At 41.8% G+C, this 144,179-nt stretch overlaps 2 protein-coding genes, 2 long non-coding RNA genes and 1 pseudogene across 5 annotated transcripts; 1 reads left to right on the top strand and 4 right to left on the bottom strand.

Annotated features, from left to right (window-relative positions):
* Window positions 1-52,266: 52,266 nt before the first annotated feature.
* LOC147881666 (uncharacterized) lies at window positions 52,267-58,153 on the bottom strand (annotated as a pseudogene).
* Window positions 58,154-72,438: 14,285 nt separating this feature from the next.
* Window positions 72,439-74,432, bottom strand: LOC147881665 (TCP-1/cpn60 chaperonin family protein). The gene has a single exon (XM_087401774.1). The coding sequence runs from the start codon at window positions 74,353-74,355 to the stop codon at window positions 72,772-72,774; it is 1,584 nt and encodes a 527-aa protein (XP_087257900.1). The 5' UTR covers window positions 74,356-74,432; the 3' UTR covers window positions 72,439-72,771.
* Window positions 74,433-88,362: 13,930 nt separating this feature from the next.
* On the bottom strand, window positions 88,363-105,526 carry LOC147881664 (uncharacterized; the record flags this gene model as incomplete). The annotated part of the gene is made up of 5 exons (XM_087401229.1): window positions 88,363-88,483; window positions 88,598-88,650; window positions 88,913-89,301; window positions 92,436-92,528; window positions 105,469-105,526. Coding segments are annotated over 5 exons (657 nt in total), but the record flags the coding sequence as incomplete, so codon positions are not given.
* A 112-nt stretch (window positions 105,527-105,638) lies between these two features.
* On the bottom strand, window positions 105,639-106,398 carry LOC147881663 (uncharacterized). 2 transcript variants are annotated; one of them, XR_015543980.1, is made up of 3 exons: window positions 106,107-106,398; window positions 105,887-105,985; window positions 105,639-105,735 (listed from the first exon to the last, which is right to left on the bottom strand). It is a non-coding gene; the product is annotated as an uncharacterized LOC147881663 (long non-coding RNA). The 2 variants fall into 2 exon arrangements; XR_015543979.1 differs by having other exon boundaries at window positions 105,887-105,982.
* Window positions 106,399-117,999: 11,601 nt separating this feature from the next.
* Window positions 118,000-119,081, top strand: LOC147881662 (uncharacterized). Its single transcript, XR_015543912.1, has 2 exons — window positions 118,000-118,038; window positions 118,801-119,081. It is a non-coding gene; the product is annotated as an uncharacterized LOC147881662 (long non-coding RNA).
* The last annotated feature ends 25,098 nt before the right edge of the window (window positions 119,082-144,179 follow it).

The raw sequence follows: 144,179 nt of genomic DNA, 5'->3' as shown, positions 1-144,179 counted from the left end.
ACGTAGGCTTAAGTGTGGTAAGCAAACATAGTGCATGCATGTGTGAAAGGAACGTGCATCATCATGGTTGAGATAATGAAGGCTTTTGCCTTCATTGGGGGTTGAAGGGTTTAGGAAGAGTTTAAGGGTTAGAGAGAGGTTCCAGGGTTTAGAAAGAGCTTTCAAAGTTTAGAAAGAGGTTCAAGGGTTAGAAGGAAGTTCCAAGGTTTAGAAGGAGGTTCCAAGGTTTAGAAAAAGGTTCCAAAGTTTAGAAGAGGTTCGAGGGTTAGAAGGAGGATCCAAGGTTCAGGGTAGAGTACATGGTGGAGAACTCGTCTCCCTCGTAGATCATGGAGGTTAAGGGTTGAGGAACTAAGGGTTTAAGGGGAGCATAGGAGTGGGAGAGGAAGAAGGTGTAGAGCATGGGAGAAAGAAGAGAGTGGAGGGAGAAGGAGAAGGGAGGAGGAAAGGGAGAGGATGGGTTGCAAGGTTGGAGGAGAGGGGAGGAGGAGTTGCAAGGTTAGGACATGATTCTGGACGTGGAGTGCAAGGAAGCACGGACACTTGAGACAATTGCTTGGAATACCAAAGTAGAACTCAACACAATTCCCCAAAGAGTGTGGGCTTCATTCCATTATGGGGTATTTATACAAGTTGGAGAGCTTCTCTCTCTACATGTAGGAATTGTAAGACATTCTCTCTCTACATGTAGAACTTGCATATAGGAGTTGCATGTTGCATGTAGGAGTTGCATGTAGAACTCACATGTAGAACTCACATGTAGGACTTGCATGTAGAACTTGCATGTAGGACATGCATATAGGAATCACATGTAGGACTTGCATGTAGGAGTTGCAAGTAGAAGTTGCATGTAGGAGTTGCATGTAGAACTCTCATGCAGGAATCGCAAGTAGAACTTGCATATTGAGGATTCCTAAGAGAGATTATTCCTAACCTTATGCAAGTACAAGCAGAGCTTTGCCGCTACTCTACATAGACATTTTGTACTACCTAAGTCCATGTTGGCACAGAGACAACAGGATTTTCCTTTTTCAGCCATTCCCAATGCAGTAGAAAAGCATGTTGCACAAATAAGGTGTCATGTTCCCTATCATCTGAAATGTAGAAATGGTACATGCGTTGCATTAACCTGGACTCCTGTGAGTCAGCAAACAGATTGGCATCAGGTGTGGAAGAATCCAGCAAATGACTGTATGTGATATGCACAAGAATTGTTATCTGCTTGTTGTACTAGTGAGCACTTTGTATCTCATCTTGTTCTTGAAATGAATAAGTTTTTGCAAAATCTATGACAGATACAATAGTGTCACGGGGAAAATTGGCAAGGCACGTCCTGAATGGCTTATCCTGCCAGCTGGCTATGAAATTGTGAAGCACATATTTTGGGATGGATTGAACCACGAGACCTACAATCTACCTTGGCTAGGTGCTCTTATATGACAGTAGCCATCTCTTTTTATCGAATCATTTAACATTGACATTTTCAAATCTCCTCCATTTTAGAGCAACATGGTTGTCTTACCTCATTTCATTTGGACAGACATTGAATGCCTTCTTCTTCTGCTTCAAACTGCAATGCTTGCATGTGCCACGAATGCATTCAATCATGTGCCACTCATCGCGTCTCCCTTTAGACAAACCATTGGCTCCCACAGAGACCTTAGGCTACAAAACCTACCCTCCCTTGCAACACACGATGAGGTTCCATGTGGCCTACAAACTATGCATTCATGAGGGAGGCATGGACATTGATCCCCATGGAGCAATGCTCTAACACGACCAAATCTCAAGTCATTCATAGCTTGCCACCAGGTCAAAGTCTATGTGTGTTTTGCAACAACAAACATTCCTGTCTTTGAGTTTTCTGACGTACCATGGCTTACAATGCTCAAAGCTCCTCTGCCCAATTGAAATGTCCAGATTTTGATCCATAAACTTGAGATACAACTCCATCTACTGACCCAACATGCGGGAACAATAGAACAATGAGCCCCCTTTTTCCTACTACTAAAAGAAGACAAAACACAATCTAATTAAAGTATATAATGAGGCAAAATAATTTTCAACCACCGTGCTGGTTTAAGACATTCACAATTTCAATCATCGGGCTAGCTTAGGACACATTTAGGATAGTCAACCACCAGGCTGGTTTAGGACACATTTAGGACAGTCACAATTTCAACGGCTGGGATGGTTTAGGACACTGTCACAATTTCAACCACTGAGATGGCTTAGCCTGATGATCTCAACTTCACATATTAGACAATAACAAGTATATTGCTTTTCATTTCTGAGTTTCACCAGAAAATAATAATATATTGCTTTTCATTTCTGAATTTCACAATTTAACAGTGATATATGACCCGAATAGCAGGAAATTAAATTTAATGAATTTAAGTACTAAGAAACACAATAATTTCAACCATCAGCTGGTCAATAACTAATGTCTATTCAACCACGTTGGTTTAGGACAATCACATAACTGGTGATTGAGTTGAAGCAGCATGGTTGCATGATGTTCCAACTTGACTAGGTTTGGTTGTAGAAGGTCCTATTAGGTGTGATTATAGGATCTTGGTGGCTTCTACTATGACATCATCTATGATGTTCATTGGATGTATCTTGGTGCCTATATAGTGGCCTCTCTACTTTTGAATAAAGAACTCTAATTTGCATCATCTTATTGATTCCTTGTTGTTGTTCCATCATATGGTATCCGAGCCACATCCACCCTCCTTGATTCCTTGAGTCCTCTTTGATTCTCCTAAATTCTCTTAGATTCTTCATCTTCTTCCTCAGGCTTCATTTTCCCCCCTTCTAGTCTAGAGCTTGAAGGCACAAATTGTTAAGCTTTAGGTGACCATTGCCCAAGTCCTTTCTACTGTATCTTCCCCTTACTAGGATGCACATCAATCTAGAGGATTTTTTAAGCTAGTCCTCCTACAGCCCGTGCCGACACTATCTACAATCCGCGCCATTTCGAGAAATGTGATCTACTAGAGTCAAGATTCTATAATTCCTCTCAGAGGAGGCTGGGCGATACTTGGTATTGGATCTTTACTAGCAGTATACCTTTCATTGCATAGTAAAAGCCCTCAAAGAGCTGCTCTCATTTGGTTGAATTGCATCCTCTATTCTTAGTCTGTTGATGGAATCTTGTAATTGATTAGTGAGCTTGTTTTCATTAATATGTTCTTCATCTTTGTCTTATATGTGTGTATTTCAAAGTCAACATGCCAAGTTCTTGTGGTAGCACAAGGGAAATCCGAGCAAAGAAATCAAACAAGGTGAAGACTACTCGGAGGCTGAAGTACAAGGTGAAGAAAATCCCAATTAAGAGGTTTTGGGAGAAGCCAGCTAGTTATGCATATGCCAAACGACTAGGTTTTTTTGAATTTTTATCTAGCAATTTGCATTTATATGGTGAAGGTGATTTATTTGTTCAGAAAGACTGCCTGTTTGTAAAGGGATTAGACACTACCATTAATTGGTAAGACCTTCCCAAATGGCCACTAAGACCAAGATTGACAAATTTGAGGGTAAAGGTTTCCATACATGGCAAAACTGAAATTTATTCTCATGAAAAAGGAAATCTGGAATATTGCTAATGGAAAAGAGAAGAAACCCAATACTAGGGAAGGAGAGGCATCATGGTTACCCAAGGATGAAAAGGAACTAGCCATAATTGCTCTTGGATTGAGTGATTCTTTTATCCACCACATTGATGGCTTTGAGACTCATGCTGCATGGAATCATCTTGAGCTTGTCTTTGGAGCACAAGGGAAGTGTTCCAAGTTTAGCTTGCTCATCAAATTATTCGATCTAAAATTAGATAGAGGAGAATCCATCTCTTCACATTTAAACTCCATGAAGAGCATACTGACTCAGTTATCTAGCATCAAGTTTGACCTTGATGATGACATTGTAATTGCTATCTTACTCCAAAGCCTACCTAAGTAATACGGCACTATTGTCACTACTCTCACCAATATACTAGAGATTAGTTTGGTGGAAATTGAGGCATCCCTCTTGGAAGAGAAAAGGAAAATAAAGAGGAATGACTACAAAGAACATGGGGCATATTTTGTCAAAAGCAACTTCAAGGGATCCTCCAGCAAAATCAAGATGAAGTACAACTTTTGTGGAAATCCTAGACATTTTGAGAAAGAGCGCTATACAAAGAAGAAATGCACAGCAAACCTTGTGGAAGAAGCAGAGAAAGAAGAAGAAGAAGAACCAAAGGAGTTTAAAGCTCTCACTGCATTTGACAGCCAAGTCAATCTTGATGAGGGTGATGATCCATTTATTTTCTAAGTTATTTGTGTGTGTAGTCAATAAGGGTTCTCTGCCCTAGGATGTCCCCCTTAAAATGATTGTTAGTCCTTTGTTTGAGGTTTTAGCTTGTTGGATCCATGAGGATTTCCATACATAGTCATTGTTAAATCCTCCAATTCTAAACCAAGAGTCCTAAGAGTGAGTCACAGCTTGGGGTCATGTGTGTTGCCACATGATGGTGGGCAAGCCATGGAGCTATAAAGAGAGTGGGAGAGAAGGAAGGAGTCTCACTTGCAGCTTTCTCACATACACAGTGGGGGAATATACACAAAGGTGGAGGCTAAAAATAGTTTTTCTCTTCTTAGTTGTGAAAGCCAAAAGAACTCTAAGTACAAAAGAATAGGTGAACCCTATATGTGGGTCTCAAACCAAACTCACCTAACTAAAGTGGCATACTAACTGATCCACTAAAGTTCTAGAGTACATAAAGATAGCTGTCATCGAGCTATTATTCATGGGCGGTGCACCAACCACATCTGCAGCTAACAAGTCGGTGTCATAAATGCACAACGATCACCCTGGCATATCACGAGTGGAGCTCGATATCTCAACACTCCCCCTTGAGCTCAATCCCAATTCTTGCACACCAAGCAGGTCTCTGAACTTGCCAATGCCTTCATGAATATGTCAACTACCTGATCCTCTGTGCTGACATAAACTAGATCAATAAACCCTACTAGAACCTTCTCCCGCACATAGTGATAATGCACCTCAATGTGCTTTGTTCTAGCATGATAGACTGGGTTATTTGCCAAGTGTATACTGCTCATGTTATCACAATAAATGACAATTGGCCCATCTGTAGACTGATGCATATAATAAAGTAGCTTATGCAACCAAGCTACCTCACATGTAGCCATTGCTACACCCCTGTACTCAGCCTTTATGCTCGATAAGGCAACTATAGGCTATTTCTTGCTGCTCCAAGTGACTGCAGCACTCCCAAAAGAGAACATATATCCACTTGTAGATCATCTATCAGAAATACTACCAGCCCAATCAGGGTCATTGTTTGCTTGGGTGTAGCCATTTTTGGTGAGGTTCACTGACTTTTTTGTATATAGGTATCTTGCATGACCCATAACTTATGCATTGCTCAACGGAATGAGAAGAGAGTGGGACAGAAGGAAGGAGTCTCACTTGCAGCTTTCTCACATATACAATGGGGGAATATACACAAAGGTGGAGGCTAAAAACAGTTTTCCTCTTCTTAGTTGTGAAAGCCAAAAGAACTCTCTAAGTACAAAAGGAATAGGTGAACCCTATATGTGGGTCTCAAACCAAACTTAGCTAACCTAGGTGGCATACTAACTGAGCCACTAACTAGAGTACATAAAGATAGCTGTCATCCCCCAGCTATTATTCATGGGCGATGTACCAACCGCATCTACAGCTAACAAGTCGATGACATAAATGCACAATGGTCACCCTGGCATATCACGAGTGGAGCTCAATATCTCAACACTCCAACTTGAGCTCAATCCCAATTCTTGCACACCCAGCAGGTCTCTGAACTTGCGCAGCTCCTTTGCCCCCAATGCCTTCGTGAATATGTCAGCTACCTAATCTTCTGTGCTAACATAAACTAGATCAATAAAACCTACTAGAACCTTCTCCCGCACATAGTGATAATGCACCTCAATGTGCTTTGTTCTAGCATGATAGACTAGGTTATTTGCCAAGTGTATACTGCTCATGTTGTCACAATAAATGACAACTGGCCCATTTGTAGACTAATACATATCATAAAGTAGCTTATGCAACCAAGTTGCCTCACATGCAGCCATTGATGCACCCCTGTACTCAGCCTCTGTGCTTGACAAGGCAACTGTAGGCTATTTCTTGCTGCTCCAAGTGATTGCAGCACTCCTAAAAGAGAACATATACCCACTTGTAGATCATCTATCAGAAATACTACCAGCACCCAATCAGCATCAGTGTATCCATGCAACTGTATCTGAACCCCGGTCTCATAAAATAGTCCATATTGCAATGTGGACTTCACATACCTCAGTATGTGTCTAGCCACATGCAAATGTGGTTTCCTTGGAGCCTGCATAAACTGACTTATTAACCCAACAGCATAGCTCAAATCTGGCCTAGTAATAGTCATATAAATCAAACATCCTACTATGCGTCTGTACATAGTAGGGTCTTCCAGAAGCTCACCTACATCTACGCTCAACTTCACATTCTTCTTTAAAGGATCTGAAATAGGCTTATAGCTTGTCATCCCATATTTGGATAGCATGTCCAATCCATACTGCCTCTGCAAGAGCCATATCCCACTTTTGGATCTAATCACCTCAATGCCCAAGAAGTAACACAGCTCTCCCAAATCCTTCATCTCAAACTTCTGCTTCAATAGCATTTTCACATGAAGGATATCTTCATCACTATCACCTGTGATGATCAAATCATCAACATAAATGACAAACAGCATAATGCCTTTCTCTGTTTTTCTCACATAAAGTGAGAAATCTACCTTGGAAATCTGAAAGCCAATAGTGACAAGATACTGTCCTATCTTGTCAGACCATGCTCTGGGTGCTTGCTTCAAGCCATACAAGGCTTTCTTCAACCTACAAACAATGAACAACATGAACATAACCTGGTGGCTGCTCCATATAGAGCTCTTCTTGCAAATCACCATGCAAGAAAGCATTCTTTACATCCATCTGATGTAAAGACCATCCCTTTGATGCAGCCATAGCAATGACTACTCTTACGGTTGCCATTCTTGCAACCGGATTGAATGTTTCTTCATAATCAATGCCATATGTCTATCCATACCCCACTATCTGCATTGCTTTGAGGACATCCTCCTGATCTCAATCTGCCTGTCCATGGCAAAGTATGTGAACCACTACTAGAGGACACTACAGGTCCGCTAATATTTTGTGATTGCTGCAGTAAATTCTGTGCAGCATCACCATTTTGTGCATCTACATCATCAATCACATTTTTTGGTTTATACCAGCTGCTCATCTCATAAAAAACAACATCTCTACTCACTATGAACATATGAGTAGAAGGGTTATAACATCTATACCCTTTCTGCTGCAGAGAATAACCAATTGAGATGCACTTCTTAGCTTTTGGATCCAACTTGGATCTCAACTCATCTGGCACATGAACATAGGCAATGCAACCAAAAACTTTCAAATGAGAAATATCTGCTTTCCTACTAGTATACATCTCCTTTGGCATCATGCCATGTATTGCTACAGTGGGAGTCCTATTCATTATGTAGACTGCTGTAGCAACTGCTTCAGCCCAATAATAATCTGGCAGGTCTTTTTCGTTGATCATGGCACGAGATACCTCTCCAATATGCCTGTTTTTCCTTTCTGCAAGTCCATTTTGCTATGGGGTATGACTGCATGAATATTGCTGCTTTATGCCATGCTCTTGTAGGAACCTTCCAAACTCATTTGAGAGGTACTCTCCCCCTCCATCTGACATTAGGCATTTTATTTGCAAGCCTGTTTCTTTTTCAACCATAGCTTTAAAAACTTTGAAATGCCCAAACACTTCACTTTTATTTTTCATAACATACACCCAAACTTTTCTGCTGTAGTCATCAATAAAAGTGACAAAATAATGATAGCCTCCAATAGATGCAGCTTTAGTAGTCCACACATCAGAGTGGATTAATTCCAATGGCCTCTTACTCTCTTGAACATGTCTAGGAATGGTTTCCTTGCCTGTTTTCTAAATTGACAAGCTTCACATATCTTATGCATTTCTGTAGCCTTGAACTTAGGCAATCCTGCAACAATATTTTGGGCCTGCATTAATTTAAGTCGCTATATATTAATATGACCAATGCGTTTATGCTAGATATCAATATCTGCAACTACACCGGTCCCATGTGCAAACATTGCTACACTCAATTCAGGCATGTCTGCATCCAACGTAAACATCATGCCCTTCTTCTTCCCTTTTGCTATCAAGCGACCTTTATTTTTCATATCCTCAACAAATCATCCATGAGGATTAAATCTGACCTACAAGCCCTGCTCAACCATTTGACCAACAAAAACCAGGTTCTTGGTGATATTTGGGACATGAAATACATCAAACATGTATTCCTTTTTTCCATCCTGCATAAACAAAGGAATTTTACCAATCTGCATAATAGGATGTGCAGTATCATCATTAATCTCCACAAATGCTGGTCTTTCCATTTTCCTTGCATCCTGCATCCATTCTGCATGACCTGTCATGTGGTTTGATGCACCTGAGTCAACATACCACACATCATTGCTTTCTTCTGCACTTGTCACAGAATTGGTCATGTGTTGCACCATAAACACATGCTCATTTCTATCGTCACCCTGTCTACTAGAGGATGCATAATTGCTTTGCTGCAATTTTCCAGTCATGATGTCATTCGTCTTTTTATAGCAATCTTTAACCATATGACCCCTTTTACCATAGTAGTAGCATTCAACATTGTTGTTTGCATTTTGGCCTCTCTGCCATCCACCATGACCTCTTTGGCTCCCCCTGCCCCTAAAGTTACCACGTCTTCCATAGGACTGGTTTTCTTGAATTCGTTGCATATTCTGATTTCTGCCATGGCCTTCAAATCGGCCTGCTCTACCTCTGCCTCTACCTCTTTCAGCATTTGAGTAGAAGACAACTTCTTTTGAAGTTCCTCTTGAAGAAGATGCACCACCATTTCTCTGCTCTTCAGAAATTAGAAGAGCAATCAATTCCTTAAAATCATGAAAATTCTCACGGACGGCAATGGATGTCCGAAATTGTGCATAATCCTTTCCTAGACCATTCAAGGTCACAGAAACTAAATCATCATCTTACACTGGCAACCCAATAGAAGCAAGTGCATCTGCAATCTTCTTCACCTTCATGTGGCAGTCATTAATGCTCATATTTTCTCTCTGCACATTATGCAACTCCTGCTTGAGCTGCATTTTCCTGGCTTGTGTATTTTTGCTATACATTTTTGTCAAAGTATCCCACGCCTCCTTCGGCATGCTTGCATCCTGAATATGCGCAATCATAGAATCTGAAATACTGATAAACAGCCAGTACATAACTTTTCTGGCTCTCTCATGCCAGCCTTTAAATGCCTGCAAATCCTGTTGATTGGGAACATTAGGAATAACTAGTTCTTGTTCAGCTCCAGTAATGAACTCCCAATAGCCTTTTCCCTTAAGGAAATTCGTCATTCTAAACTTCCATGCTTGGAAGTTGTTCTTGTTAAGCCTTTCAGTGACAATCTGTGAAAGAGCATCAGATGCCATTACAAAACACTGCAAAATATTCTGTCACTGCAAAAAAACACAACTTCTACCTCACAAGGGCAAATCTGCAAAACTGACGAGAGTGGTATTTGACCACACAGTCACTTCCTAGTGACGATTATGCATCAACTGGCAGTAAGAATGATTCTGTCACTCCCAATATCTCTGCGCATAGGCATACGATGTAATTTCTGCGATAACTTTTCACTGACCTGTAGAACAGTGGTCACACAGCAAAAACAGGGCACTTTCCTGAGTGCCTACAGAAAACTTCCCCCACCAAAACAGGCCCTGAAATGGCCTCAAATCAAAAAAATAATTTCAGATACCAAAACGGGCCCCGAAATGGCCTCGTAGCATATACTGCCCTCTCGCCACACCATGAAGGGCGTCCCAATCTGAGACAGTGCACTCTTGCACTTTCCAGCTGTGCTACCTGCAGAGATTTGCTCCCAAACTCGAAAAAAAAGGAAAGCAACACTGATCCTCTTACTAGGACACTGCAAACTTGGTTTGCTTTCTTGAGCTTCTTACCACGAACCGAGCTCTGATACCATGTAAAGAGAGTGGAAGAGATGGAAGGAGTCTAACTTGTAGCTTTCTCACATACACAGTGGGGGAATATACACAAAGGTGGAGGCTGAAAACAATTTTTCTCTTCTTAGTTGTGAAAGCCAAAAGAACTCTAAGTACAAAAGAATAGGTGAACCCTATATGTGGGTCTCAAACCAAACTCAGCTAACTAAGGTGGCATACCAGCTGAGTCACTAACTAGAGTACATAAAGATAGTTGTCATCGAGCTATTATTCATGGGCGGTGTACCAACCGCATCTGCAGCTAACAAGTTGGTGACATAAATGCACAATGGTCACCCTAGCATATCATAAGTGGAGCTCGATATCTCAACAGGAGCATCCCATGTACTACTGCTGAGGGATGAGTTCATCAATTTGTGGGGGGGTATGAAGGACAAATTGATGTAATGGGATGTACCAAGGGGTACAAGGGTTGTGCGTTAGTGTGACCAGATTTGGGTGTAGAAGGTTCTATTAGGTGTGATTGAAAGATTCATGGAGATGGTGGCATGATTATAGGATCTTGGTGGCTTCTACTATGACATCATCTATGATGTTCACTGGATGTATCTTGGTGCCTATATATTGGCCTCTCCACTCTTGAATAAAGAAGAACTCTACTATGCTTCATCTCATTTATTCCTTGCTGTTGTTCCATCAAATATATTTCCAAATATATTGCTGTTAATTTCTACTCAACCATGCCACCAAGCTAGACAACAAACCACAATGGTTCAGGAAATCACATAACTGGCGATTGAGCTGAACCAGCCTATGGTTGCATGATGTTCCAACCACCGGGCTGGTTTAGGATAATCACATTTTGGTTTAAGAAATGAAACAAGTAAACTATCCTAAAGCTCAATCACAAACAACCATCGGGTTGGTTTAGGCACCACTGACCTACGTTGTATCTAGCATGTATATGATATGCTCCTCAAACACCTTGCATCCCGTATGCTTCTTACAGATGTCCTTTCTATTTGGAGAAACTCTCACATTTTTATGCAAAAATGTCATCACTGTAGCAATGACTTCTGCACTTAGGATGTCTCTCCTTTTCTTGTGTTCTATTGAAGCCCATAGACCTCTCGCCGGATCGCGATGATTGTGCATTGCTTCTGCTCTACATCCAACCGTTGGAGCCACGTTGGTCCTATGGATTGACAACACCTTTGACATTGTGCACCCAATCCATTTCTCCTTTGTTTCAAGGGACACCAACATAGCTAATGTTGCCCTCTTTGCAACTAGTTGATCTAAGTTGTGCAGCCCTTTCACTTTCTGTAGGCCATTTCTTAGGTTAGAGAGCATCGCATCTTGGGCGTGCATCTCCCGAGGTGTTGGTAGGGTTGTTACTCTACGAGCTTTAGGGTGTAGGCTAAAGCTTGTGAAGACTTCAGACTGGTAATCACTTGAATAGACTGATGTTGCTGCCTTGAATGCTCCCACCAATTGTGACACCACAGCTTGTCTTCTTCGCTCTAATGGCAATGATCGAATGCATGCATCTGCAACTACTTGTTACTGATGCTGCTCTACAAGGAGTCTTCTTTCTTCTCGTTGTTTCTCCCTTTGCAGATGTTGCAAAAGTATCTTCCGTTGCCGATTCGATACCGTGCCAATGCTTTCCTCGATCCGCACTCTATTCCTTGTGCCTCGATCTAGCTTTTCAACTTTCTTGTCTCGCAACCTCTATCTGCTTCTCTTGAAAGCCATGGCAAGCTGCATGTTGCCATTGATGCCATGCCCACAATCAGTCCAGAATAGACCTAGAGAACCTAGCTAGTGAGGCAAGCAAAGAAGAGAAGATAACTTACCCGAAAGAAGACAATGGCAAACCAAAGTCTACGCAAGGTCACATCAAGGTGCATGCAGGTTGCAAGGCATTTGCAGGGCGAGGCCAGGTTGCGATTACTAAATCTTCCAAGATCTAATGGGTAGGAGGTGTGAAATTCAAAATTCGTGGGAGTAGCGAAATTTCAGCTATCGGTTTTTCCCCTCGGTGATATACGTCAACAGAATTGGATCTCCCAAACAAGTGCAATGTGGCCTAAAATGCTTCAAAACACAAATAGGCCAAAGGGCATGCTATTGGGTTTGATGTGAAATTTGGCATGCTTATGAGCCACATAGCAAGCGAGTGCATGGAAAAAGAAACGATGAGATATTTTTTAAATATAATAAGTTAGACTTGCTGATGCAAGACCGTAATGCGAGACATGTGAGATGATAGATTTTGAGTACATTGAAATCTATAAAATAAAGTGATGGAACACAAGAATGATATAATTATTAGAGTATCATCATAAGATATTTATTGTATATAATAAGTTAGACTTCAAAAAAATTAAAACCGATTTAATAAATTTAGAGAGGTGAGTTGTCCATTGAGTGAAGTAAAAAATAAAAGACCGTAAATGTGAGAGACTCATGAGATGATAGATTTTGAATCGGTTTAAATCTATGAAATAAATTGATTGAAGACAAGAATAATATAATTAGACTCCCTTCTTTTGTCCATCCTAGTCCTTCTACAAGCACATTCTTCGTTTATCACTCTTAATTTATCATTTCTCCACCCACCATGGATGTCCTTGGCATCGTCGAAGACGTGGAGTCTGGAATCGACAGTCTCAAACAATGGGTTGCTGACCAAGGAGCAAGGAGAGACACAAGAATTCGACAAGGCTCTCCACTGACACGGATAGAGAGAGAGGAATTCGATGCACAGAGGCGGACAAAGAGGGAGGAGACTCAGAAGATAGCAGAGAGTGAAAGACTTATCCAATGTATTATAAAAGCACGACAAAATCTCTTGGACTTCTTAAGCAACCTATGTTATTGAAGCACTCGGTATGGCCGATTTGATCGGGATGCTAAAAGAACAATAAAGGCCTCCCAAAGAGATTATAAAGAAACAATCTGTGACTGTTTGAATTTCTTCCTTCATTGTAATTATGTTGACGATACGGAAGTGGAGTCCGTGGAAGATTGGATTGTTGAGAAGATAAGAGATACTAATGATGAGATCTTCTAGTGTGATCTCGGCCTCGTGATCTCGGCCTCTATGGCCTGTCCATCATGATTGCTTGAATTTCTTCCTTCATTGTAATTATGTTGAGGATATGGACGTGGAGTCTGTGGAAGATTGGATTGTTGAGAAGATAAGAGATACTAATTATGAGATCTTCTAGTGTGATCTTGGCTTCTATGGCTTGTAATAGTTTTGTATTCTCTGCAACAAGTCTGGTAGGGCTGAGCAGATCATATTAGAATTACTAATGCAATTTATTTTTTTAGAATTGCTAATACAATAATAATACAAATTGAATAAATATCATAAGTAAATATCCTAATGTATTGTAACATTTAACATAAGTTTAAAAGACACTATCATTAGTCAACACAAACAAGATAAAAATATTCAAGGAATCATGTTTCTTTCTACATGCTTTACAACTGAATAGAGTCTGATGAGTCCTCTTGAGGCTGTGATGCTCTAAGAGTACATTGAGTCTCTACTTCTTGTGTGGATGGTGTACATTGAGATTCTACTTCTGGTGCAATCGGGATAGACTCAATCTCTTCCTCCTTTGCGAGATGTGATGTTGTAGATGCACATTGAGTCTCTACTTCTTATGTAGGAAGAATGCATTGAGTCTCTAATTCAAGTGGAGACTGTAATGCTTCTACTTGAGGCTGTGATGCAGAAGGAGACTAAATTGTCTTTTGTTTTTCTTTGGCTCCCTCAGGTTCTTCATTGAGTCCATCATGTTGTTTCCCAATGGTAGCAGTTAGGTAATGAACAGACTTAGCCATAAAATCTTGTAGCTCAAGCTTTGTATATGCTTCTATTGAGACATGTTCAAAAATTTCATTGAGGAACAACATGAAGTTGTAGGCAATTCTCCACCCACTACTAAACTTGTCTTTTGGCTCCACTGCGAGGCGTGTCTAGAAATTTGGTTGGTCTTGATGCTCCCTGATTTCCATAATCGCAGATACTAACTTATTTGCAGACCTATCCATCATGACATATGAGAAAGTGAATTTGTGTAGTAAATAGTAAGATGCATGTTCATAATGATGTGATAAAAGAACACTTACTTGAACACCCCGTGAAAGCCTGTAAATGAATTGACAAACCAACAATGGTTGTCATCAAGATCCCATACTATCAGGCTCCAATGTGAGCTACATCACCAATAACACAATATTAAGTATTAATTGACACAATATTACAAATAAAAGAGTAAAAGAAAGATTGAGACGATACTTACTTCTCATAATATGGCATAAAGACGACTAGCATGCCATCCAAGTCTAAAGGTTATAGCATTGAACAAATATCATCTACCGTCTTCTTGGTATCACTAAGTACAACTGAAAGGAGAGAATCGAGCATACACACGTGATTCTGTACTCATCTAGGAAAGTGAGATATAACCGTATTGCAGCAATAAATAAACAAATGTTAGAAGCAAATTGAATCAAATGATTGAAGTATCAAGCCAAGAGATGTTCATATCAAACCTGAGGATGCCCATCATGACTTTGTCATTAGCCTCTTTCAAAGGGTCAGAGAGGATTGTAACTTCCTCGCTACCAAATGTTAAAACATGAGGTCGCTTGCTAATGATAATCCTAACCTCAAAAGAGCTCCCCATTTTGTCCAATACAGTGGTTACATTAGGACAACTTATGGGCGTAGCAACCAATTTTTCCTCTGGATGCTCCACCACATTATCAATAAATGCCTTAATGATAGATGACATAAATGCATATAGATGCAAGTCTGTATATGTCGACAATGAGGTTTCACCTTGGTCAAATTAAAAATTTGAGCAAGGAGCAAAAAGCAGTTATATCCGACTCTCCACCCACAACTGTGGTCATCATTCTGCTTTGCTGTGGGGCATGTTACATACTCTATTTGATCTTCTAAGTCACCTTCCATTTGCATAAGTGCATCTATAGCACCTACCAATCGATCTACACATCAAAATAGATAACATAAATGAATGTGCGCATTGCATAGGATGCATCTCATTGATGTAACTGTGACACAAGTAGGTTATACTTACTCTGACACACTGCCATCGATAGATGCTATTGAATTGACAAAGAAACATTGCTTGGCTAAGATGTCCATAGTCACCAAGCTCTAATGCAAGCTGCATTATCAATTAAGAATAATTATTATTTGATATAATCCTCCACAATATAAGAGATAAGCTAAGTAGGGATTGATACTCACTCCTCGTGATATGCAGTAAAGATAACTTGTGCTGCAGTCAAATCAACAGGTTGCAACCACTTGAAAACTGTTAGATATCAATGCTCCACTCTCGTGTAACTACGCGGGAACCAGCTAACTCTACTTGTAAGCCCCCCATATGAGGAAAAGGCATTTGAGTAGTTCGGTTATCCGGTAGGTCTTGGTTTGGACACCAGATGGGGACCATGTGTGGCCTAATGGCTTTGTGGACAGCTTTAGATAGAGTTGGCACACCGCCAACTAGGCTACATGCAAGTGCAGGAAGGCATCCCATGATTGACCACACTGAGAGTAGACAGAGCATTTCCCGGGGCAGCCCACTCTCAGGTTGCGGGGTCCGTTTGGAGCCTTAGATGATCTCGGATTAGCTCTAGGCCGGACAGTAACCGTAGATCCATTGCTCTATTTTGTGCACCGATTTTATCGTGTGGTTGGTGGCCTATTTTCGGACCGACCCCCAGTCGGCCGTTTTGGGCGGACTGGGTCGGTCACCCAATTGGCTCTAACCGACTACTTGTGGTGGCTATATAAGAGCAAGCCCGTGAAGCCCATTTCATCATTGGCTATAGCAACCCTGATTCCTTAGCATCCAGCCTCCATCTTCTACTATTTCCAACTCACCATCGAAGCTTCTTTCATAGGAGTGCACGGCTGGGAGGCAGCGCCCTCTATTGTATCAGTTTTACAATAATCAAAGTTTTTGATTCTCCATACTATCTGTTTTCTCTCTTGCATATGAGATCCTATTATCTGTTGAGCATAGACGTTGTATTGTTTTCTTACATGGTATCAGAGCATGGACTCTAGCAAGAAGATTTGGTAGTGTGTTTCTATTTGCGAGCAGATTGTGAGAGATGGCCCAACTCGCAAGACTGCGAATCCCATCGTTCGGCGAAAGTGGAAAGTTGGATGGCACTAACTATCCACTCTGGAAGTTCAAGATGAAGACCATCCTAAGCGCATATGAGCTTTGGGATACTGCTACTAGGGTGGACTTGAAACCAATTCTGGATATACTTCCTGAAGATGAAAGACGAGGCTTTCAGTAGGTTCAAGGAATGGCATGTAATAGTCGAGAAAGAATCGTGGAGGAAGGTGAACCCGGGGGATTCACAAGAGGAAACTTATGATATCACGTGAGTGTACAATAGGGGTGTTTTTTTAAATGAGGCATAAGCTTATACATTAGGGGTGGGGGGCCTTTTATTTTTTCCCAATATTGAATTTAAGTTAGGGGGGCCATGCCATATTTAAGAGGGGGGACATAGTATAGGCTACCTTGGGTAACTAGTCCAAACAAGTTTGGTTTTGTGTATGGTTTTAAATAGTCATAGGGAAAGTAATCTAAATTTGCTTATTGTGTGATCTAAATGCTTGAGAAAGAACGTAGATTTAAGGAAAGGGGGGACATAATAGAATTTTGGTGGTATCTTATAAGCTTAAATAGGGGTGTTTTATCATCCTACATGGATCTTAAATAGGGGGTTTTCTTGAAGTTCATGCACGCAGGTGATGTCCCCCTTTCATGAAGAGTGAATGCCCCGGGAAGGTGAAGAAGTTGAGATCAAACAGAGGTGGAGAGTTCACATCGACTGAATTCGAAAGTTACTGCAAAAGTCACGGAATCAAGAGGCAGAAACCCCTGCCACATACATCACAGCAAAATGGAGTAGCAAAACGCAAGATGCGCGTCATCTACGAAATGGGCCGGAGTATGATGAAAGGGAAAGATTTGCCAAAGACTTTTTGGGCTGAAGCATGTAACACTACAGTTTACATCCTCAATCATAGCTACACGAAGGCTATGAACAGGATGACTCCACTGCAAGCCTTTTTTGGTAAGAAACCTTCAGTTGCACATTTCAGAGTTTTTGGATGTGACTGTTTTGTGCATGTCCCTGATGCTACCAGGACCAAATGGGATCCGAAGAGCCAGAAGTGTATTTTCTTGGGCTACAGTGAAGAGGCGAAGGGTTACGGTCTCTATAACCCTGTTACCAAGAAGGTAATTGTAAGTCGCGATGTGGTCTTCTCAGAATAGCCGCATCAATTGGAGGAGGATGCTTCCTTCCCAAACAACCAGGACCAGGATATCCATCCAGTACCGCCACCAATAGCAAACCGAACTCCCCCAACAGTGCTTGGGAGGATTCAAGACAAAGAAGATGAAGAAAAGTCTGCAGAACCACAACAGCAATGGCCATTCCCGAAGTGGATAAAGAAGCTTTTGGATGGCAGAGAACCTCCAGCCATTGAGGAGGAACCATTCGAACACCGCCGGTCCAAGAGATTAGAGGAGCAAAGAAGGGCGCATGAACACTTGGTCAACTATGCTTTGATGACAGAAGTGATCCGTGCTGATGAACCCAAGTGTCTTGAAGAGGCACAGGGCGATGATAGGTGGATGGAGGCTATGCAGTTGGAGTATGGCTCCATAATGAAGAACAACACTTGGGACCTTGTGGATTGACCACCAAAACGCAAGGTAATCGGAACTAAGTGGGTGTACAAGACCAAGTACAAGTCCAACGGCATGTTGGATAAGTACAAGGCTCGACTCATGGCAAAAGGATTTGCACAGGTACATGGTTTTGATTATCAAGATACTTTTGCTCCCACAGCTCGACTAACCACAATTCGCAGTGTTTTGGCTTTAGCTGCCCAGGGAAGTTGGCTCGTGTTTTAGATGGATGCGAAATCCGCCTTTCTGAATGGAGATCTCAAGGAGGAGGTATACGTGGAACAACCACCAGGTTTTGAGATCCCCGATTCAGAAGGTAAAGTCTGCAAACTAAAGAAGGCACTTTACGAGCTGAAACAGGCCCCACGAGCATGGTACTTGCGAATTGATGCCTACTTTCTGCAAAATGGGTTCAGGAGGAGCCCATCTGATGCAAATTTGTATATCTTCAGAGAAGGAGGCAAGTGTATGATCGTGGTCCTTTATGTGGACGACCTTGTCATAACAGGGAACCATGAAGAGAAGATCTCGTAGATGAAGCATTTGCTAGGAAGAGAGTTTGAAATGACAGACCTCAGACTAATGCATTTTTGTTTGGGGATTGAAGTTTGGCAGGAGCCGAAATAGATCTTGATTTCACAGTTGAAGTATGCTGGAGAGATACTGAAGGCATTTGGCATTGCTCAGTGCAAAACAGTTGGTACCCCTATGGAGGTTGACGCAAAGCTCTCAAACAAGGATTCATCACCACTGGTGGACAAAGCGAAGTACGGAAGGCTTGTGGGCAGCTTGATCTACCTGTGCAACACACCATTGCTAGTGGATTTGCCCATGGAGTTGCTGGAGGACTTTCTAAGGAATCTTCCATTCTCATGCATATTTTAAAATTGATCTTGAACTTTAGACTTGCTATTTATTGCAATGCAAATGAACCAGTGGCATCCTTATATTGTTGCAGACTTGGTACTTGTACCACCATTGGTAAGTTGCATATTAAATGCCAACAATAGACATTCTATTGATGGTAAATGTAATTTTGTTGTGGTTAGTTGTCATGTTGGGTAGTATCAAGTCTATTATTGGGTAAAATCACACCTAAAAATACTATCGGCAATATGATTTTTGCTGACAGTGCTATTCCGTTTGATGACAATAAGTAGTTACATATTGATGGTATTTTAAAATTTATGATGATAAATGGCAAAGTACAAGCATTAAACAAATTATTTTTCATTTTTTAAGCTCAAAAGGTCGTCATTGTGTGCACAATTTTGCGAAAGAGTTATTCACAAATGCAAATCAGTCAAAAACTTGCATGATTATGTAAAATTTAAAATTCCTAGGATTATTAAATCTTCTTCTTTATCTCTTTAGATCAATAATCTTGGTAGTAGCTTTGTATTTTTTGAATGGGGTGGAGAAGAAGCCTTGATTCTTTTGAACAATGCATGCATAAGAGGTCTTTATGGGTAGATGGCATAACAAAGAGGAACATATACCTCTTCTAAAGGCTGGATATTTTCTGCCATGAGTGGCACTTCCTCCAAATTTGGAACTTGCAGAATCATACAAAGGAGGGGACTTGGCATGCCCTCCAACTTGTCATGACAGCGATGGTTCCACGAGTAGTGGAACTTTAAGAGAGGTGTTCGGGGAGGCCATGCATGCCAACAAGGGAGCTATTAGGACCAAAAAGCTATTAATCTCCTTTTTCCAATTCAAAGGAACAATGTGGAGTGGGTTTGATGTGAAGTTACAGTACTAATGCATCACATTGCCTTGTTTCTTTCCAAAGCGTTCACAATATTAAGGGACTGGGCATGACTAACAATTGGTGGGAGAGGAGAGAGAAGACCATCTGCCCCATTTGAGTCTCCATCTCGCCTCTCCATCCAAGGTCTTTCTCATCCATCACCTCATGACCTCAAAACTAGGCAATTGAAGACTAAAAGAATCAGTGATGCATAATTATGGGAGTCTCACTCCTAGTACCCATTTTTGAGGCCAATAGGTGTACTTCAATTCCTATAAATAAATCTAGAATGGCAAAAGCACAGGAGGCTTGCTTCTACTCATCTTTTTGATTCATCAAGATAAATCAAATGATCACATTAATTTTGACTATTTAAACACTAACAATTTCAAAAAAATTTCCATATCATTGCACGGAATCCTTGGAGTTATTTTTGGTCATTTTACAAGTCTCCATCAAGGGTGGTGTTTATGTAATATCTTAATGTGTATTGCCTTGTCAAGTACAACAATGGACATAATGTCTTTTGAGACAGCAAGGGAGACCTCATAGAATACCTTCCAATACTCTACTAGGGTCCTTGCAAATCCACAAAACCTATAGCTTGGTAGATGCCCAAGGATTGCAACTCCAATACTAAGTCAGATTTGAAGTGATTTTGGAATTACAAATTTGATCTTTGATGAAGGAGGCCATGGGTCTAAATCACAATACGCAATTGTTATAAAAAAGGTCACCCAATCTATTTTATAGCTTGCATTGCAAGCTGATTGATAGATTTTGCTACTAGACATGTATCTCTAATAGTGGCCAATTGACTCTCATCGACTCACTTTGTAAAAGACATGAAGCTTGAAAGAAAGGGATGATGCTAAGAGTAGCATTGGATTCTTTTTAATAGAGTAGAAGTAGGCCTCCATGAGCTTTGATATAACCCCCGTCTCCCTCTAAAACTCTATATTTGGTAATGCAATCTCCACCTTCTCTGTCATCTTATAGGTGTGATGCCTCAACATCTTTCTTTCTTTATTATGCTTCTACCCAAAATGCCACTTGGCAACAATAATTGCCTCTCTTAGAGACTCAAAGTATACCCACACAGATGAGGTGTGCGAATAGCCAGCCAGTCTTGATGCAACATAATCAACCACGGAAAAGTATTTTCACACCATTTTTCTAATTGTTGATCGGACCTTATAAGTCCATCCCTTGCCTTGAGATAGTTATAGAACAATCCCCATTTGAATTCCTAGTTGATCCCCACATGAAGAAGTCCTACCACCTTAGCTCAGTTTTTGATGTTTGCATATGGTGTTGTTTCTCGCTATTGTAAATTTTTAGGATTTACAAGCACAATTAGACTTGCAGTGGTAAACTGTTACATTTTGATGCTAAACTTTGAAGCAACAAGTGTGCAACCAAAAGCCTGAAAACACTTCGAATGAACAAAATCCACCATGCTAAGTTCATGAACCTGACTTGTGCTCATGCCTCTACAAAGTTCTCTCACAATGTTATGTCCTATTACATGTAAGATAGCCAAAGTTCCTCTAAAAATATAGTTTTGCTAATAAGTAAACCTAGTTCAGCAAGTTGTTGCATGCTATAGGATTGCGGATCATGGTGGGACAATGGCTGCAACACAAATTAGATCATGTACAAGCACTAAAATTATGCTTTTAGAAGCCTAGGATGTGCATGAAAGTCCTCATGATATGTGTGCCATAGATAGCCACTTATGAGGATGCAGATCCCCATGGATAGAGTTTTTTGATAAGTTATAGGGGGATGAATTACTTCCTACTTTTGCATCTATATTTTGGCATCCACTAATATATTTCCAGAAAATCGTGGGCCAACTCAAATAAATCCTTCTCACTATCCCCTTTATGCTCAAGCTAAGGATGTGGAGCAAGAAGAGAAATGGGAAAAAATCTAGGGATAGTTGAGCCTCTCTCCATGTAAGCTTAACTAACGACAATTCTCAGCTAGTGCAAAATACTACTTCTAATCAGCATCACACCCCAACCCCATGGATAGTATCCCTTTACACCAGTCTGAAGTGTCTTACAATCCTTCAAAATGTGATTCCATCCATAAATATGTACGTGTTCTAATTCCAAACGCTATAATATCTGATAGCATTAGAAATATGGGAGAGTACTAGTGGAACCTCAAGACATCTCTTGGGCAAGCTTCTTCAATAGTGTGAAAACTTTTTAAAGATAAACAGGATCTTGAATTTCTTGCAAGGCAAAAGAAATCACTTGACATTGACCGCAATGAAAAATTAGGACAAAAGCAGCTATAAACAAAACAAGCATGGATACAAATTTAGACCTACTCTATTTTTTATAATGATGATGCTTGCTCTATGATTTTGAGGATAATGACATCGGCCAATTCTAGTATTTCTTTGTGATCACCACTGTTATGGATAAATTTCTCTAAGGAAAAAGGCATAAATATGAGTGTGTGTTTGTATGTGTGGCAATAGTATAATAAAATATGGTGTGCATAGGGCCCAGGGTTGAGGTGGTAGGGCATGACCATGTGCCACCCTTCCACGTAAGAGGACCCATAAGGTGTGTTGTACATAATCCATGGTAGTAATATTATAAAATGTAAGGTGGCATGGCTCCTCCATGTGCCACCCCTCCACCTAGGCTGCATTTAGTGAGATATGGCTCAAATTCCATGGGGGAAGTAATATAAAATAGGTGGAGATGGATATTATATTGGGTTATTCCCTCCATATAGGATAGGCTCATGTGGGGGAGGTATAAAATGTCCAAGAGAGCAAGTTAAATAATGGGGAAAGTAGGATGACGTGGCAAGATTCCTTGTGCCAACCCTCCACTTGTCGTCCTAGAGGTTTGAACATATTATAAAATTGGGGAGAGACCAAGGGAGTATCATAGACTTGAGATATGGGGCTTGATTTATGTGGAAAAATGAGGTAAAGGGTTGTCGCACACAATTGAGAGTGCGTAACCGCCTAGCCCACATGGGAGACTTTCCCTCACACACCATACATGTGGGAGGATGCATTTTTTTGGAGAGAGCCCCTCTCTTGGCTATAAAAGGAGGGGGCTATTCCTTGATGAGACGCTCATTCTTGTAAAGCCACCTAGCTAGTACTTTGATTTCTCCCTTCTCTTCCTTTCAAAATAAAGCATGGTCCTCTTCCCTTGATGTCTCCATCTTTACATTCCTCCTCCCATCATGTACATGCTTCTCTTCCCCCTCTCCCTTTCCCCTTGTGTCATAGTCTCCCTCTTCATTCCCTCCCCTTCTAATTCCTTTTCCCCTCCCATGATAACGCTTTGCCCTCACGTTCTCCTTTCCTCTATGACCCTCGAGTGTCACCATGCTTAGCCTCTAGCCTCTAGTCCTGATTTCTTTTTCGGCTAATAGAAATGGTGTGGCTGCTGTGATCAAAATCTCCATGACTAGTGGTGTAAAATTTGTTACTCCTACGACTGGGTGCGGCTCTGCAACCTCTTCCATGCACAGTTCTCTACTTTTGCACCGCCAAACTGTGTACCTTCCCTATCCCTACGGCTGCAAAACCTCCCTGCTTCTGTACTTTCAGTCTGCCTACTTTCTGCTCACGGTTCCTACGTGTATTCTGGCCGGCAAATCTTCTACTCGTACCGATCGCATCTGTAGAACTATAACATCTATGCTCTTTCTGAGTTCCTGTGCATGCATTCGATTCGCGCGTCTACTGTGTTCACCTACGCAATAGTTTTCTGGGCTGCTACATCTTCTGGTCGCGGATAGTTTTTCTGAGTTTCTGCAAAACTGTAACAGCAGATCCTGCCCCCCCTCTCTCTTCTCTTTCTCTTCTCTTCTCCTCTCCTCTCTTTTTATTAAAGAGTAGGATTTGAACCCAAGACCTCCCCCTTCACAAAAGGGAGACTTATCATTGGGCCAACAAGTTGGAAGTGATGAAAATGTAATGATTTTTGTTTATATATTGAAATCTCAGGAACTGTAACTCTCTAACCGTGGGGAGTTTACTCTTGCTGTAAAAAGAAAAAGTACTTCATTTCATGTGCTCTATTCACATCTCCTGCTAGATCGCCGATTCGGAACTTTTCCAAGTCCACTTCACAGATGCATGCCACACGAGGAGGGTGGATATTTATGTCACTTCTCGACGCGTTTAAGGATTTGAAGCCTGGTCCTCCGCACCTTAAGGCTACCAATGCACGAGATCTCTTCCTTGATCTTCATGTCAACCTTCAACAGCTGATTGTCCAGTGCATTGTTCAAGGAGATGACGGGTGGGATGATACACCATGGATGATTCATGGTGAAGAACTACTGATACGCTGGGAGAACTTTGATTTTCATTCTACTCATTGTGCGGTGATCAAACTACTTGCTGCTTCAAAGGTAATTAAAACGGTGTCCTTCATCGAAGGGTGGGGTGCTCCCCAAGCTTGGGGGGAGATTTGGTGCATCTGCTTGTTAATTCCTATGGATAAGCTCGTCCTGAATGGCTTATTCTCAATCTCACTACAAAGGTTTCTAGGCCTCAGCTATGGTTGGTAATGTTTCGGCCAAGGAATCCATTTGTACCTAATCAACCTTTTGTGCCTCATTTCGAGCTTCAAGTTTTGTAATTCTTTTTTGTCTAAAGATAAACTATCAACAAAGGATTGCAAGTTTATTTGGTGTTGAACGTTTGGCTCAAGTGTTGAATTCTCCCCACCCTCTCCTTCTACCTATCCTGGACTACCGAGAAACTTGGGATGTCCGAATTTTAGTCTTGGTGTGATGACATCTTGGATCCTTCAATTTGATGGAGCTTACAAGCCTTCGACCAAGGCTGCTGGCGTGGGTGTGAAGCTCACTTCACCGAGTGGTGAGGAGTATTGTTACAGCAAGTTTGCACCTGCAAGTGCTTGCAATCAAGCTGAGTACTCGGCTCTCATTTTTGGGCTACAAAAGGCACAAGAACATCACATCAAGCAACTTGAACTGCAAGGAGATTCTCAACTAGTGTGTGAACAAGTTAGTGGAAGGTGGAAGGTGCGGAGCAAAGGCTTCGTTCCATGACATCAACAAGCATTGGAACTTTGCAACCAATTTGAAGAGGTAAAAATTCAGCATATCCCTCGAGCTCGAAATCTAGTTGCTGATTTCTTGGCACGTGAAGCTTGTACTTCAATCACGCATGACGCGAGTGGAAGCACCACCCCAACAAAGCCACAAGCCACGAAGGAGGGTGATCATTTGTAAGGAATGCAAAGGTTGTGGTCATCATGAAACTAAGTGTTGGGCGTATTTGATACGAGTTTACCGACTTCGAAAGATCATCAGAAAGGTCCTCAAGGACATTGCTCAGAAGAAGGATGCCAGACCGCACCCCCTTGAAGAAATAGCATGGCGACTATAAGAACTGGAAGAAGTTGAAGGTGATGTGCAAGCTCTCCAACTATTGACATTTGTCATGGCATTCTTGTTTGCCTTGATGAACAACCTCATGCAGCGCCGTGTCTCTAACCCTCGTTTGTAAAGATGGATGTGATATCATGAGGGTTGGTCCTTTTAAGATTGTCTATGTGCTATTCTATGCAGAAGATTCTTCCCGTGTGATATTTCACAATACACCAGTCACACCCTACCCTACCTATGTGTGCTTTGTGGATGTATCTTCACTCGATTTTCAGTTCAAGCTTCCTCTTTCTATTGTTTGTCCATAGATAAGCCTCGTCTTGCCACTCTCTTTTCCATCTTCCAAGCATAACTGACATTCCCATGTTTTGTGGACGAGTGGAAGAAAATCCAAATGAGTATCTTGTGGCCTTCAAGCACTGTTGTGTTTCTCTCAACTTTCTTACTGAAGACAGATGGTTGTTGGTTCTTCCCACATTTCTAGAGGGTTTGGCTCAAGTGTGGTATGAGAAGCAGGCCGAAGACGTTCGCCAAAGCTGGCCAAGGTTGACAACAGCAATGATTGAGTATTTCGGCAAAGAAGAGGAGCCGGAGAATGTGTACCTGCAGGTGGCAAACTTGAAGCAGTCAGAAGGTGAGATGGCACGTCGATATGTGGATCGAGCGGCCGTGCTCCTGGACCGTTTAATTGCCACATAGGAGGACAATGCCAGATTTCGAGTTGGAATGACTCAGCATGTGTTGGGCTACCTTGTAGCAGGAGCAAGTGACAAATTCCGCCTCAAGCTTAAATGGGAGAATCCAGAAACTATGGTGCTAGCACATGAGATTGCTCAAAAGTTTGATAAAGTTCAGTCTGACCCAACTTCAAAGAAGATGATTGTCCCTCCGCAACCCCCTCAATTCTTGCAACAACAACGTGGGGGTTCTAACTCAGGGGCATACCCCCACCCCTCATCAGGGATGTATCCACCACCTCCACCTCAAAATGTATGGTCCTCCCTTAGATGCTTACCCTCAACAAGGCATATATTCTCACCCTCCGCCTCGAAGATTTTCCTAGCCTTGCCCACGAGCCCCCCTCCTTTCTACTCCCTCGGCCCCTCCAGCTAAAGAGGACCCCCCTGCAACAGATTCTGGAGTCAATGACCTAGCCAAGGCCCTGAATGATCTTTGGCTTGAGATGGTGGGCATCAGAAATCAAGCCAACCGCCCTCCAAGAGACCGTGCTAATGTTGTATGCTACGAGTGCCACCAGAAGGGTCATTATCGCACGGAATGTCCCAATATTCCAAGGGTGAATCTTCTAAGTGAATCAGGCACTGAGGATTCTGACGTAGAGATCCTTGACCTTGGGAAAAGAAGTCGTACCACCGACCCCTCTCCAAACCATGGACCAGGCTGCCCCAGGAAGAAGGTGTCCTTCTTAGAGCCCTCAGATGCTGAAATGGCAGACCCACCAATAGAGAAGACTAAAAGATCCCGTAGGAGTAAGTGGTCGCCCTCAGATTTTCCCATCGGCTCGGGACAAGAAGACTATTTGGTCATTCAGGACCTTGCTCATCGTTCTTTGAGCATCACGCTCCCTCAACTAATAGCATTAAGCCCTAAGGTGAGACGTGAGCTGTAGCAAGGGCTCTCAACAAGGAGGAATAAGAAAAAGGGAAAGGTAAGAGAGGTATCTTCTATCTCTGAAGAAATTGATCGACACCCACATATAGTCGATGTCATCATAGATAATTGCCATGTCAAAAATGTGTGTGTTGATGGGGGAGCTGCATGTAATATCATGGTGCCCCGAATCATGAAGAAATTGAATTTGAAGTGTACAAGGCGTTCCTCCACTCGAATCAAGGTAGCAGATGGTCAACGACTCGCCACCCTGGGAGTCATTGAGGATTTGCCCATCACTGTCAATGGGTTGACCACCACCATCAATTTCTATGTAGTGGACATTGAAGATATAGGCAGGAGTTACCCAGCCATACTCGGGAGACCATGGTTGAGAAAGAGTGATGCAGTCAGCTATTGGAAGACAAGACACATGTCTTTTGGTGCTTCTAATGAGAAGATCCCGGTGCAACCCGGTGCCACGGACCAGAAGAAGAAGAGGAGCAAGACAGTGATACTCTCTCATCCTCAATGTCGGAATCAATGGAAGAATCAGACGGGGGGGAGGAATTCTCAGAGGAAGAACTTTACATGATGGGGGTGTCTCTGACCCCGCCACCTATTGAAAAGGTAACAGCTAGTCCTCAACAGCTTGAATCTATGCTTTCCCCAGACCTCACTCCAAGTGAGAAAGACGAGTTCCTAGAAATGTTCAAAGATTTCCCTGACCTCTTTGCAACTAGCTACCACCACCTTCGCTATGTGACTGCCATAGAGCAAAGATAGAGCTGAAGCCTGATGCAAAGCCTGTGGCTCAGAAGTATCGGAGATTAGGGCCCCTGCAGACCGATGCTTTGCGCTCGGATTTGCAAAAGCTTATAGAAGCTGGGTTTATTGTTTCGGTTCACAATACTGAATGGGTTTCACTAGTGGTAGTCACCCCAAAGAAAAACAACAAGTGGCGGGTTTGCATCAACTATAAGAAACTCAATGCGGCCACCAAGAGGGATCATCATCCTCTTCCCTTTCAAGACCTCATTCTTGAAAAGGTAAGTGGTCATGAGATGTATACTTTCTGTGATGGTTACTCTGGGTTTTATCAAATCAGAATTTCCGAAGAAGATGTGCTTAAAACCACATTTGCCACACCCTGGGGGACATTTGCATTCAAAGTAATGCCATTTGGCCTCACCAATGCCCTGCTACCTTTCAAAGATTTATGCAGATGGTGTTTGCTCCTTATTTGGGGGATTTCTTGGAGGTGTTTTTAGATGATTTCTGTATATTCTCGTCACATAAGGAGGACATCATCAAGGTTAGATAGGCCTTCCAAAGGGTCAATGATGCAAATGGCAGTCTCAACCCTGAGAAATGCACCATTGGAGCCACTCAAGGGAGGTTACTGTGACATATTGTCTCATCTGAGGGTGTCAAGCCTGACCCCGAGAAGGTAGAAGCTATCCTCAAGCTCTCCCCGCCAACAACCAAACGTCAGGTATGCTCATTTGTCAATCTAGCAAGATACCATCGCTGCTTCATTGATCAATATGCTGCTTTGACACGACCCATGACTATGCTATTAAAAGATGGGGTTGATTTCTCTTGGGATGAGGATTGTGATCATGGGTTTGCACAAATCAAGAATGCTCTGGCTTCAGAACCCATTCTACGCAATCCAGATTGGTCAAAGACTTTCTATATCAATCCTGGGTTTGGTGAGCACACTCTGGTAGGTATTCTTCTCCAGCAAGGGGAGGATCGGTTCATGTATACCATTCGATTTGCTTCTCGACAATTGCTCGACACTGAGTGACGCTATTCAGAGGCTAACAAGCATGCCTTGTCTTTGGTGTTCTGCATTGAGAAATTTAAGCATTATGTGGCTGGAAAGTCCTTCATTATACTCACTAGCACTGGTCTTGCAAAGTAGGTTCTTCAATCACCAAATCCCATGGGCCGGTTGGCCAAATGGTTGGCAGTTCTACAAGAATATGATTTTTCTTTCAAAATTGTAAAAGGGGGTTGTTCCAACTTGAAGAATGCTTTGATTGATTTAGAGGAGTGCCTTGATGTAACCCTTGTAGCAGCCATAGAAGTTGGGGATCCATGGTATGGTGGTATCTACATGTTTCTGACTGCTTTCTCCTTTCCTCCAGAAAGTACTAGCTATGAGAGAAAGAAGATCCGCAGAGATAGTAGGTGCTACACCCTCCTTGATGGGGTGTTGTACTGTCAAGGCATGGATGGGGTACTAAGACAGGCCATTGATGCAGATGAAGTGCCTAAGGTATTGAAGCATTATCATGATGGATTTTGTGGAGGCTACTATGCCAGTGACTGTACAGCTAAGAAGATTTTACATGCTGGATATTATTGGCCGACCTTGTTCAAGGATGTCACTTTGTATTGCAAAACCTGTGAACCATGTCAATTCTTTAGTAGGAAGGATTTGTGTCCTGGGCAACATCACCCAGTGATGTCCATCCATCCGTTTCAGAAGTGGGGATTAGATTTTGTTGGGCCCTTGCCCATGACTGCCCGCAAAAAGAAGTATCTTTTGGTAGCCACTCAGTATGTCACTAAGTGGGTTGAAGCTATCGCCCTCCCCGCTGCAAATGGTAAGGCAGTTTCAAATTTCATATTTGAACGTATCTGCACAAGGTTTGGGACACCCATGGAAATTGTCTCTGACCATGGGAGTCCATTCTTAAATGAGGCAGTGGAGTTACTCATGGATCGCATGGGTATTGATCATCACACTTCTAGCATCTATTATCCAGCATCCATGGGTCAAACAGAGCGAACCAATGGCCTCCTTTGTAAAACCATGGAAAAAATGGCCACAGGGAACAGGAGCCATTGGGATCAGAAGGTCACAGAAGCTTGGAAAATTGCACGGGCGGTGTCCATGTCTTCTTTAGAAATGTGTGTGGGGTAGGCAACAGGCTCGGTTTCAAATGTGTTGAAACTTTTGTGTTGCATTGTCTCCATAGCTCTAACACTTTATTTTAAAGGTCAATTATGCTGGTATGCAGGACCTCGGCCATGATAGATGGGGTGCTTGGCCATTCTGGTAGATTGGCTAGTTTGTGCAAGTCTAGTGCCTTGTAAGTGGCTGAAAAATTTGAGGATTCTTAAAGAATGCAACACCAACCCTAAAAATTATGGAGGATAGGTGAAGGGGTAGGAGTTGGATCTCGTAGTCTTCTTGGAATTGGATATCCTCATTGAGAAAAGCCATTGTAAAAATGGGTCATGCTTGGATGGAAAAGTGACAAAGGACATAAAAAATAATGCTAGGCAGACGTGGACTAGAGAGATTAATGCCATATTAGATAGAGGTGATGGTGAGGCAATTGAAGTGGAAGGGGAGGGTGTCCTCCAATGTGTGTGGTTCATGGGAGTGTGTGCCTAAGTCACTCCCAATGCCCATAGGAGTCACTTTAATTGTTCATCTTGATGGCTCAATATTTGGCTCCTCTTGAGGCTCATGTCAAGCATCCTCAAGTTATAGGCTCAGTTGGTGGTCCCTTATGTGTTGGGCTTGCAGTTGTGCATGCAAGGCCTCAATCTGCCTATGAATGTATCGTGTGAATCTACTTTGTACTTCAGTGGCACTCTTGTAATTCCTTCTCTACGTCTATATTTTGCCATCCTAGGCCATTTGAAATCAATCTTGGGTCATTTTAAGGCTCTAAAAACATGTTGTCATCACTTCATGGCTTCATGCATAGTTCATATTTCAAATTCAAATCAACCTTGAGTCAGTTTCAAAGCTCTACAGACAAGTTTTCATTACTACCATGGATTCAACACACTCTCATGCATTACATCTTTATTATAATCATCATGGCTCCATGCAAAATCCAACACATCACATCTTCCAATTGCAAGATGCTTCCACACATGAAATTTTTCAATTGGTACTAGGCTCCCACACATGACATCATTCAATTCCTACTAGGCTCCCACACATGACATGTTTCAATCGGCACTATGTTTCATCATAAAAATTAGTTCTCATCACTACTAGGTTCCACACTCTCACATTTTAAATTTTCTATTTTTCCTTGTGTAGCTTCAAATCCTTATGCAGGACAACATCAAAGAAGTGGGAGGAGGTATAGGTTGATCTCAAGGCAAGAGGAGGAAATGATGGAAGTGCAAGGACATGATAGTTATACAACTAACACTACCATTGTATGACATGGGAAATGGTATATGGATACAAATCAGATTGAATCTGATAAGAAGTCAGGGAATGTCAATCTCTTTAAAACTACAAAGAAAAAATCTTGGAGTAATTTGGAATAGTACTATCTAGATGAAAGAGGATGTTGATATAGGGGACTACCATGTTTAAGTGCCATTTTGAAGCAATGAGGTGAGGTTCCATTTGACCCTTACAATGTTAAGATGATGATGGCAAGCTTGGAAAACAAACCAAATTCAATGAAGAACCTTGGATGGGCATAAGCGCAAACAAAGTATTCAAAGAGTGTGGCATTTCTAGTATGATAGATATTGTTAATGATTATTTTTAAGCTATAGAGAAATAGATGCTATGGTAGGATACTATCCATTTGGGTGGGAAACAACCTTCAAGATTGATGTTAGAATTGTTTTTAGGTAGGTAAGGGGTATGTTTATAGAAAACAAAGAAATAATATGGTTTTAGGACTAGTAATGGAATTTTGTAAAGGATGTTCACAATGACAAAAAGATAGGTTGAGTTCATCATTCATTTGCATAGTTGATCATAATATGGAAATTATTCATCTTACTTGGAGGTTTGATGCTTGGCAAAAGAGAATCTCAAAAAAGTAAGAGCTCAAGAGAGACCCTAAAAGGTGGAGCCACTATGAGAAGGTGGCACATGCTTGACAATGAAACATCATACCTTCTTACATTGGGAATAGTGGCAAGGGTTGCTTTAGAATGTATTTGTTATCTTACTATATTGTCATTAATCCATTTCATTTGATGTATGTCTTCAAATATATCTTCCCATTTAACTATTCTTATGCATATAAAATGTAGGCTCTCTTTGGTAGGCTTGAGAGAAAGGGAGTAGACCTCAATTTAGATACAATTGTGTTTGAGATAAGTCTTTGGCCACTCTCAGTTTTTAAGTTATATAATGTTGGTGTACTTAATAAACTTTTCCATTTGCACGAAGCTTAACACATGTGATAGGTTTAGAGAGGAAGAGGGTTTTGGATTGGGAAAGAAATCTAGACCGAGAGAGTTATATAGCATGGAGGCAAGGATGAGATAGGTTCAGTCTCTATGATGATGCAAATTGACGAGATCAATGCAAATCTCCCTTTTTGGTTATATAGAGTATGAGTTTGGACAACCTTTATGCAATTTCTTGTTGTGGTCTTATGTGTTATTCATTGAATATTATTTCTAGTTAGGTGCAAGCCACTTTTGTACTTTGTGCTTATTTGTTTTTTGCTTTTGTACTGTGATGCCAAAATTTGATATTTTTAACTTGGCATTGATATTGTTTTTCTCTATGTTTGATAAGAGTTTGAATATCAAGTGATAGCCTATGATATTTTTAACTTGGCATTGATATTGTTTTTCTCTATGTTTGATAAGAGTTTGAGTATCAAGTGATAGCCTAGTGGCTCTCACTTATTTTTATTTTCTATGATATTGTATGGGATTGAGAGGATGAGTGGAATGGCTCATTGTAAATACCATAGGTATGAATTATAAATACCTTGGTATGGGGTGAGAGTTATTTGTGTATGGGATATTATGAGTTTTTTAGAAAATAGGAAGAGTGAGTCATATAAAGAGGTGGGTCATGTCCATGTGTTCCAATAATATAAGAGAGGCCACATGTCAAGCGTGTGGAAGGCATGTGGAGGAGTGTGAAGTCAAGAGGAATCCTTCTAGAACTCCTATGTGGAATAAGGAGGATGTGGACATGTGGAAAAGAGAGGGTCCCTATGGGCTCCATGTGAGGAGACTCTTGACTTTCTCAATATTTTAAGAGTCTTGAGCATCTTGTGATGGGACACATGGCAAGAGTAGCCAAAAAGGACATGGATGGTGACATACATGCTTATGTGATTGATGGGGAAAGGAATCTACAGGCAGCAATTGTAAATGGGTGAAGGAGGGTAACAAAATCTCTATAAAAGGAGCCCTCCTCTCCCTTGTTCATCAATCTCTTCCACCATTAGGCCTCATGTTGCTGTAGCTCTAGTCTCCCCAAGCCTCCTCCATGAGCCTTCTCTCCCTCTTGTAGATATTCTCTTATGTAGACTCTTGAGTCCTTCTCTCTCTAGTTTATTCTCTCTCTATGAGTAGTCTTGGAGCTTCCGCTCCCTCTTGTATGTATAAAACCTCTTCTTCTCCCTTGTGTTTGTAGTGTTGAAGTGTATTCTCACTCTATTTGTAATGAAGGTCACTTCAGGTTCTCTCTCTCTTGAGTGTCTCTTCCCTTTTCTCTTTTAAAGCCTTGAAAGTTCTTTCTATTCGGCCGCTCACTGTGCACACATGGTCCATTTGTTTCTCGAGCCACCATGCAAGCTTCTTACTCTCTTCTAGGCGAAATTCATGAGAGGAGGATCGTTGATGAAGGTGGAGTCTTGAGGGAGCATCCTGCTCAGGCGAAATTAGCCTGGGTGGAGGGTAATTTTCATGACAGTTTGACCCCCTGTTAGTGTTTTGCTCATAACTTTCTGCTCGATAGTCCGATTGTAATGAAATTTATATCAGCGCGAAGCTCTCTTCAAGGCGCATGTTTGTATGTGATCAGATTTTAAATCAGATATTGCTGGAAAAAGTTATGAGTCTCTGAGTTTGACAGTCTGTTTTCATGATAGTTTTTACCCCCGTCTAGTAAACTGTCCATAACTTTTTGGTCGCTTCTCTGTTTCTTACGAAACATATATCAACACGAATCTCTCTTTAAGGCGCATGTTTGTATGTACTTAGATCTTGAATCAAATACTGCTGCAAAATGTTATGAGTCTCTGTGTTTGACAGTCTGTTTTCATGACAGTTTTTACCCCCTTCCAATAAATGTCCATATCTTTTCAACCGTCTATCTGTTTTCAATGAAACTTATATCAGCGCGAAGCCCATCTCAAGGCGCATCTCTTTCTGTGTTCGAATCTTTGATATCATGTCTCTACTAAAAGTTATAGGCCTTTGTGTCTAATGATAGTTTGTAGAGTGTTTTGAGCTAAGTGTAAAGGTCTCTATGAAGGAGGTGCGATGTTTCCTCGGAATCTACCCATCCGACCCAATCAGCCCCTTTAAACTCCTCGATATATATTAGTTCATGTCATGTTGGCCGCAAGATCTTCTTTCAATAATGTATCGCTCTTCTCTTTGGCGCAGACTGGCTCGCTAAGATTATGGCCTCTACTGATCCTTTCCTTCTCTCTATGCTTAATTACAACATCACTTGGGATGTTACCATCTTCATTCTCATCTAAGGGAGGAGAGTATGGTGTGGTTGTTGACTCTGTGCCAACATGAACTTATGAAGAAATAGAAGGTGTTACAACTTTGTGATACAACTTTGTGATACAACTTTGTGTTACAACTTTGTGTTACAACTTCTAGACACAACTTTGTGTTACGACTTTGTGTAACAACTTTGTGTTACGAGTTTGTCTACATGAAGAGAGAGAATGTGTTACGACTTTGTGACACAACTTTGTGTTACAACTTTGTGCTACAACTTCTACATGTAGAGAGAGAATGTGTTACAACTTTGTGTTACAACTTTGTGATACAACTTTGTGTTACAACTTTGTGATACGACTTTGTGTTACATGCAGAGAGAGAAGCTCTCCAACTTGTATAAATACCCTATAATGGAATGAAGCCCATACTCTTTGGGACATTGTGTTGAGTCTACATTGGTATTCCAAGCATTTGTCTCAAGTGTCCATGCTTCCTTGCACTACACGTCCAAAAGCATGTCCTAACCTTGCAACCCTTCTCCCCTCTCCTCCAACCCTGCAACCAACCCTCTCCCTCTCCTCCTCCCTCCTTCTCCTTCCTCCTTCTCCTCCTCCTCCCTCCTCCTCCTCCTCCTCCTCCTCCCTCCTCCTCCTCCTCCTCTCTCCTCCCCCTCCCTCCTCCTCTTCCCTCCTCCTCCTTCCTCCTCTCTTCTTTCACCCATGCTCTTACACCTTCTTCCTCTCCCACTCCTATGCTTTCCTAAACCCTTAAACTTCATGATCTACGAGGGAGATGAGTTCTCCACCATGTACTCTACTCTGAACCTTGGATCCTCCTTCTAACCCTGGACCCCTTCTAAACCTTGGAACCTCCTTCTAAACCCTGGAACTCTTTCTGAACCCTGGAACTCTTTCTCAACCCTGAAACCTCCTTCTAAACCCTTAAACTCTTCCTAAACCCTACAACCCCCAATGAAGGCGAAAGCCTTCATTACCTCAACAAAGATGGTTTACGTGCCTTTTACACATGCTTGCACTTTGTTTGCTTACCACACTTAAGCCTACGTCTCTCACCGGAACACGACTCGAGGTCCTAAGCTACACATATACTACAACCGACAATCCCAATATATCTGTAGGTGACAAAAAGCCTCGGAACTCTGCAACATAGAATACCCAGCTCTTCCTACGAAAGCAGTAGGAAAGAGCCAACATTTGGCACCGCTGCCGGGGAGACTAGCGTCTCAAGTAGTGAGTAAACATACGTAGGTATGTGTAAAACAAGTCACTACTTCAAACTTTCACGAACATAACACTCAAGGGCAAGGAGAGTAAAATTTTTTTTCCAATTCTAGCCAAACATAACAACCCCAAACATCCACTTTGGGTTACTACCTTTAGAAATTTTCTTAATTTCTTAAATAGAAGCCACATGAGATACAATCAGGCTAGGTAGTGGACACGGATGCGTAGAGCTTGCAATTTCGATCATTTTACCTTTTCACAGAAAAGCAAACCGAGCTCTCCATAAAGAGTTATGGCTCGGGAAGAGTTTAGGGTTAAACCCTAAACCTAAACCCTAAACCTAAAATCCAATCCCTATAAAAACCTACTCCACCCCCCTCATTCTTCATCTTTCACTTTTTGCCTCCATTCTCTTCCTCATCCCAAGCCCCACGCAAGACACTCCTCCCTCTCCATTGACCACCCCCTTACTCCTATCCTCGCCATGTAAGTGACATCGAGCCCTTCTCGCAGCGATGACCTAGCCTTTCACCCACCGTCCATTGTTCCGCAACAATCCCATTACATCGAGAAAGACTTGGAGAGCGTTCAGGTGACCACTTCTCCCTGCTTTTCGATTTTCATCTTTTTGGTTTTTTTTTGCACTTTTTTCACCTCCCCCCTCCCACTCCATCTCCACCACCTCCCCCCCTCCCCCCTCCCCCCTCCTCCTACATCTCCACCACCACCTCCCCCCCTCCCCCTTCATCTCCACCCCCCCCCTCCCCCCTCCCCCTCCATCTCCACCACCACCTCCCCCCTTCCCCTTCATCTCCACCTCCCCCCTCCCCCTCCCCCTCCATCTCCACCTCCCCCTCTCCCCCTCCCCCTCCACCACCACCTCCCCCCTCCCCCTCCCACTCTATCTCCACCTCCCCCTTCCCCTCCCCCTTCATCTCCCCCTCCCCCTCCCCCATCCCCCTCTCTCTCTTTTCTCTCTCCTCTCTCCCCCTTCTCCCCCCCTCCCCCTCCCCCCTCCCCCTCTCTCTCTTTTCTCTCTCCTCTCTCCCCCTTCCCCCCCTCTCTCTCCTTTCTCTCTCCTCTCTCCCCCTTTTCCCCTCTCTCTCTCTTCTCTCTCTCCTCTTTTTTCCCCCCTCTCTCTCTCCTCTCTCCCCCTTCCCCCCCCCTCTTTCTCTCACTCTCTCCTCTCTCCCCCTCGTTCTCTGTCCCACCCCCCCTCTCTCTCACTCTCTCCTCTCTCCCCCTCATTCCCTCCCCCACCCCTTCTCTCTCTGTCCCCCTTACCCCGGTCACCCCCCCCCACCCCCCTCTCTCTCCCCCTCCCCCTTACCCCTGTCAACCCAACCCCCCCCCCCACCCCCGCCGGCCGCCCCGCGGCGGCTCTGCGACCCACCCCCGCCCCGGGCCACCGTCCCGCGCACCCCCAGCCCCCCGCCACCCCCCAGCCCGCGCCACCCCTGCCCCGCTCCGCCCCACGCCACCGCCCCGCACGCCCCCACCCGCGCCACCCCCGCCCCGCCCCGCCTCGCGCCGCCGCCCTGCTCGCCCCCCGCCCGCGCCACCCCCGCCCCACCTCGCTCCGCGCCGCCGCCCCGCGCACCCCCGGCCGTGCCACCCCCACCCCGCCTCACCCCGCCCCGCGCGCCCCCCACCCGCGCCACCCCCGCCCCGCCCCGCCCCGCGCACCCCCAACCCCCTGCCACCCCCCGCCCCGCCCCGCCCCGCGCACCCCCCAACCCCCCGCCCCCTCTCTCCAACCCCCCCCACCCCCCGCCGTCCCGCGCACCCCCCAGCCCCCCGCCCCCGCGCACCCCCCACCCCTGCGCACACCCCCCCCTGGGGAACCCCCCCCAACCCCCCGCACAACCCCCCCCCCCTTGCACAAACCCCCCCCCCCGGGCGCCGCTGTCGGGCAGCCCCCCCAATAACCAGCCCCAAAAAAAAAAAAAAAAAAAAAAACCCTAACCTTAACTAACCTGTGGTTAGTTACTAACTACGGTTAGGTTAGTTGGTTAACCCTAGGCTAGAGGGTCTAACTCAGCTAGGTTAGGTTAGTATTAACCTATGTTAGGTTACTTTTAACCTTAGCTCAGTTAGTATAACTGAGAGTTAGTTACCCTAACTAGGTTAGTTGAACTAACTGTAAGCAGTTCAACCCTAACTAATTAGGCATCTAACTTAACTTCATCTAACTAGATCAACTTGGTTTCAACCCCTCAGTTGGACTTAAAGTCCATTCACACCACCATTAGGACCCCCCCAACGCAAAATTTACCCTACTTTAACCCCTCGAAACTCATCCATTTGGGACCCAAACTGAACCCCGTTTGAACCCAGATTTCACACACGGAAACACTACGTTACGGGGTATTTTTCCAGCCCATTGCACACCATTTCGGCATCCCTAGCACACGTTCATTCACGCCCCCGTGTGGGCCTCATTTTGCACAAATTCACTCATATTTTCACGCCGTGACCTTCGATTAACGATCCGTCTGCACCGGCACATTTCCCTACACACATGGGACAATCTTAGGCACATTATTAACACGACGGTCCCTAGAGACACTAACACCACTCTAACTCTCCTAACAACACCACCTCCACAAACGCCCTTGGGGTAGCGACACCCTTGGCAAATCACACACAATCTACATGCAGTTACGTTCCGGCCAACGACTTTGACTCCAACGCTCGCCCCATCCGCAACTAACTCCACTGCAACAACCGCCCCCGCCAATCCTCTACCCTGAATCCCCCCCTGAGATTCAACAACTCCCTTTAACTCCTCCACGTCCCAACATGGCTGGACGTCGTCATGAGCATGATGGGGATATCGAGCTCGATGCTGAGGCTAACAACTTCTTCAATCGACGAAATCACAACAATCAAGGCTGACGCCCCTTGGGAAAACTGGAACTTCCCAAATATAATGGTAGGGGAGACCCAGCTCGCTTCCTCCAGCATTTTGATGCCGCATGTCGAGCAGGTGGTGATCAATCCCATGAAACCAAGGTGGCTTGGTTTCCAATGGCCTTAACTAATGAGGCGTCGGAATGGTACCTCGACCTTCTCGTGGAAGAACATGCCACATGGGACCTACTTCAAACCGAATTCAAACGTCGCTTTCAAACGGAGAGGCTACAAGATGATCCCGCTCTCCAGCTCAGCAAGATCGAACAAGGCCGGAGGGAAGATGTACGCACATACCTGGGAAAGATGAAGAGATTGATCGCCAAATGTGACCCATGCCCAGATGCAAAGTACCTCACGGCATGGTTCATAGCAGGTCTAAGAAAGAAAATCCGCAAGGATATGAAAAAGATAAGTAGCTATGAAACATTCAGTGCTGCTCATGCAGCAGCAATTGACATCGAAGATGGCATGACAGATTCAGACACTAGCAGTGATGATGCCAGATCAAATACACGAGATAAACGCTCGAAAAAAGGTAAATCAAAGGACACTGCCGAAACATCCAATGAAGATCGCCTAGAGGCCATGACCTTGAAGCTAAAAGAAGATATGATGTAGGCCATGGATCAAAAACTCCACTTGTCTCAGCCGCCAACTCAAACATATCCACGGCGAGAAAGTGTCTGGTGCCCACACTGCTTGGCAAATCATACAGCAAATGAATGCCCAGTCCTAAGAGCAAGGATCACTACACAAGCAAATCCACCGCCACAGTTGTGGTGCCATATCTGCGTCATCGGCGGCGATGATGAGAACAGTTGCATCTTCAACATGCGCAACAATCCGCCTCGACCACCACAATACCAAGCGGCACCCATGCCAGTATACAGGTAACCGGCACTTGCACAAGCGCCCCCAGCTCCGAGACTAAATCCTATTTCCGTTCGGACACAAGTCCCAAAACTACTCAGGAATCCGAATCCACGACCGTATCCAAGAGCACCAAATCCAGCTCCTCATGTAGTTCCCATACATCAATTACAAGCCGAGGAAGTAGACTCGCTATTTGAGTATGAAGCAGAGTACCCAGTGTACTATGTAGAAGGTGCAAAGGGTCTAATACTAGTCTATGCAAATCAAGTGCGACCCAACACATTTCGAGCACCAATCAAGTGTTATGGTTGTGGAGAAAATCATAGGATCGCAGAGTGCCCTCATCGTGGTAGCCCAGCCACTTTCCAACCACTCTGCAGAGATTGTGGCATAGGACATGCCTGTATGGATTGTCCCATGAAAAATAAGGTCCCAGAACAAACAGAGGTTAAGCCTGACATCCCCATCGGCATCATTGGGGTGGACCATCAAAGTCTGGGTCCGGCAAGTCTAAGGTCACAACCTATCAATGTAATTACACGCCAACAGAAAGAGGCCACAAAGGACCCTATCATTCCAATCCAACCGAAGCGACTTCTAAAAAAGAAAGCACAAGTGTCTCCACCTCCGCCAAGCAATGAGCAGCCGAGCTCATCCACATCAACTCTCGAGCCTCGAATAAAAGAAGCTCCATTCCCGAATGCAGAGGTGGAGAAGGCTCGTTTTCAAGTACTTCAGCAATGGGTTCAAAATGAACAAGCTCAATTTGAGGCTCAGAAACAAGCTCAAGACCCAATCCATGACTTGGCCCCACAAAGTATTGATACTGTACTCGAGCCTTTGTTCCAACAACAAAATCCACAACAGAATGTACCGCCACGTCAACTTGAAGGAGCTGCACTCTCTAGCATCCTGAGTTGCCCTGTGTCAATCCCCATCGGAATCCTCTTACGAAATTGTCCCAATCTCTGGGAGAGTTTCAAAGGATGGATTGAACTCGCAAATCCCCCTCCACCTATGAACGACATTGAAGATATCCCTGTGCGGATGGGTGAGAGAGATGACATACGCAATATCACTGTGCCTTTGATCCACAAGGCATATAATGAAGTCCAAGCCATAGTGGATGGTGGAGCAGGTGTTAATGTCCTATCAAAGGAGCTTTACGAAGAATGGGGTCTCCCACCAATGCAAAAGGCTAATTTCAACATACGCCTTGCCGATGATTCACGGGCTAAACCCTTGGGAATAGTGAATGGCGTGTCCACAAAGATCACAGGAGTCCGCTTTTCCCTTCAATTCACAATCTTGGATCTCCCCAAAAAATCCTATCAAATCTTACTGGGACGTCCTTGGTTACGGGAAGCATCAGTCCTCCATGACTGGGGAACGGATAGATTGACAATCTAGAATCGAGACACTGCAGTCAGGGTGAATGTGGGGACAGGAGCTATTAAACCCATTGTTCCTAGAGCATTGGATGACACACCTTCCACACAATCTCGAGCAAATCAGCTCCCTTGCAACAGCATGCCATAGCAGGTGACTCACAAAGCAATGTCAATAACTGGATACAAACATTGGCAACCATCGACAACTGCCATTCATTAGACCCCATCTTCTCACAGATAGATGTTAACGCACTACAAGTCGATCCTCCACCGACACATGAAGAACCAATTGATCTAGAGATGCCATTCTTTATGGCTGACCTCGAATGGGATAATGAACCTGAAGAAGGTACCCATACCAATGATGACTCAGATTTTCCTTGGGACCTTGAAACAAAGGCTGCGAATGCTGAAATTGAAGATCAAATCTTTGATAATGACCTAGCCATTCTGCATGCCCTAATGGTAGTTGAGCTCCCAAAAGTTGAACCTCCACAGTTGAATAACAGCAGAAGATCCCGCAAGAAAGCTGTAGGAGGAAATCGCAGAAAAGCCAAGGCCGAGCACTTCAATGAATTCGAACGAGTCCAAACAAGGATTGTCGAATTGTACCTTGCAAAGGCAGTCCCCTCAAAATCAAAACCACCACCTCTTGAATGGTCCCCTGAGGGACTAGAAGGAGTATGTGCAGCACATGAACCCTTACTTGGAAACACCTTACCAGTGGAAAAGTTACCTCACAGTTCCCAATGTAAGAAGTTTTGGAAATATAAGCCACATGTGCAGATGAAGCTCGATCAAGAGACTTCAGAAAAAGAAAGAACAGAAGAGCCTAACCAATTAATAAATGCAAATATGCCACCCAGTACACATGACACATGTCAGGCTAGTTCAACCCCATCAGAGGCCGATCTTCGAGAAGTGCCGGAATACTTTAAGAATTATATAAGTGGTAGTGCACCAATAGCAATGCCAAGACCAATCAGAGAATCTGAAGTTCAAGAAACCGATAGCATTGGAGAAACTCCAATCTATGAGGGACCGGCAAAAACACACACAATAAACCTCGCCCTTGAAGGGGAGGAAGAAAAATTGGTTTTCATTGGGAAATAGCTCCGTCAAGAAGATGAAATCAAACTCAAAGACCTCCTAATGGAATACCGTGACTGCCTAGCATGGTCATACAAAGAGATGAAAGGAATTTCACCAGAAGTGGCAGTGCACACGATACCTATAAGGGAAGGTGCTTGCCCTAAGGTATGTGGACCTTATCGCACAAATCCTAAATATGGCACCATGGTTTATGACGAGCTGGAAAAACTCCTAGATGCCAGATTCATCTACGAGATAGAACACACTGATTGGGTTTTACCCATTGTCATTGTGCCTAAATGCAACAAGAAGCTCAGAATATGCGTAAACTTGAAAAATGTGAATGTCGCCACAATTAGGGATCACTACCCCCTACCCTTAACAGAATGAAATGCCATTGGAACAACCTCCCCCAAGTACTACAGAATCATCGGGATGGCTACATGGGCACCACTTGTATCAGCAATATCGCCAGACCTCATCACCGTCTGTCATTCTCCAACATCAAGCTAGCCAAATGATCCAAATGTCAGAACTCTTCACTAGCTTGGCTAAGGAAGCATATGCAAGAGAATTGGAAAGGCAGACGGCATCAGAAATCAAAGACCAATTCCAGGCAATCACCATAGAGGTCAAGGCACTTCGAGCACAGATAGATGAGAAGGAGGTAGAGGAAGTGCGCATGAACCAGGCTCTCCAAGCTCAAGAGAAGGCCGTAAGGGATGTGACCTCCAACCTCCACCAAAGTCAAACACAGCTGACTGCGGCAGTAGAAGCCATGGCAATCCTACAGACCTCCTATAACTCCCTGACATCTGCACATGCGCAACAAACAGAGGTAGTGGCACAAGCTTGACTCACTCTCATTCACAAAGAAGAAGAGCTCCAGGATTGCAAAGACAAGCTTGAAGACATGAAACAATCTTTGGCAGTACGTGCCTTTCGCATTGATGAGCTTACAAGGGAATGCTGACTCTTAAAAGACCAACTTGCTACTGTTCAAGAGGCCAGCACTTCACAAGCCCAGGCAGGTCTTGGATCACTGGTCCAATACCACTGAAGACATTCCTCAACAGGCAAAGGTCACCTTGCAAATGAAAAAGCTTAAGGAGGCATACACAACCATCTACCATCAGTACAAAGAAAAAATGAATGAGATGCACTCCCAAAAAATAGCCATCTCCAAGCTTGAACTCCAATTGCTAGTGCACAACAATGAGGCATTGGAAGACAACACCAATGACACCCCACTACAATGCACAACCGTGGTGTATGAAGAGCTTGTGGCTGCTCTACAAGTGGAAGATCACCTCAATGCACACGTGCTTGTCCAATGGAAGCAACTCCAAATCAGGATCATATCTGCTCATCCAACAAGAAACGATCCATCGGGATTAAAACCCTGCGCATAATTTGCCAAGACTACACATGCCGGGTTTATAACACTCAGGACGGATGCTTTCATTGCATATGTCTGCCTCATGGGTAGTCCTCCCCTCAGGGTTATTGCAGGTTTGTTGCCATTGCTACAAAGGCCATCCCTAATATTTGCACGGCACGACATAACCGACATCCAACCCATGCAGCTGATCATCCCATCGCACCAGCAAAAAGAAGTGTCGGAAGATGACAAGGCCTATCTCACATCCAACTTCCCATATCTAACCACTCTTTCTGCCAACATCATAACCTCACTTCCCCTTGCTGCTACCACCCTTTTAACCTTCCCCGAGCTCCATCCTAACATCTATTCCCTCCATCGTCTCTTTGCTCATGCCTCTCACCATTTTCAACTTACCCAACAGTCACAAACTTACGAGCCCCTCACACCTAGCTTTTTCCCCTCCCTTGCTAATCCTACCCTTGAGGATTACCAAGCTACTCAAACCATTTGTCCATTTCTTCCCCCCCTCCCCTCTGCTCCCCCTTTCGCCACTATCACTCAGCCATATTTCTCCCCCATGTCCCCTGATTCTCTCCCGGCCCCGTCATCACCTCCGACACTTCTGGTGCTTCCATCAGTAGAAAATGATGCAGTATTTGATTTTGAATATCAGGATCTGGATAATCCAATTCGTACACCCATGCCAAGTTCCAATGATGGGTATGATTTTGATGAGATACCACTTCCCAGTAACCCCATCAAGGAATTTTAAAGCAAATATCCTGATATGAAAACTCGCGGTGGATGGACCCTGGGTAACTTTCCTACCAACCTTCGTCAGCATCAAATAAGTGAAGGTTGGATTAGCAAATTGGATCCACAACCTGATTGGCGCCGTCCCAAGCTCTTTGATGTAATCTTCTTAAAGGAGTACTTACGGGCACCTCCATGTCTCAGAACCCATCCCAAGCTCTATGTAGTTCCACGGCGTAAAAAATGGGAAGCCAACATACACACTTTGGCTGAAGATCGAGTCATTAATTGGCCAATGATCGAACCCTACTCTGGTGTAGAATGGAATATCCAAGGCGCCATGATCCGAGCACTTCAGCAGCATGAACAAACAATGCGCGGCAACATTGATCGCTTCCTTCGCCAAAGTGCCATATTCTGTAAAACATTAGAATTAATTCTGGAGGTCCCATGTTACCTTGATTCCCATTTGCCTCCACTCAGCTTTAATCCCAATGAACGGATTGATGCTCAGATTACAAGCCGACTCTATCAAAGAGTGATCTTCTTGGAGGCACGCCACATATCTCTGTTCGAGCAAATGGTAGATACAGGCTACCTGGAAACTGCGCAAAAATTGTATGGTGCTAAGGCTCTCCAGCAGGATCGACTGGCACAACACAAGTTCCATAGCCACTGGACTAAAAACATGGCAACCCAGGTACGTGATCGCAATAAGCCATAACCCGAGGACGGGTAATAAAATGGATCCGGGAGTATGTTGACTCTGTGCCAACATGAACTTATGAAGAAAGAGAAGGTGTTACAACTTTGTGATACAACTTTGTGATACAACTTTGTGTTACAACTTCTAGACACAACTTTGTGTTACGACTTTGTGTAACAACTTTGTGTTACGAGTTTGTCTACATGAAGAGAGAGAATGTGTTACGACTTTGTGACACAACTTTGTGTTACAACTTCTACATGTAGAGAGAGAATGTGTTACAACTTTGTGTTACAACTTTGTGATACAACTTTGTGTTACAACTTTGTGATACGACTTTGTGTTACATGCAGAGAGAGAAGCTCTCCAACTTGTATAAATACCCCATAATGGAATGAAGCCCACACTCTTTGGGGCATTGTGTTGAGTCTACATTGGTATTCCAAGCATTTGTCTCAAGTGTCCATGCTTCCTTGCACTACACGTCCAAAAGCATGTCCTAACCTTGCAACCCTTCTCCCCTCTCCTTCAACCCTGCAACCCACCCTCTCCCTCTCCTCCTCCCTCCTCCTCCTTCCTCCTTCTCCTCCTCCTCCCTCCTCCTCCTCCTCCTCCTCCTCCCTCCTCCTCCTCCTCCTCTCTTCTCCCCCTCCCTCCTCCTCTTCCCTCCTCCTCCTTCCTCCTCTCTTCTTTCACCCATGCTCTTACACCTTCTTCCTCTCCCACTCCTATGCTTTCCTAAACCCTTAAACTCCATGATCTACGAGGGAGACGAGTTCTCCACCATGTACTCTACTCTGAACCTTGGATCCTCCTTCTAACCTTGGACCCCTTCTAAACCTTGGAACCTCCTTCTAAACCCTGGAACTCTTTCTGAACCCTGGAACTCTTTCTGAACCCTGAAACCTCCTTCTGAACCCTTAAACTCTTCCTAAACCCTACAACCCCCAATGAAGGCGAAAGCCTTCATTACCTCAACAAAGATGGTTTATGTGCCTTTTACACATGCTTGCACTTTGTTTGCTTACCACACTTAAGCCTACGTCTCTCACCGGAACACGAATCGAGGTCCTAAGCTACACATATACTACAACCGACAATCCCAATATATCTGTAGGTGACAAAAAGCCTCGGAACTCTGCAACATAGAATACCCAGCTCTTCCTACGAAAGCAGTAGGAAAGAGCCAACAGTGGTATCTTGGCATAAAAGCTTTTTTCTAATGTCCCATTCTCAATGATAAATATCTTTGGCTGTCAGTTCGAAAGCAGCAGGAAGTGAAGAGGTGCGTGAAGTTTATTACCCCCAACTTCATGTCACAGTACCCCATCAGATGCTTGATGACTTGTTTTTAAATGACCTTATTGATAAGAAATACACAAAAAAAGGACTCTATGGTACCATATATATAGAGGGATAAGGAGTGGAATGAAATTATTTTGTCAATACAAAGACAAGCTACAAACTTTCATAAATTTGTATACAAGCACATGAAAAGAGAGAAAATCCAATGCAATATCTACAAAATAAGCATGTACAAGTGAATTTAAGTGTTATGGGTGTAAGTAGGTTAACGTATTATGTTATTTATGCTTGTAAGCACATTTCAAGAGGTGGTGTAACAAGCATACAAGTCGGCTCACCATCATTCATGAGGTGAATGATGGTGAGTGGCACATGAAGTATAACTGAAGACGGACTGTGGGTGGTAGAATCAGTACTTCGACTACTTCTTCTATCAATGTTTTCAAGTGAAGAAACCATGAAGCAAGCAAGAACCTGAAAACATTTGCATGGATCTCTTTCTTTGATGTTGATATTATGTTTCCACACAATGAGGTGGAAGGCACAAAAGGTGGATTATCCATGACAAAGGATTTTCTGCCTCATGAAAGAGGATTTTCACGCACAATACGGGCTTGACATAGAAGGCCAGGTTCCAAAGCTATTAAAGGAAAGTGATGTCTTGGGACACAAATGGTTGTTTGTCTTCAATCACACAAAAGAAAACTAATCATATCAGATGAAGTGCGATGGTATTGGGCTAGCACTTTTTGAGGACCTGATGATTTTGTTTAACAAGGTATACCATAATTTTTCTATGAACATGGAAGTTGGATTTGCTTTTGCAAGGGCATACATGCTCCAGTTTAGTCCTACGGTTTTGAAAGCAGGTAAGGCCATGCATTTCGGTTGGGCTATTGCTATTGCTGAGGAGTACAACAATGAACTTAAAAAAGGGGTGTACTTTGAAAACCATTATATATGTTGGAAGCTGAACAATCGTACCCTAGGCAATGCCTCGGAGGACAGCATGGGGGGCACCTCTAAATTGAAAAAATTCCTCAATCAACAGCAGTAAAATAGTGGCAGTTTGAGTGTAGTTTGCATGCCATAAGGTGAGGCCTTAAAGATTAAAGCATTAATTGATAAAATAGTAAAAAGAGAGGACACGAATGCACTTGCAATTGCACAAAATACAAGGGAGGAAGCAAAGATTCAAAAGATGAGCAATGAGAATGTTGGTGCAACCCTCAGTATTTTAAAAGCTCAGGTTCTACCAGCACAAGCCAATCTCACTTGCTTGCCTCTTGGAAATTCCATTGAGAGATCCAAACCTGAGGTGTAGATAGCAACAAGCCAGTCAATGTTGGAGTTGTTTGGAGTAGGATCAGATGACTCTGATACGTTGTCCCTTATTGAGGTACTTTTATCAATTTTTGGGTTTTTCTATTTCGATGGTAATATGTATGTGTATATAAATTAATTGCCTTTCCATGTTTTCTATATTGCAGGCTGACATGGAGCTACAGTCTCACCTCGTGAAGGAGTTGGAAGGGAAACATGCATTGCTTCTAGAGATGCTCCACCAAGTGCAAGCAGGCTACCAAACTTGCCTTTTCCCATCTACTCATGTGGTTACTAGTCATGCAGACAACCTAACTCATTCAAGAAACTGTGTTGGTTGCGGAATGGCATTCAATGTAGAGGAGACCTTCATGCTAGTAATGCTACCATGGAGACACACATACAGGCACATACCACACCATTTGCTTTGGAACTGCATGCTCTGTTGGTGGTGTATGCAAATATCCCAATTGTACTATGGTGATTCCACATACTACACATTCCAAACGAGGCTGGGAGAGCAAGTAAATATATCATTAATTTTCTTTTACATATAATAGTTAGCATTTATCATATGCTTTGTAGCATTTGTTTCATGCTAGCTAGCACATGTCCGTTTGTCCATTAGCACGTGCTAGTTAGCATATGTTCCATGTATAGTCAGCATATGTTGTATGCTACTTAACATGTGTTGTATGTTAGCATGTGTTGAATGCTAGTTAGCATATGTTGTATGTTAGCCTATGCTAGTTAGCATATTTTCAATAGCATAAGTTGTATGCTAGGTAGCATATATTATACGGTAGGTAGCATGTTGTAGCCTACTAGGTGTATGTTGGTCAGCATGTGATGTATGCTCCGTTAGAATGTTGCATGTTGGCTAGCATATCTTGTATGCTAGTTAGCTTATCTTGAATGCTAGGTAGCATATCCTCTGTGTTAGCATATGTTCTATGCTAGATAGCAAATATTCTGTGCTAGGTAGCATTTCTTCTATGTTAGCATATGTTCTGTGCTAGATAGCATATGCTCCATGGTAGCATATGTTTTGTGCTAGGTAGCATATGCTCTATGCTACTTACCACCCATGATATGCTATTTAGCATGCATGATGTACTAGTTATCATGCACTGCTAACAAATAGTTTTGAAGCTCTTTCTTACTTTGGGTATTGGTCATTGGATTGACATGTTTTGCAGATCCACCAATGTGTAACTCATCAAGAAAAATGTATGACCAAAACGTGTTTTCATCATGGCAGATGGAGAGCATGCCTGCAGCAGGTGGTAAAATGCACATGCAAGTAGGCAATGAAGACATATGCTCTATTGGAAATTTGGTTGACATGAAGAATGATGCTGATAGTTTGTTGGCTAGGTGTGGCAATGAAGACATGGATGACTCATTAGCTTCATTGCTACAGCTGGGAATTGCAGAGATAAGTTAAAAGATGTAGAGGAGACAAAGGTGCAGCACGCACATATTAAAGGGAAGTTGAAGAATGCAACTGAAAGACGTGGGAAATACATTCAACACATGGATTGTGGAGAATGGCACCAGTGCCATTCTCTTAAACTTCAATTGGTATTTTGAAGAATGGCAATTATACCAATCTTCATGTGATTTGTGGAGAATGGCACTCGTGCCATCTTCCATGAGAATTTGTGGAGAATGGCATGGAGATTGGCACTAGTGCCACCCCTACCCAGCCCCTCTCCCAATGCTTGTGCTCCCTCTCCACACTTCTCCCTCTCTGCTCGTGTAAAAGGATGTTTTTCAATAAGGTGTGTCTCTTCAAGCAATGTAGGTTTATTTTTTTTGTGAGATTTTGTTTTGTGAGTGTTGAAGCATGTTTCTCCTTGCATTGCTAATCCCATGTGCTAATTTTCATGCTTGATTTTCAAAGTTGAAGGCCAATAACGAGATTTGGTGAAAGAAAGAAGACTCATCTCTTCTTTTTTTGGTATTTCTCTTCTTCCTCTTTCCCTTCCTTTCGTGCTTTCTCCTTGTTTGTAGGCTTATGCTTGTCCCCTCAATCCAATCCCTTTGGAAAGTTACTTCTCCAAACTCCTCCTCCCTGGGAATTATCATGGTGGTAGACAACTGTAAGAAATGATGGACAACCTCATCATAGAACTTGCATCTGTTGGGTATACCCTAGAAGATATTGAAGATGCAGAAGTTCAAGACGACTCTCCCTTGGCTCACCTCCTGAAAAAATTATTGAGGAAGAAGGGGCATGACCATACAACGAGTCGAGAGTCTCCTGTGTAAAAATCCAAGGGCACATTAGGTGCATCAAAATACCCAAAACCCAAATCCCCCACAATGAAATCCCCCAAACCATGTGCATACAAGAAATTATGAGGTTCATAGTATCTTGGATGCTAGGAGGTGTCTTTTTGTAAGATCCCCTCCTCTAGGAGGTGTGTTTTGTTAGAACAATGATAGAGAAAACTCCATTTTGTCAAACACATATATAATGAAGTATCTCCCTTTCCTATTTATGCATGACTCAAAATCTTATATTGTTGTGCTTAAGTACTACAACTTTCTTTGCAAGAAGCTTTGCTCCTATTGGTTGTACATTAGTTATCTAGATACCTCCCTTTGTATGCATTGCCATTGATTGGTCAGGAGGGGGTGTCATGCGTGTTGCATGGGTGCCATAAATGTTTGCTTTGACATATTTGCAAGCATACATGCCTCATAATTTCTTTCCATGTTTGCACATACCAACTATAGTGTGTCATGAAGAGTTAAAGACATTGTTGTGTCCTAGGCAACCAAAGAAAAAAATGACGCTATTGGCTCTTGGGAAACCAAAGAGAAAAAAGATGCCAAGAGAGAAAAGACTACTACCAGCAGAGGAGGATATAGAGGACATCGTTTGAGTGCTACTTGTCTGAGAAAATATTGTCCCTGATGTAAATAGTATGCCACTTACAGAGGAGAATGATCATAGAGCACTCATATTGGTCTTGAATGGTGTCATGCTCTATGTTTTAAGGGTAGGGGACTTACTTTCTAGGCACACAGCTTGGATGACAGGGTGCCATTAAATTGGCATGAGCATGTATGGGTTCAGACGTAAAGAAGTAACACATTTTTTAATATGGTGCATGGAGCATTTTAATGTTTTCATCTGGAGTTGTGCACGCCTAGACAAAGCCAGGTGGCTAGTGTGAGCAACATTTCCAGACCAAGCTGCCAAATTACAAGGGCATATTTTTAGCCAAGAAGATTGTCAATTGCAAAAGGGTTTAATGACCGTACCTGGGACAGACAAACCCATTTTTTATAAATTTTTGGGCCAGGTTGCCAGTGTTTAACAAGGATAATCCCTTGATAATTGATGACTCATCATACAAATGTTTTAAAAATCTATGCCAATGTTGTATCATAATTCGAAAGCTTGAAGACCTAGCAGTAGACTCACAACTCACTAGGTACTTGACTAACATGATTGCAAATTGGCTGTGGCAATGGCTACTTGCAGAATATCGTCGCAATTTTCACTAGCAAACTGAGTAGACACAAAGTTGGATGATGAGAGCTTGAGTGTGTTTCACGTTGTAAAGAAGATGTAGACTTTGTAAATGTACAACAGTTGATAAAATGTACTATTCTCAATTGGTGTAATTATATGTTATTCTCAATTAGTGTAATTATACATGTTTATAAATGTACAATTTTTAAGTCTAGTTAACTTTTGGAGTATATGTTATTCTCAATCTTTATTCAAGATCTACTATGATATACATGTGCTCGAATTATTGTGTATGTTGCATCACATAAATTGAAAGTGAGGAAATATTTGGAAAATGGCAACAGGAAACACTCAAATCTATGGGATGCATATATTAATTGATAGCATCTATTATCTGACTGTTAGTATATGTACTATGTTAAGCAACATGAGTTCTATGCTTGTTAGCATGTGTTCTGAGTTAGGTAGCATCTGTTCTTTGCTAGTAAGCATTTATTCTCTACTATGTAGAATATATTATCTACCTATTAGCATATGTTCTGTGTTAGGCAGCATCTATTCTATGCTAGCTAGCATATGTTCTATGCATGTTAGCACATGTTCTATGCATGTTAGCACATGTTCTATGCATGTTAGCATATGTTTTGTTTAAGTTAACCTCTATAGATATTCTACTCCGGTTAGCATATGTTATGTGCTAGTTAGCATATGTTTTGGTCTAGCTAACTTCTAAAGCATATATGCTATTCTATGCCTATTAGCATATGTTATCTGCTTGTTAGCATATGCTCCATGCTAGTTAGCATATTCTCAGTGCTACTTAACTTCCAGAGTATATATTATTCTATGCTTATTAGCATAGGTTCTGTGTCAGTTAGCATATGTTCTATGCTAGCACTATACAATAATGTAAATGTTTAATGTGAGTGTTTTATATGTTAGCATATGTTTTGTGCTAGGTGGCATACTTGCTATGTCTATAAACTATAAGAGACCTTTTGCTTGGCTATCTATACTTCAGTCTGGACTAGCTTGTTGATATGGCCCTTGCCACGGGGAGCCCTCAAGGGCCATATCGACATGCCAATGGATATTGTCGATATGGCAAGGGGTCCCCTTCAAGGGCAAGGGCCATATCGACATGCTAGCCACCCCATTCTATCGCAAGTGTATGTGATTGGGTACAGAACCATGCCATGTTTGTGCAGTAAACAAGCGGGATGGGTGTGTCTATGTAGGACTTTGTTGATGCATCTTCTTGTTTATACAGAGACCAACAGGAGGGATTGATGTATGCCATCATTCATTTTCTATATTTGGACAATATATTGCATTATCTCCGTGAAAGCATGAAATTCACCTTCACTCACGGACCTGTGGGTAAACCCCCTTGGGTGACCAGCTAGAAGAAGTAAGAAATGGGCATATGTCCTGTCTCTAGAAGAAGTTATGAGTATGGTGTTGTAACCTTCACACACAAGTGTTGACATCAAAAAGCTTTTTTCATTTCGTCAATGTCATTCCATGCGGATGGTGAGAGAGAGAGAGAGAGAGAGTGAGAGAGAGAGAGAGAGAGAGAGAGAGAGAGAGAGAGATTGAGATTTCCATTTGAAAATGGAAGTTTATTAAATGTCAAGCATTACCCAAAAAAAGTTAGATCTCAAAGGGCATGGTATTATAGATTGCCTTGTACATCTTTGATGTGATACAATAGATATTTCTTTTGTGGGGGATATGCTGCATGGGTATCTTGATACAATGGACAATATGTGATATTATGTGAACTGGGGGCATATTTGAAAGGAGGTTGAAGGAATAGGCATCTATCTGCTTGTAATACAAACCTTTTTTGACATATCATGGTTTGGGAATTTCATTTTCCCATTCATCCTCATAGTCTTGTTTAGCCTCCTCCTTCTATGCAATACATTTGATGAGGTAAAAGTCAACCGCCTCTATATTGGTTGTAGGATGGGGTTTGACTACAAAAGTGTCACCAATCTACAAAGCATTACTTAATACATCATAATGTCCCTCATATGTTACCTCATCATATGCATCTTCATCATCACCAGGGGGTTTAAAATTGGGCAAGGGCACCAAAGGTGATAATCCCATGAATAAACATGTGCTTTGTTGATGCATCTATTCCCAATGGCCATGCATGCATGCATCACAAAAGCAAGCCAAATGTCTCATGGCAAGTCTTGTAGGGTCCCGTGGGTTATGACTAAGAACAACATGCACAGATCGTGATTTTGGGATACTTCCACAATTTTATTTTTCCTCCCTATTTCACATCTCCTACTTTAACCTCCCAAACAACAACTCCTATATTTGGTATTCTATGCCACACTTCAGCAACGATGCCTCTCATCACGACCATAGGCAACCATCTCTCTGACATAACAGCTCCAAACGAGTGTCCCTCTCCAACCTAGTAGTGCCATAATCTTGCAAGATGGTAGCCTCTAGCACAAACATCTTCAGTGGGTGCTTCAAACTCCTGCAACACATGCCTCAACAAACACAACATCTCAGCAAACCCAACCTCTCCAATGCGCAATGCCTTCTCCGTACAACAGGCTAACTAAGCATATGACGCTCCTGTCAGACGAGCAACTCCATAGCGCTAGCCTCTCCAACAAATGACCTCCTTAATAGATTCCACTACATAGGCTCCAAATGCCCAGATGACATGGTGGCAAGGAGGGGTGACAAGCGATCTAGCAGGAGCAGAGGCAAAGAGACGGACTGTGTTTGTTTTTTGAGAGTCTACGATGCCCATGCAAAGGTCCAAGCTCTTAGCTTCAAGGTGGCCTCCTCTTCCATAGCGCAACGTCGACTCATGTAGCGAGCCTCCTGCTCTTCTCCCACAGGTATGCGTCCATCGCCAGTAGCTGAAACGTCACCCCTCACTCTCCATGAACACCATGCTCCCTCATCGAAGTTGTAAAAAGACTATCATAATATTTTGGATTCCGGTGAGCCTGAGTCACCAAGATTAGCCAAGGGGGGGTTGGTCTAGAAGTGGCCATGTGGCACTATGCCACATCGGCATCCTATCCTCTCTGTACACATCATCAACTGCCTCTATCCTAACACGTCAGCTTATCATGCCAAGTCATCCCTATCATGCCATGTCATCACCTTGACCCAATCAGCATGCCACATCAGCTTTGACCATATCATCATGCCATATCATCTGCCACATCACCATGCCACATCAACTTGACTTTGGTTAGTCAACCTAACCATGGTTGGGTCAACATGACCCTGGGTTAAATCAATGCCACCTCACCACCTGCAAGGCACAGTTACCTCCTGCAAGGCACACATAGTCACTGCATGTGCACACAGTTGCCACATCATCACTGCTCCACTGGCACATCCCTTGGCAGACACACCCCTGCATGCGACCCTGAGTGCCACATCATCATTCAACACTTTGCACCCTTTTTGCCCCTCCACCTAGATCAAGTCGTATCTCTTGATCCAGGAAGAATTTCAAGGCGCTCCAAAAAGAAAAATCGCTCGATTTTTCATGCTCTATGCACTCGTCACATCACATGCACATTTTGGCACAAGTATCACTCACTTTTGAGCCTCGCCAACAATCTACTTCTTACACACACATCAACCTCTACATCGACGCATCTTACCCAACACATAAAAAGAACCAAAGAAAATACATTACTTGTTATTCTTTCATCGATCGATGATTGGTATAGATCTAGATCAGGGTAGAGTAGATCACCATAGAGGAGACGATTTGAATTTCTCCAAGTTGTCAATGTAATCCATGCCCAAAATTCTCAACTAGTTCCTACTCGAAGTCAATCCCTACACTCACATACGGTTTCACATCATCACATTACCTGAAACTTAATGTTCATTAGTTCATTGAGCAAGCTTCAGAGTGTTCAGATGCATTGTCGATTGATCAGTGTGGGCAGATAGCACATGATTTGATTTTACACACACATGCCATCATTGTAAAGCCTATTTGGCTATTTCATGGCATTTTGCACTTTATTTCAGCCTTGTAAAGCCTCTTGGCTATTCCCGACATCATTTTTCACAAGCCTTGTAATTCATATCGGATTATATATTGCAGTTCTACCTTCACCGATAGTTCATATTTCACTTGCCACATCCAGTGTTTCGCAGTTGATTCAGACAGTGATTTTCACGACACTTTGACTACATTTCTTGCACCATGTCTACGACTAGCAACCTCAATCTGGAGGCATCTTCTAAGCTAGACAAATCAAATTACGACACATGGAAATACCAAATGGAGACCATTCTTGTACTTCAGGACAAATGGGAGTATGTCAATGGATCTACACCTAGACCATTGGATGATCCAGCCAGTAGTAGCTCTACTCCACCTGTTGTCATAGCACCAGCAGTGGGATCTCCAACTACACTAGTAGTTCCTGCACCTGTAGCAGATCCTGCCATTTCTCGAGCACATGTAGAATGGGATAAGAAAGATAAGTATGCATATCATCTGATCAAGCAAAATGTGCAAGATGTCATGCTAGGATAGCTCAACACCATCAAGACATCCAAAGAAGCATGGGATATGTTCACAACTCTCTACGAGTCCAAGAACACATCCAACATTCTCACACTGAGAAACCAGATCAACCAGAGTTTTTGCAATAGCAGCAAAACCGATCATGCTTATGTACTCAGGATCAAATACTACAACAATCAACTCGCAATAGCAGGAGAGAAATGAATACCATAGAAATGGTTCAAGTCATCTTGAATGGGGATTAGGAGAGGGACACGAGAATCTAGTACAGAGTATTGCCATCCAACGGCAAATACTGACACTAGAAAAACTTCATTCAGTTTTGCTTGGTGAAGAACTCAACACTCAGGCCATTCATGCATGCAAAGGTCATTCTAATGATCAGGCATTCACAGCTTCAGACAGAAGCAAAGGAAGAGGCAGAAGCAAAGGTAGATCATTCCAAAGAAGTAGTCATCATCAGCAAAGTCAAAATCAGCATTAACATCATCCTTAGTAACAATAGAATCAGCAAAGAGGAAATCATTCCAAGGTCGAGGGAATGCATCCACCAACTTGTCAAACATCAAGTGCAACTATTGTCATAAGCTTGGACACTATGAAAGAGATTGCCACAAGAAGCAGTACGACAAAGGTGGTCAATCCAGTAGCAATCGAGGGAATTTCTATGGAAGAGGACATCATCGTGGTGGACATTCAATCAATTCAAAAGAGGATTTCAGTTATCAAGTCGATCAAGCAGATCAGGATCCTTGGTACATTGACAGCGGTGCATCATCTCATATGACAAATCATCACAAATGGTTCACAGAGTTAAAATCATTAGAAGGTCAAAAGAATGTCATCTACACAACAGATAATACACCAAATCCTGTTCAAAGGTATCCCTATGAACAATTTTACTGGTACGAAAGGATTGGTGAAAGATGTACTCTACATTCCAAAGCTTAGCAAGAACCTCTTGTTAGTTTGTTAAATGGCGGAACACAACTACCGAGTCATCTTCGACGGAGATGAATGCACTATCATAGACAAATCCAAAAAAATTCAGCTAGTAGGAAAAGGAGTCAAGGAAGGACGCTTGTACATAATGCTAGCTATAGTACTAGATTTGCATGCCAAGTTAGCTCAACCGCAACAGATGCCACTATCCACAAAATGGCACAAGAGATATGGACATGTCAATTTCAAGAGCTTGCTAGATCTCATGAATTAGAATATGGCAATTGGGATTCCTAAGCTATAGTTTCTTGAAAAAGTTTACGAACCATGCTGCTTTGGCAAACAAAAGCGAACCAACTTTGGCAGCAGCACCTCTCAAGTAAAAGGTATTCTTGATTTGATACATACAGATGTATGGGGTTATGCCCAAACCCACAGCATCAATGGTTCATTTACTACTTGACTGTCATCGACAACTACAGCAAATATTGTTGGGTCTACTTTTTGAAAGAGAAATCTGAGGTCTTTTTCAAATTTCAAGAATTCAAAGCCATGGTAGAAAACTAGACAAGCAGAAAGATCAAAGTCATGAGATCAAATAGAGGAGGTAAATACATGTCTTCAGCATTCATGAACTTTTGCAGATGTCACGGCATTCGAAGACAATTCACTTGTGCAGATACTCCTCAACAGAATGCAAGAGTTGAAAGGAAGAATGGTACTCTCGTAGACAGTGCTAGAGCAATGCTTAGTGAGAAGCATCTTCTGAATCGATATTGGGCAGAAGCAATAGCCACTGCAAACTACTTGCTTAATCGGCTTCCTACGGAACCAATACAAGGTATGACACCTTATGAAGCATTTAGTAGACACAAGCCACACATTGGGCATCTTCGCATATTTGGTTGCATAGCATATGCCCACATACATGACCATCGCAAGAAATTGGATGCGAAGTCATGCAAATGCATCATGGTTGGCTACATTGAAGAAAGAAAAGCATACAAGTTGTATGATCCCATCAACCAAAAGGTCATTATCTCCAAAGATGTAATCTTTGATGAGGAATCAGAATGGAAAACCTCAAATACACAGGAGATAGATGCATTGACTTCACAATCATCTATAGAAAAGGTTGATGAAGAAGAGCAAGAATTGCCAGAAACACTCCAAGTAGAGCCACAATAACTCAGATGGTCTACTAGCCTGGAAAGCAGACTACCAACCAAATTGACATATGCTCAGAAAGGCAAAGCAATTCAGGTTGAAACCACCAACTATGCTCTTATGACTACCATCATCGCTACAAAAGAGCCAGTGTACTTCGATGATGCAATTGACAAGCCATAATAGCAAACTACTATGAATGAAGAAATGGAAGCTTTGTACAAGAATAATACTTGGTAATTATGCGACCTTCCACCAAGAAAGAAGGCCATAGCAAAAAAATGGGTATACAAAGTGAAGTACAATCCAGATGGAAGTATTCAAAGACGTGTGTGTGTGTGTGTGTGTGTGTGTGTAGATTAAAAAGTCCCATCAATAATTGAGCCATACAATTGATTCCATCAATTGGATAAAAAGTTAAAAAAAGGGAAAGATATAAGGAAAAAATGTTTGAGACATCTAAGTTGAAAAATGCAACTAGAGTTTGCAAAAATTCCAATCAAAATTAAGAATTTTTTGATAATATTGAGTTTGACAAACATAATATTGAAAAAAGATGTCGAATCCTCAGGCAATCTAGGTTTCGAGGTTGGGGTCCACTTACCTGCCACCATCCAAACAAACTAGGAGTTAGAACATCATAGTTACGTTTGGGTAGACAAGTAATGCCTATTTTCCCCGGCTTGTTATCACTTTACCTAAGAATATAGACAACCATATGGATTCTTAAGTGAAGTTTAAGTCACAAGTGGAGTAAGGAGCAAATGAGTGCATGGGTTAAGAAGGGTAGAAGGTATGGGATGATTAGTGGGCTTGGTATGTGGGGTGGTTAAAAAGAAAGTGTAAAGGGAAGATTTCACGAGGATACATAAAAGAATAATTCATAGTTAGGGAAGTATTCATGTGTGTGTGTGTGTGTGTGTGTGTGTGTGTAAAGAAATAAGTGTCTCTGTGTGTGAGATACATTTACTTATCAAATTTATTGTGTGTGTGTGTATGTGTGTGTGTGTGTAAGACAAGGCAACAACCCCTTTTGCATAGTTAAAAGACAAAATAGTCAAGGAAATGGTCAATAGTCAAGGAAACGGGTGGAAAGAGAACATTATAGAATTTAAGGAAGAGTTTGAGTATGTAGGTAAAGCACCTACAAAAATTGTATAAAAAGTATGTAGGAGTTTTTTTATAAGAGGTGCGAGTAATGCTTTTGCAAAAAAATATTTTTGGAAAAATTATTGTTGAAGTCTTGACAAGCATCTTTTTTATTGAAGAGGAGAGTTTGCATACCTGCCACCATCTAACAAGAAAAATGGTAAGAACCAACTTTAGCTTTAGTTGGGAAGACATGTGTCATAAACACTCCTCCCTTGTTATCGAGTTCACAATAAAAATTAACGCTTATCCTCAGACTAATCAAGTTGGTGAGAACATGTCAATGTAAAGTTTTTTTTTAATTAACGTTAGAGAAATACTGGGAGACAATACAAAAAGGAGATCAATGTGACGATTTAATTACTCTAAGATTAATAGAAGAGCACATAAATTAAAAAAGGGTTTATGAATAGAACTACTTTGAACATAAGAAATTTAAAGGAAGGAGGGTTTTTTTTTTTTAACGAAAAAAATTAGTTGAAAAAAGCGGGGTAGGGGGAAGGGGCAGAGAGGGGAGGGGGGTTTTTGGGTTCTTGTTTGTGAAAATTAAGGGATATTGAAAGGGAAAAATTTAGGGAGGATAGAAGGGAGAAATTGAGAGAAAAGTTAGGGGGATAATGTAAGGAGAGAAGGGGGAAAGGGAACAAGTAACTAGAGACGAGGGAGGGGAGAAAAAAGTGGAAAGAGACTAATATAATAAGGGAGAAATTGTAAGGGGGGAGGCGGGGGGGAATATAGTGAAAAAAAGCAGAAAAGGGAAAGGAGGGGAAGGGGGGGATTTATTTAAAAATATATAACTAGAGAAGGGGAAGGGAAATAAATACGTAGAGAAGAAATATATAGAGACAGAAAATGTAAGGGGGGAGAGTTTAGTGCATGAATGAAAGGAAAGGAAAAAAGGTGTCCGGGGGGCAGTTGTATAAATAAATAAATTATCTAAGGACCTAAGAGTCCATGTTTAATACAGGGAGTGGGAAGGGACAGTGTGAAGGTCAGTCAAGGGCATTTTTGTTGCCATGAATGTAAGCTGACGGGGCAGCGTGAAGCATGGGGAGGATGGATTACATACTTGATTTATTAAAAGCTTTTTTTGAGAAGGTGTTGAAATAACATGAAGTAGGGATTTATTAACATAATAAAAGATTAAAAATGGGTTTAGAAAATGAAAATAAATAATGGGAAAATAAAAAATAAAAGTAGGGGAAAAGGTATGTAGTAAGTTTGGGAAAGAAAACGAAAATTAAAAGGATAGGAAATTTTTAATTTAGGAAAAATCAAGAACGTAAGAGCATAAGATTAATTTGAAGGAATGCAGAGAGAAAATAATAATAATACAAAATAGAAATTAAGAAAAAACAAGGAGAAATTAAGAGAAATAATGTTAAGAGAAATAAGAAAAAATGAAGAAAATAATAAAAAATAAAGATTTAAGAAAATTAAGAAGATATTAAGGAAAACAAGGAAAACTTAGGTAAGTTTTAAGGAACAAATAAGAAAGTAAGGAATAATTAAAAATAATAAGGAAGGTAAGAAAAATTAAGCAAAATAAGGAGAAATATAAGGGAAGTAAGAGAGAAAAAGAGGGGGGGGGTTAAAAGGTCGGAAGAAAATAGAAAAAAGTGTTCAAAAGGAGGTAGAGGTAGGATATGTGCATGCGTGCGTGCGTGTCTGTGTGTGTTTGTGTACCTGCCTCTGCCCCAGTAGGGTACATCACAATAGGTGAGACAGTAGGTCATCACCTAGTGTGATGACCTACTGTCTACCCAAAAGAGAGAGAACTATCTGTAAATCCAAATTAAGGGTTGAAAGAGAGATAAGTGAGTGAGAAGTATGAGTAAGGGTTTCAAGAGCAAAATCAAAGGACCCACAGTGAAGGATTAATGATAGTAATGCTAGGGAAGGGAATGGAGAGAAGGGAGGCAAGGAAACGAGGGAAGTGGGCTAATTTGGGAATTGTTTGGGATAAAAGAGTTTGTGAAGATGTGAAACTCAAATGGTTAGTGAGAGAGACAGAATTGCTCAAGCGAGCAATGACGTGAGTCAAGAGGCAAAAGAGACCTAATGACTTAAATGTACTATGTGCAACCTTCTAGAGTTGTAGGGGAAACATTACTCTATGCAAGAAAACTCGACAAAACCCCATTTCATAGTGAAATGAAAACCATTTTGGTTATGGGCAGGAAAGAGAAACCTACTATGAAACATAATAAAAAAGAAGAGGTGCATAGATTGCAAAAATTTTGTAGAAAGCATGACTATACAAACAAGTTTTGCTTCTATAAGTCATAGCAAGCATCACTTTTATTGAAGAGGGGAGTCTGCATAGCTGCCACCATATAATAAGAAATAGTTGGGAAGACAGGTGTCATAAACACCCCTCCCTTGTTATCAAGGTCACAAGAAAAATTGACACTTAACCACCACAAATCTATCAACCTTGTTTTAATATTATGAGTGTCGAGTAGATTGGAGTAACAATGAGTGAATTTTGCACTTTAAAGATTATAGAGGGTGAGCTTGGCACATTTGTAAAAGGAAAATGTAAATAACACACGGGGGGAAGGGAGAAAAATCAATGGAAGAATTTATGAGAAGAACTGTTTAAGATCATAAAAAGGAGTTGAAAAAGTGGAGAAGAAAATAAATAATAAAGCCTAGTAGAAAGCATAATGAACAAGTGATTAAAAAATAAGTAATAGTAGAATGGGAAGTAGGACAAATCAAGAGAAAAGGGAAGAAGTTTTAGAATTAATTGAAGAAAAAAAGGGAAACTAATAAAAAGGAAGGGGTTCAGTAGTGAGGTTTAAGAATAATGAAGAGAGCATGGGAATGACAAGTGATAAAGAGAGGGAGGGAAGGGAGAGAGTAATAAAGAGAGGGGGGGAATTATTGAAAAATTAGAGATCTAGCTTGAAGGGGGAGGTTTTAGAAGGGGGGAAAATAACATAAATGAACATTACAGATTTAGCTTAGAGGGGGAAAGGTTAGAGGAGGTGGGACCTGAAAGAAAGGGGGGGGGGAGATAGAAAGTGTATTAATAGTAATACTAATAGTAAACATAGTAAAATAGAAGCTTGCAAGCCATTATTGTGACAATGAAATGTAAATAGAGTCAAGAAAGGTTAGAAGGGGGGTAGAGGTTAGAAGGGGGTTAGAAATAGAAGTAGCACGGGAGAGAAACATAATAGTTGAGAGGCAGATAAGGGAAAAAGAGGGGGAAATGTTTTTTTAAAGTGATACGATGATTCATGAAGTACCTACGAAAAGGTTAGAGACGGGGAAGGGGAACCATATACTTTTTGTGAGAGAATAAATTAGAGACACTGGAAGGGTAATTGAAAATAAAACTCTAAATCCATGAGGAGAGGTACGGGTTAACTTGAGGAGACATCCAAGGAGGAAATGCAAAGAAAGGCATGGGTGCAACAATCGAGGTTGAGAAGGGAGGCATGACAGGGTACACAGAAGGGTCAGTGTCACAGACAAGGTGCAGCAACCAATGAACCAGAGGAGCTAAAATAGAGGGTGAGGGATTCTCTTCCGAGAATGCCAACCAACAAAGCAAACCAATCAGGAAGGTTGCAGCAAACAAACTGGAAGGTAATCTAAAAAGCGCAAAGGGCACATTAAACAGAGAGGGCGGACGACGAGTCGGGCAATAGGTAGTAGTCGGGGGAGCCAATCAAGACAAAGGAGCCGAAAAGTCAGGAGAGAGGGATAGTTTTTTTTTTTTGGGGGGGGGGAGAAAGAGATAGGGGCGTTGAGTTAGGGAGAGTAGTTAGGGTAGAAAAAATGAGAAAATAGAGAGAGAGAGAGAGAGAGAGAGAGAGTTTTCGATCCTTCCCTCATTTCTCTAAAATCTCCCCTAATGCTCCATAAATTTGTCTATTTTCTACCCCTAATGCTTCCCTCATTTCTCTAAAATCTCCCTTAATGGTCTATAATTTTATATTTTCTGTCCCTAATGAAAGAGAGAGAGAGAGAGAGAGAGAGACACACACACACACACACACACACAGGGGGGGGTTAGAAAAATAGACGAAAGTAGAGAAAACTTTAGGGGGGGGGAGATTTAAGAAAAATAAAATAACATTTTAGAAAAAATAGGAAGAATAGGGAGAAATAGGGAAATTTAAGAACATAGTGGGGGTTTACATTCTAAAGAATTATGATAAAGTGAAAAGTGGAGAAATGCATGAAAATATTAGTTAAAGAAGGGGGGTAATCCTTGTCCTGGAGTAGTAATTAAGGACCAAATAAATAAATTGTATCATTAATTTTGACAAATTGTACAAAATAATAAGAAGGGTTGAAGGACAAAGAGAAAATTAGGGAGGGACAAGAAGGTTAATTAAGGGACCCTTATGAGTTTTCAATAAATAATATAAATGTTAGCTAAGGGGGGTAAAAATGAGACCCTTAGATAATAAATCATAAGGACCATCAAAACCTCATAAAAAGGCAATAAAAGTTTAGGAACAAAAACGAAACTAAAGTTTATTTAAAGGAACTTAGACGTAGATAGGGAGTTAAACAATGATTGGGTTAAAAGGGCTTTTACAAACTAACAAACATAAAGCGAAATATATTTATATACCTTAAAAATGAAAGCATACAGTGAGATAACTTAATAAAACTGAAAGAATAACAATAAGGAAACTTTAAAGAGAGTGTTAATAAGCTTTATTTCTCTCTCACACAACATGAAATACTAAACGGACAATGAGGCATACCACAAGAGGGAAGAATCATTGGAGAGGTGCTCAACCACAAGAGAGAGGACGATTGCAACCACAAGAGAGGACAAGACCATTGCAACACAAATATCAATACTTCAAGAGTATTAAATAACATTAGATTACAAAGGGGATTAGTCCACATCCTAAAGATCATGAAGCAAGAGGGGTTGCCAAGGAGCTAGCCATTGTAGTGAAAATGAACGATGAGGTCCGTGAAACTGAGAGTGCAAGCAAGGAGAACTTCGAGAGGAGAGAAGGCGATATTGTGAAGGCAAGATGCAGCACAAGAGTTCGCAGTGGGCATAGGCACAAACAAATTAGGAGAGAAGAGGGTCGTCGTAACATGCATGATAGTGGCAGTTATAAGGGAAAGAATAAACTTAAGCGTTGGCAGTTTTTTTTTGTGCATGGGTTAAGTTAGAGTGGGAGGTTGGGTTTAGTTAGAAACTTTGATAGCTTCTTTTTCGAGAATTGGCTTGGAGGTAAGGTTAGGAGGAGGTGGATAAGGATGCAAGTTGTGTGTGTGTGTGTGTGTGTGTGTGTGTAAGGAAATGTAAGTGTGTGTAATGTAAGGGGGAATTGTCAAACAAATGTACGGATAGTTTACAACTTCTAAGTAGTTGTGAGTGGTGTTTTTCTTCTTTTTGTAACTGTATATATATAACATGTCGACGTTGACAACATGCGTATAGAGAGGTTTAAAGGATCACATGATACTTATGCATATAGTCTAGAGAAGAAAAAAAAGGGTGTTCCAATAGGTTCTTGCGCCTAGAAAAAGTATAACTAGAGTGCCATAAGATAATTAGGGGAGTTGTTTTTATAAATATCAATATAGCACCAATAACTAGGAAGAGGGGTCATAATGCATAAATGTTCACTACAGGAGGGGAAGAATTAGAGTAGATCCTAATACAATAGTCTATTATAAGAAAAAGATTAGTCTATATTAAGAAAGAGGAAAGGAACTTTTAAAGTGGATTCCAAGAGGGTGAATAAAGTATAACATTTAGTGAGGGGTATTTAAGGTTGAGTGTGTGTGCACTTTATGTGAAAGTAAGGATACATTAAATATCCATAAATATAAGAATGCCCATAAATCTAAGAGAATCTTAATTTGCCTAAAACCATTAAAAAAACATTAAAATAATGCCCATACACATAAGAAAAACCATGCCAATAATGCCTCTAGACATAATTGATGTCGATAATTCCCAACCCAAAAAAAGGGGGGTAAAGGAAAATTTGTGTGTGAGTGTACTGAAAATAAGAGAAAGGGGAGGGTAAAACCCCTATATGAAGTTTGAAGAAAGAATTAGGGTTGAATATTCAAGAAAAAATTAGGGATTAAGGCCTATAGCAAAAAGATTAAATAGGTCATTAACAAATAAGAGGGGGGAAGAAAACCAAAAGAGAAGAAATAGGAGGTAGGGGAATTAGGAAATTTTATATGCGGGGTTGGGGGGTGGGGGTAGGTTTGGTAACATCATATTGAAAGTGTGAATAATGGAAGTGTGTGTGTGTGTGTGTGTGTGTGTGGCACAATGAGAAAATCGGAGGGGGGGAATCTTTATTAAACCTTCTATGGTGAGCTATAAGGCCAAATTTGCCACACCTTTGCTCTTTGGAAAACCATGTGTAAGTGTGTGTGTGTTGGGGGGAATGAGTGTCATTGGAAAAAAAGGGGGGAGTGAGTGTAAGGTGGTGGGTTAGGGGCTTAGGTTAGAGGAAGGTGTGCTAATTTATGCATGTGTGCATCTATATATATGTCTTTTTTTCTATTAAAAGAATAAAGTAACTAATTAATGTCATTAACTACTAATGGATCAAATAATTTAGCAATGTAAAATTAATTAAAATGTTAACGGGGGTTGTATTTAAAAGGCAAGGGAGGATAATGTAAATACAATTAACAAATGCAACAAAATAAAAGATCAAATCAAGAAAAGCCATAAACATCACAAGGAATATAACAAGAGGAGGAGGCAAGACAATTAGTTAGAAAGAATTTACTATGTGCCATATAATTTAATTACTATCAAAACAATTAATAAATTTTATTTTTTTTATTATAAAACAAGAACCAATCAATAACGATGTGGAAAAGGGGAAGGGGGGTGGAAATTTTTATTGAGAAAATTGTGTGTATGTGTGCGTGTGCACGCGCGCACGTGTGTGTGTGTGTGTGAAAATGAGAAAAGTATTAAGCAAGATTAATGTGTGTGTGTGTGTGTGTGTGTGTGTGTGTACCCGCACGCCTTCACAAGACTAGAATATATCCAATCATAGGCATTTAAAAAAATTTATGAAACAAGTGAAAGAACAAAGCAAAGAACTGAATTTGTTAGCGACTTTAGACAAAACTATTAGTAAATTAGAAAAATCAAAAATAATAATAACTTAGTTAGAAAGCTACAATTATGTTCTCATCAGTACCCATGCATAGGCTAGCATCTGTGTTTTGGAATATTCAAGGATCTCTTAGGTAGTTTAGACTTTTCGAGACACATGATGTAAGGTTAATGTTGGTAAAACATTTTAGTCACCGTGAGCAATCATGCATAGAGAGTAGTTTACTTTTGACATGTGTAGAGATTGTTACATCCTAATACATACCTAGGGGTCTTCTTATCTAGTCGAATCTTCGCAATGAGTTGGGGCTATGCCACATTTGCTTGGCTCGAGCACGAGATCTCTCACTCTCATTTCCAAGATCTCGTGACCAAGTCTCTTGTTTTTGCCTCTTTGGTCCACCCAGCTAATATGTATGGCAATCTTCCTAGGGATTAAAGAGGCTCAAACTTGAAGTACTCGCACAAAAGATCCATTGTTGTAAACCTTCGGTCCCACACCAGATCACCTTGTTGCCCCTCCTTCAACTTGACACATCCTTCCAAATGATCACATATGTCCATCGAGTCATATTTTGTTTCCACGACCTCAAACCTACACAGAATATTGTGGCTAGCCATATAGGCATCCATGACATTAGCGACCAAGGGAGATCAAAGCTGTTGATAATGCTCAAACATGCAGATACTTTGCTCACCTTGGATTCACACAAATCCTCACACCCACACATACGTAAGCATCCATTTATACAAAGATCTTTGTATCGACACTCCGAGGGTCAAGGAAGACTCAGCCATGACAAAGGTTAGCACTAAAGAAGAAGGCTATCCACATTCTCTTCATTAAAGCTACAACTCCTTGTGAAGACTGTAATTTCTTTGGTCTCTCCCAAATGAGCATCTAAGAAAAAAAATGCTTAAGAGAATCTAGCTAATAGGGAAATGCAGCACTTAAGATAGAAAGAATTTATATCAATGTCAACAAGCCGCAACATGGACAAAAACTTCACAAGGTGAAATTTGCATGTCCACTAATACGGCGATATATCTAGATGAATCCAGGTGCCCATAGTCATCCTCTCAAAACACAACACAGTGTGCAATTTCAATCTCATGATAATCACTCATAAGGTTGAAAACCATAAACTCCATCATGCATAACAAGGACTAGCAACTATCACATCCCCACCGGCGTCGTAAGCACCGAATAGTGAGTATAGAGCATATATTTATATGCTCTCACACATACAAATCCACACCCCCACACATACTCGAGCATCCATTTGTATAAAGGGCTTCATACTCAATTTCCATCAGCAATTTGAAGGTGAACAACATACTCAACCATGACAAAGGCTAGCACTAAAGGAGAAGTCTACTCAAAAGTAGTCCACATTCTCTTCATTTAAGCTACAACTACTTGTGATGACTATATGATTTCATTTTAGTCTCCCAAAAGAGCACCTAAGAAAAAAAAAAAAAAAGCTTAACTAATAGAGCAACACGCCACTTAAGATAGAAAGAATTCATCAACATGGATGAAAACTTCACAAGGTGAATTGTGCCAAAGAACAAGAGCATGCAAACAGAGTATTGAACCATTAAGGCAGAACAAGATGATACCACTCGTGCGGCCAAGGAAGAACAAGACCGTGCAAATAGAGAACTGGATTATGAAGACATAGAAGAGGGAAAAACGAGAGAGAGAATCAAGCATTGTTCTTCTTTGATTTAGACAAAATAGTAGACAGCAAGGCCAGTTCAGCCAGTGTTTCTAGGGGAAGCTCACCTTTCAGAGGTAAATTGGGAAGATTGACCCATTAGGTCTCATTTCATGGTGGAGCTGCTTTTCTCTGGATCGTCAACAAGAGACTCAAGCAGATTGAAAAAAAGTGTCTGAAGCTGTTGCATCAGATCCATTCCCCATCATTTGGATCATCAATGACAGAGCCATGAAGCCTCAGTTGCCCAAGAAGTGAACCATTCATCTTGTGTGCCATGTATCGTGGCTCACAGCATATGTGCAGCAGGCTTTCCGCGAGCAAAATGTGGTTAAGCCAAAGAACCACATTTCTTTGTAGGTTCAATTAGGGTACCAGAGCTTGTACAGGGAGGTTCGAGATCTTGTCTCTCACAAGGACACCATGAGTTGTGGATGACGCTTCCACCTTCCCTAGTCTGTTTCAGCTTCAGCAGAAGCATATGTCCTGGGCATGCTCCAGAATACGGACAAGATTGTCTATCTGGTAGCAAGAGCAGCAAAGGTCCCCCTAATAACCATGATTGCTACCACAGGATCTAGGACAGGTTAAGGCAGGCTGCAGCACTTACGAAAATGGACAGGCAGCAGTAGCAACCACATAAAAAAGCTGGAACAGCAGCATGCCAACACAGAGGCTTCAACAGTCGGGTTTCAATAGCAGGTGCATTATAGACCGGTTGGCTTGTTTACAGACCAGGTTGCCACTGGTACTGCTCAATTCACTTCAGGGGGTCTAGGAGCCTATCAAAGGCAGCCCTCAACTCATTCTGACTCATCAACCTTCATGTTCCAGCAACTATTCAGTGAGTCATCACAAAAGACCTCGTTGCAGCAGTGATGGGAGTAGGAGAGGAGCAGTAGTCTGCCCCTCTCCACTCCATCCTCACCAGAAGGTTCATCCTTTTTCTTCAGTTGTACAATTCAGCCTGTTAGCATCAGATAGCAAATTCATTACAGCAGGGGGCCAGTTGTGCCCAATGTTGCCCTCTTGCACCCTCACTCTGGTGCATGCAAGCACTTCACTTCATCTCTTTCTGTTCAATTAGGCATCCATACTTTGTGAGAGAGTCTGGGCAGACCAAGTCAGCTTCTCATGTGTCTGTCACGAGCTAGATCAATGAAAACGTACAGCTCACAACAACTTCTAGACAATATGCCACATGAGAAAATTAGCCTCTCTTAACACATTTTTCCACACATTTCATGTGTGAAAATCTTTCCACACATGAATCTGAATTGAGTTGTGGCAATCAATTTTGCTTGGTGACAAATCTAATTTTCTCACATGAGATTAAATTCTATCATGGTATTGTTATTTGCCATATGGGAATGTCATCACCCACATTTCCCATGTGCAAGTGTTTGTGGGATCAGGGGATCACTATCCACCCGTTGTAACTACAGGATGAAGTCCTTTAGATGGCCAATCCAAGAGCTCACTATCCACTCGTTGTAACTATGGGATGAAGTCTTTGGAGTTAACGCGTTAACAGAGGCCTAGCCCAAGAGCCAGCATAGTTAGGTGCAATAGGCAAGCTCAAACTCATTGAGTCAAGACCTGAGCTACAATCAAGATGTTTGCCAGGTGCCACCAGTCCACACCTTCACCTACATGCGCCAGAAGAAAGGATCACTAGCTAGATAGCCTAGCTTTGATGCAACCAAATTAAGAGTTTTGGGGGTGTGCCCATACCTTGGAACTGACTCATCAAAACAACAAAATCCATGAGGTGGCAAGACCAAAAGATTTATAGGCTGGTAAATTCTAGGGGAAGAACCCCACTAAGAAATTCACTTCATATGAGTGCCACTGTTTTGTGCACTGACCAGGCGTTCTTGTGCACATCATACATGTCGTGTCATGTTAGGTCTTGCATTTATATAATGATATGAATTGTAAAAACAGGATCCATTTTGATACCTCATCATCATTAGGTCATCATTGTGCATTCGTGATGTTACTTTATGCTAACTGGAATGTGTAACATGCACTGCTCACTCTATTAAGGCAATATATTAAAATTAAGTCCAATGATAATCTCAAAAGTGGTTTTATGAATGGTTATAACTTGAAGCTTCGTGGTGATATCAAAATCTAAGCAGGTGGAGAAGCACGTGATGAAAGTATCCACTTACGTACCAGGGAGATCTAATAGTGTTAGCTATAATGTTCACTTACTCTTGATAACCTTGAGGCAAAAATGGCCTCAAACATAAAGTTTCTCAAATGTACTATTTATAGTAAAGTAGAGCAATGATGGAACATTTACAAGTTCTAGAGGCACCACCAGATGCACATTAAAGATGAAGAACCTTACCAAGATTCCATATGGGACCTTTACAAAATTAATTGCTCACATCTACTCGCTTCAGTAAATTGTGCATTGAGAAATCTTCCTGGATTGAAAGAGAAGAAAGCAGCTTCCTTCTGTGAGGATTTCTCTGAGCAAGTGCTGGACTTGGAACTCTCGTTGTTGCTCTACTGGAGAAACATCTACCCACGGAGGTGAGGAATTGAGGACATCTGTGGACACTCTACTGTTCAAATTGAAGGCCAATCAAATCGGAGATTTGCTGCTATCAGTAAGAACTGTTCTTGTCCCTTATTGGCTGATTTGCAGACCCTAGTGGTGCTGGGACCAGTGACCTGATTTGACAGGATGATTGCTAAAAGAAAGAAGCTTGATCATTGTGCATTTTAAAGGTATTTTGAGCCACAAGTTCTCAGTTCATTTTGCAGCAAATGTATCACAGAAAGTTTGAGAATCTTCATCACCTCCTTCTCGAGGATTGACCATGATGTTTTGATGTTTCAAGACTTCAAACTGTTTCACATGTGTCTGTGAGGCAAAGCCTACTACAACATTCACAGATGGCCCACCCCGATCTTGTCAGCATGCTCAATGTTTTTTAAGTGCCTTGGTTCCCACCGTCTTTTTTCCTGTTTCAAAGGTGTGTTGCAAAAAGGCAGCCTTTGGACGGCAGCCCACACCTTGGCCCCTCAAGTTTCAACGTGTGTCAAGCTCCACTTTATATGTATGCAAAACCCTTTGATTGTGGATCTAAGAACTTGTTAACTCAACCCCACATATCCAACACTGAGCTGTCACAGTGTCTGCTATAACAAGTCTGGCCTCTTACTATCCTGTGAACAAGGACTTACACATGGGCCAATTACAGATCCTTCCGACAATGCATTAGTATACAACCAGAAAGGTATGCATATTTATGGCAAAATAATGGATTGTTAAAAATGCACATTTCTGTAACGTTAAGGTTTGGAAGCTTTTCTAAAAACTACTTTGTGTGACCCAATAATGAGTTACATAGTCCAAGAATGCAATCAGTGGCACTCTTGACCCTCCACTCCATCCTCACATCCTTTTCCTACACTTCTACAATTCAGCTTATTAACATCAAATAGCAAATTCATTACAGCAGGGGGGACACTTGTGCCCAATGTTGCTCTCTTGCACTCACTCTCGTGCATGCAAGCAATTCACTTCATCTCTTTCTGTTCAGTTACATGATATCTCTGAGCATATGCTGGACAAGAAACTCTCGTTGCTCTACTTGAGAAACATCTGCCCACGAAAGTGAGCAATTGAGGACATCTGCGAACACTCTTCTGAAGTCTTTGGCGTAGCTTTGTGACAATATAACTGTTCCAACTGAAGGCCAATCAAATCGGATATTTGCTGCTATCAGTAAGAACCATTCTTGTCCCTTCTTGGCTGATTTGGAGACCCTAATGGTGATGGGACCAGTGACCTGATTTTACAGGATGATTGCTACAAGAAAGAAGCTTATACCTAGATGAGTCCAGGAACATGCCCAAACCATCCTCTAAAAACACAACATAGTGCAGTTTCCATCTCATGATAGTCACTCATAAGGTTGAAAACCATAAACTCCATCACGCATAGCAGGGACTAGCTACTATGACATCCCCACTGACGTCATCAGCGCCCAACAGTGGTCGTAGACTATAGTATAAACATATGCTCTCACACATACAAATCCACACACCCACAAATACTAGGGCAACCATTTATACAAAGTCTTTGTACTGAGTTTCTGTAGGTGAAGGGCAGACTCAGCCATGACGAAGGCTAAAAGAAAGAAGCTTGGTCATTGTGCATATTAATGGTATTTTGAGCCACAAGTTGTCAGTTCATTTTTGCTGTAAATGTATAACAGACAGTTAGAGAACCTTGGGCACATGTTTCCAAAGTATTGACCACCATGTTTTGGTCTTTCAAGGCTTAAAAACAGTTTCATATGTGTCTGTGAGGCAAAGCCTACTATTAACATACATGGATGGGTCACCGTGATCTTGTCAGCATGCTCAATGAAAGGGAGCCTTTGGACAGCAGCTCCCACCTTGACCCCTCAAGTTTCAACCGGTGTCAAGCTCCAATTTGAATGTATGAAAAACTCTTTAATTGGGATTTAAGAACTTGTTAAGCAGAAGTGTCACTTCCTAACTCAACCACACATAGCCAACACTGAGCCGTCACAGTGTCTGCTAAAACAACTCTGGCCTCTTACTATCCTGTGAATAAGGACTTACACATGGGCTGCAATAGTATACAACCAGAAAAGGTACACATTTATGGTGAAATAATGGATTGTGAAAAGTGCACATTTCTGTAAGATTAAGGTTTGAAAGCTTTTCTATAAACTACTTTCTGTGTGACCCAATAATATAAATAGTCCAAGAACACATATCAGTAGCACTCTGACCCTAAATTATCTCATACAGTGTGAGAATTGGCACCCTCTGCACCAAGAAAATTGCAGTTCTTGCTTTCATAGACCAGACTGGGATTCAAAAGATGAGAAACAACAAGGACACGCTGATCTATTTCTGTTAATAATCAATCCACAGCAACTAAGATGAACGAAAGACACTGTGAAAGGTATAAGGGAAAATGAAACAATCGCACTAATACATAAAAACCAGCATAGCAATGAGTTGCATCACAATGCCTTGCAAAATGGTCTTAGTTCAACTCTAAAGCTCCTGTTATACTTTACAAGTTTTCAGATAGGCATCAGCCATATGATGGTGTAATCATACGACAGCACAGGAGGGGGGCAGGCTTAAGTTCCACAAGAAACGTCATGTAACTGTGTATGCAAAACAACATTACTTCTTGTCAATATTTCAAGTGACTTGACATCACTTAAGCAAAGAAAAACAATATACCTTTGTAGCAAAGCAAAACAATATACCTTTGTAAGACTAGAATATATCTAATCGTACAAACTCACATTTTTGTTGTTCTAAAGTCCAAAATTCTTAAGCAGAGCAAAAATAAAACTAAGAAAGCTATCTTCCAAAAAAAGCTCAGAGTACCCATTCATTCTGCTATTGAACTTCAACCTACAACTCACTGAACTGACACCGGCCAAGTTTCAGGACCTCTTAACTGCCTACTACCATCTTGCTCTGCCCTGCTAGGACAGATTGATCGCTGCCAGAACCATTCTCTGAAATCATCTCACAGCAACAATATCATCAATCTTCAAAATCATTCGGACACACTCTGTTGCTAAGGAAACGGCACTGGTGCTAACCAGAAGAGGCTGCACCACATTTTCTTCCAGCATATTTGTGATTTGCCCCTTCCTAACATTTATGCCAGCGTTCGCTTCGCCATTGGCATGATGGTTACGAAGCTCTGTTACAATTGCAATAGGATTCAACCCTGCATTCTCAGCCAACGTGTAGGGGATCACTTCTAATGCTTCTGCAAACGCCTTCACACAGTAACTTTCCATTCCCTGCAAAGTCTTTGCCCAGGCTCCCAATTGTCTGGATACTTCAACTTCCGGAGCCCCACCACCTGCTATCAGGAACTTTTTGTTAACAAGGCATCTGACGACACACAAAGCATCATGAAGGCTTCGCTCTGCCTCATCCAGCACAAGCTGATTGGAACCCCTCACAAGGACTGTGGTGGTGCGTCCCATGTTCTTGATACCTGTGACCTTCACAATCCTTCCACTTCCAACCGGAACCTCTTCCACCAAATCGGCATGTCCTAATTTCTCCTCACGGAAATGCTCAATGTTAGCTATTGGTAGACAGTTCAGGGTTTTGCTGATAAACTCTATGTCCTCTCTTTCCACGTCCTTCACGACTAGAATTTTGGCTTTAGCAAGATAATGCAAAGAGAGGTCTGTCACTGCATCTCGAAGTATACTTTTCTGGATGAGGAGCACATTACAACCCGTTGCTTTGATTTTCTTTATCATACCTAGAATGTGGTTACGCTCCTCCCTTAGAATGCGATCCATTTGAGAATAATCGGAGACTATGACATTTTGCTCGATGTCAGTCTTGGGAGGAGAGATTTGAAACTGGATCAAGCCAATCTTGGCATTTTCCACTCTCGTGGGTCCGCCAGCAGCGTGGCTAGCTTTCTTATCGAAGACCAGCCCCTTCACCATTTCTGTATCGTCTACCGTACCCCCTAACTTCCTGATCACTTTGATGTCCCTCAAATCTACAATATCAGAACGGGCAGGATCGACAACATTCAAAACAGCATCTACAGCAAGGGGAGCCAGCAACGAAGAGTACTGACTCACGACTTTGCTGTTGAGAGACGTGCTGGCGCTTTTCACAAGGGAGTCGCGGTCGGAGAGTTCCAGGGGGATGGCCATGGCAGTGAGGACCTCGACGGCCTTCTCAGAAGCCTTATGAAGGGCCTCAGAGATGAGGGTAGGGTGGACACCTTTGCCGAGGAGGACGAGGCACTGTTTGAGGAGGGCACCAGCGATGACGACGACGGTGGTGGTGCCATCGCCTGCTACGATGTCCTGGGACTTGGAGAGCTCGACGAGCATCTTGGCAGCGGGCTGGGTGACCTCCATTTTGTTGAGGATGGTGGCGCCATCGTTGGTGATGATAACGTCGCCGGAAGCGACGGCAAGCATTTTGTCCATGCCGCGGGGGCCTAAGCTGGTGCGGACGGCATCAGCGACAGCACGGGCAGCGACAATGTTGGCTTGACGGATGTCTTGTCTTCTGCTAGTATCGACATAGCGATCGACGTTGGAAGCAGCAGAAGGCATTGATGAAGATGGAGATATGGAGCTATGGAGAAGAAGAAGAAGAGCTTTCCAGGTCAAGAAATTAACAATACACACAAACAAGCCCAAGAAGTTCTTTTAGGTCTTCTTGACTCTCGCTTTTTCAAACTCTCCCTCGCCTTGGTTTGGGGGGAATGGCTCCGGTCAGGCTCTGGTCAGGCCTCTCTCACCCAATGGCTTGCCGCATCAATCGTCGTCGTTCTTCCGTCTCTAAACTCTTACTTTTTCACACTCGCCCAAGGGCTGGAGAGGGGGGAAAGTTTAGACACTCATAAGAGAAGATCCCCGCGCTCCGCCTGAAATGGAGCGAGCTGCTCAGTGTAGCATAAATTAAGTCCCCATGTGTAGCTTCTTGGACATAGTTGTGGCGTGACGTGGGATCCACTTGCCAAATCTGGTCACCCTGTCCACCACTAAGGGAAAGCTCCAGGAGATTATCTTTTCTCCTAGTAGTCCAAGGCTGGCCTAGAATCCCACACTTTATAGACTCTGGGCTGGCATTTGACTGCCAGGGAGCCCATCTAAGGCAGCTCTCAATCTCCATGGGGCTGCAAAAATATTATGCCAGTAGTGCTCCCCCAGCACCACTAGCTAGAGCAAGGAGGTCCTCTAAGGCAAGCATAAATTACAAAAGCTAGAAAACAGTTATAGTCTAACTATAATGCAAGATGTAGTCCATTATCAGGATGTTAATTCCACTGTCACAACTTGGGGCATAGCAACTCAGGAGGAGGGGTTTTGTGAGGATGGGCACCAGCCAATCGACAAACATCATACTACTAATTTATGTCACCAACGTGTGATCAGTGTAGCAGTTGGAGGAGATGGAATGGGCCAATCATGTAGCAATTAGAGTGGGCGGCCTTCATGGGCAGAACACAAATCTTTTATATCAGTGTCCAATCCCCTATCCCTTCTATTGGGTCAACTAGGATGGTAGTCCTTCACACCAGGAGGATGGCCGCTAGGTGGTGTGAACCCAGCCTTATGTCACCAACATGTGATTGGTGTAGCAGTTGGAGGAGATGGAATGGGCCAATCAATGTACAACAGTTGGCAGAGTTGGCCATGGAGTGGGCGGCCTTCAAGATTGAGATGGAAGGAGAGCTATGTAGGGCAAGAATTGAAAATACACACATTCCTTAGGTAGTACCTCTCTAGACGCTTGCTTTTTCTAACTCACCTAAGAGTTGGATTGGTGGGAAATTCAAGTGAAGTTTTGGACATAGAGAACCGCTCCTCATCATCAAGCACCCACCATTTTCTTGGATATACAGGAGGTTGATCCAAAGGTTGGAAGGAGATATGGAGATAGAAATGGAGGTGGAAAAGAAGGGAAGACGGAGAGCTCTGCATGGCAAGAAATGAAAAAACTCTAAGGCCCAAGAAAGAAAACTCGAGTCTTCTCCTCCTCTCTAGACTCATGCATTTTCAAACTCACCCAAGAGTTGGATTGGGGAAAAGTTCAAGGTAGCTGAGTTCTCTACACGTCAGAGAATCGCTCCTATAGTGGCGACACATCATGTACCTTGAAGCACCCACTGTTTTTGTGGATATAAGGGGGGGGGTTGATGGTCAGGATTAATCCTCTAAGTGCCAACAACTTTGCCAAAAAAGGAGATGGAGATGAAGGGAGGACATGAAGGGATGACAAAAATGGAGATGGACATGAAGGGAGGGGGAGGGAAGAAGAGGGAGAGCTCTACAGGCAAGAAAGTAGGTTGGGTAGGCCGCCTTAAGACTAGAGTAGAAAACTAGCTGCCATCAACAAAGCACAAAGTCCAGAAAAAATGTAGACAATAACATATCATTAAAAATTAGATTGTTGTGAGATTATGGCCCTTTAAATAGCTATTTGAGTAGCACAAGCCTTGAGAGATGGTCACAAATCAAATCCTAAACAAGGTATTATGCAAGGTAATCGGAGCTCTCTGGAAGGACAATTCAAAGTAGAGAAGGTACATGCAAGGCCAAACTCATCAAGTCTAGGTGTACCAATCGATTCCACTATTGAAGTGCATGGTGATGAATCATGGAAGGTGGTGGGGCATAGAGGGAAGGTTGTGGTGGCAGAAGTGGATAAGGAGATGGAGATGATTCTGTCGTCTTCAATGGTTGTTAGGGAGACCGAGGGTAAGCCTAGGGAGAGTGGGGCTCCTATTGCAATATGCAGAAGAATTGTTGCCAAATGCAAATCACAAAAAGCAATTATTGGAAGAGAAACCTTAGAATGCAAAGGTGCTAGAATAATTGCATGCAATGAAGTCTTCATCGAAAGATCCTTCTAAGAGAATCAAAAATTTGGCGAGGAGTATGGGAGGAGAGAAGGAGAAAAAATTTAATTTCCTGAAAGATGCCTATAAAGTTCTATCACAACAAGATTGAGGATACGAAAAAGCTAGCAATTTTGCTAGTCTCATGCAATGTACGTGGTCTCAGTAATAGTTAATATATATGGTAAAGCAAGTTAATATAGTTAATATAGTCAACATAATTACTATAATCATAGTGACTATAATCAAAGCATGGTCGAGAATATGCTGCAATCATGAACAAACATCATTTTACAAACATAAATTAAAATTTTATGTTGCCCCATACATTTTCTTGCCCACCTTAACTTTCACAGTGTAAAAGCATCTCCTTAGCTTGTGCAGTGTGATGTGTAGATACTTCTTTTCGAATCAAATTCCAAACATGGACAAGATGGTTCCATAGGCCAAAGTATTGGTAGTGGCACTATAGATTTCTTATACTTTCCCAAAATAGCAAACTTGAAATTTTTAAAAATAGATGTGTAAGCTTCACAACTTACATCAATAGCATCACAAAGCTCCAAGCATGTCTTTTGCATCCTCAATGCCCTTGAAGTCTTGCATCACATCTCCAGCAATTTGCACATATAGGCCTTTGTGTCTTTTTCCTTTTGCCATTCTAATGACATTATTTGACCTCGATAGAGATGCGGAGTCAATATCGTCCATGTCCATTTTCCCCTCACATCCTCCATACAGTTTCTAAAAGAAGAGCATAGTTGAATGTTAGCAAAATGTATCCACAATGCCCTTGAAGTCTTGCATTATTACATCTCCAACAACTTGCACATGTAGGCCTTTCTGATTTTGTTACTATACACAACAACCGCAATTACCTTTTTTATTGGATCCCAATGCTTCAACTTCTTTCTTCATATATACAAGTTTTGCATTTGTTTTTTTTCCCCTTATGAATTGCATTATTAAATATGCTTTAGTGACCTCTGATATGCCTTTAACATTGTGCTTTTTGTTTACCTCCCCATTGGGTTATTGATGGACAATGCTTTGCAAATGTGCAAATAAGGACACCAACAACTTTGCTTGGTTCATTTAGTATACACAATGACCTTGATGATTGGATTCCGATGGTTTAAATAGTTTCATAACTTATTATTTGTTATATTTCTCCTTTTGAACTACTTTGAAAATCTGGATGATCCTGAAGTCATGTTGGTTATTGCCTTGAATTGTGAAGATGAGAAGGTCAAAGATTTTTTATGACTCACTAATGTTTGCAATATTTATAAAGAATCTAATCACTAGATCCTAATGAAGTTTAGTATTAAAAGAGAGCACAACAACATTTTTTAAATTTTGAAAGAAGATAATTGATTTTGGAATAAAAAGGAAACAATAATGCTATAGTTCAGCATGTTAATAGAGCAACACATTAGATAATGAACAAAAGGAACTTTATATACTTAACAATTTTGTCTCGATCCCTAATTTTTGGTATTTATAGTGCTTTGTCTTTGGGTGATTCTACACACTCAATTTAATTTTATGGACCCTTTCGTCCTCTTTAAGGTGCATCTTTGAATAAGAAAATTTACTTGTCTTTTTTAATGTTTATTGTTCCTAACTCATTTTTGGAGTTGCAAATTTATTTGATTCTGTTAGTATACACCAAAATTGAAAATTTGGGCAGCTAATTGATGTTGCCCAAATAAAGTAATGTGGTTCGACCATTTATATGCTATATTTTCAATCAATTTTTAAGGACACCATTCGAATCCACAAAATCTCAATAGCATGGAAAATGGATAGATATTTTTACTGAGTTAATAAGGATAAAAGAAAGCATTGAATAAAAGAACACTTTTATGGAAGTGTTGGGAATTAGGGAGTCCAAATACCAACACACAGGAACTAATAATGGTCAAATTGTGGTCTTGGACATACCTAATATTATATCAAAAGAAACTTGAAGATTTAAAATTAAAAAGAGAGTTCTTAGCCAAGTAAGGCTATGATGAGACAATGTCAACTGAAGGGCAAGGGTGACATGTCAAACACATTGTCTAAAAGAACTAACATGATGTGCCAAAGGCCCTTTGGCATGGGATTTAATCTATGGAAACTTAGAGGAAGTGTAAGTAGATTTGAAAAAAAAGTAGCAACCATATTAGCTTGGCTTATAGTTTTAATGCTAACTATATTAATGGGATGAGTAACTATATGAGTGGACCTAGTATTATAGAAATAATACTAACCATTAAGCCACCAATGAGACTATCAAAACTTAGCACAAGGTTATGTGGGTTGATGATAGCATCACCCATATAGTTCACACTTGGATATGAGCTATAATAGCTAGTTATCATAAACAAGAACTCAGTGTTATTAATCAACTCCGGATACAAAGGCTGCTCAAAAACTTCTCTTGAAGCTTCAAGGCTATATCTGCATGGCTTGTCATTGTTTCTAAACCAAATATAGTGCCTATAAAATATAAGTTGGGTATTAATAATAAAAGTTGCATTTGTAACTTTGCAAGAATGAACATTTGTACCAATCACAATATTAATCCAATAAATAACGCATCAAATGTGTTATTTACAATCTTTGTTGATGCACCAAATCTGAGGTTTTTAATGCAATTTTGTAAAATTGCATATATCATACGCAAAAAAATGAAGGTGTATATCTAATTCCATTGTTTTTGGGAATATTGTGATGCAATGCATTTAACATTTTAAAAAATAGGTTGATTTTTGAGTTTTTTTGGGTTTGTATAGCCAACTGTGTGTGATCTCGATCCTCCTCTTTGCTATGTGCATTGAATGTTGTATTCTGTGTCCTTTTTCATATATTTCAATGATTTTAATTTGATTACTAGAGAGAGAAAGAGACAGACACAGAGAGAGAGAGGGAGAGAGAGAGATATATATATATATATATTTACCTCTATTGTTTTGAATCTCTTTGGCTATTGTGAGTTATTTGGATGTTGTTTGGTCACAATTGTTTCTTGCTTTATCTCTTTCTGCTATGCATCCTTTTGATTCATTATGATAGTTAAGCAAAGATGTTGCATGTTAAAGACATTATTTGCTGATACATTATGATATTTAAGCAAAAATGTTGCACGTTAAAGACATTATTTGCTATTGAAAAATGTTGGTCCATTCTTTTTTGTAATGATTACAAATCCATTACTTGTCTGGAGCTGCAAATTGCTCACCTTTTCACTTTTCTAGGGCCCAATACCTAATTTGAATGCAAAGATAAGCATGGCAGACCAACAAATTGTAGAAAAGCTACTATACACTACCAAGCTCGGTTCACTCAAACCCAACCTCAAGCTAGTTGGAAATGCACCCTTCCAATTAGTAGAGATAATTAATAATGCCATACTCCTTTTGGCCAACTTGTAAGGCTAGGTCATTCTTGAGTTGCTCAATGGGATTAAGGTGAGCCCTCACCAAGCTTCCACACTTAAAATTTCCCATTTATGGATACTCATGAAAGAGAGTGCTCACACGTGAAGAGAACAAAACAAAGATGCCACTTGGCAGCATCATGCAATAGTGGCCATTCAAAGAAAATCCATCACATTTAGTACCCAAAATGACGGCACTGAAGACCACTATTGATATTTGAATCTCGCAATGTTAGCAACTAACTACAAGCCAAGCAACCAAACCAATATGAAAATACAACTTACCAATGAGGAAGTTCACACATTGAAGAGCACAATAAAAGAAAGGCTAAAATGAAAGAAGCAACAAGCCTATCAGCCAATAGATCCCACACTTCTAAAGAATTGGACGGATGGGAAGAACATCACAATGAATGCACCATGGATAAAACAATATTTTTGAAGCATCAAGCCAAAGGCTTAGGTTTGCCCATCCAAGGGATCTCTTGATGGATCTATCTCCCTCCTATGGATATGACTCAATCACCCATGACCCATGGATGAGCGCGACTTAGCTCATAAGTACCGGTCTACAAACATCAAGTTGGAAGAGTTGACCAGTGTCAATAGCCCCTTCTTGTTCAATTTGGAAGACCTCAGTGGTAATCCAATGCAAAAGGATTGGAATGAACTTCAACCGAGAGGGGGAAAAGTGTGGGAAAACATTGCAATATATTAGTGAGAATTGGGTGCTACATTAAGTCTTACTACACAATGAGCACAAATTCAATCTATGGGAGGGAAGTTTATAGGAAAACAGTGATGAAATCAAGCTCAATGAGACCGAGATCGACAAGCTCCAAGAGGAACACATCACACTAAGGGCAACCCAAAATGCACTACAAGGCCAGCAAAAGCAGGTGGCCAACACCTAGAAGGCTACCAAGGAGGAAACACAAAAATTAAGGTCCTAACGTAAGGCCCACCATAAGATATTAGACATATATATAGTGCACAATTTAGAATCCCAAATGAGCACTAAGCTACAGCAGCCGATGATAAGGACCATATGATAAGGAAACATGGGCTCACATGGTCCCTAGCTAGCTGCCGTAGTGGACACCTATGCCTCTCCCCTTCCACACCATCTAAGGAGGAAATCCTCAAGGCCATGCTCCTGCTAATATCCCTAGATGTGCTTCTAATAGCCATCTCACTCCTTGCCCCTGTCTTCAAGCAATCATGAGGTAGGAGAGCCTACATATCAAATATTGGACACTAGAAGCCCAAAAAAGGATGTCAACACCTACACATCTATACTAGCTGCCCACCCTCCAACTTAAACATGACATGTGTTTAAAGATGCTCCGCTTCCACATCTTTAAACGCATGTCATGTTTAAGGTGCATCTTCAATTACATAATACAACTTATCATCAATGCAATTGGATTGAAAAGAAACCTAAGAATTAAATAGAACAATCCATGCTGACATGCTCACAATGCATGCATAGAACAAGTGCATATGATAGAAAGTGTTTATTGCTCAATGCACATGTAGAATGAATAGGTTTGTAAGATTATCCTAGAATTCTCTTGAATCAATGGGAAAAACACCATTCATATATTTGCTCATTGTAGCATGAGCCCCTCTACACACCACACTCAACCACTTGGCATCAAAGATGAATACTTTGAATTCTCTAACTTTCATTTGGAGAATGCTTGTATGATCCCAATATAATCCATCTCACTTAAATGAGAGTATGTCTAGAGCTAGCTCTATTGTTGTGAAAATTTTGCCATAACTCTATGAACAAATGTATTGTGCTTTACATCAATCTTTTTTAATTGAAAGGGGGTTGAAAGTCATTATGCTCTGACCACATTGCATTGAATGGGTGATACTAATGATAAGACAAATTATCACTTCATTAGTAGTGAATACTTAAAAGCCATGTAGAAAATAAAAATGCAAAAGGAACACACAAAAGTAGTATTATAATGTAAGCTTGCACATCTGGAGAACATAGCTCTGTGCAAATTCTATTTCTCTATCTATTGCTGCCTCTTCACTCTAATAAGCCTTCTTTAGTATTCCTTCCACACCATTTAATAGTAAATTTAGTGGTGCACGTCACTCTGGGGGATAAGCCATTCTGCATAAAACTCCTCCAGTCATCTTCTTGTTGTCTTTTTGCCTTCTCATATCTTTAATACATTTCTCGACCATTGTACAAACAAAATTTGTTGACTTTAAATTCCAAGGATGCTCATCTTTCTTTGGTTCCCCTTCTCTTGTGCAATCTCTCCCTCCACCATCGTGTCTCATCTCTATTGTCCCAAAGTCAAGGCATAGATGGATTCAATTGTACTAAAAACTCACTAAGATAGAGCATTTACTCTTCCATGCTACCCCCTAGTGTTTCCTTTTGCCTTACAAACCCTTTTAATACCTTCATGAATCTTTCCAAAAAAACATCCATTGCCTATGCATAGTCCCTATGTAAGCAACTTCACCTCATAGGTGCACTATTAAATGCCATTGAATATCCATAATACTCAGTGGATCATACATCTTTAATGGCTTGGATCGTCATGGATGTAATGGAATAATTTTTAATGTGTTTTAAGTATATCCACTTGCATTTAAAAGAAATTTATTAGCTAAGGTAGGTGAAAAGTTCTCTACATGGATAATATTATCCTTGCACATAACTTTGACATCATACCTCACAAAATCACTTTGCCAATCTTGTATATATGCATTGGATCCAAAGGATACGTGACTTTTAAACGTTTCTAATAAGGAAGAGGATGACATATGGAAAGTTTGCTCATGTTGGGTGGAAGTGTCAGAATTCCACGATCCATCCAAAGTCTTAACCAATCCATTGATTTCATGATTGAAGAAATATCAAGCTCCTCAAGATTGCCAAATTTTTATGAACGTGGTATGGATGATCCATGGGAAGGAATCTCATGCGGTTTTCATAAACAACCTTGCCTAGCTTTCAAGATAGATGACTTTGTGTGACTATCTCTACATAAAGGGCTAGCATAATAACCTAAGACAATGAGCCCTAAAAATGATAAACATGAGTCAAAGCATAACATCTATGATTCATGAGTTGAAAACAAAGCAATAATGTGTTGTAATATGTACTTGAGTAATTATACAAGTTTGGAGAATTGTGCATAGTCCATATCAAAATTCCTCTTAGTGTAAGATTTTGTTTCATTAATCAGCCTCGAGATATCATACATTTGAAAGCCATTCCACAGAATTTGAAATTCCTCCACAAAATGAGACAAAGACACATCCATGTTCTTCACCTGATGCTTCCATAGAACCGTAAGTGCTAACGTCAAATGTCCCTTATTTGGAGGAATATTACCAATTGACTACTACCATTGGTCAAGTAGACCAAGATGAGGATTTATGGACCAATGGAAAACATTAGTTGCCAAACCAAAGTATAGATGACGAGGGTCATCCTTGAATTTTTGGGCACTTTTTCTCCACATATCTATATGCCTTTCCCTTAGCTAGCATTGAGGCACATCAAAGCATATGTTTTATATTTGGTAGGATGGACATGTGTTGTAAAACATTCTTAGGTACCTCGCTAAAAATTGCATGTATTGCATATAGCTTGATTCAACATAGTTTGAACAAACTCTAGGGTGCTGGTATGTACCTTGAAAAAGAATGCAATCATTAGGACATGCATGAATCGAGTTGTACTCCAAATGCACTTCAAATTTTCTTTGCCTCATTCCTTGATGACAGGACGATATGCCTTTTGGAAGCAATGTCTAAAGTAGCATACAAAGTAAATTTGATATGAACACTTAGAAGAAACATGGTAGTTAGTGCACAAGGGAAGGGACTAACTTTAACCACTTGATTCCAAACCAACCCATTTTACAATTGTCTAGCATCCTTAGTATGATTCCAAACCAACCCATTGACAAATGTCTAGTATCCTTAGTATGATTACATAGGATCCATGCCTATTTGAGTCCCTGATGGATTCAAGCTGAGGCAAGAACAAGAACATGCAAGGTACTCCATTGCACCTTATGGGAAAAAGGAAAGGTCATGGAACATGAACCTTAACCAGTAGTCTCGCAACTAAAATTCATCAATCGAGAACTTGGAGCTTCAAATCATTGATCTTTCAAAAGAGAATAGGTCCCCTTACATATGATAGCATCCAAAACTGAAAAGAAATCAGACTAATATGTGCAGATGTGAGCATAGTGACTACGTAGCAGAAGCATGTACAATGAGTACAACTTATGTGGTCCTGTACAAGATGTGCATTTCCCCCTCTTAAAATGTGGGTCATCCTTCACCTTTGGGAAGGAAACCCAAAAAACAGGCCAAAGGGAAGAGGAAGGAAATATGCAGAAAGTAAAGTCTTGGATCAAAGACTGATCAATCAAAAGATGACTGTGTGTATGGATGCGTGCTGAACATGTCAAGGCTAAACATGTCATAAGTCGCCAAGGCAGTCGGATGTGAGGCTAGTCGATGTAGCGCTGGAGAAAGGATCCGATACGTTGTGACATACGAGGGTGTCACCAACCCAAAAGAACTGACAGCAATGTGTGAGGTATGCTGTAGTAGAGAAATCTATCATATGATGCGGGGTCGAAGAAGACCGCATAGTTGGTGTGGACAAAGTGATCCAGGGGCTGAAAGTTTGGGGCCGAAGGTGCAGGTATGATACGCTGCTCTACTAAAGAAGAGGCCCGTAATGCTGACTAGGTGCGGTGGCCTGTCAAACCTGTATGTTGTGGTAATGAATGGTCAAAGTAGATTCTCTTTCCACTCACGGATCTCGTCCGGAGTCATGACTGGTGTATCATCAATTGTGTGATGTGGAAAACTCCATGCTGGAGGCAGTCTGGTGCTCCGTGCAAGAGACTTACCCGTGTATCGGTGAGAGTGTCTACCCATGAGAACACTGTGTGTGAGCTGCCACTAGGGAGCTTACACTAAATTGTCAAAACCAAGTCATGTGAGAATGTTTCTGTGCCAAGTATCAAGCCTGTAGTAGAATGATGACAACTGCGTGTCGAGCATAGCCAAGAGGCTATACAAGGCTGATGTGTATGTGCAAGAACCAATGCAAACAATAGTCAACAAATGTGACTATACATGGGTGGCATGTGTGCGTGCAAGAAGAATGCAACCATCATGAATTCAAGAGGAAGATCACTCTCCCAAGTGTCACGCTAAGGTGCTGAAGTGCCAAATGCTAAAGGTACCGAACAGGCATCAGATATGTGAATGTGTACACCAATGATGAATCCGATGGGATTGACGTAGCTGAAAACTAATCGAGTAATATGGCAATGGCTGACTTATCTTGGTGGAGTTGGATCTCCTCTATGGCGGTGCTCGTCTATAGCTAGACTACACATCGAATCGCAAAATGCAACAAATGAACTTTATCTTGATTCATTTTAAGTGACGGGGACACTGCAGTTAATCAAGAGGTGGTTCCGATGATGAAATTTTGATGATGCTGGCATGTGGAAATGTCAGATGTAAAATCTAAGGTGACAGGTGCATAGAGCGTGAGCTAGCGAGCAATTTTACTTCTTGGAGTGTTGCAAAATTCCCTCTAGATCAAAAGATATGGTGCCCGGAAGGATAGGCCAAACTTTGATCCCAAGAAGGCCCAAAAATAATAATGTGGCTTGGAGTGAGGTGGCAAGCTAAGGTCACATGCTAAAAGCAGAGTATGCCTATGAGGCATTGTGTGCTGAGGTGGCACATGGTGACATGGCACTCTTGATTGGGCAGGCTAAGGTGGCATGGCAATCGCCACATGTCATGATAAGACAGGTGGCACACGAGCCCATGGTGATGTGGCACTAGGGTCGCCTTGATGACAAGGTAACTAAAGTTAAAGTGGTGGATAAGGACTACCACGTGGTGATAGGATAGGATAGTGATAGTGTAGTGAGCAAGCGATCAGGGCAGCGCAATCCTCTAATAAGGATATGAAGTCAATGTAAGCAAGAAGTATGTACAGACAATCAGAGTAAGTACGATTAAAGCAGATATCATGATAGGTCACACAAGAACTCAATGGGATGGAAGACGAACAAAATCTAATTTCTTCCTACGTATCAATCGACGATACTCGTGTAGCTGTCTCAGGTTAATTTGAAAGGTTGTTTTGGTTTTGAATCTGAGCCGATGGCGTAAAGCCTTACACTCTTCATCGTACCAATTATTATAGGGTACAATCACAGGAGGTGGTGGGCGTGTGGAGCAAGTGGTGAGACAAAGCATGAAGGAAAACCTCGTATAGTGAGCAGGTGATCAAGGCAACGTAGTCCTCTAGTAGGAGTATGAAGTCAATGTAAGCAAGGAGTATGTATAGACGGTCAAAGTAAGTAGGTGAGTGATCACGATTAAAGCGTATATCATGATAGGTGGCGCAAGAACTCAATAGGGTGGAAGGTGCTAGAAGTGAAAATGTTTAAGAAAAGGTAAGTGTAATCAACCCCTGGAGGAAGAGGTGCTACAGTGAAATCGGTGATGCGTGACGTGAAGGTAGGGGATCCCATGATGTAATCAACAACGCTAGAATCTCCCCCATGTGGCAAGCATGTGAAACCGCTCGAGACGCGCTATCTGTCCAGACCATTATAGATAATGAGATCAAGCATCCCGCCGAGGTCTAATAAGACCTGCCCATAAGATGTGACTGGCCATCACCTGAGCCGAAACCCATATCATACTTGCATCCTGAAGGTCAACGTCTGACAGTAGAATGGAATCACTAATCCATGATTAGTAGATACTAAAACATTATTATATATTATACGCCAATGGTGTAACATGTATTTGTATTTATGATGGACACCAACCGATTTGTTATGGCGGTAGATCATCTCAGTAGATAGGACTAGTTGAGCTAGAGCCACTACTTCAAACGGCATCAAATTTGGACATGTGTTACTTATTCTATTAATAAAAATGTTCACACAAGTGTCTAGGTCTTAGGGACAATAGGAAGGGAAGGGTGCATTAAGGTGCATTAAATGGTAGATGCATGGGTCATAAGCTAAGGGTAGGTGTAAATGGGAAGATGGAACTTGAGTGATCTCAAGGGACATTAATGAAAGGGTATCACCCTTTCATTGTGAATCTCACATAGCATTCTTCATTCACCTTGCATTCATCTGCCATCTCTCACATACCTTGCATGTAGATCAAAATAGAAACAAGTACTCTTATGAGGGCGCTCTTCCCCATTGGAGGGCCAATTGGCATTCAAATTATGCATGTATTGCACACATTTGCATTCTTGAGAAAGTTGATTCTTCACATTTTATATCAGAGCAGCGACAATCCACGAAAGGGACAATAGGTTAAAAGTAAGAGTGCAATGTGACATTGCAACGCAGCGCAGAAAAGAGTCCGTACGGGAAGGACGCACGACACTAAGTGACAGCTCTGTACCGTAGGCCACGTGCAAGGTGATGCAAAAGATAGAGGAGCGAACGGAAGACACGCAGTGATCTGAAGGCGCCGTACAATGAGGCCACACCTTGAATAGCGAAAGTTTGGGAATAAGCAACAAAGTCCGATGAAAAGGGCATAGCAATCTGTGACGCAAGACTGCCCGCACGTTGTATTCTTGATTTTTTAGTAGCAGACCAAGGGCTACAAAATTTTGGAGTCTCAAAGGTAAGTGTTTTCTCTGATTTTTTTTATCTTTGGACGAGGAATGGGGTGTCCTAACGGGGTGACTCCCCCTGTGCGAATAGACCCTTAAAACCCTTAAACCATGGGGAAAAGAGAGCCCTCATTCTCCCCAACAGAAAGTCGGATTGGAACAAGATTTTAAGGGGATGGTCCACCAATCAAGTACCCCCTATAACGGTATCTAGAGCTCCAATCCACTCAAAATAAGTAGCCCAAACGGAGCGCACCAGTTTACAGCAGAAATACGAGAAGAAAAGCTTAAGAGAGAAGGAAGAAGAGGTCATTTCAAGTGTTTTCTCAACACAAACGAAGCAAGAGTGGGATGAGTACCACCAACTCTACAACACTTGACTTTTGCTGTAAAATAAACCCCTTTTCTGAAATTAAAGCAAGTAATTTTCTCTCTTGTATTACTAAAAGGAAAGAATGGAATGAGAACGGATATTTAATAATGAACTTGTCCTTTCTTCTCCACTACCAAAAGGAGATAGGAAGAGAACACCATCACCTCCTCTTGAAGAGCATAATGTAGATAAGAGTTACACACATATTGAGTATGATAACCCCCTCTCTTATCATTCAACAATGAAAAAAAGATTACAATATAGTGCTCGATCCTGCATGGAGATTTTAGTATCTGATCTTGAACCGATCAATGGTAAATTGAAATAGCCTTGAGGGACTAGCCTGTACCCTAAAGAAGAAGATGAAGAAAGCTGGTAAAGACTATGATGAGAGCTTATCAGCAAGCTTTTGTAGCTGTTAAAGAGAAATTTTAAAAGATTCCCTGCAAAAAGGTTACTAGTACCAGGGTCGATTGACCCTTCCTGAGTTGCCTTTGCCTGTAGGTTTATTTCCCTGCTGCATCAACCATAAAGATTGTCAATAGTTAAAATACAACCCCTGGAAGGGGCAAAGAGACTCCTGCAACCACATAGGAGGAATATGCATAACACCAAAACAGCCTTGTGAACAGCATGCAATTACAACTCCTGGAAGGGGCAAAGAGACTCTTGCAAAGATCATCCTTTCCAGTTTGCCAACTTTACTAGATAATAGAAGGGGAGTGCAAAATGAGATCCACCAGTATAGCCTAGTGTTCAGGTTTCTATAAAAAACATACCTGTTTCAAGCATATGCTTGAAGTATTTGATGGCAAGGGACTTTGCTTTTTAACCATCCGACTTCTGCCATTCACATTGGAGAGGTTCTCATTTCCATTTCTTGTTGCAGCTACATCGTTAATCTCCAACATGATTCCACGACCAGTTTTTTTAATTTCTGTCCCCTGGGGTGTCATTATCCTGCTATCTGGAGTAATCTCAGGGTCTTTGAAAGATTTTGGAACATTAGAGTTCTCCTGGATGCTTTCAGACCTAAGCATAGAAGCTTCAGGCACAAAACTCGATTCTACCCCCTCAGAAGGTGATACAGGGGCTTTGGGAGCACTGTTTGAAAGGTTTGCCCTTTTCTCTGGCTGCCCTTGAAGCTCACAACTTAGCTCATCATTCTCTGGAAAAAAATTTAGGGGAAAACGATCATATACAATGTATACATGAGAGCGTATATCTGCTGATGTGAAGAGCAACCCACATATCGTTGCTAGCTCTACTGTGAAAAACTTGAAACTCCCAATCATGTAACTCAAAACTGCTCAATAAAATACAGAGCTGCGGAAAAGATTATCATGCATCAAACAAGAACAAAAATATTGAAGCCACTTACCATCAAAAAGTTAAGTCATATACTTATTGCTTCCAAAAGAGAAAACAAATCTGTATCCAATCAGAGCAGATTAGAACAGTATGCATTACTTTGAAAGTCATATCCAATTTCTAACTCGTATTGAAGAAACCTTGGCTTTACAACCTGCCTTATGCCCTCATCTTGCTAGGAAGACAGCATGCAATCCGAGGGATTAGGGTGCAGAGCATACTTTTCTGAGTAATTTTAGCCAGTATGTGTTCACAAAAAGCCCTCGCTAATACTACTCCAATGTCAATAGAATCTCATTGATAGAAGGAGTCTCCGACAAGCCTCACGAAAGCATTCAAAGCTTGTTTCATTTCACTCATTGGCATCAAAGAGAAAATGCAGCCCTGAACTTTAAAGTACGTACTTTGCACTCCAAGAGGAAGGTTAAACTATGTGCCATTTAAGCCTTAGGTCAATACCCACACGATCATAATAGATTACTTCCTGTGATGTACTTCATTCCTATAGTTACATCTGAACAAATAGATGCATCCTAGGTTACTGGGCAAGTGAATCCACAAAGGAACAAGAGGGAAAATGTGCAAGATATAAGATCCCTTGCCTTGTGGGTGAAAATGAAGATATTAGTGGTCCAAGATGTTTAAAACCTTGACAAAAAGCCTCATTGTACAAGCAAATGTCGTTTTTTGCATCACACTAAGCATCGGTTCTCTTCACCAATCTGTTCCTTGCCTGGATGGCCTTGTTTCGTTTCGAAATCCCAGTGTTCCCTAACCACTTTGCACTCGTCATCGTATCAACCATTCTAAGGAACAAGCCTTCGGGTAGCTTTTCCCATGGATTTAACTATAGCCTGTCCCCCTGAGGTACTGCAGAAGGACCTAGACTGATAAGCACACCTCTGATGAATCGACTGAACTGCTGTAATCACCAAGGGAACTGCCGGTGCATACACTCGTCATTGCTACTGCTAGTGGCTCGAGATCTAATGAAGAGGAAACTGCATGACTAACCTCCCAAAGTGAAGGACAATATAATGGGAAGGCTCAACCTCTCTACTGACTGAGACTGCAATTGCTGCCTCCCTAAAGAACGAATTGTGGAGGGAACTGCATGACTATCCTCACGGACTGCCGAGGACTCGTCAACCTCCGAACTGCTGATAGCTACACCTGATACTCAATCTGTGAGGGTACTCCCTCCTGCTAGGCTTGAAACCAGCCTGGCACGACCCCTCCTGTTGAGTGTCAAGGCCAGTGGGGCTGGAAACAGAGCCCACAAATCTTGAACACTCCTGATGAGAAAGTGAAATATGAGTCTCCCGACTAAAGCCGATGTGGCCAACTGAGCTCCAAGGGTGGAAGCCCCATAGAAACTGACCGTAGATTTGATGAGGAGACCTGATCGGTGGAGGACCCATCATACCTATCTGCTATATCTGGGGTATCCCCTTGGGTGGGAGCCCCAAGAGAGCTAACTGTGGGGAATAGACAAACCCCTCGTGTGGTGGACCCATCTATGGCAACTGTTGATGGGTCTGAGATGTCTCCAAAGATGTAAGACCCATCACTCATAGCTGTGCAAACCATACTCCCCTGCTAAAGCTGATCCAGCTGACTGAGCTCCCGAGGCGGAAGACCTAGAGGAACTAACTGGACATGATAGAGCTGCTGGACAAGTAAAAGACCCATCCAATGTAACTGCACGAACTCGATGATCCCCTCAGGTGGGAACCCCGAGATAACAAGCTGCTGAAGCTGTATGATCCCCCTGGATGTTAGACCCACTCTCCTAACTATGACATGTGGTAGATGGAGCTATGCTACAGAAATAGGACACCCAACCTTGCCCATAGGAAGGCTGAAAGCGGCTGCTGGAGGCTGGGAGCTGGATGATGAAATGACGGGAAAATCCTCTTTACATAGGGGCTCAAAGGGTCTCTTTTGGCCAACCCAACCAGCCAATTGGCCGGTTGGCTGGGCTGGTTGGACTGTTTGATCAGCCCTAGGGGCTGACCTGGAGGGGGTTGAGGCTGCCTATAAAAGACACCTCCCCAAGCCCACTGGTGCTGCCCTTTGGGGGCCTCAAAACCTGCAAAATATGCTGTGATTTGCTGACCAGGCAACGAGTTGTCACTGCCACCAGGGCTTGACCCTGGTGCATGTGACAAAAAGAATGTTCTCCATATTTGCCACCTCCTTGCCGTTACAATTTTGGATTTGATCCCAATTGATCCAGGTAACCCTTGCTTTTCTTATAATCTGCTTTTTAAACGTAGAGCTATCTTCCTTCACATATCCTCATTCAGTACTTACCAACTTACCAACATGGGATGTGTCTCGTCCTTATAAAAGGACACTTTTTAACTTCAAAATTCACCAAATCCTGCTCTGAATCTTTTGTTGCACCAGCTCCCTTATTACCTCCTTGTCACCTCCACCCAGCCCTCATGTTTCTAGTCAACCAAGCTCCTCTCTGCACCAGCGCTTATCAGCCACTGGAGAGAGAAAAACAGAGAGAGAGAGAGAGAGAGAGAGAGAGAGAGAGAGAGAGAGCATTAATCAAGTAGGAAGAATATAGACATCATTACACTTATTTCGTTATCCATTTTACCAAGGCTATAGAAGACAAAACAATGGTCAACTGTTATGGAACATGACAGCTCCTTTGCTTCTTGCAACACAATTCTTGATCATGGAGAAAAAAGGAATGATTATGAATTCATGCAAGATTCTCATTCATGATTTACAAAAAAGTACAAAACAGGCACACCTTCCACTGGGAATAGCATTTCTGGAATCTTGAATCGAAGCAGCAAATCCAGCATCTAAAAAACCCGTGATAACATTTCTGTATGCATTTCGCAAGTGCAGCCCTTATACAACAAACATGTGAGCCAGCCAAAAGCTCCAAATAGGATATATCAATACCAGGACTAGATAGAACAGCACGTGGCCTTTGGATGTGAGCAGCTGGCTGTGTTTCAACTGTCGTATATGTTGTCAAATTCTCATCAGTAAGATCTGCAGGTTTTTAAAAAAACGAGTGATGGCAAAGTTAGAGGAAATATAACCCCATCAACATTCATGCATCATGCAGCTCAAAAATTTGTCATTTAAGTAAGGACACAATCAAAAAAGGAATATAGTCATGTCAACATCCACTTGCATAGCCACAGTTCATAAGCTTCCTCCTTAGCCTTAGCAAGCAACTGTTTTCATTGATTTCTAAATCGTTCATATCCTAACTCTTTCACATCAGGAAATGCTCCCTGCCAGTTTAGTCTCAGTTCTCACAAATTATCTTCAGGCTGATTTGGGATTCCACTTACTACATAGCCCATACGCTTGTACCCCTCAAGGTTAGGATGTATCCCAGATAATATACAGCTGCTATTGCCTTACTTCAGTGTCAATTCTCTCTCTTTGTTGTGTTTCACCCCTCCTCCTTTTCCCCCGTTTTAGTTAGGTTTTGTTGTAATTTAATTCTCTCTCTCTCTCTCTCTCTCTCTCTCTCTCTCTCTCTCTCTCTCTCTCTCCCCCCCCGTGCCTCTCCCCGTCCGTACCTCTCCAACCCTACAGACCGTCATACCTCGCCCGTCTGTACCTCTCTGTCTGTATAGCCCATTGCCTGTTAGCCCGTCAGCCTGTTAGCAGCCCTTCGACTCAGCCAGCAGCAAACAAACTAACCCTAACTCCGCATTGGGCTAACCCCCAACCGAACCCGGGGAGCTAGGGGGGTTCAACAGACAGCCAATTATGGACTGGCCTACCCTCTGCTCCAAGTCCCCCTCAACTCCTCCAACCTCCATTAGGACTCGGTACTCTACAGTTGCAGCTATGACACCCTCTCCATATGCACGGAATTACCAACAAGAAGGCTCGAAATGACCCATCCTTGGGAAACAGGATCAAATTTTTTACCTGCATCAGGTAGTGAGAGAGCTACGATTGGAACTCTCTCTCTCTCTCTCTCTCTCTCTCTCTCTCTCTCTCTCTCTGCCCCTTGTAGCCCATCGCGTAGCCTTGCGTGCCCGTCCATCACGAAGCCCCTACGTAAGCCCTCCATCGTCCTTTGCATAGCGCCTGCGTAAGCCCTCCGTCGCCAATCACGTAGCCCGTCCCTCGCAGCAACTAGTGGTAGCGACCGACATCAGCCAGTAGCACGACTAGCAGGGGGCCACCGGAGCCATGCGCATCAGTCCCAAGCACCATCTCTAGCGTCAAGTTGGCGTAGGGGCCGTTGTCCAACCTAGCCCCAGGCTGAGCTGCGCCCCTGGCTCAATCTGGGGTGTTAGCTTCAACAGCAAAGGGGCCTCCAATTCATGCACAGGCCATCATGCAGTTCCCGAAGGTGCTCCTAAAGGTGGCTCAAACCCACAAGAACTTATATATTTTCTACAGCAAAAAGCTAGAGAGCTCAGGCTCCAGCTTGCAGCCCTAGGAAGAAAGGTGCAAGACATGGACAATAATGGTAAGAAGGAAATCATTGTAGAAGTATTACAAAAGTGTAGCACATCTCCACCAGCGCCAATACTTGTTTCTACGGTCACTGAGATGATCTCCACCCAAGTTAGCTCAGCCAAGAAGGAGATGGCCATCATGGCCAGCAACAGCAAAATCAATAAAGTAGACCTTTATGCAGAAGTCAAAGAGCAGAAAGCTATAGCACCTCACAGGAAAATACTACGCATTGGAGGGCCACCAGAGGATTGCATTAGCTGCCGCAATGATGAAGAGGGGTACACACAAGTGGAAAATTTCACATGCCTCAAGAAGAAGATACCACAAGTTGATTGGGATGAAAATGATATTAGCTGTATCACTCAGACAGGTACACACACACAAGTGTATTTCAAGGGGAGCGTAGGAAGAGTCAAGATTCTCCGACAGACAAATAAGCTGAAGGGTACAAGGGTATGGATATCTGAGGAGCTAACTCCAACTCAGCTCAAACAAAGGAATATTAAACTCACTAAAGTGAAGGAAGCACGCAAAGCTGGAAAATGGGCAGTCTACCGAGATGGATTGGCATTAATTAGAGACTGCAAATCTAAACCCAAAGATCCTTAGTCTTAAACTGATGTAATGAAGGCCATTTTATGATAGGACCTGATTTTAAATGTGTGCTATAATAACGTCGAGATGAGATGCCATGTGCAATCCTCGACTCTCTGGTCTATCAGATGTTGTAAGTCATTTTGACAAATTGCTTTTTGTCCCATAGGCCCGTGAGACCTCCCATGGACGTTAATATGACTCTCTCTCTCTCTCTCTCTCTCTCTCTCTCTCTCTCCCCTCAAATCTCTGGTCTATCCAGATGTTGTAAGTCATTTTAAGATATTGCTTTTTGTCCCATAGGCCTGTGAGTGTGGGGATATCTCAAGGTGTATGCCTCAGGCACACCTTATGTTTCTATGTGTGAGTGCTAGAGGCACAGTTAGGTGCCCACAAGCACAGTTAGGTGGTGGAAAAGCCACATAGGATGATTGAGTGAATCTAGGAGCAGATTGAGGAGATGATTGTGGAGCTTTGAGGTCATCAGTGATGTCAGTGACCTTGTATGAGGTGCCTACTTAAGGACCTCTTTCTTCTTCATTCTATAAGCAAGTATTCTGAATTTGTGTCAACTCTACTCTTTCCTTTCAGTATTCCAACATGGTATCAGAGCCATTTCATCCCCCTTGAGCCCATTTCTGCCACATCATCATCTTCCTCTTCTTCTTCTTCTTCACCATCTCTCCCTCTTCTCCAAAAATTTTGCTTGAGCTTGTTCTCCTTCAATCCTCAACCATTTCCCACACCCTTTCTGCTGTAGATCCCTCTTGTTAGGGCGAACTTCGGGCTGGAAGGAATTGACAAAATACCCGCGCTGCTGGTCGCCATTGTACGAAAGTCGTCGAAGTTCTCTGCTGCAAGTTCTCTGCGCCTGCTTCGACTTTCTCTAATTCCTTTCAGGGGGAGTTAGTCCATACCTAGAGCTACCTTGTGCTGAAATCTGAGTAGCAATGACTGCATATTGAAGGAGAAAACAGAGAAAAACCAGTCGACTTTGTTCATGAAGGTGAAGGCAACCTGACGCATATTTTCGCCTCTTCTTCCCAGAGGATCTACTGTGGTATACCAGCTCTCTTTTGCCTCAGAAAGCCCCCTTTCTTTTGCTTTGAAGAGTGTGCTATGAGCCCTCCAAGTTCAGCTCTCTAGTTTTGACAGTTTTTACATGCTTTTGAAAATGATGCTACATAAAATGCTACTCTAACATTTCTGGTCTTTTGAAGTTTTTAGTAACTTCACTACAAGTGTTGCTTCAGTTTTGTTTTGACTTGCTAGACCTGGTTGTGATTGGAAAGTGGTTATTTCATCCACTTCTATGAAGCATATAAAAAGTAGCATCATTGTTTGAAAACTAGTAACTACTATTTGCTACAACAAGTGGCTATACTTTGGAAGTATTTCAGTTCTTTTTGCCTTGTAAGAGAGAAGACACTACCCAATACTTGGGTTAGAGCCTCTCATGGCTTGCTTATGCCAAATATGTGAAAAGCCAAAACATAAAGCAATGTCTTGTTATGCTACAAAGGATGAAAATGCCAACCTGACTTCCTTATTGAAGATTGCCAAAACAATGGTTGCCAAAAAGGAAGCAAATACAGAGATCTACACTCTCATGGCATTTTTATTTGACTCCAAGTACAAGAAAAAGATGAAGGTCAGACACCTAAGATATGCTTCTCTACACAACTATGGAGATGACAAGATAATTGTTCTCATGAAGGATATGACTTTCAAATCCACTTGTTCTATCATAGTACCATCTTATAAGGCACTAGACACTGCCCATGTGGTAAGACCTTGCCTTGACATGGATATTCTGCCTCCACAAGATGAGGCATCTTTTGAAGATTATGCATTTTGAAACTCATCTCTATGTATGCTCCAAATCACTCTTTTTATGTCAAGGTACTCAGCCTGGATAGTCCTCCAAAATGAATGAAAATAAATTATTGTGTTGTGTGTGTTTGTAAACACCTCTGGTCACCTTATGATGTAGGCCATGTGTATGTTTTGTTCCATGGTACCTCCTACAGACATTGTGTGCATGTACATGTAGGGGAGATAACCATTGGAAGGTATGTTTGTATCCCTTTCTGTTTACCTTACACCCAAGGGAACCCTTGCTAGCATGAGAACCTAGCCATAGATTTATCCTTGACCACCATGAGATGGCATGAGAAACTATGAGACTAGATGTATCCTTGACATAGCCTGAGGCATTTCCTTGAGGGGGGGTTTGTGGGGATATCTCAAGGTGTATGCCTCAGGCACACCTTATGTTTCTATGTGTGAGTGCTAGAGGCACAGTTAGGTGCCCACAAGCACAGTTAGGTGGTGGAAAAGCCACATAGGATGATTGAGTGAATCTAGGAGCAGATTGAGGAGATGATTGTGGAGCTTTGAGGTCATCAGTGATGTCAGTGACCTTGTATGAGGTGCCTACTTAAGGACCTCTTTCTTCTTCATTCTATAAGCAAGTATTCTGAATTTGTGTCAACTCTACTCTTTCCTTTCAGTATTCCAACAGTGAGGCCTCCCGTGGACATTAATATGACTCTCTCTCTCTCTCTCTCTCTCTCTATGTGTGTGTGTGTGTGTGTGTGACTTGGCATTCTTGCAAGACACTATGAAGGGTAAACATGCTGAATTCACCCAGAAAATCAAGAAAGGAGAGGCTGCAATCTTGGAATGGAGCGATGTGGTCAAGAAAGGTACTGCTGTCCCCAAGAAAGAGTTCATTTCAGATGCTCTAGAGGAGGATAAAAGGAGAAACAGTAAAGCCCTAAATGTCTTAGTCCGAGGCCTCACAATAGCAGATACTCCTATGGCAAATGCAAACGCTTTGTTCACCAAAATGGGTGTGAACCTGACATGTGAGACAGCTTGGAGAGTTGGAAAGCCCGATGCACCCACAAGGCCACTTGTGATGAAGCTCCAAACAGACATGGATAGGAAGACCCTCATGAGCACAAGGGTGACCTTGAAAGGAACCCGGATCTACCAAGACGATGACCTCACCCTCCTACAGCAGGAACACCAGAGGGAAGGTACGGTACATGTCATGGCAGCGAGAGAAGCAGTGAAATGGGCTGCATACAGAGATGGTAGGGTGATCCTCTGAGAGAGAGGAGATCAGGACCGGGGGAAGAAGGAAGAAAAGGAAGAGAAAGAAGAGGTTGAATTATGATGGTGCCGGGCCAAGGGGACACAAAGTGGACTGAGAATTGCAGTGTGGAATTGCAATGGCACACTCTGGTCTGATCCAGGTGGTTTCTCGGAGACATACACTGACAGAGACATGGTCTTCTACACTGAGATACATGAGAGCCTCAAGAGTCGCCCACCGTGACAGGATATACATGGGAGTCATCTCATAGGAAGGAGATGAGGAGAGACACTGGTGTGCGGGGTTCGGGGGGAGTGGCTATCCTCTTTAGATCACACATGAGACCTCTCATATTAGTGGCACGGAGAGAGGAGCTTGCGCAACACGTGGATATGAGTCCAGCTACAAGATGCACAACCGATTCTCATAACAGTGTGTTATTTCCCTCCAGATACTTCATCCTATGCACGTGAGGTCACCACAGAAGGGCACAGCCCATATGAGTCAATTCAGGATGATATCACTGAATTCTCCAAGCAAAGGGACATCCTCCTTCTTGGTGACTTCAATGCACGCACAAGGAATAGGCAGGTGGACCTACTAGACTTTGCATTGGATTCCCTCATAGTACCAAAACTAGATGCAACTGAGCTCAGGATAGTGAGACACTCTACAGATGCACCACAGGTGAAAGAGTATGGACGACGTCTACTTGAGCTAGGGGCTGTTCATGATCTGATCATTTACAATGGTCTACAGAGATGGCCATCATCCGGTGGTCTCACTTGTTTCCCACATGGCGGAGGGACACGCACAATGGACTACCTATTGGGTCCCTTGGCCTTTACCTCATGGATATACGACTTTATTGTGCCCCCTCCCCCACTCGGTGCTGATCACTCGTACTTAGCCTTTTGTATCTCTACCACTATCCCAGCCACAGAGGGTCCCCCCCATGCCCACTGGTGTACAGGTTCACTTTGATCGTGCCCTAGACCCCATCTATGTGAACAACTTGGCAAAGGGACTTCCAGCCCTACTACTTGGAGATGTTGTAGACCTCACCCATGCACCAAACACCCTTTCCACAATAGTCATGGACGCAACCATCGGGTCTTTCCCCACGACTCGATCTGCACGTGCCTCACTACGGAAGATGGAGAGATGAGAGCTCACCTCACACGCGAGCAAGCCCTTGGCCACTTGACATCACCCGAGACACAGCAAATTTCACGACGACTAACACGTCGTAAGCGGCAGGCCTTCCTCACCCACAGAATGGACGAGGTGATCAGTTCATTTCAAGGGGGGGATCCCACCATTCATTGGGATTTCTATCAGAGGGGAAGCCACCTATACCCATCACAGACCCAGGTGTTTGGCACACTTATGCATGCTCTCTTTATGATGTCCCGATGTAGGCACCACCTAATATGTCCACTATGCCCCGGCCCACCACTTGCCACTTGTTCACTGCACAGAATGTGCGGGCTGCACTTAACCGGCTTCATAACCGGAGAGCACAGGACGATGAGGGGCTATGGACTGAGCATTTCGATCATGGACAAGAGGTTTTGGCTCCGGTACTAGCACAGATGTTCAACCACGTCATATGTCACGGCTTCCCACCCTCATGGAGTACCACCACCATAGTACCGAAACACAAGGCAAGCGATCCCATGGATACTGCGAACTATCGCACTCTCATGACTGGCCACACGCTAGCCAAGATCTATGGATCAATACTGGAGAGGGAGATCAGCAACCATACAGAGGCACATGGGCAGCATGCTCTAGGGCAGGCAGGTTTCCGGAGACAACACTCTACTCTAGACCACATCTTCACCATGAGGGCTATCATTGAGGAGGCGAGGTCGAGACACTAGAAAGTCTACGCTTGTTTTGTAGACTTTCGGAAGGCCTTTGACATTGTCCTGCGCTCCCGCATGATCAGGAGACTACAGGATATGCAAATTCCAGAGGTTCTGATCTGGGGAGTGGTGAGCCTATACGAGTCCGTCAAAGGGAGAGTTCGTGTCCCAGGAGGCCTATCAGACTGGGTTGAGAGCACGATCGGAGTAAAGCAGGGATGCCCTCTCTCACTGACTCTCTTCAAGCTCTACATTGATGAGATTACATCTTTCATAGACCGCCTAGGAGGCGAGGGAGCACCACTAGCAGACTTGCTGATACAGATTCTACTATACACGAATGACATAGTACTCCTGTCATCTTCGGGAGAGGGACTATAGAAACATCTAGATGCCCTAGAGGTGTTCTACAGAGAGAGAGACCTGATGATTAACCTTGGGAAGACCAAGGTCATGATCTTCAACACCTCTTACACAGTGCTTCACCGACATAGCTTTACGTACCAAAGTCGGCTAGTGGAGACTGTGCAGTCCTACACATACTTGGGTGCAGTTTTCACAGGGCCAGTTTTCACGATGACCCACATTGCCAGAGCACGACTCACACGAGGGCATGGTGCCTTGGCCCGACTAGAGCGACAATTCTTCCAGGCACACTTCCAGGATCCATCGACGAAGTGTTGGCTCTTCGACACTCTAGTGAGGCCGACTGCCATGAATGCAGCACCTTTTTGGGGGTGGGATATTTCAGCAACAGAATGGAAGAGATTTGAGCGACTACAAGTGATTATGGGCTCTAGGATGATTTGGAATAAGCCCTCGGTCCCCCATCAAATAGTACAGGCAAGTTGATGCCATTTTTCAGACAGTGACTTTCCTCCACTGAGTTTGGAACCTTACCTCGCGAGAGACTTCCCAGGCTGGCACTAGAATCCTCCATGCAACTAGCAGATAATGGAGCCAGTTCATGCAATTGGGACAGCTCTGAGCACTTGATATTTTCATGCCACCCTCGTGCTATTTTGCTACTTTTTGTTATTTTGTACTAGTATAGCATTTTAGTACTCAGCAAGGGCCTTAGTGAGCCCTTTGCCCCAGCCCACAATAATCTATGAGTTACTTGATTCTATACTTTGTCCCATAGGCCCGCGAGACCTCCTGCGGCCGTCAATCTCTCCCTCTCTCTCTCTCTCTCTCTCTCTCTCTCTCATGCCTCTGCACATGCACCACTTTCACATGGTACCCAATGTCAAGGTCGACTAGGGGCCAGGAGCACGAGGAGTTGACAAAGTTTGGACAGGGTGACATACAATCTGAGGCAATTCTGCAAACTGATCAATGATTGCGGCAGCCTGCCAAAGGCAATTTGAAGCAACTAGTCCCCAACAGTAGGATGTACTGGCGAAGTATGCATCTCAATGGACTTAAAAGGAGCGAAACTCAAATATCAAACATTAGAAATACTCAAACAAACCTAAAAAGTGAACAAAAAAGGGCCATGCTTTGACATTACCCGTAGAGATCCCTGCAAAGCATGCATAGGAAATATTAATCCTACTGAAGAATGGCCCTGGCTCTTAATGTGGAGTCTCATACCTATGATGCTATGGGTATGCCCTCAATCGTCAAGAAGGGAATAGCTTGATTATGCCCTACATCCTACCCCCAGTCTTCACACTCACCCTGTGGACAGCCACTTGAACAAATAGCAGTCCAAGCAAGGGCTGACTGGATTCCAAGTACAGCTTTTCAAGCGATGGCTTTGGCTGGGTGACCACATTAGCATGGTTCTTCATAAATTGTTCTAGACTCAAATCTATTTAAATTGTAAATTGAAACCCCTTAAAGACTGTAATGAAGGGGAAAACGAGGCCAAGTTAGAGGCCCTTTAGGTGGAAAATGTGGAGGGACTATATAAGTCTCCATCCACCCACTACTATGTACTTTTTGATGTGCCATCTAATCCTATCTACTCTCCCTCCTCCTTTCTGCTAGCTACGCTCACACTCTCTCTCTCCCCCCTATCTCTATCTCTCTATTCCCTCATCCTTCTCTCTCTTGCGCTCTCCTTCCCCTTCTCCCCTCTTCTCCTCCCTTCCTTCTGCTATATAAGTCTCCATCCACCCACTACTATGTACTTTTTTATGTGCCATCTACTCTCCCTTCCTCCTTCCTCCTACCCTTCCTCTCCCTCTTCCCCTCTCTCTCTCACCCTTCTGCTCCTCTATCCCCCTTTCTCCAAATCTGTCCCTACCCCCTTCTCTACATTGGTATCAAAGCTCCGATCTCTGGCACCTTCACTTCCCCTTCATCCTTTGTTCCAAATCCCAATACTACGCCACCACCAACTGATAACACTCAGACAGGGCTGTAACAACGACCGACTTATGTGCAATAAAAGACTTGTGTGCTAAGCTAGCAAACGAGCAACGCACACGCCGGTCGCACAACCTATAGCCTAGAGTAAGAACTTGAGAATTGAGCGCACAAGGTGTAACGCTAGGCATGCAATTGACAAATCAGGCCAGCAAGCTTCGACGCCAGCATCACCAAGGGCTTCTGAATCATCAAGCTGTGGCAGGAGATAGCACTTGCCAAGCCACTCTACAACTGGGTCTCCCGAAAACAGCATCAAAATACACGCTTTGGTGAGCTCAAAAAGGGCTTCTTGTTCCCAAGACAGTACACGACTGCCAGACAAATCGATCGTGAGCAGCCCGTCTGTTCAAGAGCTGCTCTGCAAGGGTGTACCCAATGGTCTCGATCTGCAGCCCATCCTTGCTCAGGCCCTCAGCCTGTCAACTGCCATAACTTGCCACGCACAGGTTTACCCAACGGTCTTGATCTGCAGCCCGTCTGTCGCTCAGGCCCTTAGCCTGTCAGCCGCCATAGCCTGCCATCCCGTCGCCATCCTGACGCCCATGCCATGCCCGTGCCTTCTCCGTCCACGCCGCGCCTATTGAAGGCGCCCTTTCGTCGATGTTGCGCCGCTAGATAGGAAGGGCACTGACTTTCCTTTCGATCCGGGTGGTGCTACTACGCATGACACTCATGCTTTGCATTTGTATGAGATTCTACCCACTGGTGGCATGAGAGGCCATAGGCCAACACTCTTTTCTATGGAGCATCAGGATGCAATACCTTTTTATGCACCTGAAGATGCACGCGGTAATGGTCCTATGAGGGAGGATGAGGTTTATTGGGATGCCCAGCCAACACTTTATACTATTTCCATGCATGCCCTGATGGGTGCCAAAAGTGCTGATACTATCAGATTAACAAGGATGATTAATGGCAGGATTGTGCACGTGTTGGTGGACAGCGGTAGCACCCACAGTTTTGTTAACTGCAAGACCTTACAGAGGGTTGGACTGATTGCTACTGAGATAGACCATGGGCTGAGAGTAGAAGTGGCCAATGGACAGTATATGATCAGTAGATCTTGTTGCCAAGATGCAAGGACTAAGTTCTCTAATGACTATACATTTGCAGGTGATCTCTTGGCACTTGACATGGGCCCAATAGATGTTGTCTTGGGCTGTGATTGGTTGCAATCACTGGGCAAAATAAGCATGGATTTCAATGCCTTAACACTCAGCTTTGTCCACAAGGATGGATCAGTTACATTGCATGGTATTGCAGCTCCTAAATTGCAGGTCATTTCAGCAAGGCAATTGGCCAGAGAGCTCAAGAGAGGCAACACCATATATGCATTAAATGTGTCAGTAACTAAAGAGGGTGGCACTCCCCGTGTTGATGATTGTGATATGCACAGATTGCTCTCAGAGTTTGCAGATGTGTTTGCTGATTTGCCATCACAGTTGCCTCCGAGAAGAGATGTAGATCATGCCATAGTCCTGGAACCTGGCAGTAAGCCAATCAATAAGGCCCCATACCGACTCTCTAAGGTAAAATGGGAGGAAGTAGCAACTCAAGTGAGGGACTTACTTCAGAAGAGTTTCATCACTCATAGCACTTCTCCTTTTGCATCCCCTGTGCTCCTGGTGAAGAAGAAGGATGGTTCTTACCGTAACTGCATTGCCTACAAAGACTTGAATAAGGTTACCATCAAGAACACGTTTCCAATCCCCAGGATAGATGACCTGTTGGATGAACTCAATGGTGCTCAGTTTTTCACTAAGATTGATTTGAGGTCCGACTCTCATCAGATTAGAATGAAAGCTGGGGATGAGCACAAGACAGCCTTTCGCACACAGAGGGGACTATATGAGTTCAAGGTGATGCCTTTTAGATTGACCAATGCGCCGGCTACCTTCCAGGCACTCATGAACAAGATTTTGCAACCTCTCCTTTTCAAATATGTGCTGGTATTTTTTGATGACATCCTCATTTACAGCAAGGATAAGCATGAGCACATTAGACATATCAAGCAAGTGCTGGAAATTTTGAGGTTGCATCAGCTTTATGCTAAAGCCAGCAAATGCACTTTTATGGCACAAGAGGTTGAGTATCTTGGTCACATTGTGAGCAAGGATGGCATTTGAGTGGATCCTGCAAAGGTGAAATGCATTGTGGATTGGCCGCAGCCGCGCAACCCTACTCAGTTGAGGGGATTTCTAGGTCTTGCTTCCTTCTACAGGCGCTTTATTCGCAAGTTTGCAAAGCGGGCAGCCCCTCTGACAAACCTTTTGAAGAAGGATGCTTTTATGTGGTCTACAAATGCACAGCGCAACTGTGAAGACCTGAAATTCGCCCTCACTCATGCTCTTGTGTTGGTATGCCCTGATTTTTCTCGTAGAGGCAGATGCCAGTGGCAAAGGATTAGGGGCTGTGCTAAGACAAGGAACATGGGGTAATTGCTTTTGAAAGTAGGAAATTGGATGCCAAGGAACTAGATTATCATGTGTATGATCAAGAAATGTTGGCTATCCTCCATGCTTTCGAAAAATGGCACCACTACCTATACGGTAGCAAAATCAAGGTTAAGACAGATCATAGGACACTCCAGACCAACTTGTCAATGAAGCAGAAGAGGTGGCTGGCTAAGGTTCAGTCTTATGATTTTGACATCGAGTACAGGAAGGGGAAAGAAAACGTGTTGCAGATGCCTTATCCCGTATGTGGGCTTGCAGTTTGTCTACCATTTCTACCATCTACCAAGAGTGGATTCATGGTATTCAGGAAGAATACATGCACGATTCTAAGGCAGCTTCCATATTTGTGGAGTTACAGAGGCCATCGAGCCAAGGGCATGCTGAATTTAAGCTGCATAATGGGCTGTTGTGGCGCAAGGACAAAATTTATTTGGTGCCAAATTCAAAGTACCGACTGCTGGTCTTACAGGAAATGCACTCATCTCCTATGGCAAGACATGCGGGTATTACTAAGACATATGAAAAGCATAGTTGCCAGACGTTTGGAAACGTCACGTTTCCAAACATGTTTTGATTCAAAATTTTCCCCAGGTGCCTATTTTACCAAAAATTATATGCCTACTATTTAAGTACACATTCCTAAGACCCTAAATGCATGATTTTATGCACTAATGGCACCCAGAACACTGAGGAACATAGAGGAAAACATTTCAGCAATCTAATATGTTCATACACTTAGAAGTGAGCCCGGGAAGGCGTTTTCCAACAAAGCGTTATGGCAACAACTCCTTTGACTGTTTTAATAAAAAATAGGGCCAAAAATTGACCTTAGGGCCTTGTGCCCCAAAAACCACTTGGGGGAGGGGGGGGGGGGGATAAATGTAAGGGGAGGATGGAAAGGTGGGGTGGATACATTTAAATACCGGATATCATACATTTAATAAAGGCTCAGCTCCTGACGTGGGCTTGGGGGAGGGGGGGGGGGGGGAAGGATAAATGTAAGGGGAGGATGGAAAGGTGGGGTGGATACATTAAAATACCGGATATCATACATTTAATAAAGGATCAGCTCCTGACGGGGCTAATCAAGACGGTACCTGGGCTTGGCAATGCACGAGGCCTCCCTGGTTGTTCTGCACGAAGTACAACGACGGGTTTAACTTATCACAGCAGATATCAACTATTTCTAACCTTAGTTCAACCAGATTAACAGCTGAGAAACAAGACTTTTCCAAAGACGATAGCACAAAACAGAGGGCGCTTGCCCTCAATTTCGTCTGACAAAGAAAGACACGCCAATGCTTCAGCAGCAACATAAGGTCTTCTCGGACGGCCACGATGTGATTTTGGTGAGGCTACGACACCTGAATATTTCCACCAAAGATATAAGAGAGGCAAGCAATCTGAAAATGTTCGACAATACGTTCTTGATTGGCTAAGCGTAATCCCCGGATATCTTTGTTACTTAAGGATAGAACTAAATGATTGTGGGACTGTTCTAGGCTGGAGCTATACTTTCTGTATTATTGTCTTCGACATTGTCAGCAGCGATTGGCAGCCTAACAGGATCCATGAGACGAGGACGAAACCGACGAGTCTTGCCTCAGATTCCTGCTGAAGACACGAATGAAATGTCCCTTTTTAATGCAATCTTTTCATTGCGCACGTCTGAAAAGGAAAAGATCAAGAAAGACTTCATTATTGCGCTGCTTAAGAGAAACGAAAATTACGATACCTGGATCCCGGCCTCCCCTCGAATTGTTTTGGTGAAAAGTGAAGCTATTCAAAGCCAAAGCAGCCGGTGATATGCATGGGCATCCTACAAAGTCACATACTGTAGCGGCTTGGTAAATGATCGTCTTCTGCGATAAAACGGGAGCGGACAGGGGTGAAAGATAAGGTTATGCGGTCCGACATCAGAGGTTAGAAGGGAAAGCGATCGGATGAGAGGAAATCGATGACGTAACAGACGGAGATGGTGAGCGGAAAAGGGGACGGAGAATGCGGAGATGGGAGGGTGTGATGAATTGAAAGCTTCTAGGAAAGCATATTTCAAAGGAAGGTAGCGAGCTGGTGAAGACGTAGACGTAATCACAAAAAATAAACTTGTTATTAGCAATTAATCACACAAGCCAAATATTCAAAGGAGACCAAATATTCCTTCCCCACCAAATCTTTAGATGCTTCCATTTATGAGCTCCCATGTTGTCTTCCTACTATCCATTTTTGCCCTCTCTTGTCCCCGGCCCCCCCATGCCTCCCAGGCTTTCACCTAGTGGTTTCCACATTCTCCCCACGTCGTGCGTTGCAAATCTTGGAGACTCCAACCTCGCGTCCATACCATGTGGTCGAGAGAGTGTGTGTGTGTGTGTGTGTGGTGTGTGCACAAGTCCCAATCTTGGAGACTCTAGCCTCGTGTCCTAGGGGGGTGGGCGTGAGTTGACCATCGCTATGGACCTTGTGCCGATTGGTCCAGGGCGGGTGTCCCTCGGGTGTATGTGGAGAGGGTGTGTGGGGAAAAACGTAAGCCCCTCCATTACGCTCGGTTCACACCACCCAATGAGGCCGCTAGAGCAGACACTAACACACAAAAATTATGTCCGACACATAGAGGTTGCCCAATCCATAGTGGATAGACAAAACTCCCTACCAAGTGCGCTCATTGGATTTCAAACTCATGCCAATTCATCCAAACGTTCTGGCTCAACCACTACACCAATCACACATTGATGAAAGTGAATGGCAGCCTACAACATAAGACATGGACATCGGGTGGTGTGAACTACAGCACCCAATAACCATCTATCCAGCTCATATTTTCTCCATGGCCACCAAGTGGTTTGAACCCACCCTTATGCTCTCTTATGCGCCTCCCTCATCATGCTCTCTCAGTTCACATGGCAGCGCTTCTAATCACATCTCGTTTTGCCCAGGGGGCTAGATGGGAAAGCGATCAAATCACAGGATTTGGAAGGCAGGGGAGACTGGAGGATAAGAGATTTGATGAGGTAGCAAACAAAGGGGAGGGATGAGGAAGCGTATTGGGAAGAAGCTAAGGAGGTGCAATGGAGATGGTACGCAGAAAAGGGGGTCGAGATTGCACGGTGATGGGGGAGGTGGGATGAATTGAAAGTAGGAAAGCATTTAAAAGGAAGCTAGAAGAAGGCACATTAAAATGGCTCAACAATTAACAAGGTGAATGATATATATGTATCATTCATTAGGCCTGCCTATGGGTGAGTGAAATGCTTAAGAGAGAGCATTGTGTGTGTGTGTGTGAGAGAGAGAGGGGGGGGGGACTTGCCTAGAGAGAGAGAGAGAGAGAGAGGAGAAAGAAAGGAGAGAGAAAAGGAGAAGAGAAAGGGGAGAGGGGAGAGAGAAGAAGAGAGAGAGAGAGAGGACTAAGTCACTAAATGCATGCATTAAAGCCTCTTACAAGGAGCATACTTGGACCAATCACCATAAATACCATCCTGCCAACGTTGCTAGAACAAATAGAAATAATCACGATTTTTAGCTTTGCAAAACTCAAACCATTGCTAAGGCTGCAAGCAAAGGAGAACAAATATTCCATATCCACTAATTCTTCCTATTGACTTGTCTTTACATGTGTCCATTTATGAGCCCCCATGTTTCTTCTTACCAATTGTCCCTATGTCGGTTCATGGTGAGCCCCTCCATTATTCTCTCTCCCTCATCATGCTCTCTTGGTTCACATCACATCTAGTTTACAAAAAAACTGAGGTTTAATGTCAGGTCAATGGCAAATTTTCAAAATTAATATTCAAACTTGAAAGTAAAAGATTTTAAAACTTCGAAATTTCATGGATCTTGTTGCTTGCAAATTTCAATTAAAGCCTTTTTTTCTACCTTTTCCTACCTTTTGTTACTTTAATACAATGACTCTTACCACAAAAAAAAATTAAAGCCTTTTTTTTTCCCATATGTTAAGTAAAATGTTTTTTGTAAATACTGGGACTCACATCACTGCTGTGCACATCACTTCCTACCTATTTGAATTCCAATGAGAAACCATTCCGCCCACATCTTCGCATGGAACACGTAGCCCATGCACCACATGTTTCCATGTCTACATGCCATGTAAAGCATAACCCTTACACATGCAGCAACAAGTTGCTAAGGTTTTTTCCCTCTCCTTTCCCTAAGATTTAACTCAAGAAGGTTTTATAGGCCCCTCCATCAGACCATGGCCAACTATTTGTTTTCATCATTGCTTGTCTTTCCATTCTCAAATGTTGCACGATGTTAATTTTCCTACACATCAAACTTTAAATGCATAACAGATACCATTCCTTTGCTTTGTTAATGTCTAGAAAGTAGTTTTGCACAAAGAAGAAATAAGCTACATGTAAATTATTGGTCTCCTCATAATTCAAGTGGGCACCATCAATGCATGGGGATGAATATGATGAACACAAGCAATAAAAACGTCATGGTACACATTCGGTTCTTTAATGTGTTTAGTAACCACAAAAGGTTTCTATATGTGTTGGCAATTATGAAATAGATTGCTAAACATTAAAAATAAAAAAGGGGCCATTATAATGCTATTCCATCATTATTATAGTTAAAACCAAAAAGTGTCGATGCTATGTTTCCCCCCAAACAAAGGCAACCTAATTTTTATTAATTGTGATTGCTTACATTGTCTATAGGGTATGTAGAGACTCATTTGGACCCCCCTCTACACAATGTTTGTTGATTGTTACATGCTTACATTTGTCTATACAATATTCAAAGGAGTGCACTAGACTCATGACAAGCCCTAGAACAGTGATTCAACAATTGTTTTTGACACCACCAACGACACCAATAGTGAGTCCAGGGCATGCTTCGATGGCACCGCAGGCGCATGTGAAGTACACAAGATCTGTGGGAAAATTAAAGGAAATCTAGATGCTCGCATTCGATAATTCGACAAAGTCTACACACTAAACATTCCAGGTGCGGTCAATGTAGCCCACAAGGAGGCAATTTTTTAGTCTATTCTCGAGGTAAGGCAGCAAGGTGGCTAGCAGAGTATGAGTTGGACTACTTCGCAACATTCAACGAGACTACGGAGCATTCTTGATGTGGTTTCGCAAGGAAAAGACGATTCTGCAAACTTTGGAGGGATTGCAACGCCTTAATTAGGATGATCAAGATGTCGAGGATTATGCGGCCCAGTTCTGCCAACTCTTGCAATGAGTGCCAATTATCTAGAGCTCGCCAAATGAGGTCCTCAATGACTACTTCATTTTGGGTTGTCACGTGACCTCCGGATGGCGTTAGCAACAATGGACAGAGTAAACACAACCCTTACTGATGTGATTAATCAAGAAATTCAGGCTGATACTTCATTACATAGAAGAGTCACAAAGACCTACAAATCATCCAAGAGTAAAGGAAAGAAGAGACTGAGCAAATCAAAGAAGCACAGCAATAGTGACCTTGAGACGGATGAGGAAAGTTTGGAAGACAATTATTCAATCATGAAACATGAAGGACTCAGAATGATTTTCTCAGTCAAAATTTTTTGGGCACTACTTACTGGGATGCCATTTCGCTTTTCATCTAGGAGTATGAATTCAACGTCATTCATCGAATGGGTACTGAGCATGTCCTTGCAGATTACTTATCAAGACTTGAGTCTGGAGAACCAGCGACCAAATCCTTGATGACTTTTCGGATACTGAGTTGTTTGCAGTATTCGAAGCAAACCCAAAAGAAGAACAAGACAATGAGATACACCTAATACTCCATGGCCATGATATGATGAATAGATGTATTTTCTTACTAAAGGGTTAATGCCAAGGTACCTAAATAAAGACTAAAGAAAAAGATTGGCCTTGCGGAGTAGAACCATTTGAAGTCATAGTAGGCCAACTCTACAAAAAAAATCTTGGAGATGTGTTGTTGCACTATGTGCTACCACACGAACAAGAAGCAGCACTCATTGAAGCACATCACGGACCCGCAGAAGGTCATTTTGTAAGCGCAAATCCTCCAAGCATGACTCTCGTGGCCAACTCTTCATAAGGATGCAAGACGATACACACAAAGATGCAATGTGTGCCCCTTATCCAATCACAATCTTGAGAAAGAAAAGCATACAGTCTCAAACTATCTTGGGTAAAACCATCCACATTGGCATGGTTAGCACAATTGGAGACTTCATTGGCATCACCCAAATCAAGGGGATGCCATGGTGGTGCCCAAGATATACATCAATCCAAGGATCAGTCAAGGGATCTGACTCCACCCATTGTGCAATGATAGGCAAGTTCATCATAAGCAAGCCATGTGGTGCAGTCTGTCACCCCCCCCCCCCAAAGACAACATATCAATAGCCCAAAATCATCAAATCAAAATTTGTATTCCTGTGACCCCACGGTGCCTAAGGAGCCTATCGGTATACCCAATTTGTTTTACATCAACCGAACAAACCTCAAGGCAAGACAAGTATAAAAGACTTGGGATCAATTGAGTCATAAGGGAGCAAAGGAAATATGTAGCAATTCAATGAATTGGGGCCTCAAGTCTTGGTATACAATGAGCACAAGATAAACTCTATGAAAGCAAGCTCTACTCATGCAAAATCAAGCTCAAACTCATTGAGCCATACTTTAGCAATGGATCATTGAGCAGGTGACTCAAGAAGAGGCATGAGAATGAGTAGTTAAGAAACAACCTAGCTTGTGACCAAGGCAATGTACCGAAAGCAAAGTTGCAAGGACCACTACAAGAAAATTCTCCACATGGAGACAAAAGGGATAGTGATACTGGAGTAGAATGAGCTTGAAAGACTATTATAGGGTGCAACACCCTCAAATTAGAGCTTGAGCAATATCATATCAACAAGAAACAACCAAATGAAGACCTTCAACCAAATCCATTATTTGATGTGAGTCCTTCGAGTCCTTGACAACCATCCCTCAAAGCTCCCAAGGTGATGCAAACCAAATGAGCCCAAGGAAGACACTAGATCTCAAGATACCTACTATATGATTTGAATATGGCCACCTCATGTCATCATGCCACACATAGGTCCAAGACTCCACAGGATCTAAGAAGAAGACCTTATCTACATAAAGGTAGAAAGGAAGATCTGTCCTTATAGCCCTCAATGTCTATCGCACCCCCTCTACCATCAGCCTCTTGAACTGTGATTGGGAGTTTACCCAAATCTAGATCGAGCAAGGTTGAACAAAGCTACCCTAAGCCGCTCTTGCCTTTGTAGTGCCTAACCCAATAAAGGAAGTTTATGATGTTGATCTCCTTCCTTCCACCGTGGATGTGTTACTTCCATATAACATTTGATTCTCTAACAATAGATGCCTATGTGTCATCCCTTGAAATAAGGTTGGGTAGTAAAATACCAAACCTTGGCAGTCAAGGTAGGACCTTCCTCGCCCACTCCCATGCACCAACCTCTTGCCTGAATGTTGCCACTCAATGATTTTCAACCATGTTGAACCTCTATGATAAAATGACATAAGATGGAGCAAGAACAAAAATAAACAAGAATGGTATTGAGAAGAAAGGTGGGTCATCATGGACTGAAAATTGGCATTGTCAATTCCCACGACAAAGAACTTGCCCTTCTTCACCAATATCCTCTCCCTTGTTGAGAAATTGCTAGCTATCACCCTCATTGAGTCACATTCAATGTGGGTGTATCTCATGGAGTCTATCAAGGACCAGTGATAAATAAACAAAAAGACAGGTAGGACACAAATGGGTGCAATTCAAGTTCATGCATAAAGGCATCATCCACTTGCATGTGGTACATGTTATAGAGAAATGGAAAGAGATATTGTAACTCTACCTTGAAGTGCCATTGTTCCTAAACATGGTATATTGTTGGCCACCCAAGGTCACCACACCAGACACCAACCCCATTGCTCCATTGATCCTCTTTGAGCCAACCTAGGACCTAAGTAGTCGGATAGCCAATCCTCACCAGGAAAGTGCATAGCAATGCCTATGCATTCATGCAGACTTGGTTCCACTGTCGCCCAACACTACCCTCTACACAAGGCATAATGGCAACGTGTAGACCATTTTGATGGTGACATATCTCTCAGGCCCCAAACTTTAAAGCATGGCTAGAACCTCCAACCCCACACCTAAGTTTCCTTTGGGGTCTAAAACATAACAAGCTAGGTTCCAAAAAAATGTAGATTGTAATACACCACACATTGACTCACAAAGGAGCATGGCTGAAGAGGAAATGGGTAGCATGGTAGGAGGACGGGCCAAAAGACTCATTAAGCACTACGGGACAAATCCATAAGCACCAATCGGCAAGAATCTTAAGAAGCAAGTGTAAAATTAATAGCATTGGTCAAGGGTAGATGAGGCAGTTTCAAAATTGACATGCTTCGATGCTATATAAGAGGCAATGGCAAGTTGGAAAGGGATAAATTGCGTTTAATTTAATTTAGTAGAGTTCTATTGGCTAGCAAGCAAGATGAAGAGACAAAGCTTGAAGGAGTCTTCAAGCTAGTTGTATTCTACTAAGTGAGATGCACACATAGAGAGAAAGAGCTCTAAGCATGCAACTATGGCCATTCATATTTGAGCATAAATCCTCATTGTCTTTTTAATATTTGGGGGTTTCCATTTTCCGAGCAAAAACCCCCAAGCGACGAGCAGACAAAAGAGGGGAGGGGTCAAAATATATAGGCTCAAGTCATTTTTGGGGAGCAAAAAATTCCAAGTTATTTCAAGGAATATGTAAGTAAATATGAAACATTGATAAATAGATATAGATATAAATATACCTTTATATAATATACATATATAATGTCCAAGTGGTGACTATTTTATGACTTTCAAAAATCCTTTCTTTTCCTTTCACCATTGCTTGGATCATGAAATTTTGAGCAAATATCCTCTTTACGGTTGCTTGAGATTACCTAAGAAAAATAAATAGTACCTTTTTAATAGACCCTCTAAGTATATTTTGCTAGAGGAATATGGTTTGAAGAGCTTGCCCCAACCCTATTCCGCCGGCGGAATGCCATTGGAGAGCCTATGCAGAAGGGGTCATAACTTTTGCTCCTTAACTCAGATTAAGGAGCTGTAAAAAGGAAAAATGTTGAAAATTTAATGATCTATGCAATGGTATGCTTAAAATTATACTTTTTATAGTTATAAAAGAGAAAAATAAAAAATTTCAAGATGTATATGAGAGTTACAACTTCTCCCTAATTCATATTATGGTAGGAAGGAGTTCAGTAGAGATCACATTTCCTTAAAAGTACTTAGGTTTAGAGAATTGGGAATATTTTTAAAATCCCTACCTTGCCTTCCCATATTTGATAATGTATTAGAGATTAATTTATGATCAATTATAATGGCTTCAAGTATGAGGTTTCCAATATCTTTTTCCTACTTATCCAAGGAATATGGTATACATTGTTATATGAGAGCTTCAAATATGGGATTGCTAAAGTTTAGGGAAAGTCTTTTAAATTGATTGAATTACCATAATACTCAAAAGACATTATGGTAGGGAGGTATTTATAGGAGTTTCTAAAGTGTTCGCTATTTGTTCATATATAGATGATGTTCTCTTGCATGCAGCTACATACGATGGACGGGAGCTTCAGATTCGTCACTCACTCCATTGCGGTAGTGCCAAGTCCATGATTGCTTTGAAGCCGTGTTTGAGTATTATATATTGTTAAACAAACGACATTATGATTCTTGACTTTCTTTGCTGTAACAAATCGCCCTCGATGGGGGTGCCGCACGTCTACATAGCTAGACAGAATGTTAACCATGCAGATAATGATTCATGGTACGTTGATAGTGGTTCATCATATCATTTGACATGACATCAAGAATGTCTATAGAAATCAAGCCATTAGAAGGTTTCATGAATGTTATCTACACTAGGTAACATGCCAAATCCAATTCAAAGGAAAAGCATAGTCCTTGTCTAGAGTCTTATTTGATGGAGATAAATGTACAAGCCATGACAAAGCCAAAGGATTCAATCAACTAGTTGGAAAATAAATCAAATAAGGAAGCTTATTCTTTAGCTTTAGTACTAGACTTGCATGCCATGTCGGTTCAACATCAGTTGTTGATGCCACTTTCTACAATATGCACAAGAGATATGGTCATGTAACCTTTAAAAGTTTGATACAATCAAGAAATTTGAATATGAAAATTTGCGTTCCTAAACTTCAATTTCTTGGAAAAATTTTGAAGCATGTTGATTCGATAGACAATCAAAATCCAACTTTGGGTGAAGCAAATCTAGAGCAGAAGGTACCCATGATTTGATACATACAAATGTAGGAGGTTATGCATAGACCTACAACATCAATGGTGCTATGTAATGCTTGACTTTTTAATTGTTGGGTCTGTTTTCTCAAAGAGAAAGACTTTTTCAAATTTCAAGAGTTCAAAAGAACCAAATAGGTAAGATAAAAGTCCTAGAGCTAGATAGAGGAGGTGAATACATGTCTTCCACATTCATGAACTTTCGCAAGATAGTTGATACAAAGACAAATGTGTAGATACTCCTCAATAGTATGCACTAGTTGAAAGGAAGAACATGAGTTTATCAAACACTGCTAAAGGTAGATACCTCACATGTGTAGACACCCCTCAAAAAAATGCACTAGTTGAAAGGAAGAATAGGACTTTAGTAGAAAATGCTAGAGTAATGCGCATTGAGAAGGGTCTTCCAAACTTGTATTGGGTTGAGGCATCAACAGTTTAGGAAAGCATCTAATGGTATGTAGCAAAATTTTTCTCCTCAATTGATGCAAACATCAAATTTTGAGGAAAAGCAACCAAACATCAATCAAAATTTATCAATCAATCAATGCTAGCATTGAGCAATTAAGCTAAATTGTGAGGATTTGGGCTAATTGGATCATTGACTCAATTGGGCTAAAGTGTGAAGATTTGGGCTAAATGCTAGCATTGACTAAACCAGAGGAAAATGAAAAAACACTGGCTTGTTTTTAAGAAGAATTCGATGCTAACATCAACTCTTAGAGTGAAAACCAAAACTCTCATGAAATTAAGAAAGTCTACAACCTAGGCAATGTAACATCAATCCCTAGGTGAAAGACACATAATTTTTACCAATTTTGGCCATGCCCTTGGATTTTTGTCCAAACGTGAGTCTATTTGGGGATGTTGGCCTCACAAAGTCACTAGAATTGAAGCCTTTTTTGATACTTGCTAACATCTCCTTCTACTGCTAATATGATGCCTAATTTCCTAGATGCTAAAGGTGCAAACATGGCCTCTTTTCAAGCCTTTTAATTCTAGCATTGACCTCCGAGAGGACTTGGTATCATTTCATTTTGTGAGATACCATTCTTTTTCTTTGTAGCAAATCCAAGTCTTGATGCTATAGTTTCATGTAAGTAGTGCTTGTTTCCTTACATGTTGATACTGGCATTGAGCTTTTATTTAGGGGTTGTAAAATATGGATTGATAGCCCATAGCTCCTTGTCATGTGTAAACCCTATTGCTTAATTGATTACTCTATGCATCATGTGTAAACCCTATTGCTTAATTGATTACTCTATGCATCATTGTCATCACTAACTTAGTCTTTAATGAAGCATGATTGCATGCATCTTTGAGTCTACTTTTCTTTGTAACATATGACATAGTTGGTCGAAGATATGGTACACCCGCAAATTGCACTAGATGCTCCTTTCCTTCAACTCCCTTACCCAATTGCTTGTGAATCCACAATGTTATTAATGGAAAGTGCACATCAAAAGCACACATGTCTGCATATTGGATACACATTCAATATCTATCCTCCCCTCTTCTAAACCGACATTAACATCACCTTGTATCTCATTAGTCATGGCCACAAAATGTGTCAAGGCAATTGATGTCATGCCTCGTACTGGCCCTTTCTGAGCCCTTTCTCTCTTACACTTTTCCTATTAACAAATGCTTTCATCTCTTTCCACTTAGACATCCACATGTAAAGCTTTTCTCCATTAATAGGCAAAGCAAAAGGTCCTTTTGAACCTACCACATCCCATTGAGCTATCACATCCCCTAATAATTGAGGATAAAATGCATACACTGGCATCCCCAAAGCAACGGGTTCATTTTAAACTAGCACATCCCCAAACAATTGAAGATAAAATCAACACACAATCTCCTGCACTTGAATTGCACTATATGTATGAAAGTTTATATGAACAAGTATAAGAAATATGGGCTTGCATTTCTTCTAGGTAGATATAACATTTTGAATTTGCTCCCTTGTCAATCCTACAATATGAAGCAATGCAAGCTTATGAATAATTGGACAATGATCTAAAGCATGCAACAATGGTTATGTCAGTAATCTAACTAGTTTAAATTAAACTCGAATAACAAGAAAGAGAAGTCGTGGGTTAAAAAAATAGCAAAATTATAGTCAATTACACAAGTGTTAGAACCACTCATGATAAAGCATTGTACTCACAAAAGAACAAAGAAAGAACATAACACAACTATTATATATTTATTATTTGTAGTAGACAATCAACACTCGAGGCATGTTAAATAGACACACCTTGGAATATCAACACTACCCACATCCTAAGTCTAGAGTAATAGACATAAAACAAACCAAGATGATCTAGACCACTCATGGGCCAATTCTCGAGTTGTAATTTCACTTTTCTAAAACCTCATTTTGGGAGCTTTGTGAAGGTGACACGTGTACAGAGAGAGTGCCGAGTTTTAAGAGAGAACAATGTCAATTATATATAGTATAGATAACATATATATTATAGAGCTTGTCACTAAACAGAGCTGGTCCAGTTTTGGTAAGGCATCAGATTGGAACCTGGGGAGCTAGGTTTGAGTCCTGTGTGTGGCCAGTGATTGGCTCACTTCTGCCAAACACTCTCTTGGGCGACATATTAAGGCTGCCCAACTTTTGTTTAATCCTCACCTAGGTGTGACGTACCTGGTAGCACATTTTTCTACGCATGGTAAGCAAATGCGTGTGAAAGGACAGAAAGTGCGGCACGATCTTAGTTTGGGGATGGGGTGAGATGAGTAAGATGTGAGGGTAGGCATATGTGAAACGTGACTTAAGGTGTGCATTGGTGATGTGGGAAATGTGAGGGGGGTGTTGGGTGAAGGAGAGAGAGGATAAGAAAAGGCCCATATTAATAATGCACAAGGGGAGAGAGAGAGAGAGAGAGTGGATAAGGAGAGAGTTGCAAGGTGAACCAACCAACCAAGACAAAGCCCACCTCTTACATTTTGTGATTGTATGTAGCCCAAAACTGTGGCAAGCGTGTGTAAGCGTGTGTGCCTTGTAGCGAAGCTTAGTCCATCGCCATAGCCAACCCCTTCTCTTCCCTTCCCCCTCCGCTCCCATGGCTTCCTTTGGCCTCCTCGCCATGCCCTCCTCCATCGTCATGAGTGCTGCCACCAACAAAGGCGAGAAAAAAGGCCTCTTCGATTGGCTCACTGACGCCTTGGATAAGAACGACATCCTCGAAACCGATCCTATCCTCCAAAAGGCCGACGACGCCAAGAATGGTGCCCCCCCTAAGCCCTCCCCCGCCCCAAAGAAGTCCCCTCCCAAGAAGCAGGGCGGTGGTGGCTTCTTTGGAATCGGCAAGAAGTGATCCCTTGTCTTCTGATGCCTCCAGCTCGGCCCGCAGGTACGCTCTTGCCTCTCAGTTTTTCGGTCAGGATTGCGCTCGAAGGTCGAGGTATGTATCTTCGGTTTGCGCTTTTGATGTTCATGAGCTGACTGGTTGCTACGCTTCACTATTGAGTGTCGTCTCTGAAGCCTTGTCCAATTCGGCTGTCCAAACCCACAATCTCTCAATGCTGAGGCGATACCTGTTGTTGCATTTCGGTAGTAGCTTAGTCTTTGCCTTTCACTGTGCAGTATCATTGTCCATTTGCGTTTCTCTAAAACCGCGCTCAGCAATTGCCTGGAATTTGGCACGGTTTTTCTGATGGGCAACTGAATTCAATTTGAGATTATGCATACAGAATGGACGATGTGATGTCCTATGTTGTATATCCTCTCCGTATCATTGCTAGAAATTTTGTCGATGCTCTCATGAGTCTCATCTTCATAACTCTTTATGTTTGACATGCTTTCGAATAAACTGGCCGTTCTTTCCAAAGCGGCTTTAGAGGTCAGTTCATCACACCTTGTGGTAAGAGGCGTTGCGTTGTAATGTATGATTAGCCATATACAAGTGCTGCTTTAATTCGTTATCACCACACAGCGTGAGAGTATTGTATAGACCCGTTAGACAATCTTCAGTGGGGAGCTACAGGTGAATTTATGAATACTCTCTACGCTTGCTAGACTCTATGTGATGATTGGTTTTGCATTTTGTCACCTCGTTAGCAGAGCTAGCGTACAGGCAGAATTCTCTTTATCTGAGCTTCCATTGGTTCTACAGGGGCTGACTGACGGTGATTTACGTACTCCAGCGGCCTAAATATGTTTTCAGAAGGTGCTGTCAAGGGTATTTAAGAAAGATCGCCCATTGTAATCTAGGTGTTTACACAAGGTACCAGCCATTGTAATCTAGGTGTTTACACAAGGTACCAGCCGAGAAGGCCTTTTGGCATACAGAAAATTGGCATTGTCATCAGACCTAGCTCCCCAATGAGAAAGTAAACGAGAGTATCTTGTATTAGAAAATGTAATGTAGTCCTTGAATGCTTATCATCTTTTGATGCACCAAGAGTGTATTTGCTCTCTTCTTCATTATCTGCACTCTATGATTTGAAAAAGTATGTTAGGACAAGGACTTATGCTCGTCTTGATCATTAATTATGAAGAAAAATGCTTGGTGGTATTGGAAGTCCTAAGTGTGAGTTGTATCTTCTTAGGGATCAATATACTTTGGGTTGCTTTGTGACATCTTGTCGTAAGCTCTCATACCATATTCCATACTATCTTGTCTCTTTGAATTGTAATAGGACCATATGCCAATGAAAAAATTCACACACACTACCAAACAAAAGTAATACAAGTAGTACCTATGAAGGACAAAGTCAGAATAGATTAAATTATAAGTTGTACTACATTATGAATGCCAAAAAATGAACTTTTAGTGACTCTTTTGTTCATGCAAAGCAATCTAGATACAAATTTGCATGTAATCAAGGCCTTCCTAAAAGGATTTGCCAAATTAATCATTGAAAAACTGAGTAAGAGGTCAATGCTAGCATTGTTATGCAAGGAAGCATAAGGAAGTATCCATGATATGCTCATGTGTCTCCCTCCTCCTTCAAAACATACTCTAGATGGATAAATAGTTTCTCACCGAGCGAAGAGCCTCACATGGATTGGAGATCTCCTGTCATGAAGTTGTAAGCAAGGCTATTTTGTTAATGATCAATGTCCATCACTGTAGCAATCGGGAGTGCATTGAGAGTTGTGCACTCATCAAATTTTATACACACAGATTTGAATGCTTGTAACTACTTGCTTGATTTCACTAGTGACAATCAATCTGTGCAGGTAGAGGTCATTGATTAGGGCAAGTCTTTACATTAGATTGGTAGTCATTGTGAGCAAGATTTGAATCACAATCCCCCTGCAAGATTTCCTTGGTTTGTGAAAGGGATTTATGTGACTAATGCATGTCCATAAGCAAAGGGATCATGGTAAGTGCAATCAAACTGCTCTGTGGTGGGTTGGTTGTTTAGAGAAATGGCCACCTTCCTCAGTGATTATGCAACAATTTGTTAAGACAACTCTGTCAAGAATGCGGTTGTAATTAAACACTTAGATGAACGTCAAAATTTTCTAACAAAAGAAAAACATACGAGTTGTGCCGGTATGGAAGCTATCTTGACCAAATTACACCCCCATAATGTCATGGAGGACAAAGAAATGCGACCCATGGAGGAGATGAAGGCATGCTTTTGATAGAGAATTAGCTCTTTCTTTAGAATTTTCATGTTGTTTATTTGACTATCAAGGACTGTTGTATTTTAACACACTATGTTTACAATTGAAGAATTTTGATTGTTTTGGAATAACACTTCATCCATGTGTGGCTCAAAATAAACACCATCGATCTATAGATGAAGGCATGCTTCTGATAGAGAATTAGCTCTTTCTTTAAAATTTTCACGGTGTAAATTTGACTATCAAGGACTGTTATATTATAACACACTATGTCTCCAATTTTGAAGAATTTTGATTGTTTTGCAATAATACTTCATGCATTTGTGGCTCAAAATAAACACAATCTATCTATAGTTTTGAATAATTTTGAATGTTTTGCAATAGTACTTCATGAATGTGTGGCTCAATTTTTTAAATTCTTTACCAAAAAGTGCATGCTTTGTTCTAATCTATATTCATGCAAGCGATTGTTTTTCTGCCCATTATGCAATGTTCATGTGGTTGAAATTAATTTTTCATTTCTATTTAGGTTTCTTACAGTTCATAGTAAATTGCAATGGCATCATCTTCACAAGCTATATATGAAGCAGAAGACTAAGGTAGTCATGCCAAAAAAGCAATGAAATTTTTAATGGATGGAACTAACCAGGAGGGTAGAGTTAGAAGAAATCGCACAAGCTAACCCCTATCACGACCCTCAAGGTTGGACGTGGGAAAGGATCGAAACCATCACCATTAATGAGCAGATTGCATGAATTTGGATTGATGGCCCGTGGCCCATAGAATAAAGAATTGCATGAACCAAGCCATTCATGAGGATGCACTATTTCTTTTAGAAAGCATGGAAGTTCAAAGAAACCACACAACATACCTATTCTATTGTATTCTGCAAAAATGTTATATGTAAGGTTTATGTCTATCTACTAACAAGACTCTAACACAAAAAGTTAGATGTATAGTGGCTCTAGCACCAATGCTTGTGGTTCACCTCTGCAAACCTCAAAAGCCTATCATCAAGTGAATAATTAAGATCGTTTTGTCAAGTCCATTTCATATTTGATTTCCATTCAAGGCTTTTAAATATATAGCAAGCTGATGCTCTTGTATACCACGTAGACTCTATGAGCTATAATGTCCTCTTTATGGGAGTGGAAGAGGGAGAAGCAAAGCAAGTTCCAAGCCCTCTTAGGGAAGATCTCACCTATACTCCATCTCCATTCAAATGCAATTTTTGAACACTGATATTTATTATTAGATGATGAGAGGGTTGTAGACAAAAACCAAAGCCGTAATGCATTGCTTGTAGAGACTGCTAGTAACATAGATAGAGTGTCACACTTGGCATATGTCACAAAGAGGGAGATATAAGTGGGCAAGAAAATCAGCTTTGGTACTTATGGCACTATATTTAAAGTGCGGTTGATAGGAGCTGTAGGGTTGCCACATCACATGGAATATGCTAGAAAGAAGTACAAGGGCAATATTGGGATGCACACATGAGAAGCAAGGAGATACAAACTCATGCATATGTTACACCCAATCCTTGTATGTGTGATCACAACAACCCAAGGAGAGCCACTATGGACCATAATGCCATACTTTAATGGTAGTGGCCCATTGCAGCTATTCTACTAATGGACCAGGGCAGGTTCACATGCTAACTCCACCATGTTCTAAGGGGATGAGTGGATATGATTGCCACAGCAATGGAGGGAGTCCAAGCTACATTAGAGAAGGAAGATATCTCCCAAATCAATGTCTTTTGTGAGAATCTCCTCCATATCATCCATGCACTTATGGATGGTTTAGCAAGGCTGTTGCACGCTGGAAGGTGGATGCACACAGACCTACACCAGGGAAATATCTTGTTGGATTTTCTTGGAAAGTCTAGATGCCGAGTAGGCATCATAAACTGGGGGATTGCCATGGACATCTCGGAGAGTTGAAAGGCATTCAAGCATTTGAGACAGATGCCGACTTTGCTGAGTGAGTTCATAGGAAAGAGGAAGAGCATGGGCAAAAAAATGTCTTGCACCTAAGCTACTAGAAGTAGCATTAAGAGGTAGATATACATGCCATGTAGATACATATGAATTGGGATGGATCATTGTTGAGATGATTCAATTTTTTGAAGATGCCTGGAGTTACATTGAGGATGATCATAAAATGCCTCCTTCTCATGTCATTAATGCAATTTAGCATCATGCAAAAGAACAAATGATGCATCACATTGCTAATCAGAGAAAGCCACCTAGAAAGACCAGTGATATCTTAAAGAGAGTAGAATGTGAGGGGGAATTGGCTATGAGGCCTATGGAAGAGATCCTTGCATTTAGGCTTGCAAAATAAGCCATCTTTTTGGTCTTGTAATACTTTTTGGACCCTATGTATCAAACTTATTGTAATGAAATTCTTGTTCAAAAATAACGTTTAATTTTTACCATTTGACGTAAATAAATATTGCAACATGTGCATTTTGTTAAATTAAAGTAATTTTGTTATAACTTATTTTTCATAGCATATGTAACAGTTTGCATCTTGCATGGGATATGTAACATCTTCATCTTGCATCGATCATATTGCATGTGGCAATGCATCTTGCATCCTACATCACACATCGGTGCCTCACAGATGTTGAGAATTTGATGCATGTGGACCTTGCATACTGTCGCACATCGAGCATTCATCCACACTTCGCTCTCTACCAACAAGCAATTCTTTCCTATGAGAATGTCACAAGGAGAGGATAATCATCCTCTGCCCAGGGAACTAGAAGGTTCCAAAAGAGAGGGCAAGCATCTATTGATGCAAGAAGAGGCTGAAAAAGAGGCTCAACATGTCGAGCATCAACGCTTGCAATTTGAGCAACTATGCAGCATTGCCAGTATAGTGCCCAAGCATGTGCTAGAAACTCGGGACGAGCATTTTTCGAGCGAAATCTTCCGAGCGTCCGAGCGAAGGAAAAAAAAAGCTTCCAACTATGCAAAAATATGACAAAAATGGATCAGAAGAAAACATAGTTTCACTTAGAAATATGAAAAGTATTATAGGAATGCCTATTTTATACACGAATCTTTATGTGAATCTTTGGGAATGGTGAGAACATAATGGGATGGCTTTTGAAGAAACCCACATGTAGCGATGAGAGCATTGTGTATGTAAAGTAGCGACAAAGCTCCGCTTGTAATATCTTGAGTTTGAAAGACTTTTCTATGAAAATTCCCTTATGATCCTTCTTACAACTTTTTACTTAATAGGGGGTGACATTGAAAAACCTCTCTCACCCTATCTTCATGAAAGGGTTTCTCCAAAGAAAACTCATTGAAGCAAGCCATCAAGGTAGTTTCGCCAGCGAAACCCCTTTGAACAAGGTCTTTCAAGGTAGTTTCGCTGGCGAAACTACCTTGGACAGCACTTTTAAAAGTGACATAACTTTCACATCCAATGTCCAAATATAGTCATTCAGCCACTCAAATTGATCGGAAAACCCCATTTGAGCACATCTATGGGGTTATATTTTGGAAAACCTTGCATATATAGTATTAAATATTACATGTATTTTATGAGAGTGATATATAAGCCCAAGTTAATACTTATTTACAGTAATTTAAACTTCTGTAGAAACATGTCCATAAATATATTGTTATTAATACTATAAAAACACTTGAAAGATATTGCCATATGATATAAATGTGTTTAATAAGTAATTATTTATGTATAATATTATTATGTTGAGAGTGATTATGAGGGACGTTTCTTAAATGAATTATTTTTCAATACTTTTTTAAGGTAATAACAAGGGTACAAAGGGATGTCTATGAATAAGAAGATTTATGTTATGTAAAAATGAATGAGTGACTAGTTTGTATATTTTTATGATAAAGGGATCTAGTTCTAATGAAAATAAAAGTGTAAAAACCATGTTTCCTAAAGAAATACTATTTTTAAAATCTCTTGAAAAACACGCTCGTATAAACTTGCTCATAGGTTTTTGCTCGTAAAATTGACGCATCCCTAGAAACTATTGCACTCAAAATATGAGCGAATGCTCAGATTAATATTTCTTAATGATTCAAGAAAGGTACCCAGAAGTATGTTCATGTATGCTCAGCCCCTGGAGGTCTATATTTTTAATATTTCAATTTTCACATGCTTCGAATATTAGATGTATCATTTCTTAGGTCTTTTGTCAATAATTATCACATATGAACTAGCAACCAGCACCATGGGTGTTGGTTTTGCAGTCATGACAACTATCCAAGGCATTAGAGGGTGCATATGGGCCACTAGGGCAACAAGTGGCATAGCTCCATGACGAGAACATAGCCCAGTTTGAGCAAGTCCAATGCTTGGAAATCGAAAGACTGTAAATCAAGAGCCAGAACTACAGAATGAGATTATAGCTCTACGTGCCCAGCTGAAGAGTCTGGAGGACCTCAACACATGGTTGCGACAAGAGGCCCACGATGCACATGTTACATTGATCAGAGATGCGAGCATGGAGGCATGGTTAGCTATTTGTCGACATCCATCTTCTTAACCATGTGCTATACAATCGCTTCCTTCTGATAGCTCAGACAATTGTTTGTGGCCAATATGCCAATGTTTATATGATAACTCAATAGGCTATTATGCTCTGCCTTGTGGCCATAAATTTCATATTTATTGTCTAGTAGATTACTTGCCGACTAGATATATTTGTCCACTTTGTAAAGCCCAACTATCAATGGCATTGTACATTGTGTTGGGCTTAGGACAACTGTAACCAAGACCATGACTTTCACCTCTATACAATGTATGCATTCTCTATGATGGAAATATATGACTTTGTTTCAAGTTATATGTTCTTTAAAGTTTATTTTCTTTCAAGTTTATATGGTTGCAATTAAAAATCATAAGTTTATATGATTGATTTTATATATAAGTTTAGAAATTAAAGTTGCAATTAAAAATCATAAGTTTATATGGTTGCAATTAAAAATCATAAGTTTATAAATATATGAAGTAATTAAAATTTATAGAATAAAGTAGTTGCAATTCTAAATCAAAACGTGCAACTAAATGGAAAATCATTTAGCATTTGCAATTAAATTTTATTGAACAAAGGAAATCCTTACATGTGCATTCCATCCAAATTGGCAAACTAGCAATCCTAAAACAATATGTAGGCTTCTATCTTGCATTAAAATTAAAGAATAAAGTATTTTCCATAAAAATTGCCATAAAAATTGAAGAACTGATCTAGTCATGGATAATTATATGCACTTTCATAACAAACTCTCTCTCTCTCTCTCTCTCTCAATTAATACTTATCTCGAAAGTCAGCCAAAAAGAATGTTACATAGGCAAGAAATATCAATTTGCATATGCTTCTTCCACACATCATCGCATGGGCTTCTATTGCATATGATGGTGAGTGGTATGCTAGTTGTTGGTATGCTCTTGAGCAAATGAACCTGATCAAGAGCACTAAAATTGGCATTATCACCTAGAGGCCTATGCGATGGCATCATGGAAGAATCAAATCTTCAAAGCCCAAACCCTGAATACAAGACATTTACAATGCACAATGAGACAATACCATACCACCACCCATCAACAGCATGCAATGACACAATACGATACAATGCAAAAAATTTATCCCACCTTAAACATGTGACCTACAATTAAAAAATAAGAACACAATTAGAATACAATGAGACATTCAAAACCCACTATCATCATGATTGCCATCATTGCCACAATTCACGATTTACTATCCTCATCATGCTCGTCAGTCATCGATGTCCTCATCTTCAAACCCATGTGGAAGGCAAATATTATTTCCTTCATCTTCATCTGATTCATCCTCCTTAGATGTTGCACCATCAGTCCTCCCTTCCTCATTCTCTTCTTAGGGTTCTAGGATCTGCAACGATGGGACTGCTTCAAGTTGGATAGCACTCAACATGATCCTCTAGAGTCTATTTTGTAAAGTACTATGAATGTACTTATAATGACTCTAGTTTAAGTTTGAGCATGTTTGACAAAGAACCCTCATTGCAATCAGGCATAGAAGCTCACACCTACCACCATTCATCATCCACCATTTCCAAGCAAATGTAGTTTCTGCCAATGCTTGAACATCGTTCAATGCAAACAACCCCTCCTTGCATTGATACTTGGCTAACTCGTTACAACACTTTGTAAACTCATTATTTTGGGGATAATATTGTCACACGACCTTATGAAAGTCATGCATAGCAATTGGGATCTCTTGGGGCTTCATATTCCACTACTCGAGATCTAAAAGGTACCCAACACTATGCAAGGAATTGCGAGCTTGCTCCCATTGAGGCCTAAATAATTGCCACAATTCCTTGCATTTTGTAGCATTAAATGGTCTTCTCTCATTATCTTGGCCTGGCAGAGTAGGGGAATTCCTCACAATAAGAGCTTGCTTAATAATCCAAAAGTGCATCCATGCTTTTTTTATTGTTGGAGCCTTTGAGTCCAAAGCCCTAAGTGCATATAATGCAAGTTTCATAACATTAGCAACATCCTCAAACTATTTTCATAATGTAGGGGATCCCAGTGTTTCTTTTAGGTCATGCATTTTCTCCTTTGTTGCCTATCAATCAACTCTGACATCCATCGTTCAAATGCAGCACAATGAAATGTCTCTATAAGAAAACTCGTATTCGTCACCAAGGATTGCAAAGTGTAGAAGTCCATGGCAAATCTTGTGGTTTGTAGAAATTGCAACATGGTAGAACCATCATGAGATATAAAGATTGCTTCAAGACATTGCTTCAATTGTATTACCTTCATGATGTCTCGAGCCTCACAAACAATCTCTTTCAACCATGGCACTGGTTTATACCAATCTTTCAATGCAAGATTTAAAGTATGCGTACAACACACAAATGCATATAGATTAGTATACCCCCCTTTGCAATATTCTACCCTCCTTTTTACAACTCTTGGCATTATCCATGACAACCTGCATAGCCTTTTTAGGGCCTAACTCTCTTATAACCTTTGATAATACACCAGTTGTATATGTCCCCAAATTCTTTACATGTGAGGCATCAATTGACATGTGGAAGGCCTCCCCACGTGGTGATATAACCATCACATTCAATAAAGCATGGTGTTTTATGCTTGTCCACCCGTCTGAGACAATTGTGCATCCAGGGTTATGCAGTTGCTCAAAAATGCTATGATTTATGTGATCTTTCTCTTCTGCATATGCCTTGTCTAACAATGCTAGACGTAATGTGTGGTATGAAGGGGGCTTGAAGCCTAGTCCACAGTTAGCAATGCAATTCCATGTAGCTCTCATATCATTGTTATCGATCATACTCAATGGATATCTTGACCACACAAGATTGATCTTCCAAGTACATACTATGCATTCTCTAGATATTGAATTTGGATGCTCTTAACTATTGTGGGTTGCCTGAAATTAGGAGTTGCAGTTGCTGATCTAGCTTCACGAGCCATAGGTGTACATCTATCTTGCATGTTAGTGTCCACACAAGGATTTCTAGCATGGAAGCCTGCAACACTTGTACTTACATCAGTGTGTGTGCTTACAGACTCTACTCCACTTACACCTTAACTTTTCCAAATTGATCCTCTTTGGGTTTTTCAAGAAGATTGCAACTTCTTTGCAAGGTGCGAGCTGTTGCAGTAGCTCCAAGGGCTGCACAATGCTGAATGCTCTTTCTTGAGTCACCAAGCAAGTGAACCCTTATGCAAGGTGCTCCCCTTGATTTTTGTATTCCACAATACTTGCATTTCCAATCAACATAGTCATGAACATTAATGACAAAGTCCCATTCTAGACCATGTGACTTACGTTTTCCCCCTTGTGCACATGGAATACCTATTTGAGAGGATTATGACACCTACATAAATCCTCTCCCTGTATCTCAGTTAACAACCTCACAGGGTGGATCAAGCATTAGGGTAGTGCCCATTTCGGCATTGAGATCCTCTTTTGCAACTCCTTGTTCAACTATAGGAACATTATCATGCATATGAATACTAGCATGGGCATGACTCGATGCATCCAAAATTCTCCTAATCACAACTCATCTTGAAGGTTGTGGACGAGCATTTCTAGTTTCAGGCATTTCTAATTGTGCATTCGTAGTCGCAACACTTTTCATGTTTCTACTCAAATCATTCCCTGTTTCTACTCAAATCATTGCCATCTCGTCTCCCCCTTCTCTCCATGCCTTAACTTAAGACTCCTCACTAGCAATCGCATTCATTGGCACTCATGATCATGGTCCACAAGTTCCCCAAAATGCAAGGAGTTGGAGTATATAACACCCTCAAGAACACACAACAAACACTCGCATCCACTAATCCTTGTGTTTATGGTCTGCGATTTCCCCAAAATGCAAGGAATCGGAGTAGCGAACCACACCCACAAGTATAATGAATGCTAACTCACCCTCCCCCACTCAGCCTTATCACTATTTAGATCCAAATCGTGGTTTACTTTCTTTCCCAACTCAGCCTTATCACTATTTAGATCTAAATCGTGGTTTGCTATTTAGATCCAAATCGTGGTTTACCAAAGGGTTGATCGGGTTATGATCCACAATCGGATCGAATGATGAGCCTCTATTGCCCTTTCCACCAATATATTGCATCGAGCTGTGTAGGAAACTATGAATCTCCAACCCACAATACCGCTTGCTACTTAAGCTACTACTGACAGTAATATGAAAAACACTACTAGTAATATAGCATTACCATTGGTTATAATACCGATGGTAATAGTAACTGTCAGTATTAGTAATATTACAGCCAGTAATGTACATATTGCCACCAGTTATATGAATACTACCGATGGTATTTTTATCCGATTTTTTGATGATTTTTTCCAGTAAGCAACATGATCACGTTGTTTTCGTGCTGCTTTAAAGTGTAATTAATGAACATTTATAACCTATTAATGCAAACGTAAATGTAATCCCAGATTTGGTGTCTTATGGTGCCATGTGGTACCAACCACTCCTAGATTAAGGGAGAGGAGTAGCACTTGAATATTTTCATTGATCATTGTTTTGTTTTTGAATGTATAAAGCAACTTTACACATTGCAGTGGGTGAAGTAAAATACTTTTGGATGTGTATTCAAAAATATTTACAAGATACATATTTGGATATATCTATAAAACATGCCAGATGTGGCACTTTTTAGGGTTTTAGAAATGAATATATTTCTCACATTATGTTAACTTCACAATGCTTATTTTTTTGAAGATGTGAATTGATAAAGAACTACACTAATAAGCCACATTTTAAGAATTGCAAGCACATTTCAATCAATGCTTACTTTTTTAGCATCAATTTGAAAAACATAACGACACATGGAAAAATGATGCACCTATCCACATTATGATAATTGTCAACTTCAAATTAATTGTTCCTCATTGGCATCATTATTATTGCATTCGGGATCTACTTGCTCAAGCATGGGAGCACTGGAAGGAATGTTTCCAAGGTTGCCTCAATGTCTAGGAGGTTTTAATAGGTGGTGCTTTGAAGGGGCCCTTTGATGGATATTCAGGCCATGCAATGTTGATTGTCATGCGATATACGTGACTCTTCTTCCATGCACATGTATTGGTCAATTTGTGGTGGATGAATCCTGTGAAGTAATTCTCTCTATGGTGGCTTTATGAATCTATATACTTGCTCTATGCAATGGTTTCTTCTCTCTCAAACACTCATAAGAGTCGATTGTGGAGTGTTTGAGATGGATGACTATTTGCTCGACCTCCATGGCAAGTCTATAGCTCATAATTTGATTATCCTTAGTTGAGTCAGTCTAATATTGATTTGATTGTCCTCATCTGGATCTTGCATCTTGAGTCCTTCTAAGTGGTAACAAACCTTGTTAGCTTGAGCTAGAGTCACAATTTAATATATGGGTCATTACACTTTCTTGTCACGTTTCACTTGTGTTCAAGTTTCTATAAAAAGAGAGAGGGAGCGATTTGAATTTTGGTTTATATTTCTCTAAGTTTTTAACATTTGTATCTAAGAATTTGTGAGGTTTCAAGGATTTGAGAGATGTAGAGAGTCAAAGCACAGCATTCTAGGGATCTGTGAGATTTTGAAAAAAGCTGGTTGTGAGGTTCTATGTTCTATAAGAAGTTTGTTGCAGTCTACAAACTTTGTTTGTATTGCATGACATGAATTTTACAAGAGAGGAGGCTCATTTTTTGTATCAGGATCAAAATGATGTTTAAGTGCGCTACAATGAATTGATTCGATGAAGGAGCAACCCCCCCATAAGGTTTATGCTAGTCAATGCATAGGTGCCAAAGTATGTTTAAGGAAAGTTTTTCTCATCTCAATGAGGACTTTCTAGATCTTGTGATTTCTAGAGAGAATTTGGGCATGCAAAACTAATGTTTTTTTTAATACTTTACTTCTTGGTACAACTATTTCTTATGTGCGAATACTACCTTGTGTGGATGATTCTTCTTTTTAGGCCTTGCCCTATGTGGGTGCCACTTTCCTTTTGGTTTGGTCACTTTGTTAGTGTTTAGTTTGGACCTGTGTGGGTGGTTACTCTACAATTCTTGATGCTTTTTTGTTCTAGTAATGGTGTGTACTATCCCCTCCTCAAACCAAGGAGGTATTTTTTGGTGTGATCCTTGGAGGGAATGTTTCCAAGGGTGTGTATGCTATGAAGTGGATTTTTGGTGTATATTTATGCCATGCAACATGGATGCTCATGCAATATGTGTGGCTCTTGTCCTTGCAAACTCATTCACCTTCATGCTATGGGTTAATTTCACAATTCGATGGTTAGACTCTCTACTCCCACATGAAGCAACCAAATCTGACAAACTAATTCGCTCGTAACATAGTGATCACCAAATTAGGCATGTTGGGGTCGTGTATTCATCACCGCAAATAGTTCCTCAAGCATAATGCTAAGCTGTTGGTGCTTCTGAATGATGAGAGCTTATAAGCTAGCCACACTGAACCCTCTAATTGTGGTGGCATCACATGCCATCCCTCCCAGCAATGCTAACATGAATGGTGTGCCATAGAGCTCGACGCACACCCCACATGTATGAAACTAATGACTTATTGTGGTTGCCAATGTGTGATGCCCTAAGCTATAGGTGCTATGGAAAGATGATAAACATGCATACTCACACACACACAAAGCACAATATATGAGATAGATAACAAAGGAAAGACACGGTATCATCTAAATACATGAATCTGCATAATATGATCAAGAGACACTTAGTCTCGTGGATATACAATGTGCGGTTGCAACCGTCGACTGAAGGGTTATGAGTACTTGCGCCCCTAGGAATCTGCACTAACCCCACAATAACCTCGCATATTTTCAGTGCCATCGAGAAATTTTTACTACTAGTAGTAAAGGATCTTTTATGGGAATAGATTCCATCTGGGTGCCGGTATTATTCAAAAAACCAACCATTAAATGATGATGACTTGATAAGGGCTTGGCAACTGTTCGAAAAAGGGCTTCAAATGTGGGATCATCTATGGGATAGATAAAATATTAGATGGAAAGAATGGCATGAGATTAGAAGAGAATTTAGATTATCCAATCAAGATCATGCAAATGTTATGAGCAAATTAGGTCTGTCTGACAATGACCTCAATTGGAAAGGGGGCAAAGTGTTAATTTACAATAGGAATTCAATTGGGTTGGAAATCCCCTATTTTAGATGGCATTGAAGAGCTTGTCACTACCTTAAATAGTAGATGGAATCTAGCTGACAATGCCTATAAATGGAGAGATAGATTTGTCTTAATATGGGACAATGTCCACATTCCTCTGTAGTACTTGTACCATCAATGACACCATCATCCCCTGCTCATTCTATGCTTTCATCAACACATCCTACTTGCTCGTCGTGGAGTGGACTTAGGCCTCTGATAAAATTTTTGGATGTGATTGGAACCCCTCCTTAGATAGTTATGGCAATCACGGTGGAACACTGATGGTGTTGAGTAGCAAGAGTGAAGTATTCTAGGGTCCTAGAGGAGAGATGTCTTATGCCGAGTAATTCTAATACCCTTGAAGGAGCTAGTGGGAGAACTAGGAGGTACTTAAGGAGAGTGGAAAGAAGACTTCTACCAAACCAAACAAGCCTTATGTGCAATGGAAGTCCTCGAAGTCCTCACGGTGAGCACAAGGTTGAACCCAATCGAGTAGTATAGCCAGAACAAGTAAATTTATTAAAACTCTCCTTGATCTAGAGACCAATAAGATCCCTAGTGGTCATATCAGGACTTTAGATAAGAAGCAGTACAAAGTAGAGAGTGGGTGAAAGAGGAAGGTACGTAGGATGAAGGCTCCTCAGGAGCTCATCAAGGTCAAGATAGTCCCCCTTCTCCTCTTGCAATGATGTCTTCTTCAACAACCACTTTGATGGGAGTAGTAACTACTTCAGCATCGGACTTGACATATAGTGGTCAAGCTACTATTTTATCTATTTTACGTAACCCTTTGGTTTGTCGAGTCTAGTTTCTACATCCATGACACTATGGGTTCTCATTTTGCTATGGTCATTTCCCTACCATCTACACTACCATTTCCATTATCTTTGCCCTTTCTTAATGCTTATCCATCATACATGGCTTTGACTCCATCTTTCTCTTTCCCAATTGCCCTTGTATCCTCACTGACCCCCATATTTTCTATGTCCTCACCATCTACTTTCGCAATAGTAGTGCCCTACATCACATGCAGTATTGTATGTTTCCTCTATGGCTACATCAGTAGCCATAGTGACTTCACCATTGTGGTCCTCTGCAGAAGGTGTTGTCTCATCATCTTCTCCACCGTATGTCTCCATGGCACCCACATTTAGTACTACTCCATCAGGAGGCCCTTCAACTCTTGCACTTGCTTCAGTCTCTGGGTTGGTATGGCGGTTCTCAGTCTTGTAGAAAAAGCCATACTTCTTGAGTTACTCAACAAGGTCCATGTGAAGACTCAGAAGTTCAAAGGCCACGTCCATGAGTATGCAGAAGCTCATGTGATAAAATTTATCACGGCATGTAAAGCTAAAAGTGTGGAGAATGAGCATGCCTTCCTACACATCTTTCTATTTATCATTGGAAGATGCAACTGACGTATGGTATAGTCAATTTCCCCTTGACCATTTCTAGACTTGGATATAACCAAGGGAGGAATTCTTATGGAATTTCAAGTTGGAGAAGTTTGAACATATGATTGTCCAAGAGTTGTCCATTGACACTATGAAGCCTAGCCAAAGCATTTTTGAGATGTACACAAGAATGAGGGTCTTGGATGTGAGGATGTCCATGCCACCTAATGATGCTATTATGAAGGGATGGTTTTTGAAACATTATTTTCCACCATTGCTATAAGGTTGGTTGACAAACTCCCTGAGCATGCCTCACTACAAGACTTCATGAGGGAAGCAATGAAAATGGAATGGTCTCAGTTAAGTTTTGCCTCATCGCACACTTCAACCACCTAGCTTCCAAGAGAGGAGGGCTCATCAACATGGCAAAAACTTAAGGAGGAGTTAGAAGAAATCAAAGAAGGTTTGAAAGATAGAAAACGGAGAAGTGGTCTTTTGCACCGAGTGCAAGGGTTCTAGCCATGGTCACTGGGAATGTCCCTCAAAGCATAAGGTACCCAATTCGACCTCTTTTTGCAAATTTTGTGAAATTCATGGACATTATGCCTCTGATGTAGGTATCTTAAGTGTTTGAGAAATCTTCTACCAGAGTATCCTAATGGGGAACCCTTGGTGTCTGCGGTCAACAGAGTTACACCCACCACTTTAGATCCTGTACCCATACCTCCTAGACCTATGAAAGCATATGAGCCACCTACTCCTCCTACCATTCCACCTCCATTACTTCCTAATCCCCCTTTGATCCAAGCTCTTGCTCCCAATTGGATTGGGGCTCCTATTTATATCCTCTGCCCGACTATGCATAGTATCAACCACCTATTACAGGATGCTAATATGGATCCCCTCATCAACACTGTCCATGGGGTGGTTTCGAAGGCGGACGTGGAGGTGTAGGCAAAGGAGTAGAGCTACTACCAAGATGACTATACACAAGTGTTTCAAGGAACCTAACAATGACATGTTACCAACATTGTACGATATTAACCCATTCCATTGTCAGGAACCTAACAAGGGTGTAGGGGCACCTAACAATGACATGTTACCAACATCGTACGATATCAACCCATTCCATTGTCCAAGGAAGAATAAAGTCCTTTTATCTCAATTATGCAAGCACCCTTAAAATCTTAAGGATGCCCAGCTATTGCTATCGGCCCTTGTGATGTCCTTTTAATATATAATGCCCATACATTCCTCTCATCATCCCTTTTATACAATTAGAAAATGGTTTCCTATCTTGGCCCTTATGATCTGCTCCTTTTCATGTATAATGCCCATATTTTCCTCTCATCATCATCCATTTTATGCGGTTAAAGTTTGGCTTCCCTTCCCTCATTATATTCTATGGTTTCCTTTATCCCATCTACAAGTACATTGGGTACAACAAGGTTTGGGTTCGAGAGCAAGATAATTTAAAAACCACCTATGTCACACAATGGGGGATGTATGCCTACCGGATGATGCCCTTTGGTATGTGCAATGCACTAGCAACATGTTAATGCCTAGTCACCACACTTTTCTAGAAGAATATTGGGAAGTTTCTTGAGGTATTCTTGGATTATTTCTTAGCTTTCAATGGCAAGAATGCCTCTCACCTTGACCCTATTTTACGAACGGATCACATCAATAAGTGTGATTGGTTTTTGTTGACAAGTGCAAATAAGCCAAGTTGTGCTTAAAACCTGATAAATGCTTCTTCCTCGCATTGTGAGGGGTTCACCTCGACTGACAAAATGACCACCCACAGACCCAGCAAAGGTGGAGGTGATCCTGACCTTGCCTTAATGCCTCACACACCTCAATAAGTTCAGTCCTTTTTGGGACATGAGGGTTATTGTAGAAGATTCATTCAGTTCTATGCCGACATAGAGGTGTCACTGACTGGACTCCTTTGCTAGGAAGAGTCCTTCATCTGGTCCACACCTCAGCAATAACAACTAGCATTTCACAATCTCAAGGACCATCTAGTGAAGGCGACCATCCTATTGTAACCCCAATAGGATATCATTTTTCATGTACATGTGATGCAAGTGGGCTGGCCATTGGCGCAATATTGGCCTAACTGGATGCAAAGCACAAATTGGACTTGCCTGTATACTTTGCCAATAGACAACTCAGTGGCGTAGAACAAAACTATAGTATCCTTGAATGCGAGGGCCTACGCATGGTTTATGCCATGACAAAGTACCAGCACTATGTCTTGGGCATTAAGTTTATTATCATTAGTGATGATCACAAGGCTATCAAAAGCATTTGCTGAACAAACCCATGCTTGGGGGGTAGAATGAGTAGATGGATACTTCTTTTTCAAGACTTTGACTTTGACATTGTAGTGCAAGTAGGCCACTTGCATCAACCTGCAGATCATTTATCATAGATCTCTTTGGGTGAGTAGCAATAGGGGTTAAGGATGACTTGTCAGATGCGGGCTTCTTTGGTGTGACATTGCTAAGAGATGAATGTTTATTTGCTATCAATTGCTTTCCACCATGGTATGCAAACATTGTACATTTGTTGTCCAAGGGCGAGTTTCCTAAGGGGCTACTAAACCCAACACAAAAGAGGAGACGATCCTTTAGGCTTCCCCCTTTAAGCTAATTTTGATGGAAAATTGTACAAGCTAGGGAAAGACCACATCTTGAGGTGGTGAGTGCTCCCTCATGAAACAAAATCCATTCTTGAGGTGGCTCACTCAGGCATGGGGGGTGGTCATATGGCCTGGGAGGCCATTGGTAGAAAGATAATGCACATGGGTTGTGGTGGCCAAAGTTGTTCCAAGACTGCTATCCTCATGTGCACCGCTATGACTCATGTCAAAGAGCTGGACCCAAGCATACGTGATGTGAGTACCTTCCCCTTAAGCCATTCAACCCTGTGCCACCCTTTTATATATGGTGATTAGATATCATTGGACCCATCTATCCTGCCACTCACCGAGGGAATAAGTACTCCTTGGTTGCTATAGACTATGGTGCCATGTGAGTCAAAAGGCCAAGGCCGTGAAGACATGCACTGGTCAAGTCGTATCCATAGTTCTTTATGATCAAATAATCTCTAGGTTTGGATGTCCTATCGAATTCATGAGTGATAGAAGCACCCACATTCTCAATGATGTCATTGCTGACCTCATCATCCAATTGCAAATCATTCACAAGACATCTAGTTCATATTACCCTCAAGCCACTGGCTTGGCTGAGAGCTCTTATCAAACCATATGTCATATGTTGAATCATTTGTGTCTTAATTCCTTGGCAGATTAAGATATTTTACTACCAAATACTCTTTTTGTCTACAAGACAGCATATAAGGTGAGTACTGGGTACTCATCATTTCAATTGGTTTACGGCTCGGATGTTGTTATGCCTTATGAGTTTTCACATGGACACTACTAGGTTCATGGCAGAGATGGATGACAACTTAGAGGCATGCACGCTCAAAAGGTTATGGGATCTTGAAGCCCTAAAGGAGCCAAGCAGAGAGGCATTCCTAGCTCAAGAAGTATGGCAACATAGGCAAAAAGCATGGCATGATAGGAACCTCTACAAATGCAAATTAAAAGTGGATGATTTGGTATTGCTTTATTCCATAACTTTTTGAAACATAAGCCTAAGTTTTTCAGTGTTTGGATATGCCCTTTCTTCATCCCAAGAGCAGTCCAAGTGGGGGCATGTACTTGGCAACCTTGGTAAGAGAACTCTCAAGAGCACCTGTCAATGAGTCTCGAGTGAAAAAATATCACTCTTCATGACTCACAATTGATAAGAGTTCATGTGTGAGCTCTTTTATACATATCTCGCGGTTTTCTAGCTTTTTGCTTTTCATTTTATTTATATTATTAAAAAAATGTATATTGCTCAAGTTCCATGACTAAATTGAGATCTAGGTGTCCAAGTGAAGTTGATGATGACTGAACCCCATACAAAGATGGTTTATTACCAGTACCAGTATTTGACCATCGATACCATCAGTATTACCAAAACTGACTAGTATCATGAGAAGTACCTAGTCGCTACTATGAATAGTACTAGTACTAATTGGTACCATGAGTAATACTAGTACCTGACAGGTACCATGAGCAGTACTAATACTTGACGGGTACCATGAGCAGTACTAGTACCTGATGGGTACCATGAGCAGTACCTAATTATACCATGAGTAGTACCAATACCTATACCTAATTGGTATAATGAGCAATATGAGTTCCAATACTTGACCCACAATATCATGAGTAGTATAAGTTCCAATACCTGACAGGCAACATGAGCAATACTAGTACCTATCTTGGTCACATGCATGACCAACTTGGTACTAGGATCCTTGTGATCACTTGGATGATCAAGAGCCTTATGGTCACCTCATGCCCAACTTGGTATCGGGATCCTTGCAATCACATGGGTGACCAAGAGCTTGGCGGTCACCTTGATGACCAACTTAGCTTGGTGTTCACCCCGATGACCAACCAACACCAAGATTTTTGTGGTCACTTGTATTAACACGAGCTTTCTATTTTGGATCATATTGTAGTCACTTAAGATTTTTGTGGTGATTTGCATGACAAAGAGATTTATGGTCATATTGTCGTCACTTGGGTGGCCAATATTATTTTGGTCACTTGGGTCACCAAATTTCGTGTGGTCTCAGGTGGTAGGGCGATCAAGAGTTTTATGGTCACTTTTTCACGAAGAGCATTATGGTGCCGACATGATCACATCGGTGCCTAAGAGTGTGGTGGTCCTTCATCGACTAGGACCTAGACTTCGTAGGTACATAGTCTCATCCCAGTCATCCAATTCAGCTTGCAATGATGCCAGAATGAGTCTAGCATGGAGCGAGTCAATACTATGCATGGAGTGACTCAATATCACACTTGCTGAGGAATGAAGCAGTGGCAATGCACATATTTGTAGGTTGGGGAGCTTCTAACTTGGACATGGTCATGGGTGGTCATGGATGATCATAAGTGGTCATGGGCAAGAGCTGACACATGATTGGGATGGGCTGCACAAAGTACATGAGTAAACATGGTTTGGTATAAGGCTTCAAGTAATAACGAGGTGACCACGATCCAAATGGTAAGGGCCATGACTCCATGTAGTACCCGAGGTGACCACAACTCAAATGGTATGTGACCACGACCAAGAGCCAAATGGTGCGGGACCAGATTCTCCATAGTACAATTTATGTGGTGCCGATGTGACCAAGATCCAAATGGTCTATCACTTTCCATGAGAGTGACAACCATCCCTGTGGTCCCCATCATAATTTCCATGCACCATGCATCCAAGACACCCATCCATCCACCGAGTTCCATGATTGGATGCCCAAGAAACTCGAGGTGTTACACTTGCTATTTTTTGTCTTTTTTCTCATTTCCACAATGCCTCACCTTCCTTTGTTTTTGTAGCTTTCCTCATTGCCCACCACCATGATTATTGGCCCCATCTTGCACTCGTCACCCTCTGTTGCATCCTTGTTTCTTCCAACTTTCCTACTTGTGCCTCTTCCCATCGTCACCCTTTGCTTGTACCTCTTCCTATCGTCACCCTTTGTTGTGCCTCCATCCTCTCCCACCCTTCACATTGTGCTACACCTCTCCCTACTCTTATGGTGCATCCCTCTTCTTGACCTCCTTGTTGCCGTGCATCCTCCCACCTCATTATTGTTCATCTCCTTCCCCTCCCTACAATCTACCCCTTCCTTTAGTGTTAAGGGAGAACTACTAGCACCAAAGGTATCTCTATCAAGGTTTCTTTCACATTAGGGGAGAACTACTAGTGCCAAAGGAATCTCCAATGGTCTGAACAATCCACAAGCAAGGTCTCCAAGTGCCAATAGCAATAATGAGGCATATTCTCCAAGCAGATAGTAGTATTGGGAAACCCTACAAGCCTCTACACCCAATCCTCTTCTCTTATGGCTCCCAAAAGGAAATATCAGCCCAAGGTTGCCAAAGACACATTACATGGCTATTATAAACTAGGAAGTTGGCCATCAAAGAGGCATATAGGTGGTTCACTTGGTACCGATCTAGTTTCGGGTTCTATGTATGAATGGGATTTGGATGATAAGATTTTGGTGAGTCTTCTTTTGAACACCAAGTTGATTCCTCCCATGCTACTAGTTCTGGCTACCATCCTTACTGCATGGGGATTGTGATGACGATCGTCTTAGTCCCTCTCACTCACATCAATGGATCCATCTTCTTCTAATTCTATACTCTTGGTCACCTTCTGTTCCCTACATGATCCAAATATCTCCTTGTCCACAATTCTCTCCGTATGTGATATCGAAGGGATGTAGCTTTGTAAATTTGATGGGATTGTGTTTCCTCCTATAGATGAGTCCACGTGCAAGGACTTTTTCTCTTCTATGACGACATTAGATACACTTTTCTTTCCTAGTATGTGAGAGGCACTCATCCCCACAGTGGTCTTGACCATGGTCAGAAAGAGGCATGGTAAGCACAATTGCTATACCAATGGGCAACTCACCCCACGGTCATTCTTCTTGTATTCATCCCTCCATGTCCTCCCATTTCCCCATCCACTACCACTTCCCTTCCCTCTTGCTTCTACACATTCTATGCCCCCCTCTACCCCTCTTCCCAGTACTATTGATGATTCTCTCTTTTCCCCCTTCTCTTCCCCACACTTTGCCACCATCCACGGTCATTCTTCTTATATTCATCCCTCCACATCCTCCCATTTCCCCATGCACTCCCACTTCCCTTCCCTCTTGCTTCTACACATTATATGCCCCCCTCTACCCCTCTTCCCAGTACTATTGATGATTCTCTCTTTTCCCCCTTCTCTTCCCCACACTTTGCCACCATCCATCTTACTCTGCTACTACTAGTGTCCCTACCATCTCCCAAAGCTCCCACTGCAACCCTCATTATTGACCACTCTCAACTCCACTGCTCCCATGGATTCCCCTCCACTTCCTCCTCTGGCTCCCCACTTTCTCCTCTACTCTTGATTCCCTACTTACTACTTTTTTGGTACCACTTCACCTTCTCCCCCTATTCCTCCTTCCTTCTCCATGAAAGACTCCCTCTTTCCCACCATCGAGCCTAGTCTAAGTCTTTCGTTGGATATCAAGTGGAGTACTAAAGTCATGAGCTCATCCAAAATCTCATGTTCTCCTATTTTGGGCACATGTGCTCCAGTTTTGGCACCCCATTGGCTTGAGTCTCAATAGGTGACACCTTACTAGGTCTTGGTTATAGGAGTGAGACCACAGTACATCCTTAGTCTACGGTCACTAGTAGGGCTTCGGTTGTCAAGAGGGAGACAAAGGAAGGCAACTTCCACCTCCTTGCAGCATCAAACATATGGCTTCTTATATTTCCACATTCCTTGGAGATTTGGATGCCTTTAACTCCTCACTCGACCTTTCACTTGGCCCTTCAACTTAAACAAGTGGTATTGAAGATAGACACTCTTCCCCAAGATCCCATAGACAGAAGACAGAGGAGCATGAATGTGACCGAGGTGAGATAGCGTTTGATAATTTGGAGCTACTTGGTAAGGAAGATTGCCAAACCAGCTCTAGAAATCTCTTTAAAAAAGCCATCATCCCCTACTCATTCCATGCTTTCATGGACACATCCTACTTGCTCCTCGCACTAGTGGCCTTAGGCCTTTGGCAACACTCTCGAAAGTGCCAGGAACCCCCCCTCAGATAGTGCACTATCTCTCTCATTTCTAGGTTTCAAGGATGTGGTCATTTACAGTCGTGTTATTGTTCATCGTAGCATAGGTCCTTGGGTCATATTATGGTGAGAGGTATAGGCTATAGCATGGAAAGAAACCCTAGTGTGTGCTTAGGTGAAAAAGAGGGATTCATCACAATGATTGATGGATCCTCTCACCTCCATGGGAGTTCATGGGTTTAAAAGGGGCTAGGGTTGAGAAAGGGAATTAGGAGTTCTAGGGTTTAGAGAGGGCTACAGGGTTTAGGAGGAGTTCAAGGTTGAGGAGTGAAGAGCTAGGCTCCTTCACAATTTCACATAGTAAAGGGTTGAGAAGGAGGTACAAGGTTGAGGGGGAGGAAGGAGGAGGACAAAGGAGAGGGAGAGAATAGGAGGATGAGGGAGGAGGAGGAGAAGGTGGCAAGAGAGAGTGCAAGGGTAAGAGCATGCTAGAACATGATAGTGTAGTAAGGAAGCATGGAAGCTAGGAGATCAAGTACCTAAACACAAAATTAAATTGAATATTGAGCCCCAAAGAGTGAGAGATTTTTTCCATTGAGAGGGATTTATACATGTCAATCTCTACACAATTTGTAGGGGACCTCTTTTGTAGGAGACCTCTTGGGTAAGAGCCTCTACACTTTTTGTAGGGAACATCAAGGGTAGGACATCTTTTGTGGGAGACCTCTTGGGTAAGAGTCTCTAAAATTTTTGTTTGGAACCTCTTGGGGTCTCTACACTTTTTGTATGGGACCTCAACAAGTGTACGCTTTTAGCATTTCTCTCCCTAGTTTTAGTCTCTCTATCCCTCTAGTTTTAGTATTTCTCTCTCTAGATTCTAATTTTGCAAGTATGATGAGATATTTTTTAGAGAGGATTTTGGCTTTTCTCATCCTTTTTTATTAATCACAACCATCTTCCAAGCTCAAGGTATTACAAGAGAAACTTTGCCGCTACTATACACAAAATTGATCACAGCTTTGTTGCTCTAGACTGTGCTTCTCACCCATGTTACCATGGGGTTAACAACTCCCTTGGACTGATTTGTTTACCCATCCTCAGGTTATGGTTGATTTTGTAGTGGACGTTGTGTTGTGGTTACCATTACCCAATGATTGTGGTAAAGTTGGCATCAATGATAGATTGGTCGAGCTTGTTGTCGATCTTTTCTTTGTAGTTCTCGAACTCCATAGTGTGTTTGCTCAATAAAAAAAGCTAGTATCAACCATTTTTTCAAATGACACAAATATCACCTATCAAGTGATAAGCTTATTAAAAGAGGTGACTGGTAGTTTCAGCATCTATCTATTCATTTGGATTGAAGCCGAGCATGGGAAGATGCTCATCAATTATGAGGGACACCTCCAGGAGTATTGCCATAGCTTCACCTTTTTTGGCTCTATCCTTGAGTATTTTATTGTGGCTACCTTGCATTTGTGAGCATGTTTATCCAAGGCTATTATGTGTGTTTCTTGGATTTTCCATTTCACCTTGGAATATTTATTGATTTTTTGGTCAACTATGAGATGCATTTTCCTTTTCATGATCATGTTTACTGGCATCCCACGTATAGAAATAGCATAGTATTGCATCAAACCTTCGATGCATCCTAAAGAAATATGGTGCTTAGAGATGCTCAAGAAGGAATTTTTCTCTGAGCATCTTGGCCACCTCCATGTAGGTTGTGGCTCCAATTTGTCGCTAATGTCTTGAGTGATTTATGCTTGGAAAATGCTCATGGAAGTTGCTAATAAGTACCATCCTCCTCTTGATTGCTTGTCTAGGTATTCCATCCAAAAGTCTCCAATGGGATTACTAGGCATTGGAATTCTATCTCTAAATCCAACTCTCATGTGGGTTTTTAATGTGGATTATCCAGGTTGTGAAGCTCATAGTTGAAATCATTGATTCCATATTCAGTTGGAAATTCAAATGGGTGTTTGAGGAATCATGCCATGTTTTGAACGCATGCACTTGTAGTGCAATAGGAACCCTTGAAAGAAAAGTCTTCCCTTCATTACCTACAGCGATATCCCAATAAGCTTTGATCATGAAGAAAAATTTCATACAAAACTTCCATGCTTGGAAATTATTCTTTTCATAGCTTCTCATTCACAATCTATGATAAATTGTTAGCCATTTTGTAGGACTACAAAATCAAAATGCAAACCACAAAGCACAACTTATACCTCACAAGGGCTCAATGCAACCACTACAATTGATGAAAGTGGCAAGGAACATCATAGCCACTTCAAGTGATGTTTTTTCAAAAACAAGAAATCACCATAGTTTTGGAGTTCTTAGAATCTCTACAGTAAAAGTAGAGAGGAAGTGGAGGAAGAGCAAGGAAAATGGTTTGGGCTACATGATAGTCCTATAAGGATGGGTTTTTGAGACATGGAAAAAAAAAAGTATTGTAGGATAGTAGGTTAGAGACTCTTGAATTAGTTGGAAGTGGTGAGAGGCATGTGCATAGAGGCAAGTTAAGAAATACTGGCTAGCTTGAATTTCAAGAAATGTAAGGAGTATTGTACTTGAGTCAGGTAGGCAGGTTAGGGTATTAGTGAAGAGGGTGGTGAGGTAGGGGAGGTTGGATGTGAGGTAGTCCACATATTTTTAAATCTTGGATGGCATTGTCAGCTTCAAGACTAGATTTGATTTGCAAGTGAATCCCAAGGATGATGATGATGCTTGTTGTAATAAAGGTAATAGGTTTGCCCAAAAAAATTTTTTTGCCAAATAAAAATAAAGGTAATAGACCAGCAACTACCTAAAGAGGAGGGATTCCCATCGAGTGTTCATAGATCTTTACTATATCCTCTTTGATCTATGAAGGCCTACATGTATTGATAAACAAAACACATTTTCCTCATCTTCATCCATCTTATTGCATAAGTCTACGAGAGTATCATCACCCACCATTGGCCTATCCCAATGCATCTCCACTGTATGTAAGCCCTTCCTTCAAGATGATCATCTTGTTTGAGGACTACAACCAGATATTTATATACTTTTATGGTACTTTGGAGCAAAATCTGCCTCCTCTATC

Source organism: Dipteris shenzhenensis, chromosome 30 (genome assembly GCF_047967505.1).
Source record: "Dipteris shenzhenensis isolate YYH24624 ecotype China chromosome 30, Dip_SZ_1.0, whole genome shotgun sequence".
Classification (NCBI taxonomy): Eukaryota; Viridiplantae; Streptophyta; class Polypodiopsida; order Gleicheniales; family Dipteridaceae; genus Dipteris; species Dipteris shenzhenensis.
Note: the sequence above shows the minus strand (reverse complement) of the source record. Positions and strands in the feature narration are given on the sequence as shown.

Excerpts from the sequence above, each read along its gene's own strand:
- LOC147881665 (XM_087401774.1), bottom strand. The coding sequence starts at position 74,355 with ATGCCTTCTGCTGCTTCCAACGTCGATCGCTATGTCGATACTAGCAGA.